This window comes from Rissa tridactyla, chromosome 5 (genome assembly GCF_028500815.1).
Source record: "Rissa tridactyla isolate bRisTri1 chromosome 5, bRisTri1.patW.cur.20221130, whole genome shotgun sequence".
Lineage (NCBI taxonomy): Eukaryota > Metazoa > Chordata > Aves > Charadriiformes > Laridae > Rissa > Rissa tridactyla.
The window spans coordinates 82,434,247-82,576,599 of NC_071470.1; the positions used below are offsets into that span (position 1 = coordinate 82,434,247).

The 142,353-nt window shown below is 48.3% G+C and overlaps 1 protein-coding gene across 1 annotated transcript; it reads left to right on the forward strand.

The window, feature by feature from the left end:
* The first annotated feature begins 6,708 nt into the window (after positions 1-6,708).
* LOC128910089 (A disintegrin and metalloproteinase with thrombospondin motifs 3-like) lies at positions 6,709-115,997 on the forward strand. The gene is made up of 22 exons (XM_054202936.1): positions 6,709-6,889; positions 7,458-7,485; positions 15,102-15,502; positions 40,875-41,031; positions 83,123-83,322; positions 91,898-91,981; positions 92,865-93,021; positions 93,769-93,874; positions 94,774-94,917; positions 95,912-96,044; positions 96,518-96,631; positions 97,587-97,732; positions 98,295-98,470; positions 99,907-100,040; positions 100,556-100,679; positions 103,859-103,939; positions 105,521-105,684; positions 106,294-106,459; positions 107,200-107,332; positions 108,182-108,389; positions 109,006-109,123; positions 113,227-115,997. Exons 1-22 carry the CDS (start codon positions 6,821-6,823, stop codon positions 113,796-113,798), a joined length of 3,615 nt encoding a protein of 1,204 aa, XP_054058911.1. The 5' UTR covers positions 6,709-6,820; the 3' UTR covers positions 113,799-115,997.
* Positions 115,998-142,353: the final 26,356 nt, after the last annotated feature.

Sequence of the window (142,353 nt, forward strand, 5' to 3'; positions counted from 1 at the left end):
GCACGTGGCTACAGAAGTGATACAAGTTTGTGCATAAGTGGTTATTTCAGGAGATTAGCAGTGCTGCAGCATTTGTCGTACTGCTGTTACTCATGCCCTTCGTTGGTTGTGAAGCCCTGGGAGTGAAATGTTACTGAAACACAGTTCCTCGGGCCGGCTTGGCTGCCCTACCAGAACGGTTTACTTGGACAATTCAAAAGAAATTGTCCACAGAAATTCAAACATGCTGTCACGCTTCAGCTTACAATAAATGCTAGGGAAAGAACAGCCACTCTGTGGTTGTAATAGTTACAGCATCTCTCCTGTGGCAGGGGCATTGGAACTAGATGATCTTTAAGGTCCCTTCCAACCCAAACCATTTGCATGACTGGGGGGAGATTTCCATGTCAGAGAGAGTACCGTCCGGTGTTTTCTGCGTTACTGAAGTCCTTGGATTGAGTGCTTCCAAGTGGAGGGCACTGCTCTGCCGCTCCATACAATATAAAGGGGAAACGGCACGTAAAAACATCCATGGCAAATACAATCCTGGTTGAAGATCTCTGAGTGCAGATTCCTAGAACCCAATAATTGCCCTTATCAGTGGAAAAATTATTGTGAGTGTGTGAGCATCCAGCAAGTGTTACCTATAGGTGTATGTCATCTGTCTGCCTATATAGAGAAGGAGGTTGCAGAAGTGTAAACTGGGAATTTCTACAACCGGAAAAACGCTAACAAAAATAAGGGTGGGTGTCACACAACAGTTCCCGTACCTGCTGCGTACAGGTATAGTTTAACTACATCTATCCTTCACGCAGAGACAATTCTCTAGAATTTGAAGGCAGAGCACGTGCATGCCTGGCGCTGGCCGTGCGGGATGAGAAAGGCGTTTTCCAGCTGTGTTTTCTTTGGAAGGTTTAAGGTAAGCACAAGCATTTAAATGGGCCTTGGATGCATAAGGGTCGCTGCCTCAGCGCTTCCAGGAATCTCTTGCAACACAAGAACCGCCAATTTCTCTATCAGTACCACAGGCTGTTAAAAGCTTGGTCTTTCACTGGATCTTATTTTTAGAATGGTTTATGGGTATTTGTTTATTCATTTCTTTTGCGGATTCGAGGTGGTTTTAATTGCATTTTGTTTGGCATGCATCGTTTCAAAATTAACCACCTTAAAATAGGAACAATCTTATGGAATGTGTCTATTATGCGAAATTGTCCCAAGCACTGCCTCTTTCCATTACTTTCTATTTTTCATAACATATTTTACAGCTGTAATTTTCATGTCTCACATTTTTTCTCTCCAGTTTCCTATGTCCCGTGGTTAAATCTTGACCGTAAATCTTACGCCGCTTTGTTAAAAATAATAGGTCTACTATATTTCTTCATTTAACAATCTGCTAGATTAATAGTGTCTTTAAAACAATTAAATACGGTTGTGTGGTTTAATATTCCCAGTTTTAATGCACCAGGAAGGAGAAACTATAGCCGTTTTCATTTATAGAGTGCTGGCATTTCACGTGCCGCCTGGCAATGCTTGTCTGACACCTTGGTACTGAAATCCCTTTCACACGCTGCCGTGGCAAACACGCGAGAAGGGTAATAGCAAAAAAAAAAAAAAAAAAGCTTCTTGCGCAGTTTTGGAAATCGAACGACAGAAGCGGTTGGATGGCAAACAAGGCAAAAAAATTTTAAATGTGGAATCTCAGCAAAAAAGGCTTTGGAGTGCGTGGACAGAGTTGCCATATGGTGGGGCTGGAGAGGAGGCAGCTGTTGGGATTGTAAGGGCGATATTGGCTCGCCTGGGTGATGGTGGGACAGAGTCTGGAGCCCCTGTGGTACTGTCCTTACCCGCTGTGGTGACAAATTGCCTGGAGAGGAGAAGGGACGCTGCAGCCGAGGACAGCTGTACAACTTAATGCCGCAAGCATGCAGCAAGGGATGGGGTGCTGTTTAAGAGCATAAAATTTGGTTCTTGCGTATCCAGGCTGTTGGGGTTGGATATGTTTTTTTGCAGTAGTGTGACTCCAGCCCTTACGGAAAGGTCTTTGTGTGCGGCCCCTGTATTGTGTGCGCTCACAATGCCTGCCACAATGGGGCTCCAGGCCATGAATGGGACCTCAGCCGCTGCCGAAATGCAAATAGTCATGAACTTTCAAAACGAGGGGCAGGCATTCTTTTCGGATGTATCCTGTGCGAAGAAACTGGTTCATATTGCCTTAGGTTTAACGATTGCATCGTAGGCCTCCTGCACCTCTAATTACTTGGAAAAAAAGTAAAATATTTCTACTTCTCATTAAGGTTGTCGGGCTGGAACCCTGGCCAGGCGGTGTACACAGGAACTCCGCTGGGTCTCCAGGCTCCTGCCCTCCGCCTGTGTTTAGGTGGAGAAAGGGGAACCTGAGGCCCCATCTATCAGTCGCTCAAGTTGACACCAAAGCCACGTGGACGCAGAGCTGGTATCTGGAAGCAAATAACAAACTGTGGTTTTAATGGTAAAGATTAAAAGAGAAAAATAAAAAGAAAAAAAAAAAGAAAAAATTAAAAACAGAAGAAGAAAAGGGAAAAAAAAAAACCCCAACCAACCAAGCATTGTATAAGGGATGTTCTTCAGTTTGTGGAGGTGTCAAAGACAGTAAATCAGTCTGTAACTACCTCATCTGGAGCGTCTTGTACGTTTTTTGAACCAGCCCGCATTGTGTTTTCTTAATGAAAGATGTCCCCCATGGCCCGCTGCTACTGCGGTTTCTAAGAAAATCGGCAACCATCTGCACGACGCTTGCAAAGGATTTTTGATTTTCTAAAATAGGTGTTCATGGTGGATATCTCTGCCAGCTTAAATACTGGCTTGTTTTACCCCTGGCTAATTTTGAGCTCTATGTCCGTTTTGGAAAGAACAGGAATTAGTGCTTTCCAAACTGGCCACTGTTAAGAAAGGTCATCAAATGCGGGCTGGCGAAGAACAGAGTAGATCAGAAACTCAGTAAATCGTAATGGTTCCTAAATAGCAGGAAATGTCACTGCAAAACTGAATATTAATTGGGTGTGCAGACACGATCACTGAAGACTGTGATTTATCTGGACTATGGACATGCAATTCCTAGATGTTATAGTTAAGTTTACTAGGGGCGTGCCTCAAAAAAAGGTTAACATTTGAAAGCTTGTATTAAGTAGCATTGCAAAAACTCCCGTTCAGTTAATTTCTCTTGGTTCCACAGAGGGACTGTTCTTCTTTGAAGTTTCTCCGTTTGAATTCTTGTTCCAGTTACAACTTCACTTTGAAATGGTTTTGCGTTGCAGGCACTTCTGCTGTGAGGGAAGCGAGATTTCACAGAGATGGCGTTCCAGAGCCTTTATCATCAGGTTAAAAACTTAAACCATTGAGTTTTCACTCCCGTAAGAATGATTCTTGCCATGCAAATCCTGCCGCAGTCTTCGCACTCCAGAATCTGGCCCCGTGCAGAACCTTTTAGACTTGAGTGCCTCTTGGCTTTGGGGCCAAACCTCAGGTTCATGAAGTACTTGTAGCTGTCAGTCTGGTGCATCGACAGAACCTGCAGAAAGCCCGGCTGATGTAGCGTTAGCAAGGATACTTTTAGAATCGCAAATACTTAGTAGATTTTTAATGGCTATGTATATGTGTACATGCATATGTAAATACATATATACGTGTGTATATATATCAGAATTGAAACACACACATGAAAATCTATGATTTTTTTGATAATAGTATGTCCAAACTTGGCTGTTAGGCATGAGAAATGTCTTTAATTGAACTTTTGTATGCTGCCTCGATTTACCTTTGTTACAGATATGGTACTTGGTCTTGTTTCTTGTTAGAAATAGCTGACGAGGCATCTAATTTCATCACTTTCTTTTTGCTCTTTTACAATTCTGTCAAACTTTGGTTCTTTGCTCTTGACAAAACAGAGTATCTGCCCTGGCCTCCAGCTCTGTCTTTGTTGTATCTCTGTTTCTTTGACTTTTAGAAACTTTTTTAGCCAATTTGGAAAAGTTCCACAACCTGGATACAACACTCAACTTTATTGAGAGAATGTTTTTAAGATCACAGCAACAGCATTACAAAAAGCCAGAGGCTGGGTTCCCTGCGCCCGTGGTGTGATGGCTTTCTGCACTTAGAGATCCCTTCCGAGTCCTCTTCCGCATCGCCTGGGCGATGGGGAGTCCTCGGAACTGCCTTTTCCGCAGCGTTCCTGTGGGATGCGGAGGGGATTGCTGGAACCAGCTCCTCCTCTGTATTCCCCCTTGCGGGGAGCCTGAGCGTGTGAAATTGTGGAGTGCAATCAAAAAGAGCCTGGCTTGCAACTTAGCTAGACAAAATGGAAGAAAATGCGATCAAGTAATGAATTACACCTAGAATTAACCTGCGTGAAGCACCGGAGATGGTGCCGGTCCATCATTTCACTGCAGAAAACGGATGGTTTGCAAAGCACTCGGGTATGTTGTGTTACGGGAAAACCCACAAGGAAATCAATGTCGTTGTTTTCAGGGTTTGAATAACGAGCAGTAGATAAGGTCTGAGGTCAGATAATGAGCATCCGTGAGGGAAATAAAACGTGGAGCAGCTGTACATTAAGTGAACGGTACACGTTTGTGCACTTTACGAGGGAAAATTCGCCCATGAGAAGTGGTGTATCCTAATGCTTAGGCTGGCATCCCGGTTTGGCACCCCGGAATTGACAGCTCTGACCCTGGGGCTTTGCAAACTTACTGTCCTTAACTTACCTTTTAACGTATGGTGATGTAGCTGGCAATTTACAGCCCCTCAGCCTTCCGGATTCCAGTCTCTTTAAACAGCATCTCTCGTGCAGCGTGCAGCTGCCGCAGTCACAGCGCACGGGGTGTGACGGGCTGCCTCCGGTATTTTATGGACAGAAATGATCTTACCCTTGCAATAACAGACGTGTATCCAGGCATTCCCGCTTCTGCAGAAAAATTCCTTTTATTTTTTTGCTTTGTGAGAGAACTTAACGCAGTTTGGGACCCGCGTTCCCTGAAACAGCAGAGGCTGGTGGGGTTTAAATATTCAAGATATCTCCCAAAAATCAAGGCTGGAGGTGTCTTCCTCCTCTTAAATGTTGCAATGGGGCAACTCGGGTTTAGTAGAACCAGTATTTTGGTTTTCGTGCAGATGTGATGGTTTCTGGCAGGCAGTTGAGCTTAAAAGTTTGTTATAGCGAGGCTTTCACACGTTTATTCTGAAAAACTTTGAGTAGCAACGAGCCACTTGTTTGTGGTAGATGGAGGCCGAGAGAAACGTGTTTTGGTTGGTTGTGACATAACAGAACAGTGTGATTTTAAATTGGGATCCAGATGTTCCCCGTAGTAATGGTCTCTCGTGACACTGGGGAATCCTGGCCCTGACCAAATTCACCCCTCTCTCTGAACACAGCTGAGGAGCGAGGATGTAGGAGTGCTTTATCTCTGCCTCCTAAAAAGTATTTGTAAAGCGTTTTGTTTACCCCTCGGGGATACCCCGGTGGTGTCTGTTACCAACTTTATATTGCGCGGCCTCAACTCAGTAAACGTCTCTGGGCAAAGAGAAGGGACCCAGAACATACAGAGTGTGGTTTTTAAGATTTTTGTCTGCAGAAGGCCCTATTTGAGGGGGTTTTGGTTCCTGTCCAGGCCAGGTGACACTGCCTGTTGTGAGCGGAGATTTGGGTGTGTGCTGGGGGGAAGAGCAGTCACTTTGTAACGGGCTCTGGTCCAGTTGGGTCTCGGTAGCTTTTGCTGCGCTGCCTGGGGATGATAAGGAACTTTGGAAATACGGAAACTTTGGGATGGTGTCGCAGGCTGGGGGGCTCTTCTCGGAGTCACCGGCATGGTGTGAAGCTGGTGTCCCTGCCACAGCAGGGTGAGGGGGGGGATCCTGCCCCTCTGCTCTGCTCGGGGGAGACCCCCCCACAGTGCTGCCTCCAGCTCTGGAGTCCCCAACATCATAAGGACACGGAGCTGTTGGAGCGGGGCCGGAGGAGGCCCTGGAGGTGCTGGGAGGGCTGCAGCCCCTCTCCTATGGGGACAGGCTGAGAGTTGGGGGAGTTCAGCCTGGAGAAGAAAAGGCTCCTGGGAGACCTTCCAGCCCCTTCCAGTCCCTAAAGGAGCTCCAGGAAAGCTGGGGAGGGACTCTGGAGCAGGGAGGGGAGCCATGGGACGAGGGGGAATGGCTTTAAACTGAAAGAGGGGAGATTGAGATGAGATCTCAGGAAGAAATTTTTCACTCTGAGTGTGGTGAGCCCCTGGCCCAGGTTGCCCAGAGAAGCTGTGGCTGCCCCATCCCTGGAGGGGTTCAAGGCCAGGCTGGATGGGGCTTGGAGCAACCTGGGCTGGTGGGAGGTGCAGGGGGCGGCACTGGGTGGGCTTTAAGGCCCCTTCCCACCCAAACCATCCTCTTGACGAGCCGGGGCGCCCACATTACGTGTCGATGGCCCCGTTGCACGACCCCCCCGCGTGTCCCTGAGGGGGTGCCGGTGCCCGTGTGCCCCCCAGACACGCCGGCGGCGGCCCGGCCCGTCCCTGACGTGGCCGTGCCGGGCCGTGCTGAGGGCGGGGCGGTGGCCGCCCCCGGGGCGCCTTTATCAGCGGCGCAGGTGGCGCTGCGCGGGGCGGGCAGCGCGCGGGCAGGGCGCAGGCAGCGCGCGGGCAGCAGCAGGAGGCGGCGCGGTGAGCGGCCGCCGCCCAGCCCCGCCCGCCCGGGGCGCCAGCGGGGAACGGCCCCGGGGGGAGCCGCCGCCGCCGCTCCGCCGCCGCAGGAGGAGGAGGAGGCAGGCGGGAGGAGCGGGGCCGCGGCTGGCAGCGTGCGGTGTGGCTGGGCGGCGGTCCCCGTGATGGTGCTCCTGCCCCTCTGGGTAGTGGCAGCCGCGCTCCTGGGGGTCCGTGCTGCGGCCGGCCGGCAGGTGAGTGGCGGCGGGACCCCCCCCCCCCCGCCCCGCGTCCCCTCCCGCCGCTCCTGTTCCGGGGAGCGCTCCCGGCCGCCCGCTTCTTCTCCCGAACGCGTTTCCCTCCCCCCCACCGCGGTGCGGCCAGCACCGGCCTCCCGGCAGCGGAGCCGCGGCATCCCCGCCCCCGGGCGCCATGGCCCCGGCCGGTCCGGTGCCGCTGCCCCCCGGGAGCGGCGGGCGGCCCTCGGCGCAGGGGGGGGGCGGGGAGCTGTCACCGCGCTCCTCCTCACCGCCCCGGGGGCGCCAGGGCCTGCCTTCGGGCGCCGAACTAACTTTTTGGCTCCGTGTCGCGATATATGGAACGGGTCATTCAGAATCCGCGTTTCTTAGCGGCTCTATTTACGTTAAACTTACTGCGGACTCTGCGTATTCAGTTCAGGAAAAAATGCCATCCCTGGAAACCAAAAGCGGAGATGTAAAAGACGGTGTGGTACCGACCGAGTAATTTTTCAGCTCTGCTGTCACATATCGCATAGTAATGATACTAACAACTTTGTGCTTGTGTTTCTTTTCTGTTCTGCAGGCTGGTAAAGAACAACGCGTCCAGATAGGTAAGTCTCTTTAACTGTTATTGCTGCTGTCGAAACAGAAATAAAAGAAATACGCTTAACAAAATAGTTTATTTTCTGTAAAGATGATCAGCATGCAGGCAAGCGTTCCCTTGTGTTGCCCCCACCCGGCTACCACCCAGCAGCGATTGTGGTTTGAGTGATGTGGCATGACTTGAATTCACATGCCCTCTCATTATGTGCTTTTGTGTCCTGACACCTCTGTGCTTCCCTCTTTAAATATAAAACAACAAAAAGTTAAAAACTGCAGCATGCTTAAAGTAACTCTCCCGATGTCCTAGCAAACCGGCTCCAGGTCAGATGCTTTGTCTTCATTTCTGAACCAAGGAGGAAATGCCTCCCCCACTTGGCCAGGGCGTTCGCGTCTTCATGCCATTTTCCTTCTGTATTGGAAGTGTTCAACCTTTTAGCTGGAAAAAATTTGTCTAATGCCGAGGCGTCTTCATATTCTGCCAATGGCACAGCGTGCTTGCTGCATGCCTAACGGCGGTTGCTCACTTTGAGTTATAAACCGATATTTTTAGGTAATGAACTGCTTGTCTGCTTGGTGTCTGGGAGGAATGAGGGCACCGCAGCGCAAGGTGCTTGGTCCTGCCCAGGGGTGTTTCATATTGAGTCAGGATCTCTGACTCTTTTCAAGGATGGGAAGCTTCATATAATTAGGGCGTTGGTGAGAGGGACAGGCTCCTTGGCTTTCTGAGGTGGAAGACGAGCCTTTTAACAGTTTGCTGTTGGGCACAAGTGTATGCACACGAGCATGCTCTGGGGCTTTGCTGTGAGAGGAGCGATAGCGCTGGGAATGGACCCCACGCCCTTCTGTTCCCAGTTGCCGTTAGACCTCCAGTTCTGAGGGTTTTTGGTTCAGGTTTTGAGCTGAAGGTTTTGTTCAGAAAAGAATTTCAAGTACTTCTCTAAATTCTGGAGGTCTTGTCTCAATTTCAGTTCTGGCGCTGCGTTCTTCTGGGCTTAGGTCGATTTCCACTGCGATCAGTGAATAATGGCAATGGAGACCGTTAGGTACATTGAAACCTAACTGGCAAACAGACTTTTTTTCCAGTGGTATGCTGAGCCTGTGTTTTATTTCTAGTCGTTTCCATGAGAAATGGATCGTATTTGAATTTCAGAAACCATAAGCTATATAGGAACGCGTCTTTTAAATTATACAGTACATCAGACAAAATTCCTTATTCTGGAAAATAACTTTTTTTTTTCCCCTTTCACTTTTTCCTTTCTTTCACGGCCCCAGCAGTGCTGTAGTCAGGAACGTTTGAGGAACCGCAGGAGAGGGGTGATACTGAGGGTGAATCCCACATGCCAGGTGGGTGTGGGACAGGCTCTGCCGGGCCCTGGTGGCACCAGGGGAGCTGTTGGGTCTGACGTGGTGTCACCCTCCTCTCCCTGGGCAGGGACAGATGAAGAGGACATCAGCTGGTGGGTCTTGCAGATCCACGCGTCCGTGGTCCCACGTGTCCCGTTGCGCCACTGTATTTTCAAAGCACAGATACCTCATTAACGCTTACGATCATTGGGATTTGTCCTACGCTTGATTTTTTTTTTAAGGTAATATTTGATCCTGTAAATTCCGATTCCAAAAGCATGGCTTACTCAGTTTAGAGTTTCAGTGATGACAGTAAAACCTGCGTTGGGATTGCCTCCAAATGGGCTGTCCTACTTTTTAAGTCCCTATGAAGTGTCACTGTGCATCGGTGTTGTGTGTTTTGATTTGGCCCAGGGCTGACTGCTGTCAGCAGCTACTCTTTTCTCATAGCCTGTAAAGTCACTTAGGACAAACGAAAGCATATAGGATTTTATTTTTTTTTAATATCAGTATTTTTTTTAGCGTCGGTATCTTTTAATATAGAGATAGGGAGTTACTCAAGCTTAATTAACAGTACTAATGCATAATGTACTGTAAATGCCTGGGAGCTGTCAGGAGGAAATTGTGTTTTCACTCGTGAAATAGTAAGGCTTAAGGTGCTGGGGGTGGTGCTGCATCTTACCGTCTCCTGCCCCCGCCTCCCCCATGGCAGAGCTGCATCACTGCTCAGTGCTCCTTCGGGAAGAGGACTCGGATGCCCGACCTGTGGAACGGCAGTGCCAGGCTGCCCGCAGCATCAGATACCATCACCCAGGTGGAAATACCACGAGGAACTCCTGGAGCTACCTGTATCCCTGGGACAAGTCGGCGGTGAAGTGGAGAGATGAGGACACTAGAGAAGGCTACCATGGGAGCCTCTCTGCTTGCCTTTAGCCATCCAGCGTCCAGCACTGGAGCGTATGGCATGGCCTCGTCCCTCTGCAGGTGCCAGCTGCTGGGGGAATTCCCAAGAAATGGACCCCCCTTTTCTGTCTTGTCTTTCTCTCTGGGTATTTCTGCCACCGAAAGGCAGCCAAATACAGAGTGAACCTTAGTTCTGGAGGGAGTCAGGTGGTGCGAAGAGAGGGGCCAAAAACTGCTTCTTCCTTTCTGGAAGCCACCAGCCAACGATGAAGGCAGAAAAGAGTGGGGATGGAAGACCTGCTGGGGTCCTCTTGTCACCGCACCACCTTTTCTTGTCATTAAGCAACACTTTGCTAAGTGACCGGAGCAGCTCTGCGCTCATCCCATTAGGGTTATCTGTGGGATGGAAGGGTAATCTCTCACAACGTGGGAACCCGTGACAGTCTTTTTATTGAAATGCTGCCCTCTTAATTCCTGCAGCAGCAGGTAATGATTTTTTTTTCCCCCCAGTATTTCTGCTGGGAAGCTGGACGTCTGCCATCCAGCAGCACATTCCCCGCAGAAGGTGCGGGCACAGCGATGCTCCGGAGGTGGAACAACAGGTCCAGCCCTTCTGCCGAGGTGGCTGAGCTTCCTGACCCGGCAAGCCATGATCAGATCTGCCTTCCGGGAGAGGTGAGGGAGCTCCAGAAGGTGACAGTCACCCTCCGGTCATCACACTGTGTCACTTGGGACAGTCTGGGACTCGCTGTACAGCCTGGTGGTGGGACAACGTGGACAGGGTCGTGTCAGCAGTTCCCACAGATTTGTTCCCTTGCACAGCATCATCTCTGCCAAAACAGTTGTGCTTTTGGTAGAATTTTAGTAGGTTTCGACCTTGCTATTCCTAATTGAAGCATTCGCTAGCAATACAGAGAGGCAGGTGGGGCTGCTGCATGTAGTCATTAATCTAGATCTCATTGCCACGGCTTGTAAAACGTTTGGGAAAAAATGATGCTGGCAGCGCTTTCCTTCGGTGGAGGTAATTTCACAGGTCGCGGTGATAGGTGAAGGAGCTCCTGGCGTCAGAAAATTAATTTGTTCACAGAAGTTGGTCCTATGGCTGCAACGCAGAGGGCTGGAAAAAGGAGAGTCCCATTATCAAACCGTATTTACATGCAGTGTGAGAAAAAACCCAGTCGGAGTCACAAACGCTAGATAAGGCTTAAATGCTTATTGAAAGAAGAAAAAAAAGTAATGTCTTCAAGCTTGGGTAACTTGGTTTAGATGTAGAAATATTTTCTCTGAACTTTCAGAAATTCCTGCCTTTCCACTGATTGCACTGATTTCAATTTAGACTTTTGAAATCTTTCTTAAGTGGGTGTGGTTTTTTTATGCATTTGGAATTCTGCTGCGGGCAACCACATGAGCAATTTCTGATTAGCGTATTTCACAAAATCTTATATCTAAAAAATAATACTTTTCCAAATGCAGATTATTTTTTTAAAAAAAAAAGAAAAGTTTAGGGCTTTTGAACCTCCATTGTCAACGGCTGTTTTACAGCGCAAGGACAACTAGAGTGAGCCAGTGGTGTTAATTCTTGGGTTTCATGTGTCTTTGAGGGAAAAAAAAGTAGGGACGGGCTTCTTCAGAGGCATTCTCTAGCTAATTATGTTTTGGCACACAATGAAAGAATGTGATGTTCTTTCTTAAGTGCTTCCTTTCAACCTAAACATTGTGCAACTGGAGCGGCGGTTTAAGGCCAGATGAAAAAACGAAGCCGATTTGAAGCTGAGTGCTTTTTCTGTTGCTCTGTGCCTCTTCTCCGCTCCTTACTGCAAGCTTTGAATTAGCAGAACAGAGCCGCTCTGAAACTTTACCCTCGGAAAGGGAACACCTACAGCTGGAATTGCATTTCGTCAGACGGTGCCGTCTATGGAAAAAGGGTAACACAAGTCAGTGGAGGAGTTTAGATGTCTTCAGTATTCAGTCATGTCACATTTAATTTTAATTGCCTTTGAACAAAAGGCATTTCCTCTTCTAGCTCAGCATTTGGAGACTCTGGAAAAGGCTTTTGCTGACTCAAAAACTTGACAGTTCTTATTTTCCACCCTTTGTTCCTACCTTCTTGTGGCTAGCTGGCTGCTCTTGTTATTAGCAAAAATAACTTTTTCTTTTTTTTTTTTTTTTTTGCCCCCGCAAGTAGCGGTCTGGGAATACGGCTGCAAGATGTGCAAAGCGATTTTTCAGTCGTGCGGCGAACACAGAATTCGATCACCAGACTGTGGTCTCTGGCATTGAACATCCAGCTTTTTTTTTTTTTTATTATTATTTAAAAAAAAAAGAAAAAGCCACGAAGAGTCTTGGCGCGGTAAAAAGAGGAATGTCAGGCTGGGAATGAGATCTCAGCGCAGGGAGCGTGAGCATCTCGGCTTTTACTGTGACCCAGTTGGGGCGTACAACCCAGCAGCTCTGGCTCCTGTTCGCGTGGTGTCTAATTAATAAAAAAAATGAGTTGAGAGTTTGAATTTGGTCTCTTCTCTAAGGAGAGACATTAGCAATTCTGACTCGGTATTCCCAGGGTTTTAGATGGGAATTATCCTAAGGATAATGTCCTAATTAGGGTACCAGTGTTACAACCTGGTCTGGTAGGTGTATGGCGAAAGGGCTTGTTGTCCGCCACTGAAAACCCGCTGGGACTGCTGGCTTTGGCTGAAAACAGGGGGTTTTCAGAACAACGGACTTGAAAATTATAGCGAACTTTTGGCTTGCCCAGGATAAAGTATTTGTGTATTATTTAAAGATATTTATAGTGCGAGAATTTAAACATCCACGTACGGCCTACTAGTACCATACCTTTTTTTTCTGTCAAATCCCTCAGTCACTCGCATAAAAGAAAACTGGAGGAAAAAATAGTTGTATGAAGCCATTAGGAGCATTTTCATACTAAAGTTATTTGAAGAATACGTGAGTCTCTTAAAATAAGCAGATGGCTCCGAGGGACAAGCTACTGAGCTTTTTCTCTATTAATTCTCAGTTCAAGCATGATTCACGCTGGGAGTAGGTAAAATTTAGCTCATTTAATTAAATATATTTATTTGAGGAATTCTCAGCTGTAGCATCTGAGCTACCCAATCCTGCAACTTTTTAAAATGAAAATTATCAGTAATATCACTCTCATATTGCTTTAGCCAGTTCTCTGAGGAAGAGAAGAGCAAGGGAATAATTATTTCTGTGCTAAGTGTCTTTTTAATTGTCATGGAGTTTGACACACAGGTAATAAGACTTTGGTCCAGTCCTTAGTAGCAGTTTGGCCCCGGAATATCTCTCCTCCGTCCTTTACAGGATGAAAATTGGACCCCGAGTATCCTGATTACCACCAGATTGCAGAGGTCTGTCAGAAAAGATAAACTCATTTGATGGGCTCGTTTTACACTGGTGTGAAATTACTTCAATGGGAAACGTGTGTGTGTGTCCTGGTGCAGGGCTGCGAGCGTGATAAGTGGTAACGGGAGATGTTTTTCTGAGCAAAAGAGTAGGTTCTCTTCCTTTTCTCATCAATGCCTAAGAGTGGCAGAGAGCGGAGAGGGAAATGATGGTTCTCTTAAGATAATAATGCTATTTTCAGGATATAGGTAAGGGACTACACAGAAGGAGGCTTTTTTGGGGGTGCGGGGGTATCGTGTTCACTTAGGCAAATTCAGAACCCAATTGGGAGGTTGCCAGTCAGGGAACAGTGCTGCTAATGAGACAGGAATCCTGCGCTGACGTGGTGGTAACCACCAAAAATGATAGGAAATGGGGCTTTCATTCCTGTTACCTTTTTTCTGCTGTGGCTTTGCCTCTGCTACCATTTGTCCAATGCCTCTGCCAAAGCAGGGAAGCCTTCAGAGAACTTCTGGGTCGCTCACAGCCCTGTCTGGTCACAGGGCCCGGGTACCCGGGATGCCCCATCCCTGGAGGGGTTCAAGGCCAGGTTGGGCAGGGCTCGGAGCGACCTGGTCTGGTGGGAGGTGTCCCTGCCCAGGGCAGGGGGTGGCACTGAGTGGGCTTTAAGGTCCCTTCCCACCCAAACCAGTCTGTGATGAGAGGTCTCATGGCAGTGACTGCTCCGGGGAAGTTCTCCTGGTCTTCAGGGCTCCTTGCCGTTGAGTGCCAGTGAGCATCACCTGAGGGTGTCTTTAGTGCTGTCAACAGAGTGCGGTTTGGCTAGTTTTAGAGCTTTGATGTATTGCAGTGAAGTGCAGGATTTTGGTACGAATTTGTTAAGTTCTTTGTTGTTTTTTTTTTTTTTAATAATTAGCTTCTCTGTTGCTTTTGAACTCCATTACTCAAGTTAGGCAAAGACGAAGGGCAACAGAAGGGTGCTGGGTAAGGGTGTTTCTTAGAGGAGACCTGGAGAGGCAAAAGTTACTGCTTATACCGCTGCTGACATGGATTCATCAGCAGTGATACCTATGGGATTCTTCTCCCTACTGCGGTTTTCAAAGGCTGCAGAAATACCTATGCAAATTGCAGCTATAACCAAGCCTGGCGCTTCATTTTCTAACTCTTAATGGAGGTCTTGTCACAGGAGCAAGCAGTTCTCTTTAAGGTGCGTGGAGGAGTTGCATGGTGTTTCAGACCAGGGTTTTCAGGAGAATTCAGAAGGCTTGCTGCCTCTTCTGTGGCTGCTAAGCAAACCCACACCCCGAGAAACTCCCAAGCGAAATGTAAATGAGTATTTCAGGGGTTTCTCTGTAAGTTCTATGAAAATAGAGTCGTGAAAGACCTGCTTCTTGAAAATTTTGGCATGTGGAGGGTGTTTTGCACGCACTTAATGTGTATCCAGGCATCTGTGGTGTGTGTTTATTTGGGGAGCGTAACTGGGTAGAGCTCCTGGTGCTCGACCACCATGGCTTTCCCTGAAGGTGACATGTCCTTCCCCCCGCATTGTCCCTGGTTTGTCATAGCTTGCTCAACGTGGCGATGTGTCAGACGCTTTTCTTCTTTCTTACGTGTCCTCTCATGCTCTGGGTAAGAGTTGTACAAAGCATTTTATGATAATTTATAGTATTAAGAGTGTTTGAGACCTTGCTGTAGGGTACCCAAATGAAGATGCTGGAGAGCACAGTGACACGTACCTCCCATGTGCCTACACTGCATTGCTGTGCTCATACCCAGACTAGCTAAGGAGCAGATAATTTAATGCCCATTGGTGTGTTAAGTGGCACCGTCCCCTGTCCTTTTCAAAACTACACAGGTTTTTATCATTCTTCATCAGAACTTGTCAGTGGAGTGATTCAGAGTAGCTCTAACCGGCATCCTAAACTGGCCGTATTGGAAGGGGAGATGTCTTCAGGCTCATTCCATGCTCTTGTTCTAACTTCAGTTTGGTTTTGGGTTTTTCTCTTATCAGAATTACGAAAGAGCAGACCGAGACCGTACGGGTTAGTGATTCCAATTAGTACCAATGCAGATGGAAGCTACGTCTCCAATATCCTCTCTGCAAGTCACCAAAGAAGATCAGCGCGGGAGGTGTCCCAGAGCCCCAAACAGCTGTATTTTAACGTCACTGCCTTTGGAAGGGAATTCCATCTCCGGCTGAAACCCAACACACGTCTGGTGGCTCCCGAGGCCGTAGTGGAGTGGTACGAAGACTCTGTGGAAACAGGAAAGGATGCCGGTAACACCAGTCAGACTGGAACTGCTGCCCAGAGGTTATGGAAAAGAGAGCCGCTGTGGACCAACTGCGCCTATGTGGGGGACATAACTGACATCCCTGGAGCTTCTGTGGCCATCAGCAATTGTGATGGTCTGGTAAGGCTTCTTTCATGGCATTAACATCTCGTACTTTACCACTTTATACATGTTTTTGTTGGTTTTAACTACACATTTCTTAATAATATCATTTAACGAACTTCGTTTCTTAAATCCTGTAGTAAATGCCTCAGTACGTATTGATGTCTATGCTCCTGCTGCTTTATTCTGGGATAATTTCTCCAAGTTTGAGCAAAGTCCTTAGCATCACTGGCGTGAGAGAAAGAAATCAAACCTGCGTTTTGTTGGCTTTCCTTTTTACTTTCATGAGGTGTTACAAATGGCAAGATTAAAAACAAAGTCGGTTTAAGTCACTTAAAAGACAACCTTTGGGTGAGTGAATGTAGAATTTGGCGTCCAAACCGTCACTGTGTACTTCTCAGGTAGCAAAATCGCGGGCTGCCCTGTAGTCCAAGAATAGCAACAGATTTAAGTTTTAAAGGGTTTATTTGTAAAATAAGCCTGGTTTTTGCTTTCTTACATGCTGCTTTGTTTCATCAGAAGGTATCATATGAGAAGTGAGTGGTTCCCATCTATAAACGGTTGGTTCTCAGGTCCTGATGCTGTGTTGGTTGAGAACACGTGCTATTTCATTGTGGCTTCAGCAGATGCAGCTGCTGGCTTGGTACACAAATCCCATATTGAAAGGCTGGGCATATATCGAGTCCACATACCATTCGTTAATTCAATCATGCGGTCAAGAAAGCTAACAATACTCACCTTGTGCTCTGTAAGTAGCAGGAGCAGTGGTGGAACATGACTGCAGCATCCGGGAAGATTAATGTGGTGGTTACTCCACCGCTATTCAGGAGAGGAATCATATGAACGAGTCTGCAACAAGTATCCCTTTTTGGAAATAGGTTTCCCTCTTCCTGTCACATGCCCCACGTTAACGATTTGATTGCATTTTGCGATAAGTACTGGCGAGCAAACCTCCCTGCCTCCACCACCGCATGAGAAAGTGCCTGAATGTCCCAAACTCCTGATTCCGAGCTTAGGGCTGCGTGCAACCAAACTCCTCGACTTTTCTTACCTAAAGAAAGGAAATACGGGTGGCATTTACACCCGAGGTTATCAGCTGCAGTCAGTTTGGTGTGTTTTCTTTGGTTTGGGGTTTTTTTCAGGAGAATCTGTTGGCCGTGTGCTGTGTTTACATCTGCCTGGATGGATACAGCTTCAGAAGTGGTTCTTGCAGTGAATGACGCCCTGGGGTTGAGAGCTGTGTTGTAGCAGTAATCCTGAACGAAGTTCTTGTGTTAAGTGAGACAGCACTTTAAGACAATCGATGGGATTAAATGGAATGAGATTAAGGAGTACAGCAGCTTTGGCGGGGATTGCCATGTGGCTGACAAGCTGCTCATGTTGTGTTTGCAGTTAACTGAAGAAGTAGTTGCTGTCTACACAAACCTCCACATTAAGAAGACAGTAGATACCAAGGGGGTCCTAGGTAAAGAGCTGGAGGTTTCCCAGTTGTGTGGGAAACTCTTCCCATACCATCCTGGAGAAGCCCTTCATGTGCTTCCCGTGGTTTTAGGGCCTGGACTAGGAGAACACATGCTTTTTGTTTGAGAAGGAGTGTGGGTAGATGCTCCTGAGTCATCATGGTCTTGGTTCATCTCAACCCAAGCTGTCTCCTGCAGTCTTTGAGGGGCCTCTTCAAGTCCTTGAGCCACCCACCATGTGGCCAGGTTGGAAACCAGCGTCGGGGCCAGGTGTGGTGTGAAGCCGTCATGACTCCGGTCCTTGCCTGGCCCGACCTCAGCTGCCACCCGAGCTGCAGGTGCCCAGCTGCCTGGGGACACCCTGGCAGAGCAGCTGGTGGCTGTGCTGCTCCCTCTCCGTCACAACAGCTCTCCTGTCAAAAACCATCTTTTTGAGCACTTCAGCTTGCTTACTTCAGCTAGCTGATGCAACAGTCTTTTGGAGCTCTAAGCGAGTGTGAAATAAATAAATAATCCTGAAGATTGATGGGATTTCAGATTTATTTCTTTTTTCCTCCCGCCAGCGCCAAGGTTAGCAGAAGCGAGTAGAAGTTAGCATTTCTGGCTTCTCTCTTGCTGTACTATGCATCTCTCAACCAAGCTAGAATATTTGATCCCCAGCGTATCCTAAAGATGTGAAGAGTGAGATAATACAGCTTAACAGAAACTGGAACAACGGTGAGAAATTCTAGGGCCGTGTGTCTACTGGGAAGATTTATTTTTGGCTTCAAAGGAATTCAGGCGCCCTCCGGTGTAGCTAGCTAGGCTCTTAGCTTTTGGGAGAAAGTAAAGGACGTCACTCTGGTAGCAGTTCACTCACTGTAGAGCTTACAAAGGAAGTTTGATATCAGAAGTAACAGAAAAAGAACACTTGGCTTGCCACAAGTTAGCAGAAGACCTCCCAAATTTCATTTTGTGCATAAAGAGATTTTTAATCACAACTCATGAGACACCTGCTGATAGTGGGGCAAAACTGAGTATTGTGCTAACGTGTGCTAACTTCACAGATACTGATGAATTTCGTATCGTTTGGTGTCTGCTCTCAGCACTAGATGTATGGTTATGAGGGACATAAGGGTGCTAAAATTCGATTGCCTGATTGTAAATATATGGACTAATTGGTATTTGCACTAGTAAAGCAAGATTTTTGCCCCCAGTCTCTTCCTGAATCTAAACTTACATTTAAAACCCAAAATATTTGTACACTTTTGTTTTGAAATAGTTTACATTTCTACTTTTGCAGTAAAAGTCGTCTGCATGCCATCAGTTTTGCAAATTCCTATCTTCGCATCTGCTTAATATCCCTTGAAAATAACCCCGGTTATTTAAAAAATCGCATGCATGTGCATGCAGTTGTCATAGCAAGAGGATGCTTAATTTGTCATGTAGAAACTGCCCGTTGTTTTTGTTAGCGGTGTTTCAGAAAGCTGGTGCTTCCTCTGGTATCTGTTGTGTATTTCTGCTGTTGTTTGGGTGAAAGTAGCAATATTTATCATCGCAATATTTATACAGTTTATCAAATATTTGCCAGAGTTGCAGCAAAACTTGTAACTGAGTTAGAGTCATGAAGCAAAAGCATCCTTGGGGAGCTCGGGTGGCTCTGGGAGGGATGTGTGGTTTGTAGCACCTGGTGGAACTGGACCTTCTGATGGTTGACCACTGGTACCCCCTATAGTTACGGCTGCTTTTCTCTGCCTGTAAGGTCCTGGTACTAAAGCCTGCCCTGCAGCGGCGATCTTTAGACGTTCAGATGGTGCTGTTGTAACGCCGAAACGTTGATCGGGTGTTGGGAAGGGAAGGAAGAGTGCTGATGAAAAACCTGATGCTTGTTGTAGCAGTTAATGCTGGTCTCAGGTGGCCATTCCTCAGCTGACAGTAACAGCATCCCTGGGCTCTGCGGGCATCGGAAATGGAAGCCCAGAGAAGGGTAAAAGGAGAAAAGCACTTAAGAACTTTGATCTTACCCAGACAGCGCTTGTGGGGCACATGTGCTCCGCTCATATATTTGCAGTCCATAAATTCTTGCGTTCCTACATCTCTTTCTGCCTACTTCCTGCTTTCCCTTCCTTTTAGTGCCCGCACGGTAACATCTCACCTCGGTGCTCTTCTGCTCTCCATCTCGTTAGACTCAGACTTCAACAGACTTCAACTCATCAGACTCAGGGGAGTAAGTATTATTAAAGGTTATGGAAGCCTTCCTGCATGAGTTGCCAAGCCCCTTCCCTATTTACATCTTTTGTCCTCCCTTTTGTCCTCCGTAGAAAGATCATATCATTCAAGAACTTCATTTAATGTATCTGATTTAGCATGTTAGATTGTGTTAATGGTGCTTTCTCTCCTGGATAACGGTGGGGGACACGTTTTGTGTGTCTGCACTAAATGAAATGTTTAATCTAACATAGATTCCTAAGCAGGGTGGTTAATCTACTCCCAGGTTGAGCATCTACTGGACAGTATTTGTGCCTGACCCGTGTGGTCCCAAGGTGCTACAGGAGGTTTAATGGCTTAACTGCTCAAAAGTTCCTGAAGTTTGCCTGACCTTGTCATTTGTAGCTAAGAAGGCATTGGTATGCATCTAGAGGAGCACATGGTTTAGGAAAGTGGGAAGATAAGTGCAAGATGTTCTAGGAGGTGGAATTGAGCTGTAAGCAGATTTGGCAGGTGGCAGTTCCACGGGTGTCTTGTGCCTGGTCCAATGCTGCAGAGAATGACCCGCCTCAAAAAAACATCACAAATGTTTCAGATTGTAAATAAACAGAACACAGGAAACATAGCCTGTAGAAATAACAAAGTGAAAGCTTTACATCAGTCTCTACCTCTTGTTGTAGAGAAAATGTCTTCAGTTTCTCAATTAGCTTTCTTCCTTTTGTAACAAAAGCCAAAGGGTTGTTGGTATGCAATGCCTTTAGGTTGCGCTTACGCTTTGAACTGTGTTTTTTAGACCCATGCTTCCTTGCTTGAGTTGGGATCTGTTTTATATTCGCATATACGCAATGCCAAGTGTGAACGTTGTCTTCCATTTCCTATAGAGCATTGACCTCACTTGTTTGAAATGAAAGGGCCAGACCCCGTCACTTGTTTTGTTAATTGGAGAACCACGTCCTTCCAAGTCCAGGGCTCACAGACTCATTTGAAAGTACAACTGTTTGCGAATGACCGATCTTCATTAGCCTACCTGCCTTCAGCTGTCGAGCCGGGGAGATCCTCGGAGACAGACCAACTGTCAAGAATAAAAAAACCCCAGACCTGCTCAGATCTGTTGTTTGCGATGGGTTATTCCTCACTGGCTTATTGTCATCCCTTTTTTCTGAGGGTACCAAGACTTGAAGAAACTCGTGTGCGTCTTTACGGTCAGTGCTTTCACACAAGTTAATGTGCAAGTGTGGGTATTTGGGGATTTTTTTACCAGAGTTTGGTTTTGATTATCTGCCATGACAATCCCCCAGCACAGATGAAAAAGCAGGGGCTTCTTAAACGTTAACCTTTGACTTTGTGTCTTCATTTCACCCTGTGTGAAAGGGAGCAGGCGGGAGTTTCCTACCCTCGGTGGTTTTGGCACTCCTTTCATTAATGATTATAGAGTTATTTGAAGTGTCTGAATGAAGGATGTAGAGGTGTGCACAGTTACTTTCCTTGGGCAAATATGGTTGAAATACAGGCTGGAGTAATCTCAGACTAGAGATGCTTGCACAAAGACCAAAGCCTTGGTTTAGGAAAAGCCTTAAAAATATGTTTAAGTTCAGGCATGTGGTTAAGTGCATAGCAGGATCTAAGGAGATTCAGGGTGTTTTGATTTGTTTCAAATGCTTTTTTTCCATCAAGACTGAAGGATTAAGGCTTATTTCTTGTTCCTGTGTTTGTACTAATGCGTTGTTTCAACATGTTTTCCCCCGAGCTGGCCAGACGACGTTAGTAAATGGAGAACCAGCTTTCTAGGAGCTGGTGGCATGCTCCATGCGGGTGGCAGCAGTGTCTCGGCCTGGTGGAACGTTCTTGTGTTCATCCTACCCTGCCCTTTTCCGTTCTTCCCACAGTAATTACATCCCTCCAGTGAACTCCCTTAACCTGCCCTGCCTCTTCTTACCGCCTGCCTTTTGCTGTTCTTGGCAGCCCCAAGGACTTATTAACTGGGCTTGATAGATTGCAGCTGCCTCTTTGGACAGACGGAGTCCATCTGGTGACCTCAGCCCGTCCTCCCCGTTGGACCGAGCAGCCCTTGGTCACCATCAGGCTGGGCTTGGACTTCATCCCGGTCACCTCTCCAGAACGTAGCACTTCCTGGAGGCTCCTACAGGCTTTTCGGACGTAGTACATCCATAGGAAAGAGGATTTCTCAAAGTTCATGAGCTCCAGAAACTTGGAAAAAATGCTGTGCTATCGTGTCACTTATACAGGACTTCAGGCTTCTTGCATAAAACACTGAGGAAAGGAGTATTGAGAAGGGAGGTGGTGGGGATTGAAGTAAAATGTCAATATAATGTAAAATAATATAACATGGAAGTACTTTTATATGTCTAGTTTGCTTCTCCTTGAGGTCATCACTCAAAACAAGTGGGTACTTCATCTTTACTTTGTGTAGTGTAGTAAAAGTTTATGCAGACGGTTGCTCAAGCTCCATTTATTTCTTCTTGTTTGTTTTTTTAAGTTTTTCTAATGGGGACAGATCTGGGCCAATGCTTGATTTGCCTCGCTTCTTACCCCTTGCATCTCCTTCTCTCCTCTAGCCTTGCATTTATCCCATTCTTGCTTAGAGCAAATTGCCCTTTCCCACGTAAAGCCTCCCTTTTTCTTCCAAAGCTCTCATCGAAATGCATTTTTGTGAAGTAGGAAGTAGTAAAAAGGGTTATGCTCAGAGTTTCCACTGGGTTGTACGCGTTACGTTGTCAAGGCTGATTGAACAGCTAAGTCCTCCTCTGAAATGATAATTTTCCTATGGGCTCCAGCTCCCTCTCCCTTTGTTCCAAGGATTGTGTGGTCATAGGAAAAACTGAATAGATATACAGTAGTACTGCTATGGACTTAATGTAGACCGAATTGGGCCAAAATATAAGGAGCTGTGCAAATATCTTTCCTAGGAAATATGCGATCGGTTTGGGTAATCGCTTTTCCAAATGGAAAAAGATGTCATGTCTTTTTAAAATGGAGCAGAAAAGCACAAGGCCTGGCGGTCCGGGTGACCTGAAGAAATCCCTCCTGCGCGGAGAGGGACCTGTCCGCCCCTGGCGCCCTCCACAAACGGTGACGAGGACAATGCCAGGTAAGGAAAAACTGGGAGCGTGCCCTGATCTGGATAAATAAATAAAATGGATGAAGCACGTTGCGCATCCCCACACCGTGGTCCTTCTCTGTATGGTGATAGAGCGAGGAGCCCAGCTCCTGGGCTCTGCTGGTGAGCATCAGCAGCAGGTTCCAGACCTCTTGGGCCAAGAAAATCCCTTCTGAGAAAAAGCATCATGGACAAATTTGAGAAATTTCTTTTCTCCTCTTCTCCTGTAGCCTTCTCCAACGTGACTTCCCAGGGGGACAAGGAAAGAGCAAGGACTGGGACTGTAAGCAGACTTCCGCGAGGTATTCAAAGGCAGTTTTCCCCTCTCATTGTCTTGATTACAATTAATTCCCTGCTTTAAAGCAGGGCTTGTGATTCCTGATGAGACCCTGGGCTGCTGGAGCCGCCGTGGTTCCTGCAGGGCCCAGCTGGGGTCTGTCAGTGCTGCCCTCGTATGGACATCGGGACTAGTCGGGGTGTCTCTGCACAACGCTGCAGAAGTTTTTCAAGTTTTTTTTGGTTTTGAAGGTGCTTGACAGTCTCCTATGCAAGCCATCCAAAGATTAAAGGCTTTAAGTTCCTTTTTTATCTGTGCTGTGGTACAAGTGATGCTTGATCAGAAAAAAAGAGGGGGGGAAACCCCCCTTTTCTGCTTCCTTAATAACAGCCAGCTTAAAAAACTATGTCCATTTTAATAGCATTTGTAGTGATTTTTGATTGAGAAGTGAGGTTTTTCTTTCTTAACAGCACATCGATTCAATGATTAATGTATTTATGAACTTTTCCATGCTATTAGCCAGGTAGAATAGGTCTGAACGCATCCCTTAATGCTCTGTGCATTTGGGTTCGGAGTAGTCCACTGGGCAGCACAAACTCAAGATAAGGCAGATTCAAATTGCTTGTAAACCTACAAGGTAATAGTTATGTATGTATCTGAAATCTAGGGTCTGTCCCAGCCTGAGTTTATTAAGATCACTGGATCTGTTGTGAAGATCCTGGGATTAATTACATTTTGTATGTTTTAAGATAGGCATTACATCGCCATAAATGCGTTTCCTGGACCTCTGTCGCAGGAGAGAACATCACATCCCTTGCTTTATCAGAAAAGAAAGGAGTTAAAGCACAATCCTACTGAGTAATTGTTTTCTGGTGCTTTAATTGCCCTCGGATCCCTTCCTCACCCAGTCCTCCCACCCTGTTCCAGTAAAGCCCTGGTGCCTGCTGGCTTCCAGGTCCCCACGCAGGTGTTGGAGGCTGGCTGTGGGCAAATGCCTGTATGTGTATATGTGCATTTATGAATATTCCTTATAGAGAAAAACAGTGCAGCAGTTAAACTTGAAAATAGCATTTATTAGTTTTTCAGTTTATTTTCAAATATTTTCCATGTGGCATACTTGAAGGCAAAGGAAGTCTGTGTAAAGCAGTATATTTTAAGTCCTCACGTCTCCGTCTGGAGGTGTTGTGTCTTAAAAAGTGGAATGACTGTGTTCTTATCATCATCTTGCTTTGCTTACTCTGCATTTCGCTGATGGAGGAGCTTACCGAGGCGAGAAGGTGGTGAAGCTGTGAAAGGGATGCTTGTTTATAGCTATGAATATGGGAAAATAAACATCTCTCGTGCGCCGATTTGGACAGGTCTGAGTTTATATTCCAGCAGCGTGTCCCTGCTGAACAGTTGTGGTTTTACAGCCCTTCTTGAGCTAATCTTAACGGAAAATAAATTTTGCTAAGCTGCTCCCTTTGCCCTTGTGTGTAGAGTACGTCCATACTAGCGTTTCTGTGCTACGGGTGCTCTGCAGAGGGGGGAAAATTAAAAGTAAGTTGCCCTATTTCTGTATAATCCAACAAAAACATTGTCCCTTCATTTCCCCCTCAGAATACCACTCAGTTTGCTCTTGAGTCCAGATTTTTCCAGACTGGTCAGAGCCTGGGAGGAACAGGAGCAGGTCCTGGCTGCTTCACAGTCCCCATCAAGGCAGCAGTGGGTGTGATGGAGTTGGCATCACGAGGGCTGGCTTCGGTGTCACAGCAGCATCCGATTCAAAAACTCCCCAATTTTGAGTGTCCTCAGCCCGGCACTCACTTTTCTTAAATAACCCGTCCCACAAATAATACCACAGTGCAATTCAGTACTCGTTTCATCAATGTTTATTCCGTAAGTGTTGCAGTAAATAAATTGTGCTGGCATTTGTGATGAGGTAGTGTGTGGCTGGCAAGTGAGGTTGGTCTGAGACTTGAGCCGCTTCCACTTGGTGGAAGGAGTTCTGTTCAGCTCCTAGGGTTTAGCATCCCAGACAGACTTTCAGTAATTTGCAGTCAAAAGCAGCAATGAAGGGTGTTGCAGGATGCATCCTTGGATAGTCTTCCCTTGCTGGCGACATACCACCTTCTTCCTTTCCAAGATGGAGAGCGGGACTTCCAGGGACACGTGCCCCCTGGGGAAGCGGCAGGCAAATGACCCATCTGCAGCAGGAGGTTTGGGCTGCTGCCATCTCGATGACAGCTGAATCCTCCAGGTTTTAGCTCTTTAGTGGATCAGAAGCAAGTCAGAGCGTGACTTGACTTTCACCTCTTTTGCTGCTTTTTTTAACGTGGTTTTTCTTGGCTCTCTTCAGCTTAGTGTCTCAGAGCAGGCATTTCAGACCGGCAGAGGGGCTCATCCGTTCCTGTTAATGAGAAGTGTTTTGATGAGGCCCCAGATGAAGGTCCTTCAGGCTTCCAGAGGGAAGAAACGCTCTGCTGGAGCAGAAGGAGCCTTGCTAGCCTGACTTGGGTCCTGCTGCACTCCCCTTGAAGTTGTTGTCACAGCACGTGGTTGTGGAAACCTCAGGAGACCGGACTCCGCGCTGACATTGTCCCTCAGAAGGTTCCTTTCCATCACCTGCCCTGCAGTACCTTCTGCAAATCGTCCTGTGTCACAAATGCCTCTCAGTCAGTCCCCCTGCACGGGGAGGTTATACCATCTCCTGGCAGCCTTGTTTTGGGAATCGCTTCCCTGTCTGTGGCATTTTCATTCCACAGTAGCGAATTAATTCCTTGCCACAACAGCCTACTTCTGAGCAGTCATTCTCAAATGGCAGAAATGATGGCAAGGCACTTTTTTAGGCAGTTTTGATGATGAAGTCTAATAGATATCTATTAGATATCTAAAATACCATTTTGACCTCAGAGTTTCATCTCACTTTGTAATTCTGGTCCCTTGGAGCAGCTGGCCTCTGAATTATTTTCCCTGACCCAGAGCTTCATTCGGAGACTTGAAAGGCAAGGTTGTCCCAACTTTGTCCTGTTCTGATGGTATTGGACTGAAGAAATGAGCTCCTGGAGTAAAATAGCCTTCGCAATATCCTATGTTGTCAGCATGCTGCCTCCAAACTGCTGTTTCTCTTCCCGTTCTGGAGCTTATTTCTTCAGTCCAGACAAAACTCAGAACATAGATGGGCGGAAACTGTGCAGATTTCTCATGGGAAGTATACAGAAATGACGTACATAGTCAGCCTGTTGCTTTCCTTCATCCCTCTGAAAGATCACCTGGATGGAGGGACGTTGTAGAAGGTGCTGGCATCCCTGCCCTTTTTTTCTTGGCAGGTTCAAAGGATATTTCCCTCTTGGGAAGGGATGGATCCTTGCAGAATGAAATCAGGTTAGAATGAATAAGGGAATAGTTTCCAGCAGGCTGCTCTTAAAGTTACCAATGCTGTCAGGTTTTGAGGTGTCATTGGCCTTCAGCCCAGTTGAACTGTCCATCCTGCATCTGTCATCATAAAACAAGGATGTCTTGTTTTATGAGCACCTGTGTCAAATACAACTTTTTCTGGGAAAGGACCTCATTATTTGAATACCTCCCCGACGCGGTACTGAAGGATTGTGTGTCAGGCAGGATTATTTCCATCCTTGTGCTGCACAAGGAGTGGGGTGGTACACCAGCAGTGCTGTAGAGGGACAGGAGCAGTAAGAAGATGGGAGCAGAGACTACGACTGCTTGTGAAACTGCTGTTGGGGCTGGGGAAAAAAATAAGGGGAACGCACAGGAAAAAAATGGTGAATACATAAGGCTTCCTTTATCGCACTAAATCGGTTCTCTTGATTTACAGCTGTGCTTACACTCTTTCCGTTTATCTTGTAAGATTTTTTTTTTTTTAAATCCACATAAACTGTAATAAACGTCTGTTAAAATGTTTTGAGCGAATTGCTGAGCCCTTGCTCTGCCATGGGCTGATCGTAATAAGAACTGAAACCCCCAGCACCTGCTGGCGCCTGAGAGGGGACAACCTTATTTCCTTAAGCATTGCTGTATTTAGCAAATGCCAAGAGCCTTGGAGAGCATGCGCCTTTCTTCCATCTTGGAGGGTCACCCGGTCCCAACTGTCAGGAAGGTTTTGGGACCAGCAATCCCTTTAGAGGTGGAGACGGAAAGGAGATTTTCTCGGTTGGTAGTAGAGAGCCCATCTTGCGGGAAAAGGGCCCCCTTCGGTGTTTCTGTAAGTTTTGGAGGAAGTAATTTTCCAGACATCTTTTGTGGTCTTTTCCCTTGAACTATATCCGTTGGAAAAAGGTGGAGGTGGTTTAGCTTTTTTCAGAATGGGCTCATAGGAAGCGTTTGTAGACACCTTTGGGTAGCTGAAAGTGAGGCATTGGCATTTGTCTTAAAAGAAAGTCTCTATTCTCTGTTCCGGAGAGGGTGGCAGCAGGTTACTCAGTAGTTGAAAGCAAGGATGGGAGTAGAATCAATCCCATCTGCTTGACAGTCCTGCAGAATTCCTTATCCTTCAGTTAAGGAGAGGGATGATGACTGGCTTCAACTAAGGAGGGGGATGATGACTGGCACCAAAACCATTTATTGCTGTGTCTTCTAGGCAGCACTTCACCAGGATGGATTTTTTCCTGGGCTTTTCTGCATGTCTTTTGCTGTAGCAGCAGCTCTGAACATGATGTCCCGCCTGAAAGCGCGGGTTTAAAGAAGGTGACCATAACACTGTTCTGTGCTATGAAAGAAAAAAGCAAGCAGGTTGGAAACTAGAAAAATGGCCTTAACTGGAATTCACAGAAAGGCGTAATTGTTTAGCTGCCTCTGAATAATATTGTATCTGATGGTAGACAGCTGAAATTCCAGAGCGACCATCGGCATAATGAACCAGCCAACCTTTTTGGCTGAAGAAAGAGTCCCTCGGAAGGATGAGCTGTTGCTGGACCAGGTGATGCAGCTCCTGCATCGAGGACTGGGTTTTCAGAAGCATTAACACCAAAGGGATGGGTGCTGTGAAGTCTCACTAACACCATTGATAGTCTCTTTTTTTTTCTGACTTTCTACATCGGAGAGAACTTTTGAAGGTGAATTATGAGACTTCACAGTGCACTGTGAGTCACGCAGAGGTGAGAAGAACAGAAGTTTGAATTTTAAGCTGCAGTGGTGATGCTAATGCTGAACATGGAGGCGTTCAATTGGGTCATCTTCTCTAGAACAGGGATGTAGGAACGGGCATCTGTACAAAGTCTGCATGGAAAAGCTCCGTCTCTTCATAGGACTAAAAGATCTCAGCTTGGATGGTTTTCATTTGTCGTTTATTTCTGATTTTGAAAAATTATTCTTTACGACAGAGTGTGGGTTTATGTGTAATTTGTACCTTTTAAGCAATGTATTTAGGGCCTTGAAGGGCTGTTTCCAGGCCAGTGGAGCAGACGATGCAGAGGGCTGGTGTCAGGGTGCCGTGCGGGGTGTCTGCTTTGTAGCTGTTATTGAATCGCACCTTTGAGCCTTGGCTATGCGTTTTCACAAAACAGTGCTTTTAAGGCAGTTTGACAAATAATTTCCTTTCTGGATTTTTGCTTTTTGTTACCCAAGTAGCATACGCTTCTTAAATTTTTTCATTCCTGGAGGCTCACAGCTAGCAGTTTATAAAATAGCCCAAGCTTATTAAAATTACTAAGTACAACCCTTTTTTTTTTTTTTTTTTTTTAATACAGTTTGAGTAATAAAAACCAGATTGTGTAACTTCTGTGGACCCTTGATAACACACGTAGCGCACATGAATCGGGCTCTCATTCACCTTCTGCCTTCACATATCACATGTGGTAAAGCGTGTGTCTCGGTAAAAGAAAGTAAATAGATACTGAAATAGTCAATGTTCTCAAAACTTAATCCTTGTAACCTCTCTCAAAGTTCTCATTGACTGGAGAGTTTATGCTGAATTTGAGACTGCGCTTTGTGTAGGGTAGAGCTACAGAAGCCATATTCAGTAACGCCTTTTTTGATGTCCCCTGTTCATTCAGCGCTGTACTTGCTTCTATCTGGGATTCGACCTCGGAGCCGCCTGGGCTGAAGTTTGCCAAGGGGGCAAGAAACAACCAGAAAATACCGCTCGGAGTTGGTGAGAAAATAGGGAAAAGCGAAAGGGGGACAAGATAGGTCTGTCCGTTGTAGGAACTCATCGCCTGTCTACCCCTTCTTACCTCTTTGGGAGAGTCACGCTGCAAATCCCGGCGTTGCTGGCTGATGGGAATAAGAGTGACCCAGTTCCACCTCCCGACCTCCCATTTCATCGAGAGTTTCTTGAAATGATGGGTAAAGCCGCAGCACTATTGTTCCTGTTAATGGGGCGAAATATTTGCTCTCCCTTCAATTTTAAACTGAAACTTATTTTTCACAGACTCCTGCTGCAACTTGGCTGATAACTTTGATAAATTGCGTTGACTTCCTTTTTCACAAGCAGTGGCCATGCAACAGTAAATTAACTTTCTAACCTCATAGAAATCACGCTGTCATTTGGCTTTCTGGTTTTACAACTGGCTGAATCGCTAATCTGTAAAACTCCTTTGCCTTTAAGAGGTTTTACCACTGTTTTTTTTTTTTTTTTTGCACAAAGATGTAGAACCAGTATAAAATAATGAGTTTGATGTAAATATTACTGACTTCGGCATTTCCCTGCTTGGACGTGGCGCTTCCTAGATTTTGATCAACAGGGTATTTCCATTCTGAGTAAGAGACATCCGTTTTCTTTTTCTTCTCTAACTTGTGTCTGAGATGACAACTGTTTTTCACCCTTAGGTTGGACTGAATTTTCTCTTCTCTCGGAAGGTCTTTTGTGTAGGGACATCTTTGCTCTCTACATCGAGGGCTTGCCCATGGCGTTAGGTCCTGTGCGGCGAAGGGCTGGTGAGCGCTCCGCAAAGTTGATTTACCTGCTCTTTCCAACACGAATTAGTGAACCCGGTAAGTTGATATTAGTGAAAATGGACTTTATTAAGGTTGAGCCAAGCTGTCCGGTGTCTTATTGTTTCTCAGGAGCCCTGCGAATTATCACACTTGATAGCCTAGAGCTGTATAATTAGTCGGCTTGACAGTTTGTGAAATGACCTCGGGTGTCACCTTTTCCATCCTCTTGATCGTGAGGTGTTCATATTTTGGGATTCTTTTTATTTGCTTTGTAGCTTTGGAGTATTCCGCACTTGATTTGAAGATCTTATTTTTCTTTCTTTGAAGGCTATGGAATGTCCTTGCTTTTTGGTTTCCTTCCCATTTCTTAGAGGAAGCCATGACTCTCGTGCAAGCCCGTGACTCCGGGAGTTGGGAAAACACCAGGTTTACTGCAAGAACTGCCAACCCTGTGGATATAAAACTTAACCCGTGGCAAAATGCCAGCGTGCCCCTTATCGTGCCCCCAGTTCATGCTCTTTTCACAGAAGTGGGTTTCGCTGTTGCCCGTACCCCTTCACCATAAACAGTTACCCACTGAGCTTCGGTCATTGCCACAACGGCAAAACTTGTGCTGGGTGAATATTTCTACAGAGCTCTGCTGGGCTCGGGGAGATCCTGGACCACGCTGAGCATGTTCCATGCATACTTTTCAGTTTTTAATAACTGATATTTTAAAACCACAATTCCTGCTTTAAGGACAAAGCCTTTTGCATGCCAGCTTTGCGCCGTTAAAATGAATGTGTGTAGGTTTTCCAAGAACAAAAAATAGAGACACATTTTTCCACATAAAATCAAGGTTTGTTTTTTCTTTTCGCTTTCATATAACTCTTAAGGGGTTCCATTGATTTTTCTTAGACTTTCTGAAAAGGGAAAAAAGAAACCCAACCTTTGGATTAAAACTAAGCATGAGAAATTTCAGCATAAAGGAATTTTCTTATGTATGTTTATAGAGAAGGGAGGCTAAAAAGCTTAATTTCAGTCCTGCACAACGACCCGGTAGTATTTTGCCATTTTCTTTTCTTCTGTGCAAGTTCAACAGAATATTGGTTGGTTTGGGGGCTTTTCCGAACGTCTTTTGCTCCTTAAAGGGGTGCACCATTTACTATATATTGAGAGGGCGTCGAGTGCTTGGGGGAGCAAGCAGAAATCACGCAAAGGAGTAGTTTTAATCTGAAGTCCTGTAGATTTTAAATGGGGGTTGGTTGCGTGTGGCTTTTGACTAGATGACCTTCAAAGCACAGTGTCGAATTCAATTAGTAATCTCATGTTTTTATCATTTGGATTACAGTGAGTGTGCTAGGCGTGTTTAAAATGAAGAACATGTTCGGTTTTAAAATGAATTTATTAGCCCCAGGAAGAAGTCTGCTTAGTTAAGGAAACGAGCGTATTGTTTCTGGTCAGCTTGACATTCTGTATTTTAGTATGAATGTATCTCAGTTTCTTATTGCTAAATTGCGTCCATAGTTTGGAAGAGGATATTAAACATTCCTATGTTTTCATCCTGTTTCTGAATCTTCATCCTGGGATTCACTTGAACAAATATCATTTTCCTTTGTTGCTGCAGAAGATTTTTTTGTTTGTTTTAAAAATTTGGTGTTAGATCGTTAGTGACAAACTTCTGCTGTGTGGATAATTCAGCTGGTGGTGAAACCAGAGCATCATGTACTGTTTGAATGTTTCATTTGATTCAAAATGGGTTTTAATGTTTTTAAAAAAATGCTATCTCACTCCTAGCACTTACTTAATAAGAAAAACCTTAAAGTGCTCTTCGCCGTTTGTGTTTAATCGCCTTCAAGAATGGAGATTAAAATGGTTCAGGAGCTCTTGCTGTAGTTCTGAAATGTATTGCCAGGGTTCTGCAGCAGATAAAACATGGTAGAACACGGGTTTTTATATCACATCCATCTTCCAAAGAGGAAAAACGAGCTGTTGGATTCCTGCTTGCTGCACTAGAAACAGCTCGTGGGGTGCCGGGGTGCTTTGCCCCCAAGCCACGACCCCCCGCGTGTCCCTGGAGCTGGAGACCCATCCCCGGGGAGAAGGTCCTTCGTCTGCAAGCCCCACTCTGCTTTGCAGGCGCCCACCAGCCCTAGCCTCAACATCTGTTTCTCAAGATGTGCGGAGCGCTGCCGTATTACTTTTTTTTCCAGCATTCTTCTAACGTGTAGTATTTTTTTGTATGCCAAGTATGTCGAGGCCATAAATACTTTAACATGCAGAAGATGTGCAGCAGGAGAAGTATGTCCTTTTGGCCAGCTCTTCCCCTTCCCTGCCAGCCCTGTAAGACAGACATGGGTCCCCTTCCTCGACGGGGCTCAGCCAGCCTCCCAGGGACGTGCAGCCCGCCCTGGGGACAGCCCTGCCACCGCAGGGGCTGGCAGCCCTCCTTGCGTCCTCCTGGATCCACAGATTCCTTCTGAGGTGGCTTTAAGGGTGTTCCGTGGTCTGCTCGTAGCTTCAGGTGGTGGCAATGTGTTTAGATGGATGTTGGCAACATCTGGGTACGTGGTTTTTCCAGCTGGAGGAGCAAAGGCAGGAGGGACGGGGAGCATCCACACACCATCCGTGGTGTCTCACACACACACAACCACACACAACACACACCATCCGTGGTGTCACACACACACACAACCACACACCATCCGTGGTGTCACACACACACTCTCTCTCTCTCACACAAACACACACACACACACACTTACTCCCCAGAGTTTAACAGGAAGGCCCAGCAGCGAGGGCAGCCCAGGCTGAGGCCTCCCAAGGCAGGGACCCCCAGCAAAGGAGCCCCCGGGCAGCGGGTCCCCTATGCCCCATGCACCCCAGGCGCCATCCCATGGACGGGGAAGTTTGTTCTCTGGTTGGTTTAGCCGTAGCTCCAACAGCAGCTGCAGCGACACGCGATGGCCTGTGCCCTTCTCTGGGGGTGGAATCCTCTCTGTGTGTTTCTAGTGAGCTGAAGGGAGAAATTGTCATTTTGCGTAATTGCTTGGAATTTGGAATGAATGCTGTTTATGGTCACTTTGGTCAGCTTTCTATATTGATATTAAATCTCCGTACTTTACGTGAATGATCTGTAGTCACTTTTATCAGATCGGTACTGTGTGTTCTACACAACCTTTAAATACAGATTTAATGAGTCTGAACTACTTGGAAGTGTCATATAAGGAGAAGAAAATGTGTGATACTTTACTTTGATTAATCGTTATATACATTGACCTATGCAAGTTAGGCAAGCGATAACTGCAGAAGGTAGAATCAATGGAAAAAGAGAAAAAAGTAGGTGAGTGTTACAGGTTATCTCAGTAGCATTATGAGCAAAGGGAACTCTTCCCAGCTGTTTGATACACAAGTAATGGGACTTGTCTGTATGTATGAAATTCCTTGACTCCATCTACCTACAGAAGTCTCGCTGAATCGAGAATTTTGAGGGCATTACGTGGACGGCTGAGCTAATCATTCTTGTTCGGTACCCGGCACTAAGACTGTGGATATTGACCCCAAAGCGATGCTTTGGGAAGCTAGAGAAGGAGACTCTTTGTCTGCCACATCTTTTATCTGGCAGGAAAATCTATCTGTGCTGTCAGAAAGGTATCGATAGGCATTCTGTCACAGATTTTAACCCTGGCAGGTGATGGACGTGCTTTAGTACGAGAGCAGTACAGGTGTGCTAGCTTAATAAATGAAGCTATAGGACTATGCAGACGTGCTTCTGTTTGCAAGTTCTGTTTAGTAGTAGACTCTGATGTTCCTTCTTTATTACTGTTCTTGTTTTGTTCGTATGATGTATTCTTGGCTAAAGCTTGACGCCTGTTTCCTGTGGGCATCAGGAGTTGGCTGCGTAGGTCAGCGATATGCACCTATTCCTGCAAGGTGATGGCTTGTCCCGCTGCATTTGTTTAGCAGATGTGATACTTGATGTTCCAGCTTCACACAGCACATGTCACCGCATGGTCAGGGTTGGAGGGGACCTTTGGAGACCATCTCGTCCAACCCTCTACTGAAGCAGGGTCACCCAGAGCATGTTGAACAGGAACGTGTCCAGGTGGGTTTGGAATATCTCCAGAGAAGGAGACTCCACAACTCTCTGGGCAGCCTCTTCCAGGGCTCCAAGGCGTTTCGTTGTCATGCGCCATCACTTGGCGCATGAAGGAATTATGGAGAACCACACTCCGGGTGATCATCAGGAACTGAAGAGGGGCTGGATGGGGCTTGGGGCAACCTGGTCTGGTAGGAAGTGTCCCTGTCCCCCACAGGGGGGTGGGACGAGATGATCCTTTAGGTCCCTTCCACCCTAAACCATTCTGTGATGATTCTATGATTGCGGGGCAAACTCCGCAACTTCAGAAGTTTCTAGAATGTTTTTGGAGGACAGACGTGGAGAATCAACTGATTCTTGACAAAATATGGATGCCATGCGGCATGAAAAATAACATCCGCCCAATGAATTGAAGCTGTAGCCCTGGAGCTACACATCTAGGAAACTTAGAATCGAGTTCCACCCGCCGTAGCTCTGTTTTGGTGGAGGCAGGCAAAGGGAAATGTGCTGCAGGCAAAGCATCCTTCTTTGCTTATATTTTTCTTCCCATAAATCAACCAGTGTTTGGTGCCACTCCAGAAAGTTTTGGCCTTGGGATTAAAAAAGTGAGCAGCAGGTAGCTGTGACGCAGGTTTTGCACAGTCATTGAACTGAACACACCTTAAACTAACAGAGACGGTGAAAGGTAGCAGTGTTCTTGCGCTGAATCTGTGTTTTTAGACGAGGCAGCACCTTTTTTTTTTTTTTTTTTTTTTTTTTTTTTTCATAAAAGCATGTTTATATCGCCTCCTTAAGAAGTTTAGAATCGAGGGCTGTCTCCAGAAACTGCCCCCCTCCCATTTTGCCAGGCCCCATGTGTTTGTCTTGGCAGGATGCGGCGTCTGCTTGGCCGGGGCTGGGATATTAAATTGAGGGAACACAGAGCTCTTGATGCTTTTCAATGGGGCTTCTATGGAGTTAGCGGCAGGATAGAGCTGTCAGCCACCTGCGATTGTCCAACAGGGAAAAAGGGAGAAGGAAAGAGAGGGGTGGGGGGAGAGCCCTGGCAACGTTTTCCAATTTCATTGATAGAATAGTCAAAAGTAGGCGTTTTTTGGGGAGTCAGCAGCTTTGTGTTGGTTTGACTGTGGCGTCCTTCTGCTGCGGTTTTGGCTCGGTCAGCATCGGTGGTAGGTGAAATAAATGCTGATGCTCGCTGAAACTACTGTGGGCGCAAGGACCTTTCTCATTTCAACTTAACACGTGTGGAGAACATGTTAAGAGATTTTGTTGTGAGCTGAACAAGCGGTTTCTGGCCCAAAGTGAGAATAGATTGAGATACCCCCACCCTGAGGCTTAGGGACGCTGTACGTACCTGTGCATTTCATTTTGAAGGTGTGTGTGGTGATCAATTCGTTAAGTTACTGTGTAGGAAACCAGGGAGTTGGGAGTCCGTCTTGGGTGCTCTTAGGAAACCCTGGTGGAAGGTGAAACTGGACTTGGGATGCGCAGGGTCCGTCTTTGGTGTATAGCTCCTCTGTTGGCTTTCATGGCAGAGAAGGAGCCTTGGCTTCTCGCAGTCAGATAAAGCCCTCTTCTGCCCCCACCATGTGCTTTGAAGAATGGAAGGGGAAAAACAACCAAAATGTGGAGAAATCTCCAGGACAAGGGGAGTAATTCCTTTCATTTTTGCAAGCTTGGCCAACATGTCGCTCTTGGTCCTGGTTCTTTCTCTGACTTGCTGCTGCCGGTGTCCTCCTCCTCTTCTGCCTTTCCTTCAGAAGGCACGTGTCTGAGGTCTCAGTTGCCTCCACTGTTCCACTGGGAGAAATGCCTTGGGTTTGGAGCAGATGGCAGTGCACCGGGTGAGGCAGGAGGGCTGGTACACCTTTTGTCAGGTGGAAGAAGAGCTTCCTTCACTGTTGGGAAGGACAGACGTCAGGACAGTGGTGGAACCAGAGTCGCGGGCTCTGTAAGTCCTGCTGCACATCTTGTCACCGCTTGGCCATGTTGGTTGCAGTCACTGGATTTAGGTCTTATTCTTCTAAGCAGGCAGATTCATTCTCCTGAACATCGTCTGTCCCCTAAAACAGGGGTGGTTGTCTTGTGCGGGCACTTTTCCCGTTTCCCACTCAATTCTTAGCTGTCTGGGGACAGGAAAGCGGCTGCCAGGCTCTTTCCTATGTGCCTATTTCCACATGGGCTCTGCCGGGGAGCTGTTACCACATTCTCATTTCTGCTCCCCTCCCAAGTAGAGTCCAGCTACACAGCCCGATTTTATGGCTTGTATTTGCCCCGGTGTGCTGCTGAAGGGCCCCAAGTTGGTACTTTGTTCTAGAGGGAAGGGGATTTTGGCATCCTGGCATCCCTGTGCTTATTACTGATTTTTTTTCTTTATCTAGCTTGCTCATTTCTTACCAAGGCCTATTGCTGCAGCCCAACTTGGTACAGCCAGCCTCCCGCTGCTGAGCAAACTCCAGCCTGCTTACTGATCTGCTGCTTATGTTATCAACAACCTCCCGCACTTCGAGATGAACGTAGAGCCTTGAACATGATGTTAAATTTCAGTTTTTTTAAGCTTTTAATCTCCCGTTTCAAATCTTCACGGTCAAGTCCCAGTACATGGTATTTCCGAATTACTGTCTGCATGCAGAAGTGCAGATAAAAGGTGCCTGTAATACAAATGAAGATGCTCGTGGAGGGGGATGCGGTGAAGCTCTATGGATCTCGTATCCCTCGCGGCGCAATAGCCAATTATAGGTTGGATGATTGACTTTTTTAAATGGTCAAGTTTAGTGCCTTGGGTACAGATAAAGCAGATCTGTCGTCTGTTCATCCGGAGCAGTTGCCATTTTGCTAAGAGCCTACACAATGCTTAGTTGCAAGAAAGCTCATCAAATAGGTGAACATTTCTCTTTGGGACGCTGTGAAGGACTTGAACTCCGTGTATTCAGCGCCACGCAGAGGCTCTGCGTCTTCACGGCTCCAACCTCCCGCGCCGGGCGTATCTCATGCAGTGTTTTAAAAACTTATTTCTTCATAGTACAAGGGCACTAAGGACAGTTTAAAAACATAATTTATATTATTACCTTCTCTGCGGTAGATTCATTACATCTTACAAAAATGCAGGGTTTTCAAAATACAGATACCAGCTGAAATGTAATATTGTGAAGATAAGTGCCTACATAGATTAAAATAATAGCAAAGCCACAGAAACATTGGGATAAAATTGTTTTTCACTGAAGATAATTATTATATTGTGCACTCACTCATTGCCTGTCAGTCAGCAGAGAATAGTTGGACCTGTTAGTATTTCGCTATAATTCAGTGGCATTCTACTTAAATGCATGCATTTTTAGTGACATGAAAACGGACAGCACAGGAACCCTTCTGGGTTCACCATCTTCTCTTGGTAATTATTACACTGGTGTTTTCTGATGAAGTTGTGGATAAAGGGCACCGGTTTCGATTGGTAATTATTATACCCGTGTTTTCTGGTGAAGTTGTGGATAAGGGGGCATTATTTCAGTCCCGTAAGTGCTGGTGGATGAGGGTTGCTAGGTGCTGTGGAGACGTGGGCCATGAGGACGCCTTCTGCTGCCAAGAGCTGGTGGAGTTCCATGAGAATCAGGACAGGAGATGAGTAGGACATGACTGATGACTGCAGTAGATAGAGGTCTCAGCACTTTAGAAACCCAACTTTCGGCAAGCTTTTTTCATGGGCAGTTAGGCAAATGAGTGTTTTGTGGAGGGAGCTGCGTGAGAAAAAGCAGCTTTTACGTCTTCGGGGCACCACAGCCAGTCCATCAGAAGACAGTAAGAAGGAAAAAGCCCCAGAACTTGGGGTACAGGTGGGCAGTGGAGTCTGGGGTCAAAAAATGAGAGCATTTACTGACCCTCTTGAGATGACAGGTAGGATGGGGATATTCTGTCGTAGGATTATTTTGTCAAATAAGCGTGCTGTAGACTAACAGCCCAAAGTGTTTCCTACTCTCCAGTAATGCCCGGTGGCAAGTGTTGGTGGCACTTGGCTTGGTGACGGCCGGCAGTGTGGTTAAACAAACCCCTTCACTCTCTCACCTTCAAGGGTGGGCTTCTCAAAACACACCTGAGAATTAAATGCCTTGCCCTTATTGCAAACCACTAGAAATGGGGCATTTAACTTCCTAAAATACTTCTGAAAATCCCACCCATGATGTTTACTCTAATGCTGCAGTTAAATGTAGCCCTTCTTAATGGCCACTCCACAGTTCGCTGTTGTGTGGGCTGAATGAAGGCTTCTTTCCTCTCTTGCAGCTCACACCCCACGCGTATTTATACGGAATCATGTTCCCCCTTAAATGCTGTTGGTTTTGGCTCAGAAAGCAATTCCTTAGTGTTAACCTGCCCTTGTTGGTTGTTTTCTCAAGGCTTTGCGTCCTTTGTAATTCCCTGGTTATTGTCTGCGTCTCTTTTTGCATTTGGGAATAAAAAATAATGCATTTTTCTAGGTTTTTCTTTAGCAATGGATGGTCCGGTAGAGAATGCATTGCTCGGTGTCCTCTGGCAAGCCCCCCGAGGTGCGCTGCCTGTGCTGGACCAGGTCTGGCCTTGCTCCCAGTTACCTTTTATTGGGAACTGGGGCAGGACTTGGGTTTAATTAAAAGGTCTTTCCCTCAGTTTGCCCACTGCTGGATCGAGGAAGACAAAAAGAGCTGGAAGGATAAAATGGGTTGGCGGTGGCGAGTCATTTAAAGATGGTGACAGATGTTGGGCAACCAGATGGGTGCAAACAAGGTGCCCAACATCCCAACAGAGTGTTCCCCCTGCCATGACAGCCCTCAAAAACGGGAGAAATGAGTCTGTAGGAAAGCTGAGAAGGGAATCCATGTCCCCCAGCCTCAGCCAGGGTTGAAATGGGGCCAAGAACAGGTTTTGTTTCCAGCCACGCTGACACAAAGGCTGCTTTTTGGGTTTTGCTAGTTTTTGTTGCGTTCCCATTTTCACATTCAAAGAACAATGCGGACAGTTCTAGATAAACTTCACAGAAGCGCAGATCTCAACCCGCGTCCTGCAGTTGATGGAGATTTTGAGCGTCGTTAATTTAGAAGAAAAAGTAGTAAAATTAATAGCATTCCAAGATTTCAGACTCGGCTTTCCTGTATTGCTCCATAAATGTGCTTTTGTGGGGGAAAAAAAAAAAAAAAATTTCCACTACATACTTCTTTCTTGAAAATCCACCGCAGTCTTTTCTCCAAGTCAGCCTTTAAAAATATGCGCTGGAGACACCTGCTTGCTTCTCTCTGCGGCTGGTGGGGAAGAAAATGCTGCATTGACAGCAGAGTTTACAGTGGAGATTCACTTGAAGATGTGGTACCTGCTTCTGCCCCTCTTTCTCCATTCATTTGGAAAATTTCATGCTCTTTTTATTGATGAAATTTTTTTTGGGGGGGGAAGTCTGAATGGAAGGCAAGCTGGATTCTGTATTCATGCTTGCCTGTGGGCTGTGAAAACGGATCAAGACTGTCCCTCTTGATTCTATATCTCACTTTCCAAAAATAGGAAAAAAATCTTCAATATGTGTAAAAATATCTGCTGGCATTTACAGCATGCTTTGTAAGATAACCCCACTATAGTAATTTTAGCTCTTATGTATTAAGTTTTGGACAGAGCATGTTAACAGTTGCGCTGTGTAGTGGTGAAGCAAAGCAAGGGTGAGTATCTCGAAAGTGTGGGCAAATTAATTACTCGAAAGCACATGAAACGTACTCAACTTCCACGTGCTCGCGCTGGATCTGCGGGAGGTGTTTGTTGCTTTCTGGAAATACCCTGTTGGTGAGGACGCAGTTGGAAATCCAGCCCTTGAGCATCATTTGTAAACTTTGTGGAGAAGTTGTGTCAGGTTTGTTCATGGGCGCGAATCCCTTCCAAATCCTCCGAAATCGGGGGAGTTAGCCATGACCATGAAGGTAAACAAAAGGTAGAGAGGTGTACTGTTCCTCCTAATGAGTAATTAGACTTTAAAAATAGGTCTGTGCCTCATATTAATAGGGCCGGGCTATCAGCCTTGGTGAAGTGAGGAGGCTTTTGAGGAGCCATCAATGAATTGTGGGTTAAGGGGGTGAAATGCGTTAGGTCTGACACAGTCTTTTATGGAGAGTTGTGAAAATGGAAACTGTGCGGGGTGCTTGCAGATCATTCTTATATTCCTTTTACAGCAGGGCACAGCCCTTCTCAAAAATATAATTGTGGCTCTTTCTTCATAGGTTTAGCGCAGACACGCACGGTGAAGCTGGGAAGTGAAGCCAAGCTTCATTTTTGCCCTGACCGACTTTCAACAGCTTCACAGAAAAAGGGTTATTTACAAAGAAAGGCTTACGCCAGGACAAATTCTACACCAATAACATAGCAACTGTAGGGACGAAACTCAGTTTTGCTCAGAAAAATGGCAAGCAAGCCAGCCATTAACACGCGGAGGGGACTTGTTAATTCCCGGTCTAATTATGCATACTGTCCACATGAAATACCAACTAGTGATGCTAACCTGAGTTATTCCGACCAAAAATCTCACTAAGTGCTGCTGCTCGCGTAATGAAAACAAAGGAAGAATGTAGGGTTTAGATTTATGCAGTTTAGCCAATATTTGAAGAAATTCAGTAACTTCAAATTTGAGCATAGATGTAAGAAAACACACAGAGCATGGGAGGCTTGTGGGGAAGCACTGTTTATGACATTTTGAATATTTTGATTAAAATATTATTTTTTTTGTTGTGTACCTTCACAATTGTGTCTCCTTGTATTTGGCAAATTATCTAAACTTGGACTATGATAATCTCCATTCGCTGAAAAAAATATATAATTAAAAAATAGATCAGTGTACCGTTGCCATGAATAAGTGTGATGGCATTCAAAGCTGGAGCAGGGCTGGGGAGGCCCTGGAGAAGTTTGCAGAACTGTCAGGTTCGTCTCCTTTGGGGTTTGGTTTGGGGTATTTTTTTGTGGTTCATACTTTGTGCGTGCCTATGGTGGCAGCCAAAGCCAGAACTGTAATTCCTGCCTTATGTGTAGTGAGATCTTCAGTTTGGCCGTCATTGACTGTGGTTTGTATTTGAGTGCCAGCGCAGAAATTTTTCCTCCTTAGTGTGAGCCTCTGTTCTCTTAAACTGGACTTGGGCAGGTGTGATTTACTCCAGCGAGCTTAATTGCGGTAACAGCTAGGATAAACGCGCCTTGCCTGCAAACCTGTCCCGCGGCTTTCACAGGAGGAAGAGGTAAAGAGAAAGGGTTTTGAAGAATTGTTGATACCTACATAGTTATGGGATGGACCAGAACGTGTTCATTTAAGTAGGAAACAGGCTTCTGCTGATTTTAATGAAGTAAAATGAAGGGCCTGAGCCCTTCAAGTAACATATCGGCATGCTTTCTCTCTTCCTCACCAGGCCGGAATGATAAGAACCGATAAGGATGAGTACTTCATTGAGCCTTTGGAAAGAGGGAAGCAAATGGAAGAGGAAAAGGGACGGATCCACATGGTGTATCGGCGCTCGGCTGTGGCGCAGCATCCCACCGATGTGTTCCCCGATGTCCACAGAGAAGGTACGGTACCCCTCTGTTGAGCGTTTGCAAATCTCTTCCAGGTAACTCCAGCCTACGGCAGCTTTTGAAAGAGACAGTTTTGGCTGAGCTGTTTGAAAAGAAAGTGTTTAAATGTTTATTGCCACCAGTCATAAACTCAGTTTCTCCACGAAGAGCAGCGCACATGTGCCTTCATCTAGGAGACCAGAGCTTGGCCACAAAGTGTTCCCATCAAGAGATGTTACAAAATACTTGTTTTTTCCTTCCTTAAACCAAGGGCAAAGTTTGTACTGATTTAAGTGGAAACAAGCCTGAGCTCCACATAAGTTGGTAAGATATCGTGGGACGTATTAGTGGAAATACTCATAAGACTTTAATGTTCTGAGTTGTTATTGAGGCTCACCTGTCCATACAACTTCTGTTTGGGTCCTGTTTCTGTCTGTGCAATAACTAAATTGTGCCAATGGCTGATGCTGTTTTCCTCCGTCTACCGGTTGCAACTAATGCAGTTTGAAGGCAGTTGTCTTGATGGGGTATATTTTGACTTATCCAAGGATTCACGGAATCATGGAATCTTCAGAGTTGGAAGGGACCTCTAGAGATCATCTAGTCCAACTCCCCTGCTAGAGCAGGGTTGCCTAAAGCACATCCCTCAGGGCTGCATCCAGGCGGGTCTTGAAAATCTCCAGAGAAGGGGACTCCACAACCTCCCTGGGCAGCCTGTTCCAGTGCTCTGTCACCCTCACTGTAAAGAAGTTTTTCCATGTATTTGAACGGAACTTCCTATGTTCTAGCTTGTGCCCATTGCCCCTTGTCCTGTCGCTGGGAACCATTGAAAAGAGCCTGGCTCCGTCCTCCTTAAACCCACCCTTTAGGTACTTGTAAACATTAATCAGGTCCCCCCTCCACCTTCTCTTCTCCAGGCTAAAGAGTCCCAGCTCTTTCAGCCTTTCCTCATAAGGGAGGTGCTCCAGTCCCATAATCATCTTGGTTGCCCTTCGCTGGACTCGCTCCAGTAGTTCCCTGTCCCTCTTGAACTGGGGAGCCCAGAACTGGACACAGTACTCCAGTTGTGGCCTCACCAGTGCAGAGTAGAGGGGAAGAATGACCTCCCTCGACCTACTGGCCACAGTCTTCCCTATGCAGCCCAGGATGCCATTGGCCTTCTTGGCGACAAGGGCACACTGCTGGCTCATGGATAATTTGCTGTCTACCAGGACCCCCAGGTCCTTCTCCTCAGAGCTGCTTCCCAGCATGTCCGCCCCTAACCTATACTGGTGCTTGGCATTCTTCCTTCCCAGGTGCAGGACCCTACACTTGCTTTTGTTGAACCTCATTAGGTTCTTCTCTGCCCAGCTCTCCAGCCTGTCCAGGTCACGCTGGATGGCAGCACGGCCCTCTGGAGTGTCGGCCACCCCTCCCAGCTTGGTATCATCAGCAAACTTGCTGAGGATACACTCTGTCCCCTCATCTAGGTCATTAATGAATATATTGAACAAAATTGGTCCAAGTATTGACCCCTGAGGGACACCACTCGTTACAGGCCTCCAACTGGACTCTGTGCCGCTGATCACAACCCTCTGGGTTCTGTCACTCAGCCAGCTCTCGATCCACCTCACTGTCACCTCATCTAGCCCATACTTCCTCAGCTTCCTAATGAGGATGTTATGGGAGACAGTGTCAAAAGCCTTGCTAAGGTCAAGGTAGATGACATCTACGGCTCTCCCCTCATCCAGCCAACCTGTTATAACATCATAGAAAGCTATCAGATTGGTCAGGCATGATTTGCCCTTGGTAAATCCATGCTGACCACTTCCAATAACTTCCTGTTCCTCTACGTGTTTGGAGACGACATCCAGAATGAGTCGCTCCATTACCTTCCCAGGGACAGAGGTGAGACTAACCGGTCTGTAGTTCCCTGGGTCCTCCTTCTTGCCTTTTTTGAAGATTGGAGTGACGTTAGCCTTCCTCCAGTCCTCAGGCACCTCTCCTGTTCCCCACGACCTTGCAAAGACAATGGAGAGTGGTCTAGCGATAACATCTGCCAGCTCTCTCAGCGCTCGCGGGTGCATCCCGTCAGGGCCCATGGATTTATGAATGTCCAGCTTGGCCAAGTGGTCTCTGACCCGGTCCTCCTCAACTAAGGGAAAGTCTTCCTCTCTCCCGACCTTCCCCCTTGCCTCCAGGGTACGGGATGTGTGAGGGATGGCTTTATCAGTGAAGACCGAAGAAAAGAAGGCATTCAGTAACTCTGCCTTCTCTGTGTCTTCCACCACTAGGGCACCCGTCTCATTCGTCAGGGGACCTATATTTTCCCTAGTTTTCCTTTTTCTGATGATATTCTGGAAAAATCTCTTCTCCTCCATCTTGAAGATAATGTGGTTGGTCTGTCTGAGAATAATTATTGTGTAGTTTAATCCATTTGCTCGTACGTTTTTTCACCCATTTAATATTATACAAATCCTTGCAAGCCAACGCATTGCGTAGTGAACGCTGAGGGTTTTGACACCATGGGCTGAGGATGAAAGAGCAGCTCCGTTCCCTTTCCGCACTCCGCCTTCTTTTCAGCATCTCTCAGCTTCTCAAATTGCTGTTTGTACTTTGGGTTCACATGTTCTTGGAAAATAAAAGGGTTTGAGAAGAACAAGAACAACCACATACAATGCACCAAACTAGGATTAGATGCAAATATTAAGCAGAGAGGAATCAAGCAGTCCCTTATTGCCAGTCCCCGTGGACTTAAATAATTTGGTGTGTGTAACTTGGCGATGGACCTTCTGGGTCTACTTGAGCAGATTCAGTGTCTCTGTCCTCTGCAATCTACAAACGTGCTCACGGGCTTTATTTGTACGTGTTCTGGATCCGTGGAAGCCTTGGCAAACATCACGTAGCTACGACGTGGGGAAGGTAAGCGGGAGTATGCAGTAGCTGAGGCGAATTATTCAGGAATTTATAAATCTCAGTTCATAATACATGAAGATTGGTGAGACAATAGACGTCTAAATGAGGAGTCCTACCTCAGAATCTTTGAATGTTCTTTGGGATTTGGTCAGTCCTTTGAGGGTCTTAACATCTTCAGCTTCTTCCCATCTTCTTTTCTTTGGTCGGAGGGAGCACTTAAGAGCAGCAGCCCCTTTTTGTAACTTCCAGCCATCTTTTTAGTTTGTGTCAAAGCCAGGTGTCTGTACCTGATTCCTTGTTTATCAAGAAGTTGACACCAAAAAGGCTTGTTTCTTGTAGATCGCTTTATTTCATCCTTTGGCAGAGGGGGTCTGTTTCTGTGATGCTGTGCATTGTTATTTTAGCATTTGTCTGGAAAAGGTCTATGGAGTATATCATACAGGTCATCTGGGAAGCAGACCCGAGAAGCAGAAAGGTGGGTATGGATACGGATACCTTGAGGGCTTTCAGCGAGAAAGGAGCATCATGAAAGGAAGCAGAACTTCATCAAACATAGACAGACTGAGGGAACTTGCTGCATCCCATATAGCTCTGAGAAAGGTACAGCTTTTGATTTTAAATGGAAGCGGAGGGCACGCGAGAAGAGAGGTGCTTGTGTCTGCCACTTGATTGCAGGGCTTGCCATCTTGTCCTGAAACACCTGAACGCAGTGAGACGTTCCTGGGAGCGCTCTGAAGCCCGGCTGGTGCTCTGGGAAGCTGGACTCTGCGGGTCCTGGGTCACCAACCTGTTCTGCCCCTGGCAAAAATTAACAATTCTTTGGCTGCAGTACAGTCCAGCAGTCCCTCTTCATGGTTTGCACTGGGACATGTTTCATTGGTGTGTCACACACATATTTGTATGAAACATCTCTGTATTTCAACTTGCGTGATGCAGAATCTGCCGATTATTTAGAAGACACGTGGGCATGGTGCTGAGGGACACGGCTTAGTGGTGGCTTTGGCAGCGTTAGGTTGATGGTTGGACTCGATCTTAAAGGTCCCTTCCAACCTAGGCAATTCTGTGATTCTTAAAGGTCCCTTCCAACCTTTGATTCTGTGATTAGGGAGCTCAACCCCAGGCTCTGTCGCTTTATTGTGCTTTCTGTGACTAGTATTTTAGCGTTTATTTTCTGTCATCTGCAAGGTAGTTCTCTTCCATCCCCTTTGCTTCGTAACTTGAAGTGTACATTCAAGGAAAACTGCTCACCCACTTCTGTCCCACTGTGCTTACAGCTGACTTGTTGATATGTTTTCGGTTTAAAGTTCCTAGAGGAATAGCCACAGATCCGTGGATAATTCACGTGCTAACCATAGCTAGCTGAAGGTGCCCGGTGATGCTAAGGTATGGTCCAGCCCTGTAGAACGTGCACCTTGTCATGGTAGGGAAAGGGCGATGTTTTATATTTCCTAGTTTGCCACTGTATTTTAACCGAGCTCTGTTCCTGTAAGACACCCAGACCTTTCTCTCCCAAAAGTTTATATTCTTGGGTAAAACCTTACCTAACGTGAAAGAGTTGCTGCTACAAAATAGAAAATGTCGTATGGGGCTTTTGGCTTCCAAATTTATGTATTCTGGCACTGTCTTGGTTTTGCTAATCATTTAGGTCATTTGCTAATCTGTAAGGTCGTTGACGACACAACGCGAGTGGTGCTCGCATGTTCCTGTCTGTGCCTGTTGAGCTGAAGCAAACGTGCAAGTCTTACTAAAATTTGTCTTTGCAGAAGATTTTTAAGCTCCTTTTTAATGGATGTTATACACAGAAAAATCCCTCTTAATTATTGCCTTGCCAAACAGTTCCATGTACTAGACAAGCCGGGTTTTTTTGTACAGCTCATTTTCAGTTTAGAAGTGGCCGGAGCACCTCTCAGCAGCCCACATACGAGGACATGGGCTGATCCTGGCACAGGTATCGTGCGCCTGCGCTTTTGTCAGAATGCTCTGGAGGTTGCATCTGCTGTTGGTATCTTGAACATTCTCCTAAGAGGGTTTCTTAAAATGCCTTCAATGAGTTCTCTTCCAGAGGTGAGCTTCTAGAGGGGAGGTCTGTAATTTTCAGATGTGTCTAAAAGTCTCCGCTTGCCCGTGCGTTGTGAAAACTGGAGGTCTTTCCCATCTTTCATGGTTTTCAAAGAAAAAAGTTAGATGGAGGCTGGCTAATTTTCCCGCCTCGTTACTTTTCAGCTGGAGTGATTTCTTTGCTTTGAGCCACCTTTCATTACCATTGACTAAGCCCAGTTACTGACTACTCCCAGTTGGGTAAAGCCTGATCTTTACCATACTACTATCCTTATTATATCAAGTAGACAGTAGTTCCATCTGCAGTGTTGTTTGGTAGTTCCACCTTGGCTCAGATCAGGCACAACAAAGGAGTAAGTTCTACTGCTGTTATCCTTATGCCTTCAAGATGCTTTTTAAGATCCAAGCATGACCAAGACTAAATCCCATGGAGCCAGAGGAAATGTTTGACCCACGTGATGGGTTAACATCGCAGCTCTTGTAACTAAATAAATGGTAAGCGTTACTCGTGTTCACAGGAAATCTCTCTTACTTGCTTGTGACAGTTTAAAGCTTTTATACACATTTGAGTTCAGGAAACAGATCTGGCTATTATGCTGCTGTGAAAGAGTTGGCAGCAGTTGAGTATTCTGCTACATACAGACGCGGGAAAATCTTTCATCATCTTCTCTGCGCCCCGCGAGCAGTGCCCAGGCTGGAGGCAGAAATGTAGAGTGCTGTCTGCTGCTGCTTTACAAGTTCAGCCACATATTTAGCCAACACAGACAAGAATCCAGGGTTTCAGTAACAGATGAGAGATGACTCAACAAACTAGACATTAAGATTAAAAAGTACTTAAAATTGTTGTTGTCAGTGAAGTCGTTCTAAAAACTGGGAAGCGTTGGGTAAAAGCCTTTCTCCGCAGTGAAACAGGACGTACTGCCTTGTGTTCTCTCTGTAAGAAGTTGTTTGATAAGATGCTATTGCTGTGAAAGCATCCGACTAGATACGGAAGAAGCTTTCCGTCTGACAGGACATCTGGTATTCCTGTGGGATTTTAGAACATTTGGGAATTTACTGGACATTTTTCAAATGATGGGACAGAATGAGCGTAGGAGTTCTAAGTAAAAAAAAAAAAAAGCCCCAAGTTTTTAGCAACGATGTAGTGGAGCACTTGGAGGTTTGTGTAGTGTGTCTCATGGGATTAAGCACACACATACACAATGATGATTGGACTAGATGATCTGGAAGGTCCCTTCCAACCTCGGCGATTCTGTGATTCTACGTGCCGTTCCTATTGATGGTCCCCGTGGCTGTCCACGGCCTCTCCAGGGAATGGTGTTCTCACCGTTGGCCTTGTGTAGAGATTGGGTTCCTCATCAGCGCCTTGCACGAAAGACTCAAGAAGTCAGATAGGAAATCCCACCTCATTCATTTGAGGAATGCCGTGGGATCACAAACCTCTAAACATTATGGGCAGGCCTTGGTTTACCTTCCCTCTGCACGTCTGTGCTGTGGAGCTTCTGCTTCTACACACACTGAAACACTTACAGAGTCTTTTTTTTTTTTAGGTATTTCTTTGTTTACCTCTTTGATTAAGCATAGGGAAAGCATTTTTGCTTTCATTAGCAGAAGACGGGAAGAAAAGTGAAGTGCTAAGATAGCACATGCTCTTTTTTCCCCCTTCTTCTTTAATTTCTTTTTTAATGTCTTAAATTTCATCTCTCAAGTTAAGGAGCTTGGAAAATATACCAGGGGCTGAGCCTTTAAAGAGATGGTACAGTTATCCTTTGAGCTGATGGGCGTCTGTTCTTTGTGCGTGTTCGCACCCAATTTAGACTCCTTGAAGGAATACTTGATTAATTATTGCCTTTTGATACCTCACTCTTTTCCGTCATTCTGGTGTGAATATGATCTCTTGCATAGAAATGGCCCTGAATATTTGGTGGTTGTTTTATGCATGTGAAATGCCTATGCTCTCACTCTGTGATACCGGGGAAATGTGGATAATTTTCCATATTTTGACAGACGGGTGGCAGGAGTGGTTATTTGTGTTGGGTTAGTTCTCCTGGACAGAGGAAGCTCTTCCTCTTCTGCAGGACTGGAGCCAAAGCCTCCCCTGGGAAGTCCCAGCTATTGAAAACCACTTAAACATAGTCGGATGTGACACGTCAAGTGGATTCTCCCCCGGGAACAGCAAAGACTTGATTATTCTTCCTTGCGAAGAACTGGGTCAGACAGGAGTCATGCAGAAAACCATGTGAAAACCGGTCAGCTCGTAACGTTTAATGCAGTCGTGACCTGGAACAAGAATGCTCTTACCACATTTTCAAAACACGTGTGCTGTCCTAATTTTTTTAGGACACATTGAGAAAATGATTGAGAATTTGTATCTGTGCTTAGAAGCGAGGGGGAATCAACCATCGTGAACCTGGTGGGGAATATGAATGAAGAGGTATGCGCTTACAGGAAGCGACAGTGAGTTGGGACAGGCTGCTCAGATACAGACGATCTTCTCACTAGGCTGGGTAGAAATATAGAGAAGCAGGTGGTTTTCAGAATTTCATCAAAATTCCCAGGTAGTGCAGCATGCTTTCATTTTACTTGTGCTGGAGGAGAAACGCAACCCAGAAATAGGTTTATTGGCAGTAGGGACGTAGCAGCCCAGCAAACCTAATGAACGTTTCCAGCTTTAGAAGAGGTGATGGATGCACAAGAGTGAGGAGGAGGTCTTATTTCCACAGCCAACAGCCTCGGACCGTCCATGAAAAGGGGGGAACTCCTCGCGTGAGCTGTGATGGGTTGCCACATTTAACCTGACAAATGGTTATTGTTAGTCTGAAATGAGTGAGCTGCTTAGAGAATAACCCTGTTCTGAAGCGTTCCGGCTTTAGCATGCTCTCTGTCTGGTACTGTACCACGAAGGCAACTCATGCAAGGCTCTACACTGTTTCTGAAAACATTTTGAAGAGTTGCTATACTGTAGAAGGCATATGAAAAGCTGTGTGACTTGGCGTCCCTCGCTAATGGGGACATACCCTGTGGGACAGCGGCTTGCGGGATGCCACCCGGCATGAGCTCTGCTATAGCATTTGGTGCTCCGTGGGGTCCCTCCTCTGGGATTGGAGGATGCTCTGCCTGCGGTGGGGGTGCAGGTGCTCAGGGAGAAGAGTACAGCTTCTGAGGGTTTGTTTTAACGACACTGGACGTTTGTTATTAAACATCTGGGATGAGCGTCCAGTGTAGGTATGGTCTGGGGATCCTGCCGTAGAGCAGGAGGATCTCTAGAGTTCTTCGCGGGTGTGAACACGCCCGATGGTCTCCTGAGGGCTTTTCCATCTCGGATTGCCCTGGGATGACATTCTGTAAGCTTGACCTCCCCAGTCACTTAAGTCTTGATCCTAAAGACACCGAACATCTGTGCTTCTCATTTTAGCTGAGTGCTACAGGTATGCGCGATCAGTGTCCACATCACGAGTGTTATTCCATTATTCCCAAATAACGTCTGTTAAAGAAGAAATACTTACTCTTAAGGGCAAAAAGAAACAAAGATCAAAATACTCCATATTGGGGGTGAAGGGTCTGGGGGACAGAGAGCAAACGAGCTATGCATACAAAGCTGAAAAATCTAGAAGAACGTATGAGGCTGTCATGTTAAAACATCATTTAAATAAATCTCCCAGATTTTATCACTAAAATAGCTTTTCACTTAGGAACGGAAAGAAATGCTATCCGGACAAGCCTGAGTTGGAGGGGTTTGAAAGTACAATGATGATACCATTCTGTCTGGACAGGACGAAAAGAATCTGTTCTCCTTTGTTAATAAGCTGACAAACATCCCGGAGATGTGCGATCATTAACCTTATTCCTTGAGAGCATTCAAGAAACAACAGAAACAGGCCAAGAACTGTAGAGTTTAGAATCAGATTTGCACCCAGGAGGCCGCCTTTGCAGGTTTTGCTGAGTTAGCCTCGGGAGTATGGTAAAATAAAATCCAAATTGTATTTCTCAGAAACGTAAAAGCCTGATCCAAGTCCACAGGAGTTGGTGAGAAGACGCAGATTTACGTCAGTGGGCTGATGAGGCAGGTTTTGGATTGGATTCTGCTTGAGCTGATCACAAAGGGTTTGATTTATCTTTCCTCCTGTTCACTTATTTATTATTTTTTTCCATGAGCACTTTTTTCTCCTATAGAATTGACAATCAACATTAAGCTTGAAGATTACACAGCATGCTAATGTACTCCCAAGTTTTCCTATTTTATCTTCCTCTTCACATCATAGTTGTTTTTGCTTTTTAAAATGACAACCTATTCACCCAGAGAGCACTTGAGATTAAAGTATTTTTGTAATTACTTCCTAACAGTGGGAAACAAGGAATAGGAGCCTTTATCTCCCAGTTTCCTTTCAGAATGTTCATTTTCCCTAAAGAACCAGAGTGCTTGTGTGGCTGATGGGGTTGCCATGGCACTGGGTTCCAGTGTCTTTGTCCCAGGTGGGAACCATGTAGGAGGAAGAAATTATTTGGGAATTGCTCCTGGTTGCCTGGGAATGGAAGCCGGGAATAGAAGGTAGAAGAATGGGAAGACTATTGCCGGCTTCAGAGACCTCCCTCGGCACTTCCCCAGGCACATCAGTGTTTCTTAGGGACGACATTGTGCCAGAAGGTGTCTGAGCTCTTTCTCAGCGGAATTTCTCATGACCCGCGTTCTGATGGAGGATGTTTTAGATACCACAGAGCACAACACACAAGTCTGTGCGTCAGGAATAACGGGAAGGAACTGATTTCTGTGGAGACGTAGTGCAGAACGGTTTGTAAAATGCTCTGTTACAATACAGGCATTCTTGTCTAAGTTGTCTTGGTGGCGATAACCTGTGTATGTACTTGTCTAAAGACTCGTTATCCAGAACTGCTAGAGCTTTTGCTTTTAAATCAGCCTTCTTCTGTAAAATTGAAACGTACTAGGATTCATTGAAGTTCTTGATTGAAGTTTGCTTTGTGGTGTTAGGTTTTTTTTCTTTTTTTCTGAGTAACAGTTTGCTTAATCCAAGGAAAGGCAATCAACAAAGAACTATTCAAACAGGAACAGCGTGTCATGGTACGAAGGAAAATGAGGATTGGTGATGGATGTATTTACAGTACATGGGGAAAAAAGAGAAGGGATCTGAGGAGAAGGAGAAGTGGGAGAAAACTGATGAGAAAACCATCAAGCGCTTGTGGAAATGGAAGTAGATGAGTAATCTTTGAGTGCAGCGGAATCACAGCCCTCTCCAAGGGTTTGCGTGAGTGTTTGCACCGCAGATGGAAGTGTGCCCTCGGACGGGTTAGGCGTAACCTGAGCTGGATTTAACCTCCCCTGCTGGGATATCGGTATCAGTCGGTACAGCTATGGAATCAGCTCGTTACCGCAAAATATAACCAAGAAGCTGTGTGTGGTTTTGGGTTCTACAGAGCTACTTATTGCTTTGGTCTCAACCCAGAATGCCCCTGGTGAACACGGCCCGGGATGCATCTCCTCCGCATGCTTTTGTACTGAGGGCCAGCCCATGGTTAGGACTTGGATCTCCCTTATTGGCCCTCAAAGGTCACAGTTGAGCTTGGCCCACGTGTCCTCAGGTGAAGTTTGGGATTCATCTCGTTGGAAATTGTCTTTGATAGAGTATTTCCTGTCTCTCCTCTCTTTTTTAGTGGTATCCATCACCAGAGACATACAGAGGGATGGGACGGTTGGGTATGGAGTTGGCTTAGTGGGGTGTTTTTCCTCCCAGTTCAAGTCAACTCAATGTCGTGTATTTCCAGTAATGTGCTGGGCAGTGCAATTAGCAATTAGTTCCCAGAGCTCAGTGATGAATGCTAGTGTCTTCCTGTGTGCAATTATGTCTGTAGGCTGGGAATTAGATACTGTCTTCTGGGGCATCTCTGGGTTCCCTTTGTGCACCTTTTTGTGTGCCCTCTACAGCTCGACATTTCGTAGAACCAAACACGGTAACTTGGCAGTTGTGATTTTGATGTTTCCAAGGATGGAGATCCCACAGGTTTTCTGGGCCTCTGTTCCAGTGTTTGATTACCCTCGTTATGATATTTTCTATCTAATTGGAATCTCCCTTGTTCCAACTAACATCCATTACCTCTCATCCAGGAAAAAACTTTTTGACCATTAATGATCACTGTGTCCAGAAATTCAGTAGGCAGTGAGGCAGCTGTGTGAACCTGGCAGGTTCACTATCCAGCCTTCAGTTCTCATAATTGATTTAATGATGGCTCTATATTAAAAGGTTGAGGTAGCACACAAAAAGCATTTGCATGAATCGTAACTGGGCATGTTGGACAACAGGGCTGAAAGGTGTGGGTGGCCAACAAGAGGAGAACGTCATCTGTGATCAGACAGATCTGTGGCAAAGCTGGGAATAGAAACATGTTTGCTGCAAATACTCGTCCCTCATTTTAAAATAAGAGTGGTAAGAGTTAGTAAGATGTATTGAAATTATATTCGAGGTACATCCAAGAAATTACATTCATCAATTGCGCTGCTCATCAGTGATAACGAAGCCGAGGCTCAGAGCGATGCAGCGCTTGGGGAAGAACCCCTTCATGGTAGCCAGGTAATTATAAAATTAAGCATAAATATAAGACCCATAGTCTCTGCTGTCTAGGCTTTATCCTGTTGGCTCTGAAATGTGTATGAGTAAAAGAAAACCCGGACTTCATAGCTGAGAAAAAGCTTGTAAATTTTTTTTTTTTCAAGACAGACAGAAACTTGAGCAGGAATGGATCAAAAAGTGCTAGAAAGTGCCTTACGGTCTCTGTCTGTGTCGGGGAGGTTGCGCTTACCTCTCGACGATGGGAGCAGGGACATCCATCTGGTTAAGTCGTCTTCAGTTCTTGGCAATAACAAAGGAAAATTATTCTTAAATAAAACCCAAGGATAAAGGCTTGGTTCCAACCGCAGGCACCCAAAGCCAGAGTAGTAAAACACATGGAAATCTGTATGAAGGGAAAATTGAAAAAATGGAGAAAGATCAGTACATGCAACTTGCAGCCATTCCAAGGGTTAGACTGTTTTCCGATAAAAACTCCTTATGCCCTGAAATGACATAGGAAGAAGGGAAGGATAATGTTAATATAGGTAAACAATGACTGTGAAAAGTGCTGGGCAGCATTGTAGAGCTGGGGTCCCTACAAGAGATGAGAAGTAGCTCATTTCTGCTACTGGGTTTGATAAGAAAAATGCCTGAGAGATGGTTAAAAGTGCCTTGAAGTTGGCCGGGTGGGCAGCAGTGAGAGCAGAGGGAGCGGGGTGGTGAGACCCCACGATGATAGACCTTTCCAGTGCTCGAAGGGGGTCTACAAGAAAGCTGGAGAGGGACTTTTCACAAGGGCATGTAGTGATAGGACGAGGGGTAATGGCTTCAGAGTGGAAGAGGGAGATTGAGATGAGATATGAGGAAGAAATTTTTCACTCTGAGGGTGGTGAGCCCCTGGCCCAGGTTGCCCAGAGAAGCTGTGGCTGCCCCATCCCTGGAGGTGTGCAAGGCCAGGTTTGATGGGGCTTGGAGCAGCCTGGTCTGGTGGGAGGTGTCCCTGCCCAGGGCAGGGGGGTTGGAAGTGGATGATCTTTAAGGTCCCTTCCCACCCAAACCATCCTATGATGCTTTCTGCAAGCTCCGGCCAGCCTCTGCCCTTCTCCTGTCCCCACGGAGGACCTGCCAGGACAGCCCCTCCTGGAGAAAAAACGCTAATTGGAAGCAGAAGAGCTGCCTTATCAAGATGAATTGATGTGAACTAGAGGTCAGGAACACGAGGAAATTAATCCTCCCACAGCTTGCGGGGGCTGTTGCTTGTTTGTGTGTTTTACATTCACATCATACAAATTCACTGACATGTCCTGCTATGAAAGCACCGAGAGACTCTTTCACCCAAAGAAAAGATCCTTTTTTAATCAGTCTACGTTCTACAGTTGACTTTTTTTAACCTATGTCTTTGATGGGAAAATGCATTAAAATGTAGCCATTTGTATCATAATACGAAATGGTAATTTTCATACCATATGACTGTGGCTGGATCTTCTTCCCCTGAATTTTATGCAGGTTTGGCGGTTGTCCCCACTGTGAGACACCTGGGTTTAATGAGTTTGTTGCTCAGTATATTTTGAGAAAGATTTTAGAAATGCAGAAATAGGTAAGAATCCAAACTGAGGAGGGATGAGGCAACTTAATTCAGTTTATATCTTTGAAAATTTCTGGGTACAGTGTAGGCAGCCCTGGTTTATGGTAGAGAAGGAGGAAAAGTTGCCTTGGCTGTCCTACGTGGGACGACAGGGTATTAGGCAACTGAACCTGATAGGAACGTGGACAGAAATGACGAATGTGAGAACATCATCCTCGCAGTCAGTTTTGCTCCCAATGGACCGAGCTTCTTGAGATCCGTTTCTGGGTTACAGGAGTGCGTAAATCTTTCCAAAATGCAGTAGTAAAACACCACAGAGTAACAGCATGACCCAGCTGTTGTTTGCTATGAAAACAGCGGGGTTTTTTTGCCAGAATGCCTTGCCTAATAATTCTTTCGAGTATTCTAATAACACAAGATGGTCAAGATAGTTAGGATTCTGGAGGTTATTACAAGACACGCAAGCCTGAGTCTGCAGTTTGAGTTGGAAAAGTGCACATCGCTATCTAAGGGCAGCTGGCTCCTGTGGTGGTGACGGGAGAGGCCGACCTGCGGGAAATCTGGGTTAGGCTCCATCAAATACCCTCTGGTTTGGGAAGAAAACCCTGGGACCAATGAAGAGCTTTGCTGGCTTGTACCTTCAGCAGGAGCCAAGGAAAGCTTTTCGTTTGTGTGTCTTCCCTTGCAGTGTGACTAGCAGGGCCTTCTTTGTAGGCATTCCCTGGAAAAGTGTGAGGACGTGTCTGGAGGACACGGGGAACGGCTTGGGTACCTCTGGTGTCTCCTTTGGAGTCTTAACACTCCATCCAGATAACAAGAAGTTATTGTGTGGCATGAGCGCCAGAGAGCCGGTATGTCCTAGACCAGGATGGAGTAGCTAAGTGACTCGGAAGACTAATGAAGGTAGAGTTGAGGCGCAGTTTTATGTCCTTGCGTTTCCTTAAGTCAGGGAAACATGACTGTATGGGACTCAGCTGGCCTTTCTCATACTCAAATAATTGCTTATGCTGGGCTCACGGCTTACATCTGTAGGTAAAAGCTCTCCTTTCTTTTGTTAATGGCACGGGATTCTGTGCATCAGGTGGCAAGAAATGGTAAGATTTTCCTCCTCCTCCCCTATTTCTGCATGGGCTACCTAACGGTGGAGCCGGGCACCTGGAGAAAGTTGGATTCCTGCGCTCGCATGCTCCGTGGAGGACAGGGAGTAAATATGGAGTGGACTCGGGGACGGACCGAGGGACGGATGATGTCCTGCTGGTCCAGCTCAGTGTCAGCCCTCATCTGAGAGCAGCAGGAGGTGTAATGATTGGGATGTGCTTCTCTGACGCTCCATTGTCTCAGGGCTATGCTGGGACAGACACATTGCCAAAAAGATCTTAAAAATGTCTTGATCTAAATCAGACCTTTTATATATCTTTACATTGCTCTTCCCAACCCCCTTTCTTGTAGAAGAACCTTTACAGAAAGCATGCTGCATGGTAAAGCCGGGTTGCCTGATGGAGGGGTGATGCTCAGGTTTCTGAATCAGGTCTGTGCACCCCTTGGTCCTACCGTTCCTCACGGCGATGGGCAGCGATGCTCTGCTCCCACTGTGTCACTTAGGAACTGGACGGCTATTGTAAACATGGATGGGCTCTCACCCTTTAAATAACCTGTTATTTGCTGCAGGAGCAGAGTGGAATCGGAGTTTTTTCCCGAATAAACCCTTTGGGGTTGTTTCCTGCTTTTGTGCTAACAGACAGCAGGGAGATGTTCTGCACCTGGCTGGTAGACTGGGAATCGTGGAACGGCTCAGCTAAAAAGGGCTACAGCTTGCCCCAGTCCCGTGCTAATGAAACTGTCTTACCGAGTTAAATGCAGTGGTCCGAATTAGTGTCACCCGTATATTGAAAAGTGTGTTCAGGAAAAATGGGAAGCTCATCAGGAAAAAGGCAAGGAGCCGTCCCAGAGAAGCTGCTTTACAGAAGTAGCGTGAATAAATGACATAGTCGCAACTGTATTTAAATGTGTTTGAAATGTAAGTTGTTAAGAAGTGGTTTTGTCCAATAGGGAGAGATTTTTGGATTGTTGAAAAAAATTGTAAAGGTAACAATTTCATTTTAGTGGGAAGGTATGATTTTCACAACAGGTGGAAACACAACGTAAATACCTCTTTCAGATCACGTCTGCGTTACCTTTCTCATAAGAGAATGCGTTTGGTCGTTTTGTCTTCTTTGATTTCTTTTTCACTTAGGTCTTGGACTCCCCAATTGCGTCCAGCTAGAAATGAGTGTCTCTTGCTTTCTGGAGTCAAATGTCACTCCCTTGATTTTCTCCAGATTGTAAAAAAGTCTCCGTTGCTCAATTTACACACGTGACCCCTTTCACGTGGAAGCGGTGTCGTTCCTCGGCCGCTCCAAATCCCAGCTGTCAGATAGGGTTGGCTTGTCCATTTTCCTAACACTGTTTCATTCTCGCGTCTGGTTTTCTTTCTATAGTTTACCCGGTTTAGGCTTCCTTTATCATTCACCAAAGCTCAGTTTGCCATATTGCTGGAAAATTCAGCCGGTACTTCTAAAATAAGAGCAATTTGAAGTATGTCTGTCGCTTCAATTCAATCTGTGGCAAAAGCTGTTTCGTAAATCCCTGAAAAATCTCTTACAACGCAAGGGTTACTCATTATGCTCCGTGGCTTATGAATAAAATATAATTAGTATCATCGCAGATTATGTAACTAATAGCATCATCCGTTTTGTTGATTTTCAGCGAAGGCCCTGGATTTCTTTTTCAGATCTGCGATAGCGACAGAAATCCAGTTCACAGAATAATTTTTTACCTTTTGTTTTTCAAATGCTCGTTTTGAACCAACACTGATTGAGCGTCCAGGAGCCGCATAATCCCTTCTGATCACTCTTGTAAATAGTTTGTCCCTTGCAGTCCCTGAAACTGCGCTGCCACACGGCTGGGTTCTGCTCGGGTTCTTCCCCAGCCAACTGAGCGGGGTTTTTATCGCTGATCGCAAGTGAATTTGCAAACAGAGGCATTTGAGTCTGCGCTTTGGTATTTTCGTGGTATTTCTCAGTTTGCTTTCACAGGGTTGATTGTTGATTTATTTCGAGTCCTTTTTCTTAATCAGTTTGCAGAGTTTTCCCTGCCAAGAATAAGTAACACAATATTTTCATTACTTCCAGCGCTTCAAAGGTTCCAAGTTCCTGATGCCCAGAACATTTACTACTGGAAGAAAAAAGAACTCTTCCTTTAGTTAACGGCTGCTCTTTAATAGGGAACATGAGGCGAGATAAATCAATTAAAAGAATCTGGTCTCTGAGTGACCAGCAGTTCGGTTCACGTAATGCCATGCGACGTTTTGGTGGCCAATTATACCCTAACTTAATTGGACAAAGGCTGACAAAGTTCTGACCTCTGCGGATCTGCTTCGTTTGCTTTTTTTTGTCAAACATGCTTTTTATTTTTGCTGGCGAGACAGGCTCATCACTCTTATTTATTTTTTTACATCTGAAGTTTGTCAGGCCGCTTGGAAAAAAATATGACAATGAAAGACATCTGGGCATCCCATCCACTAGCGATTTGGAACCATCTGCATCGTTACTAGGAACTTCTTCCTAGTGCTGCAATGGGCAGATGCGTTCTCTTTCTGTCTCTGGAATAATGTACAATTGCTGGTAGTGAAAGAAATTCATCTTATAGGCACTAAAACCCAAATACTTGGGTTTTGACCGGCCTTTTTAATACCGCATGTTTAGGGTGCCTTAGTGTTTGTTCCTGTGTAAGGAATAAACTTGTGGCGTTTGTGGGGGGAAGTGATGGAGAAAAGCCAGCAGTGTCTCCTTCGGGTTATTGGTTGTCCGTATCTCTAGGATTTAAAAACCTAAGCCCTTGTATTCTTGAACCTTTGCCGCACAGGTTGATTCCCAGCTGTTCATCGGATGTCAGGCTCCTGGTAAACCGGGAGTCCTCTGTCTCAAGCTGCCCTTTCTCTGTTTTTAAAGCCTAAAGAAATCTGCATTAATACAAAATGCTCAATTGTGTTGGCTACAGGTAGAAGAGGTTGGTTGATGAAGCTTGGCTTTAGCTGTGGTAAGGCCGTAAGCACCGAACCACCCAGTTCCAGGGACACAAAATGGTCCGTACGAAGCTGTTTGGTTCCGTTGGCCGTCTCAGGCACTGTCTGGGAGCTGACACGAGGAAGGTGGACAGGAAGGGTGCTCCGACACAGCCCTCCTGCCTCCAGCACAGCCTCCAGCGGTGCTCGGCTTTGCTTTGTTCGGTCCACCCGATCTCCCATCTTAGGAGAATGTTCTTCAGCTTTTCTTTGGTTTTTCGGGCTTTATATCAATCTTGCTTATCCCTCCTCGTTGTCTCTTTGCCAGTCCAGAGAGAAATACTCCATCCACCGCTCACGGTCTGTAAGCAGATCCTTGTTTGTGGCCATCGCTGACCCCTTCTGCATGGCCCCCATCCCTGTCCTGGTGCATGCAGTGCCCAGGGGGGCAGACGTGCTGGGGGTTTATGTGGTGGCATTCGTTAAATTGGTGCCTTTTTGGCTTCCCAGTTGAACACAGTTGTTTTTAGACAACTCTCTGCATGGAGTGTAGTATCCCTTTTCGGAGTGACCATTGTCAGTGACGCTGCGTATGTCTGCGTTTTGCTGTGCTTTCTCCCGTATATGAGTTTTCAGCTGCCAGTATCTCTCATAACTCAGGATTTCGCAGTACGTGTACAAGCGGGTGTCACTGCCTTAATAATCATTACCTTTTCCAATATCTCGAGCAGCACAGCTTCCAGTGTAGGTTCCTGTGGCTCTTTAGAAGAGTGGCTGTCACACACCACCTGGCTCACATTTTGTAGTACCTTGGGAAGAAAAAGCATGATTCTTCTCACCTGGAAGGACAACCAAACCATTACTGCCTCTGGGGTGAGCAGAGCTGAGTTCAGAGAGGGTATTTCTTCCCGAGACTCCCTGGTGGAAGGCAGACCTCCAGCAGGCAAATGGAAACCCGTGCCTTTCGATGGGGCTGCCCTTAGAAGCCAAGGGAGGTGACCATTTCAGGTTACGTATTAAAAGATACTTATATTGTGGTAAAGTCTTCCTTTGAATCATTATGACTGAACTCAAATTCGGAAGCGAGTAACGTGGTTCGTCTGTGAGCGCTTAGCACTCAGCATGTTTTCATTCAGAATCCCCAGACCTCTGAGGCGTTGTTCAGCATGTTTTAAAATAGACTCATTCTTCTCACTGAGGAGCAGGATCCACGCTGGATGTGTTTTAATGACAGGAGTGGTGCTTTCAAACTTGCTCCTTCGTTAGGGAATTCCTTCGTTAACAGGTAGTTGGCCTGGATGTGGGAAGCCCGGCAGCCCACCGAGCGCAATGGCCTCCACGGCCGTGTTGGGCATCTGAAGAGCAGGCCCACCATGGGGACGGCGACCAGCTTTGTCCCTTTCATATCAACATGTGAACAGTTTTATTAAAACTAGGGAAAGAAAGATTGGGTTTAAAAGTACCAACTCATTAATTTGCTTTAAAACATGAAAAGCTTTGATAGAGAATGTAGGTAGTAGCTGTGTAGCATCAAGAGAGTAGAGTCCCTCAAGTCAATTATGGGCTTAAGTATAGCACAAGTGGTGAGCTATTAAATGGGACAATTAGCTGCTTTGGAGATAAAATGGTTGTAAAAGAAAGTTTATTGGTAGGTTTTTTTCCCAAGCAGCTGCTCGTCTTGTTTCAGCTGTGCCAAAAAAAAGACCGTTTATTTCCATTTCATTCGGTATTTGCTCAATGCATGGCACAATAAGCTTGATGTCACTGGCTGGAGGAACAAATGAACGATATGCTGGAGCGTATTGCCCTGATGAGTGCTGTACTGGGCAATGTGCTGTACCAACCAGTAAAAACCATTCTTCCAGACTGGGACACTGTGTTCTCACCGTGAGTGTGTACAAAGTCCTGTTGCCAGTGGCATTCCTTAGAGGACAGAGCTGTGTTCAGCACCATTTAACGCACTCACGTACTGCCTTCTCCTTCGTTCTTTAAAGTTCTTTTTATGTTACGGTCATGGAGAAATGAAGGTGTCCCAAGGCTGAAGATGGACTCCTGTGGAGAAGGCTCACCCAGGTGTTCCTTGCTCTTTGGATGAAGTTTCCAAATCTCTGCTGCTTTATGCTAGCTTTTGCCTCATTTTAATACTGCTTCCTTCCTTTATTAACCGTGCGAAGAGAAACGACCTATTGATCTGTAGAATTAGTTCGTTGCTTGAAGGTTAATCCTGAATTTGTTGGCTGTAGTGACAACGTTTGGGTTGGGATTTTCCCTGAAGAGGGAAGATCAATAAGCAATTACGTTCAAAATTAAGTTTGTTCTGGTCATAGGTGAGAATTCTCTGCTCATAGGTGAGAATTTCAAAACGGAAATGTGTTTCCATTTGACCATAGAGTGCTTCGACTTAACCCTGTGTTTACTGTGGTGTCATACCCCACCTTTGGTGCCAGCAGTGTTGTCAGCAAATCTTTATTCACCGGGATCCTGCCGCATGGTCCAAGTTCAGTCTCAAAAACACTCACTGGGTCTGCCTTTAACTTCAAACAAGTAATATTGAAAATGAAGCAGAGCAAGACCATGATGTTTATGTCATGTTTACAAAACCATGGTGTTTAAATTCTTGTGGGTTATTTTGTTTCTTGTTCTGATGCTCTGTCAGGTAGCACGCAATTATGTTTTTCCCATTTTACCCACTTTTAACTGTTTCTCCCATATCACAATCTGAACAGGCTGTGCTCTGACTTTAGAAACAGCATGGAATGACTTGAAAAGCACATTTATGTGGCACGGAAATAAAATTTTTCTAGCTATTTAAACACAAGCATTTCAAATTACTTGGTAGACTGTAAGAAATACTAAAAGCTATTAGTATTACTGGCTGGCAAACATCATCAGTAGAGCTTTTCTAACCCCCTGCGTTCATCCCACACCTTGTGGGTGCCATGGGTTTCTGTGGTTGGTGTCACGTCCCAGAGGTTGCTCCTCTCGTGCTTTACTGGCCTCAAGCCCTGAAGGTCCCTTGATGCACAGGCACAGAGTGGCTCGTAGAGAAGTGCTTGTCCCCAGGCACGCAGGTGTCCATCAGCACAATCACACTGTTGGGCGGAAGAGTATGAGATTTTACTCATTTGGCATAATAACAGGGACCTTTGGAACCTCCCGTTTCTTGTGTTGGCATTTAACAAATGTGCCGTAGCATCCCACCCTGGTCACCGCTGATGGTGTTGGCTTAGCAGCAGGGGATCAGCAGTAAGAACGGAGAGGCCGGTATGTTTGTGTGTCTGGTACTTGCTTGTGTCCAGGTGAAACGAGAGAGAGCAGGAGGAGTGAGATTTTGCTGAGTGACTTTTACAGAGGAAAACGTGAAAACCGCCTTCCAGCTCTGGCCTTTTGGCACATCATCCTTGAGCCAAAAGGGTTTGCCTCTTCCGCGGGAGGTGGGCATGTGCCTTCCTCGCCTTTTTCTACAGAAGGTAAGTGAACAGTTTCTGACCTGTTTAGAACTGCCGCGAAGGTAAAAGACAGGGTTCTGGCTCTAATGCCAGGGAAACTGAGGCAGCGGCTGCCTTTCCAAAGCAGGGAAGGCTGGTTCCTGGACGGAAAGCCAGCTGCTTTGCTGGGCAGGGACTTCCTCAGGAAGTCAAAGACTCTGGTCATTTTCCTCATGGTAAGTCTTCCGTGCTCTGTATTCGGTCTCTCCTTTCTTAATGAGAGGAAACTCTGTTTTCCGTTTGTCCTTGGAAGAGTAGAGTTGGACAACAAGAGCCTCCATGAAACCTCGTACTTGCTGGGGTTGTAGTTGCTTGGGACGTAATAAGCTGTGCTCAGCGCCTTCTGTGAAGGTTTATTTGAGATGATTACAGTATTTATAGCTTGAGTGGGATTTTTCAAAGACACTGCAAACAATTACCCCAGCTAGAAGTGGGTAAGCCGATACCCAAGGTTAGGAAGAGACTCCTCCAAAGTCAATGGCAGAGCTTAAACCCAACTCTAAACTCCCCAAGTCCCAAAAAGATCCTCTGACTACGTTGAATTTCATCTGGCATAACTGAGAGCTGACTTGGCCATTTCTTGTTTTTCAACTCAGAAATAGAATGAATGATCTTTTTGCCCTCGTTGTTTTATTGAAGCTTTTTGTTGTCTTACCTGTTTAACCCAAGACTTCGTTTGCGTAGATCAGCGTGTTTTGTTGGTGCCCCCCCCCACCCCTTCTTTTTGTGTGGTGTTAGAGGAGAAACGGCTTCGTGCATATTTTTGCTGTTATCTTGGACGCTATCGCAGTACATGTACTGTTTGGAAATAGCTTGGGTTTGGAGATGTTTGTTGGTCTTGGAATGCTGACTTGCAGTGCATTCATGGAAAAAAAGCAGGAACCCGAGTTCAGCAGCTTTCAGGGATAGTTTATAGTTGGAGCTTTTCCTTTATATTGATGCCAGTGGAATTTTGAAAAATGTCTGAAATTCCGTGTGGCAAGAGAGAGAGGCTTATTATTGGGGACTAACACTTTGGTGCGTTTTTTTAAAATGGGTATTATTTGCTGTCGTGCCACTTCTACGCTTCTGCTGTATTGGTCGCTTCTTGTGCCTCATCATGTTAAAGAGCTTTTCTCCTGCCTTTGGGTGTTACTCTGGCATTATTCACGCGGCTGTCCTCCTTTGGGGATCCAGCTAGTGCCACCACACTGTCAGATTTGACCGCAGAGCAGGGATAAGCTTAGCCTTTGTCTTCGTTAGTGATTGAATCCAAGCTCAAGTCTGCATTTTTGGATGACAGTACTGAAATTCTACTAAGTCTTTGAAAAACAAAGAGCAGAAATACTGTATGGGCCTCTTCAGTTCATTGCCTGCCTTACTCATTCGAGGTAGGTATTTTTCAAGCTCAAGTACTCCCACTTTTTAAAGTAAATTTTAAGTCAGAAAAGAAAAATTGCCTTCCTGTAACTTAGAATCTCAGTTCATGTCTAGATCGCGCAGTACTCCTCTTTCCAAATACCACCTGCCTTTATTTTGCGTGGTTTGGAGGTCTGTTGCTTGTCTCTATATTGACATGCACCAGTCTGGAAATACAAAAATTTTGCCATTCGTCAGTAGTATTTAGAAGGTAATTGAGGATCAAAATTGGGTTAACCTTCTCAGAAAATTTCCCAGAGGATGATATACCTCTGCTCAAATTAAAAGGCTTTTCTTCCTTGTTTCATGAGATGGAGTTGACTCTGGGTTGAGTTACCCCCGAGGACTGGCAGGCACCGGCAGCTCTGTCGCATGAACTGCCAAGATACGTGGCTGTGCAAAAGGAAATTACCCCCTACACGCCTTGTGGTTTCTTCTAATACCTGCTCCAGCTTTCTACAAACCATACTCTTCATTTCTTTGGGTGCTTTGGACTCTCCTTCTCGACGTTCGTATGGTATTGCTATGCCCCTGCAACACAAGTAATATTTAACTAAGCATTATTTCTTTGTAATTGTGTTCAAAAGTCATTGAGTTTACTGGTTAACATTAGCTTAAGAGGTTCATTTGTGTGTCTAAAACTGTGAAAGGGCAGACCAAAATCTCAGCAGCAAATTTGAGCAGAAAATGCTAATCTGAACCTTTGGTTTTTCAACGTCTGAGAAAATCCTCAGGAGTTTGAACTTGGTATTACTTGTACATCGCAACCATCCTCATTCCATATGGGGCTGTTACCAGCCTGGCTGAGAAAATGAAACCTCGGCTCCAGAGGTCACTTATGTACACTTTAAAACACTTCTTGTCGTATTCTGGCCACCTTTCTCCCCCTTCCTCAGTGCCCCAGATTTAAGCGCTACCCTCTAGCATTTAAACCTGCCTTTGGAGGAGGACTGCCTCTTTCTGTCATATTTGTAGTTACACCCATTGGATATTCCGCGGAAAAATCTTCCTAAATCTTCTCCCATCTCAGGTTATTCTTTTTTTTCTTTTAATTATTATTAGTAGTATTATTATTTCGCCATCTCTGCTAGCGTTCCCCCAGACTGGAGGGCTCATTAGAGCATCCTGTGCAGGAAACAGGGAGAGGCGCAAGAATTGGGACCGTGCTCGCCAAATGGGGAAAATTGGCAGCTCTCCCCGACTGGGAAATTCCTTGGCTTCCAGGAGCAGCTTCGTAGAGGGAGTTTGCTATTGAAGAGGCATAGGTGCCACAAAATGCTGCTTGAAATGCCGTTCCACCAATAAATGGCCTTTTGGATATTCACACGTGGTGATGAGGTTCTATCGATGGTGGTCAAATGTTGTATTGAGGTTAATTTAATTATAAGAGTTGGAGATTTGCAGTTGTGTCGGAGTGGTCCTTGAGATCAAACCAGGAGTGTGAGGAGGGAGAAAGAAGGTCGGGTTTGGGGATAAATGAGGGAATGTGTGCATTCATCTCCTGCAGAAGGTGTCTCCAGCAGACTTCACCCCCGAGGGCAGAGAGCGCAGACGGAGCAGAAACGAACCTCCCGGAAAAAAAACCTCTTCTCTCCTTAGTTACCACTTTTTCAAGCAAACGTAAATGGCACCGTCTTCCAGGCCAGAAAGAGACGGAGGTCGGAGTGGGAGAATTTATGACTCTCTATTTGGACAGGATTGGGGATGGGGGAAAGGAGAAAATATCCTGTGTGGAAACACTGTGAGTTATATTCATAACACGTCTGCGCGAGGTGCAGGCAAGGTTGGCTCTCTAATAGGAATTTGGTGAGCTGTAAAGGAAAAAAAAAAAAAAGTGCTTCTTTGTATAAAAGTCTATATGAAAAAAAGAAAGCGTCAAAGGGCAATGGATCCGTAATGAAATAACTTCTGTTGCAATTACGGAGGGCACGGTGTTTGAGGCCGTGCAGAAGATTTTTCCCCCCCTTCCCTGAAAGGAACCAGGAAAACTAATGTGGGATTCTCGCCTGTTTGTGCACTGGTTCTGTGGTATGACAGGCAAAATTAAGACTCTCAAGCTGCATATTTGCTGGGCTTTTTTCACTGAAAATACTGTGATGTCAGTATGTGTGTAATGTCAAACTGTACGGCTTCTGTATCACACTTGGGTCATATCCTCTGTCATTATAGGCAGAGCTGTGGGGAGGAGGGCTCTGCTTTGTAAGGGAATTGTGAGATTTGGAAGTGCCTTTCAATTCAGGACTGCTCCCTCCCACTTTTAGCCCTTCCGCTTTTAAAATGCTCTCTTACAGAAAACACATGGCTGGGAGACAGGGGAGGCTTTGACTGACGTGCTGTGATTTCACAGAATCTACAGTGGTGTGCACGTGTGCCGTTGAATATTATTTTAGAATGAAGAATCAGAATTTGTCAACCCAGAACTGCCATCTGGAATGTGTTTATAATCCGCCACTTCAAGTATTTTTTTCCAATAAAATTATCCCATCTTCATTATTCCAGCCAGTTCTTGTGTATAAGTTAGTTAAGAAATGAAGTATTTCAGCTTGAGATAGGGTTGATGGCCAAATGAAAGAGTCCTCAAAACTTCAGTTTTATACACCATAATACCTAAACATTATAATCTATATCTATCTAAACATGGTGTGTATGTGTGTGTGTACCTTACATCAGCTGGTGCTCTTTAGGAAGGATAACTTTGGGTATGTCTAGTTTCCTTCTTCCAGTGGGGTAACGAAGTGCCGTGTTTACTGGAGGATGGGATGTTGATGGTTTGGATGTTGCAGCGCATCGCTCGGTATCGTAGGTAATCCCTGCACGCTGCCTTGACCCAAACACAGCAAGAGTCTCCGTTGAAGTAGCAAAGATGACACCCACAACTGCACATGTTTGCCCAGGTCAGAGTTTGCTGGGGAATTTTAAAAAGAACTTGCCACACTTCAGACTAACGATCCGGGGAACCATTTTTCAGCTGCTGGTAGAACTTTGCCCAGCTCGTCCTGGGTTGCCATCGGTTGGGGTACAGGCACAGGACTAACGGCTCTGCGTCCTTCAACAGCCGCCATCCATGCGTGTTGGACTGTCCTGCATAATTCCTCACCCTGCAGTTGAGGAGAGAGAAGATGACTGGCACCCTCGGACCTGGATCGGTGTCGCTGCAGGTGCACGGGCTCATCCAGAAACCAGCTGTTGGGCTTTGTAATGTCAGAAGGTTAGAATCCACTTAGTGACAACCGAGCAATTAAGGACAATTACGCTTTCAGCTACATTAAGGAGTAACTGGGTAGTAAGACATTGGAAGGAAGTGAGCCATTGTCGAACACCCGCGTAATTTGTGACTCATGGCATCATTGGAAGGGCGATTGAAGTTCTCTTTGTTTTGGTAATACGGACCACATAAGTATCTTCCCACATTTTTTTCCAGTTTTACACACTTAGTTATTCCTTTTATGTGACTGAGTACTGTGAATTCCATTCTTCTGTCTCCTTTAAATGTTTATCTCTGCATAAGCCATCTAGCAGCTGAGTCTGCCCGTTGTGTTCAACGTCTTGGCTTTGGCCTGCGCTGGTGGCCGTGTGAGGAAAACGCACTCGGAGGCATGAAACAAGTGCCGTGTCCTGAAACCTCCTCTGGAAAAACACTCTCTGGGCTGGGGTGGCGATGGGTAGAGCGGTGGCGGCACCTCAGTTGAGATTCAGGAGGAGAAGTTCACTCCCCAGGCTGGAAGAGCTCAGTGGTGGCCTGCAGTTCCCCAGCAAAGTCCACACCAAACGCGGTCTCAAAATTATTTATAGAATTAATGGAAAAGCACGGGAGAAGTGACAACGATGGGACAAGACTGATGTTTAATGAAACCCTTTAATGCACTTTCCATGTCATCATTTTGTAGCTTCTACCAAGTGGATGTTACTTCCTTCTCTTGTCTTTTTAATGAATTAATGATTTAGTAAAATTAGCTGTTTTTATCTATAGCCGTAATGCCCCAATACTTTAACTTTGTCAGAGAGAAGAGCTCCCCAGTCGAGCGCTTTGCTGTATATTGCTCTTAAAATGACTGTTTCTGATCGGCGATGACTTGAGCGAAGCACTTGAAGACACGCTTTGAAATGTCTGCCTGTGTCCACTACGGTAACGCCGCTTGGGGGTCAAGTTCCATTTTAAATGTGAACTCAAAAAGGCATTAGTCAAGCTTTGGGGCTTGCTCATGCTGCTTTTGCCCCATTAGCATACTTTAGGAGAACATCTTTTTCAGTGAGCTCAGCTGAATGGTTTTCTCTTTCTTGTTTTCCATAAAATAGTAAACATTTTGAAGAGGTGTTTCCCTTAGAAATGAAGCCCAATCATTTTCATTAAATTCACTGACACAAAAAATAAGTCCTAAATCTCAAGCGTGGTAAAAGTGACAAATGACTGGTCAAACACGGTACTATTCCGGATCTGAACTGGGGTATGATGGCTCCTGCAGCTGCTGGCTGGCTGTTGTAGGCTGTCCTTACGGGTATCACATAATTTACCTCATTCTTAGTGTGATATTCACTTCTCTAAGTACTGTTTTGTTAAAACGCCAACATTAAATATCTCCTTTGAAACAAAATCTGGTGTTTAATAATACGCAGAGATGCTCATTTCTTGTGGCCAACACCTTACGTCCATGACCTCATCTATCAAAGCTGTTCCTCTGCAGACCCATGGGCATTCATGGACGGAAGAGGACAAGTGTCGTGTCTGTGCAGCCAGGTCAGTGCCAGCTGAGACCTGGACACAGTGAAAACCCAACAAACCCACCCTGCATCTGCTGTAACCATGTGGGAAGAGAGTCTGAAGGTGTTGGAGAATAATTTGGCCTTTTATTCCTGTAAAGAGGTTCATTAGAAGGGAAACAGGCCCAGCTATTCCTGCTGTTACACCTCTGCTGTGGACAGAGGTGAACATATGAGAGCTAGAAAGACATTATTTCAGTTCTGATAAATTCAGAAATCTTTGATTTCTTTATGTGCAAAGCTTCTAGCTTTGGCATTTTGACAGAGCTTCACCTCTTCCCCCCACATCTCATTTTCCTCTCGGACTGCAGCGGTTTCATTGCATCAGGCCAGGTGTCCTCCAGCCGCACCATCCAGGTTTCAGAGCTCCATCTCTACGCTCAGACGCACATCAGAGGAAGGCTGCAAAGGCGATGGAGAGTCCCGAAATCCCGGCATTCACTGGTCATTAACGTCAGTGTGGGGTGTCAGTGTCTGCTCGGGCTCTCGGAGGTTCGCAAGAACTCAGTGCAAGTCAGGGAGAAGTGTGTTTGTGTCTCTTTGCTTTTACAGAAAAAATTTAAACTACCTTTTTGGGTTTTCCAGTGTGCTGCCATCAAAATGTTCTCGTTCTTTAGCATTTTGAAGTAGCAGGTTACCGTGCCCCACCTTTTCACAACTAAGGTTTTTTCCTTGGGTTTTTACGATGTGTTTTCACTGTGGGTAATTACATTAATGGAAAAGCTTAGCTGCATCAGCTTTGGCGTTTCACAGCTCTCCTCTCCAGCTGGACAGCAGGTTTTGGCTAGGACTGCGTCAGCAACGCGCAGCCCTTCAGCTTGAAGCTTTGTGTGGGGGATCCATCCCTCCTGCTCCTCCGGGGCCCAAGGGGTACGAAAGCCAGAGACGTCTCCTGAGCTGATGCGAGCAATTTCCCCACGCCTGGGTCAGACCCACAGGGATTCCATGGCATTTGTGGAGCCAGTCCACAGCACCAATTTTAAGCTACTTGTTTTTAAGTGAACTATGAAACCGGGTGTCGGTGGCGTAAAGAAATCACAGCATGGTGGGGGTTGGAAGGGACCTCTGGAGATCATCTCATCCAACCCCCCTGCCAAAGCAGGGTTGCCCAGAGCAGGTTGGACAGGAACACGTCCAGGTGGGTCTTGAATATCTCGAGAGGAGACTCCACAACCTCTCTGGGCAACCTCATCCACTGCTCTGGCACCCTCCCATCCTTCCTCAATAGCCACCAGACCCCACACCTTTCATCAGCCCGAGCTGGGGCCAGGCCTTGGGGTATTTATGGCTCTGCTTTCGGCCCGGCACGCCTCCGTGCTCCAAATAATCCCCTCTCAAATGGAGCTGTGGCCTGCCTTGATGTCTTGCTGCTCTGTCTGGATGGGGTCGTAGGCTTTGCAGCCTTTGAGAGGCTTAAGGCAGATAAAGCGATGGTTAAAGTGTAATTGTTGTTGACAGTAGATGGGGAGCTGCTCAGCCAAGATAACGGTGGTGGCTGGGGCTGCAGAGGAGCACGGCCGTGCCATGCTCCTGCTACGCCTCTGCCGGGGCAGCCACAGGATCCACGTGTCCAGAAACCAATTCCTGTCACAGCATCTACAACAGAGCAACTCTATATGCACACATCTCTCCCTTTGTACAAGTGAAATGAGCAACCAGGGTAGCAGTTAGGTGTCCAACAGAAGAAGACGGAAAAATGGTGAGGAAGGTCTATTCCAAGAAGAATTTTGTTAAGGTTTTATGATTAAGAAACCAACTGTTCTTTTGCTGATTTTTGCTTTTCCTCTTTCTCATGCCACCTGAAGTTTCTCTGCTGATAAATACAGTTTCCCAGTTTTATTACCCGGTGGGAAATGGTTCTCTGGGGCTTGAGAGCTTCCATCGCCAATATCTGCTTCGAGGGCCCTGGTGGTCAGTCCTGACACGGCCACCTCTGGTCTTTCCATGCGTGTTGTGTTCTCCAATTAGCTTAGAAAGCTAACAAGGATGTTCAACGTTTCAGAGTCGAAGTAAAACTGAATAAATGTCATTTTGACTAACGCAGGTAGCATCAATGTGTAGACAGCTGCCACTGCTTCAAGGAGGTTGTGGTCCACCCAGAAAGGTCTCTCGTGTCCCCTGATCTGTCAGATGGTGGAGGGAAATTGTAAGCTGCCTTTCTGGACAGTAACTGTAAATCCTCGACAATAGCATTCCTTACAAATCCTTACAAAACTAACAAAGCGAAATGCTGAAATACTCATTTGAATGGATCTGAGGAACACTTTTCCTCCCTGGAGGAGATGGTAGCTAAAAACCTGGATGCAACGGTGTCTATAAAAAAGGATGGCCAGCAAGGAAGATATTAGCTAATTGCTGATGGTGTTGAGTATCTTAGAAACTAATGTACCTTTTCCGTTATAGAAGAATGGCGGTTGGTGAATGGAGGTTAGCAGAACCCTTCTCCTGTAATGAGAAACGTATTTTAAGAGTGCCATTTGTCACACGCTTCTGTCGGAGAATGGGAAAGCAGATGATGTGGTCAATTTTAAATGTTAAATTATCCTAGGGATATTTATGGAGGTAGAAAATGCAAGCTTTTGATATAAGTTCTTTGGTATTAAATGTGTTTATATGTGCAGGGACTTGTAAAGTGTGACTGGATTTCTCGTTCTTTGAGCTATGTTTTTTGCTGCAGTTATTCCTGGTTTTACCAATAGTTTGTGGGGACTGTTCCTCTACTACCCACCTCCCCCAGCCTCCTGCTTTGACATTGGAGTGATTTATGTTTTTTTTACCCTTCCTTTAAAGCTTAGCGGTGGCCAGAAGCCAGCTGGGTGGGGGTGTGCTGCTGCTTCTAGTGACATGGGAGCTTGTGGGCTGGCTTCTGGATGTGTCCTGTCAACATAGCTGGTGTCGAGTTGTGGGGCACATGATGATTCTGATTCCTGGTCCTGTCTAAAGCTCTCTGGGAAGAGCTCTTGCTCCCTGGTGCCCACTGGTGCCTACACATGATGTTTTCCAGGATGGTTCTGGATCTGGTGTCCCATCTCGTGGTCACCTGAGCTGCAGAGACCTGCCCGTGGTGATCCTGCCTGTCCCCTCCAGCCCCTGTCTCCCAGATGGGACCCTGCCTGTCCCCTCCAGCCCCCGTCTCCCAGATGGGACCCTGCCTGTCCCCTCTGGCTCTCCTCTCCCAGATGGGACCCTGCCTGTCCTCTCCTCTCCCAGATGGGACCCTTCACTCCTCCTGTCCCGGCAAACATCTGGCAGAAGCCGGCTCAGATGCCAGGGATCCAAACCAGGACTGAAATAATTTTGAGACCTTATTATAACAACTTAGTTAACGAGCACCAGGGGGGCTACATCTCCATTAAAGCACCTTTCTCAAGCATTGAAAAGTCGTATTAGTGGTCTGCTACTGAAAATGCCCGTTTAAAAAGTTTAGGCCCAGGAACTCTTCTGCAGCCTTTAGGGATCTCGGGGAAGCTGCCCAAAAATGCAGATGACTCAAGCCATCCAGCATTTCTTCTTCCAACAAGTTCTAATTTAGCAAATAAACCATGAATGCAACCTACGTTTTCAAAAGGTGATGGACTTTACAGGTACCCCCCTTTCTGAAATGCCCTGTCCTTGTATAATGCATTATTCAAATTACAAATCCAAGGGCTCTTTACAGGTGCTCCTTTGTGAAATAAAAATGATTTTCAGATTGATTTAATGATACCTGAAGGCACGAGTACTTCTAGGGTTGTTAATGCAGAGCTCTTTGGTGTTCCTGGGAGAGTGTCTGACTTTGAAGGTCGTGCGTTCTTGCTGGCTGGAAGCTTTGGAAGTGAAGGGCTGGCCACGCGGAGCTGTAAGAAGCCCTCACGTGCCCAAACAGACGTTTGGTTCCAGCAGACCAGGTATCCAGGTGTGCATCTCTGCAGTGGACCGCTCTGGGAACTGTCACCAGCTGACTCTCTCTCACCTGCAAACTGAATACCAGAGCCTCAAAAGATGCTTTTTCCGTACTTTTAGACACTGATCCCTCTGATGATTTTGCAAAATGAGACCTTTTTCCTTCTTGTTTTTTTCATATTTATTACAGTTGTGCTTGAAGGGCTCACTTCATGACTGATTTTAGCGTTATGTAAAAATGCACGGTTCTGGTCTTGGACTTGTTTGGACTGTACGGGTAGCACACGAAGCTGTGTTGTTTGTCTGCAGTTGTGACGTGAGCTGTCACGCTAATCCACTGATGTTTAATTGAAGAACTTAGCGTTGCTTGAAGTAAAAAAGGAATGGGTAAAAAAAGGTGAGGTTCTGTGCCTGGCTGGGAGATATTCCTTGTTGGCCTTGTATCTGCTGGGTGCTGTTGATACAGGCCCTCAAGCGGTCTGTGTCTAATTCTTTTTTTCCCACAGGTCATGTTATACCATGATCCTTTAGTTTTGTTAGCTTTTTTTCTATGTATAACATAATTCCTTACAATAATCCTGCAGAAAGGGAAGCTGCAGCTGAAACAGGGTGCGCATTAATCATCAGGATGTTGGCTTACTGGGCTGGTAGGGCTGGACAAGCCAGGCAGAAGTCACCTGGCCATGGGCAATGCCTCATTACAGCTAAAACCAAGCTAAAAATAAGGACAAGAGCAGATGAGCCAGGGCAGAGCCGGACAAGTCCTGAGGCCCGCGTTAAGCTAATGCAGAGCTGTGATCTGGTATTAGTGGTGGCAAGGCGAGGTGCTCCTGTGCTCCTCGGGCCATGGGGCTGGACGGGAAGGAACGCTGGCAGTTGTTCTCTGTTTTTTCAGGGAGTGTAGTGACAGGACAAGGGGGAACAGTTTTAAACTGGAAGAGGGGAGATTTAGACGAGATCTCAGGAAGAAATTCTTAGCTGTGAGGGCGGTGAGCCCCTGGCCCAGGTTGCCCAGAGAAGCTGTGGCTGCCCCATCCCTGGAGGTGTTCAAGGCCAGGTTGGATGGGGCTTGGAGCAACCTGGTCTGGTGGGAGGTGTCTCTGCCCAGGGCAGGGGGTGGCACTGGGTGGTCTCTAAGGTCCCTTCCAGCTCTAACCATTCTATGATGATTCTATAATGATTCTATGATGATTCTATTACTCCTCCTCTTTGCTACAGTAGTGGGTGTGGAGAGCGTCCCTTCCTCTGCTCTTAAGCTTCTGATCGTCAAAGTAGAAGCCAGCTGTCCCTGAGCAAAGAGTTGGCAGCACGTTCAAAACAACCTCAGTTGGATGCTGAGACTTACGCATCATCCGCTGAACCTGAGGTATCTGAGATGCCTTGTGTTTTAAATCTCACCGCACCTGTGGCACATTCCCTGAGTCCCTCTGAGCACCCACCAAGCGCCTTGGGTGAGTCTTTGAGTCCTGTTCCTTACAGCAGAGCCATGACAGCTGGTTTTACTTAAAGCTATAAAACGTATGGAAGGAGTTACCAGCACGCATAAATACCCAACCCGTTTATATCACATCAGGACTATGAAAGGAAGGTCTTTGGAGAAATGATCTCACAGGCGTTCGTTGGTGTAGATCTGGCACGTGCCGTGGGCTTCATTCTTTTCTTAAAACAACTCCTGTCTTTTGAAGTTGGCATGCCTCAGATGCGTGCCTCCCACTCACTTTACTTTAACCAGGCTCGCTCTGGAAGTTGAAGGCTATAGAGTTAGTCCGTAACTTTGATATCCAGTTATTTCTGATAACTGGATATTGGAAATAGCATCTCTCGCTCAAGTATGTTTTCTAGCTGCTTCTTGCCTTTGTGTGATTGTACGTGTTAGAACCTCACGGCACTATTTGTACATCCAGCAACATCTCTTGCTTTCTTCTAAGAGCTGGGCAAATCTAAAAGTGCTTTCACCGTGAATCGTCTGGGTGCAGAACTCTGGCAATGGGAATTAGCTGTCCTGTGTGTCGAGTCCCGTGTGTCAGCTGGAGCAGTGAGAACGCGGGAACTGGCTGGAGTTCCTCTTGCTTTTTGTATGACTGGTTTCTGCTCATGGGGTGGAAAAAGAGCAGTTAATAGTTGGCCCAAATTCAGCCATATTTAATTATAGCTTCCTTAATCGTGTTTAAGTCTTGGCTGTGTTTAGTGTGTGTTTGCTGCCAGGTAAAGATAACCTACCATCCTAGGAACCCCTCCTGCCAGGTAGGGAAGCGGCGACAAGAAAATGATGGGTAAAATTCTAGCTGTTTCCATTGGAAAAGTTTATCCTGAGTTGGCTCTAAACATACTCAAATATATACAGAATTAGCTTTTTCGTGGTTCTACGTGGCTTCCTAAGTGTGCTGCTGGCGTGGATCCGTCGCGTAAGTGAGCGAGTGCCGAGGACTGTCTTGGCTGATGGTGCATCAGAGGGAAGAGCCCTTCCCGTTGTGTCGGAGCAAAGCGGGCTCTGCAGAGCCAACGAGGACCATAGTACAGGAAATCTGCTGTCCTTCCCAAAAACACTCTGCCGCTGGAATTGCCAGGGTACCAGAGAAGCAAAGCAGTCAGTCAGCACTTCAAAATATTTTCTTTTCTAAGTCTAGCAACAAAGTAAGATAATGTTTGTGTTTGTGGCCTGTTGAGTTCATGCATTTAATGAATAATCCTGCGACCCAGGGATTCAGACCTTCCTTTAATCCCCGTTTGTTTGTAATCCTACCAGTCACTGTCACTCAGCGGGTCCCACTGGGGAGAATATAGACAGAGCTAATGCTCTGAACTGTAATTGGCTTCATCATCTCGGGAGGGTGAAAGATATCCAGACCACGTATGACATCTCAAGAATTTCTTGCTCTCTCTTTTCTTAATTCCTCTGTGCATTGAAGCTACTGTGAAAGCCTGAACCTCGTTGCTACTGGTTTTATTGCAGAGAATATTTTGTGGGAGCAGAGTCAGCGTTGCCTTGCAGATGCAGGCGGTCCAGCCGTAGGCTGGGAGGTCCTTCTTCTATTTTGGTGGCCATCGCACCCAGGTCGTCTTGTGCCAGCTTGGGTTTCTGCTATGCCTTTCGGTCTTGTGCCAACAAATTTGTGGTAGTTCTTCAGAGAAGAGGAGCAATGACTGGTGGTTTGTTCTGGGGGTTTTTTTGGTGCGGTTTAATGTTAGTGCTCAAGTGACTGCACTGTCTCTCTTGAGGGAAATGGTGAATCTAATTCTTTTCTCTGTGTAATGTTTCTGCAGAAGAACTGGCTGGCTTTGCGTTATCAAAATTTCATAGATAATATTTATTTACTGTGAAATATCCCAGAGAGACACCCTGTAGGGTGCCTGCTGGCTTCTGAAAGCACTTAACAGATTGAGCCCTTAACGTATGGTGAAACCGCATATTTTTATGGCTGACTGTTTTAGTCAGGGTTGTTTCAGAGACAAACTCTTCCTTTCGCTCAGCCCCAAAAAAAACAAACAAGCAGAAGTTTTGGCAACAGTCAAGCAAAGAGTCCCAGCAAATTGCCATACGCATTCCATCGAAGACAATAACAATGTTCAGGAACCGAAGCTCGGAGTCGAGATGGTCCTAGGGTGGGTGTTCCGTGTGGGCAGGGGGGATGCGGGGCAGCGACACTTCAGTAAAGGATGGATTCTTCTCAAGCCACAAAGACTTGTGGTACTGTTAGAAAGTTCTTCTGATGCTCCTGGAGTAAAAGACAATTTCACGTAATTCTTCAAGAAAAGATAAGGGAGAATGCTTAACTTCATCGGCGCTTTCTTTTTCTTTTTTTTTCTTGAAGGACCTAATAAATCAGCGCGCACAAGTTTCAGCACATCCCAGAACCTAATGAGAACATCCTGTCATAACATTTTCCACTCGACGACCTGGGTGGTTTCTTTTGCAAGCACTGATCCCTCATAATTAGCCAGTGACAGCAGTGCCACAAAAAATTTTACATATAGACAGTTCCTGGGGAAATAAGTTAGAAGTCGGTTGGAACTGTTTGGAATCAACGTTTGACCTACATGATTCTTCTTTTCTTCCTGGGGATACCCTCCTGGTACCTTCTTGTTCCAGATCTTTAGAGGGCATCAACATCTTAAATTGTTCTTTAAAGGTAGTTAGTAAGGAACAAAAGAAGCAGTCAGGAAAGCGCGTTGTGGAACTGTTACAAATCCGCTGTAATACTTGAAATTCTTCAAAATCTGAGTTCCCTGGGTGCATTGAAATCGTCAGTGAGCTTTTGTATGAAGCAGGTTGCTGAGGGCCTTTGTCGATCTGATCTGCGTTGAGCATAGATAAAATCTGGATAAAATCTCAGTCTTTGGCTTTAATAGGCTTAACGCCACAGAATAACTTTTCCGTGACCGCTTTTTTTATGTCTTAAGGCCAGTCATGTTTACGAGTGCTAGACGCGTTTTGTCCAGGCATTTCTCTTGTCGCTGTCCTGGATGCAGATGCACAGGAGTTCAACAAAATAAAATAAATAGACTAAGCTCTGCAGCAGCCTGAAATATCTGAGCATTGAAACTCAGGGGAAAAAGGGCAGAGCAAAACTTGGTGGGAACGTCTCCACCCTGGTAACTGGGGTTTTGGGAGCTGAGGAAAACACAGAGCTTCACAAAACTATAACTAGGAGAGAAAGCAATCATGGAAAGTCGTATTCATCCAGTGGTTAACAAGTAGAAAAATGTGCCACAGCTTCTTAGTGCAACTTCAGAAGTGACATGATGAGTTGGCCTAGTTTCCTTTCTTTGGAAATAGCACAATGGAATTTTTTAGTTGCTACAGAGTACAGCTGTCCTGGGGGACGTTTTACACATTAGCACACTTGTTAAGAGGGGATATGCATTGATCTCCATTTGTTCTGAACTGATTTTTCGTTAGTTTCATTTTGAATTGGTGAAGTTGTGGGGCCTCCCTAGACGCTGCTGCCAGCTGTATTTTCAGGAAAAAGGCTCAATTAGGCAATTGAATGCTCGCTTCTCACAAATTTGTCAGTTGGGTCATCATCTCTTGCCAAAAAGAAGCTGGGGCAGAGCCGGTCGGTGCCGGGCAGGGCCGGAGCAATCCCAGGTGATGCTCAGCTCCTGCATCCAGCCTCATGGGCAGTGTCACCTGCGTCCCGACACACACTGTCCTTCTCTAGCATCACTGCCGGGTCCCTGCTGGGCCTAGAGCCACCGCATGGGTACGCTTGCCACCCCCGAGCCTGTCTTCACTCATGCTCCCTTTCTCTCCACAGGTCTCGTCTCTGTTGATCAACATTTATGCTTTAATGAGGATCCTTCCTGAAATACAATTCCTCCTCCCTCGGTTCTTTTTCTCAGGAGCCAGTAAAAGCCAATTCCTATTAAGAGCATTGCTATTATTTTAATATATATATATATATATATATATATAAAAAGTGTGTGTGTATATATATATAATTAAGAATATTGGTGTTATTAGTCCTGCGAGGAGCAGGGAGTTGGACTTGACGATCCTGGCAATCTCAGTGCCCAGGAAAGAGGTGGAATCACCATCACTGGAGGTATTTAAAAGACGGGCAGACGTGGTGCTGAGGGACATGGTTTAGTGATGGTGTTTGTCAGGGTTAGGTTGATGGTTGGGCACGATGATCTGAAAGGTCGCTTCCAACCCAGGTGATTCTGTGATTCTATTGATGGCGTTACTCCTTCATTCTACCCTTATGGGTCCCTTCCAGCTTGAGATATTCTATGATTCTGTGATTCTAATACAGAACCCCTGCCCAAACGCCATGGGTCACCCTAAGCCAAGACATCCCTGCCCACTGAGTCGGCATCTGGAGGAGCCAGGTGAGCCAGGCTTCTCTCCGGAGGGCCACCAGCCTTCAGGAGCTGGGCACGAGCCACCGCCTGCTCCTCCAGACACGTCCCTTTTTGTGCACCGGTGGGCTCGAACCGCTCGGCTGTGTGTCGCGCTCAGCTCAGTTATAACGAGCAAAATGCTCAAAAAAAAGGGCACAACATCCAGATACACCCTGTGACTCCTTAAGCAAGTGAATACGTATGAGGAGCATATACATAGATGTATATATTGATAGATAGATATAGATACAAGGAATGGTGCCAATATCAATGGCATTGTATCACGAAATTCAGCCCGCGTATTTTACAATATAAAATGAGATTGTAAGAATCTTCCACGTGAGAAATGCTGAAGATTCTCTTTAGGTAGAGGCTTGACTGATGCCAGCGTTCATGACATTAGACTTGGGCAAATGAGAGCATTATTTAACAGCAGGGGAAGAACCGTAATTCTTCTGAACTACTTCTTCTTTCATTCTTTTAAAGGTTCACTCTAGGAAAGATACATGCGGTAACCCAGAATATCTTTTCTTTTTAAATACAGGAGAGCATTTAGGAGGGGTACAGTTATGCCCAATTCTTGACGTAGGCGTTTATGTTAAAAGTTCAGCATTTCTGAAAAAGGCTTTAGGGGGGAGGCTGGCTGTATTGGTCTGCAGAGGAGTTATGGCTTTGAGAACAGGCACGTCTGGGTTCATGGAGAGGCTCCGTCCATATATTTGTGCTTGACAGAAAGCTGCCGTCCGGTTCCAGCGGCGCGGTTCCAAGTCTCCAGAAGTGGCACAAGGCGAGGTTAGCCGCCGTGGGTTTTCAACAAAACACGATGAGGGGGCGTGTGGGGGAGAGTTCCTCCTCGCACATCTCTGTTTTCCCTTTCCACTACTTCATTTTCTGCAGGCCCAAAACTCCTCCCGCCTTTCCTTGGCAGAGGAGCCCCAGCCGCGCCGGAGGAGGATGTCAGTCTTTGCTCTCCTCCGTTTTGGTGGGTGATGCGGGGCAGACGGGCTCTGATGCGCACCCTGAAAAAATTCAAAATAAAAACTACACCCCTGCCCGCGATGCTGTGTGCTTTGTTTTCCTCCCCAGATGTTTGCATAACCATTTCGCTTGGTGAAAGCGCCCGGGCTAATCTTTTTGTCGCAGGTAAGATCATGATGTAAAAGATGCAGGTGACCAGCGAAATGAAAAAAAACAAGGAAGAGATAACGAACCAGCTAATTCCAGAATGAGATTAGGAAGGATTAGTCTGTCTCGCACAAATCCACGAACAAACAGGCTTGTTTCCTGGGTGCGTCACAGGGAATATCGCCGTGCGGCGGCAGACGTTCCTCTTCCCCTGCTAGACAGTGCTCTCATAGCTGCCGCGTAGGCTTTGTAAGATTAACTTGCAAAGAACCTTTGTCTTCAAATGGTTAATTTAAACAATTCAGTTTGGTAAGCGTTGCTGTGATCTCTTAAGAAGGGGGTCATTTCTCCAACTTCTGCTCGTGTCTGAATTACTTGCTCTGTGCCCTAGAGAAGAGTTTGGTAAGGAAAGATGGATTTCTGCGTTCCCTGGTGACAGCAGCTCCAACGTGCGGGTACGGGGGTGTCCAGAGGCACGGCTGTGGCGTTCGGCTCGCAAATCTGCAGGACTGCCTACCCGCAAGCTGTTCATCTCAATGCTGAACCCCCCCCGCGTGTAAGTATTTGCAGGTGATGTGCTCCCTGCAGTGCTGATGCTCAGTAGAGTTACACCAGCCTCAATGCTCCAGGTTTTCCTAAGCACCCGCAAGGGCACATTTTTCTTTAAATGCCAATTTTTCTTATAGTCTGTTCCATGCAAAGCCTGTGATTGTACGCAGGGGAAGTTGCAGCACGTGTGTTTCTTAACTGTTGACTAATGACCTCTCGAGGCTTAGCTGTGTTTTGTGTGTCCTGAAGTTCCGACGGTGCACGGCATGACCACTCCATGGTGCTGCTCCATCTGTCTGTCCCTGGAAGTCGTCTTGAAGGTGCAAAGATGTATAAGCGCACAGTTTGGGCCAAAGAAAACAATTTACCTGTCTTTTGGGTTTGGCGAGAGGGAGGATGGAATGGAAAAGGACGGGGGCGTTTGTTATTTATTGCAATACAGAAAGTCTGTGGAAGCCTTGCCGGGCGCAGCCAACAGTCTTCACTTCTGCGTGAACACAGATTTTGTGTGTGAAGTGTTCAGACGGAACTCTGCCCTTCTCTCATGGGTACCTCTTAAGTCCCTACTGAGTGCATCAGATGAAGAATGCAGATGTCTTCACTGATTGTGGCACTCATACTGCAGTAAATACCTCTCCTTTTAGATTTTTTTTTTCTGTAATATCTTCTCCTGCTGCGGCATCTATAAATTTTTGAAAGAACTTGCAATTGTAGGTGTTGCGGCATTCTGAAAAGCTCACCTTCCGAAGCCGGGAAGCTCTGGGCATGGAAAGGAGATAGAAGATGGTTTTCACTGCAGCTTGGCGGTAAACGTAGGGGTTGGCTTTGTAATTAGTCTCATTTGGAGCAACGTGATGCCTAGAGCAGATGCAAACTTGGACAGTCTTCTGCAGAGCGGATTAGATAAAATATCTAATGTTTTTGTCTTTGCGTCTGCTTGCCTGGAGGGGTTCTGAATTACATGCATGTATTTTGTATTTATAAGAATAATAATTGCATCTCCTGAACAGAACACATCTGAGGAGGCTTTCTGTGCTGCTCAGAAGGGATCCCTGCTCATCCCTGTTCCCTATGCCTCCGCTGAAGCCAGCAAGCACCCAACAAACTTCTTAGAACCAGCCGAGATTAATGGTCATCAATTACGGTAAATACCTTCAGGCTGATTGAGGCATTTGGGACAGACTTTAATGCTGAGAAAAGGTTCATTGACTTGGTGAGCTCTTCTGAACTTTCCACTAGCGCCCGAGTACTCGGCTGAATCACAAAAAACAGTGTGAAGAAAGAGGTTTAATGACTCGTTTGTAGGAACGTGGGCATCTTCCCACCTTGGCCGGCTGCTCCCACGTGTCGCAGCATCATCCCTTTGCCCCTATGTCCTATTAAGTGGTTGGCAATGGGTGCAGATTGCAGCATTCGCAACCAGAGCTATCGTTAGTGCACGTAACCTGGGTCTGATTCTGGTTGTTTGACTCTGAAGTTGCTGGATTATGGAAAACAGACAAACAAGCAATAATCCATGGGTACTTTTTGAACAGGGCATAGCGATTTACAGTGGGTGCGATTAGGGAGAGGACCCACAGCTTCACTTACCAGCAAGGTATGGGCAAAGGCCGCACACAGTGAGGCTTGATAAGTAATTACTAGCTGATAAGTGGCTCCAATCAGCCTTAAAGTCAGAAGTTTTCTGATGTTAGTGTTTCTGTTAAGGAGTAATGTGCTTACGCAGTGCCAAGAACAGCAGGCGAAAAAAATTAAAAAATAGTAGCAGGAAAAGCGTAGCTTGTAGGATCTGCGGAAATCCTGGTGCGTTTCATGGAATACACTGCACGCCGAGTGAAATGGTTGCGTTTTTCCCACTTGAGCCCAGTCCAGGGAGGTTTGGGGTTTCTGCAGAGAAAAGTGGGCAAGTTGCATCTCAGGAGGTGGGAGGCTCAACGCTTGAAAATGTTTCCAGTACTACTACTTCTGTTTTAGTTGTTTTCTTTTCTTTAAAATCTTGGCCAAAAATGGTCTTCCTAGAGTGAGGTTATTTTTTCTTGCTTTGTTGGGATTGCACACTTGAAAAACATTCTGTGGGTGCCCGCATGGAAAATACTGGCGTATTGAGAATAGCCTCTGTGTGCAGAAAGCGGCTACGTATTCGAGAGGGGTGGAAAAGTAAAAGGAATCCTTTCTGACCCGCGCTGCTGCTGCCAGGCACACAAAAAGAGATTCTCCTCTTCGCTCGAACCGCAAAACCACCTTTTTAGGAAAGGAAGTGACGGCCCAAGCGGAGGTGCCATGCAGCGTGGGTGGTGGGTTCTCCGAAGGCATCTCGCGCTGTCCTGTCGGTGCTGCGGTATGGGGATGTTACGGGTATATTTCCGTTGGACGCTGCGCCAGCTGCAGCAATTTTTAGAACTGGAGCTTGTCTATGAATTTCCCACTTGTGTGCCATCACAGGGTTGGCATTCTTGAGCGCAAGAGGGCTTGCGGTGGAATAGGAAAGCTGTTTGCAGAGCTGGTCTCTCCCCCTAATGGTGGCGGGGCTAAGCTTCTCAAAACACCTGGGGCCAGCCTTGCCATTTGATGTGGGGTTTGTGGAAAGTTATTTACGTGTTACCACTGTGACACTTAGGAGGGAGAGGCTTCCCGGCTAGTTCTGCCAGGAGCTGAATCTGCTCATGATGGATTACGGCGTGATCCAGCACATTTTGCATCCTTGGCCCTGGTCCTGCTGTTCTTCCGCGAGCAAAACTGACATCCAGGTTACTGGGAATCTCGCCTGAAAACGTGTGAAGGGGACAGTTTGTGTCCTTGCCACCTTGGCTTTCATCAGCTCCCGTGTGGAGATAAGGGGCTTGAGAGCTGTGCCGTCCTTTGGGGACGTGCCCCGGTGCAATACAAGTCAACGCGAGAGCAAGGCAGGACCATCCTGCCCATTGGACGCTGGTTGCTCTTGCTGGCTTCACGGACCAGGAGGATCCCTGTGCGTTTAAGGGTGGTGTCATCTCGTCCTTCTCAAGGGAAGAGCGGGGCAATGGGGATGCTCCAAGCTGGAGCCTCGGGAAGAGCCCAGTTCCCAGTGAGGACTGCAGTTCACACCTACTGGTTTGCGCTGTAGGGTGTTGCAAACTGGCCCCTTCACTGCTTTTATTGCTTAGAGCCTGTTGGTGTGCTGGCTTAGATTTAGGAAGAGCTAAGTAGCCTACAGGTGGGACTTTCTTCCTGTCAAAAATCGATGGTGATGTTTTGCTTTACTGTCTAAAGTGGAAGAAGTAGCTTTGGAGTCATTGCAGATACATGAATGCATCCCCTGAGAAGCCCATGGAGAATGGTCCATCTGAACTCGACCCCTGGACCCATGTCTTCAAGGGACCCTCCTGGTATTCTGTGATATTTGCGGGAGAGGATATTCCAACACCTACTTTTTAAACAAAGACAAAAGCCAATCACTCAGAAACTCTATCTGAGCTGTCCCAGCGGTGGAGTATGAGGGGAAAACACAAGACACTGCTATCTGAGATCTTTTCCGCGTGAGTTGGGGCTGCCCATGTTGCTGCTGAGCGCTGAAGTTGGGCGTCATGCAGCATCCCCGGGGAATGCTGAGGCATCCCGTGTCTGTGGCACTCTGTAACGCATGCCTGAAAAACAGGAGGGGGAAATTCTGGGTTAGGAAGCGACGCACTGGGCCTAAATCTCCTTAGGGATGAGTTTTATGCTTGAAATAAGAACCGTGTGATAAATTATAGAACCATATGGTTGAATGAATTTTTTCCTTGGGTGATTTCCCCTGTCCCTACGCCACTAGAATAATCCCTTCAGAGTTCCCTGTTTATTTTATCCAAAGAAGCAGTGACTCTACAGTCAAGGATGTTGTTGCGGGAAGGTGTTTCTGAGACAGAACTGGAAGCAGACGTTCGTGCCTTGCTATTTCTTGTAGGGTCTCTTCTGGGCGGCCCTGGAAAGCTGAGTTCACTGTACGGCAGTGCGGAGCAGCAGCTGAACGAAACCCTGCGGCGACGCCGGCACGCTGGGGACGACGACTACAACATCGAGGTGCTGCTGGGTGTGGATGACTCCGTCGTCCGGTTCCATGGCAAAGAACATGTGCAAAACTACCTCCTCACCCTCATGAACATCGTGAGTAGCTTCGTGGGGCGGCACTGCTCGTCCTGGGGCATGAAAGGCTTCTGTAATCCCTCACAGGAGCATCTAGGAGACCCCGCTTGACACAAATACGATCATTTTGTCTGCTGGTGGATATGGGTCTCTCTTTTCAAGATGTTCCTTTAATTCATCTTATTCGCAGTAGTTTTCTAGGGCACATTCTAGGGTAAATCCAAAAATTTGGAAATGGTTCATAAACAGCAGGGAGAAATTGCAAACTTGATACATTTGTAATAATTCCTAACTTCTGCCGCTGCACAGTTCTGAAGGAGACCTGGTTAAAGAATAAACATGCAGGGTGAAGAAGCGTTCTAAACACCTAACAGCCCCTTGAAAGAAAGCAAACCTTCTAGTAGCGTCTGTTCCTTGACTCGTGTGGCAATATCCATCTTTGTGTAGAAACTGCGAAGGAACAGAACCTCATAGAACCGCTTTATCATGGTGTGCCTTATGGGGTTAGCAAGTATTTTTTGGTCTACGTCTGCATTTCTAACTATAAAATCAATGGCAAGGTGCTATGCTTAAAGGTACAGCCTAGAGCTACACTGTCAGGTTCTATGGAAATGCACATTATGGAAGAGCACGGTTCGCACCATGCATTAAAAATCATGTACTATACCAGCACTGAATGCTAGAATTGCTCAAGCCTAAATGTTTTCTGTTTTTTCTCATGAAAAAATACATGAGAGCAATGTGAAGGAGATATATAATCCCTTGCAACGTGTGGCTTTTTCTTAGTGCGTATAATTGTCAGACCCGTATGGATACATCTTAGAAGCTGTGGGGATCATAAGGTTTTCCAGGAGAGAAGAACCAGTATCCTAAGGACAGACTACAAGAGAATAGGCTTACAATTAATAATGACTTTGATGAACATACAAATGATTCTTGTATTTTTTACACTCACCTTTTTATTCCTGGAATAATTTAAAAATGATTCCTTGGGCTTACCAATCATCTCTGTAACATTTCTTTATTGTGTATCACATCAGCCATCATTCCTGACTGAGAGAATTTGGTCCTTTCGCTATTGCAAAGCATCAGAACCACCTTCTCCCCCCCATCCCCCAAACCCCGTTTCAGCTCCCCGTGGTACACAGCATTCTGCTTGAGGAGGGACAGCCCATCCCAATCACACATACGGTGAATTTGGCCTTCAGTCCTTGTTTTATGGTTAGTTAGTGCGCTTGTGCTGATAATTGGGGACGAACGCTCGCTGGGGTGACAGGAGCAACCCCCTTGCTTCTGATGAGGCTGGTGGAACATCTCCCAGGGGGTGAGTGGAAGAGGTTGAGACCAGTGATTCCGTCAAGGGTGGGAAAGGAGGTGTCAGGGCTCAGTGTCATGTACAAGACCTCTCAAAAGAGTGCCTCAGCAGCTAAATAATCTACTCCTTCCTAAGGAGCTGTGCTGCCAACAACACACCTGTCCACGCGTGAGAGGCTGTACTGCTTAGGTACAGAGGAGCCCCCTCAAACATTGAGGGGGAAGCACAGGGCCGAAGCGTACCCACAGGTATGGGCTCATTGTCATAAGAGCCCATTTACCTTTGAGATGTTTAAAGCCTGGTCCATTCTTTAAAAAAAAACCAAACCCACCCCTCAGCATCACACAGCTTTTGCCTGTCACAATCCCACCTCAGTTTTCCAAGCGCACAAACATGATGAGGGTCTTTGAAAATCTGCCCCACCTATTCTGCCTCCCAGAATGAGGACCAGCAGTTTAAAACTGTAATCCCTAGAATTGGAGTGGAAAAAAATAAAAAAGTCTCTAAATGAATTTAAAGCAACTGATACCTTTTCCAGCATAACTCTGTGTAGAATTATACTGTGCTATAAATCTAGAGTAAGAAACTCCAGACGTGCACGCACGTTGTAACTGAAACACGGCGTTTAGTCTGCTAGGTTTACAACCTGAAGCTTTGTTCAGTCTTACGCCTTTCCTACTGTTTCTGTAATTGTGAGTTGGTACGTTTTAGGTCCCCGCGGTGTTTCAGCATGCTGGGGAAGTTGTTCTCCTACCTGTTGCTCTCCTATCTGTCAACGGATGCTGTAGAACCTTGCTTTGAGGAAAAGGGGCTTTAAGGGGCTTTAAGTTGAGTAATGTCTGTGTTTGGTTTTGGAGCCCAAGGCATTCAGTCCTCCCTTTGGCTGTGGTGTGTTGGAAAGCTGTCTGTGAAGTTCTTTGAGGAGAAACAAGCCAGTGAATGCCTGTGGCTGGTCCGTGATCACCTCTGAGACGCAAGCGAGTTGACAGCAGAGCTCGCGTGGCCGTCAATGTACATTCCGTAGCTGCTTATCTTTGTTAGGAGGAGCTGGTTTTTTAGTCTTGAGGGAATCAGAAAGCGCATGAGCAAGTCTTTGCTTCTTCCTAGAAGATGACCAGGCCCTGGGACCGCCGTCGGTCACACAGCTGACCTTGCCCACAGACATCGCCCTGTCTTTTGGCGCAGGTTTAGGTTTGGATCTAGTGGCGTGAAGGTCCAAGAGATGAACCTTGCACGTCTAAACTTGTATCTTCTGCTGAAAACGCGAGGCTGGAGATGGGAGGAAATTTGTGGTGGATGTCAGGGGCATTCGTGGGGGTTTTTTGCAAGGTTGACGGTGTCTCGCTGAGACTGTCCTTCCCCAGCAGGGAAGTTAAGGGCAGTTCTGCCACATGTGATGCAGCAAACGCAAGAGAAGCTTCAAAAGAACAAATATAAGCAGGTATCGTAAGCAATGCTGTTTTGCTCAAGTGCAAAAAAGCAGTATTAAGTCACATTCATTCAACCCTGTGCCAAGCCTGGTTGTCCTGGGCAACGTGCCACGCTGGCACAACCGTACGGCTCTTGGTGCCAGGCCTGGCTCGCCAGGAACCACGCACTTGGCCTTGCCGTGCCAGAGGGAGCTCCAGGTTATGTTTCAGCTAAAGAAATGCCTGATGTGTTTCATCTGTATGTACCCTTGGCTTAAGAAACAGGCTGGAAGACCCAGCATCAGCGATGCATCAAAAACGGCTGTGAAGGGTCAGTGCTGGCAGCCAGAAGCCCAAATGGGCTCATGTACTCCAAAGCCATGCAGTCCAGTGTGGTCCCTAGCTTCTAGGTGAAGCTTTACCGTTATCTCCCAGCATGAATGGCCAAAGTCACTGGCAGCCTGCCTTCCAGAAGGGCCGAGGACTAAAATCACCCTCTGGAGATAAGAGAATGTCATTCCCCTGGAGTTGTTTTGGGTAGCTTGGTGGCCTCTCGACTACTGGGCAGCTTCATCTGAGTTCTTTGAGATGACCGAATCGATATTTTCCTGATCTTACCTTTACCAGGAGCACATAAGGAGTTGTACCCTCCATCTCCCCAACCCTGCCATGATGTCAGCACAGTTCCTCAGGCCCGGTGGAGCATCCCTGGGAGATCCACCAGTCCAGCAGGAAAACAGGCAGAGTGAAAACTGGCAGAGGAGTGGGAAACGGGGTGCCAGCAGTGCTGAGAAAGCCTGACGCACTTCCTCTCCCCTCTCTGTTCATTCCCCCACCCTGGTTATGCCCAGTGACTCTATGGGTCCCATCTCTTGTTGTGTGGAGGTGTGCCATGCTGGTGCGGCGGTCACTCCTCACAAGAGGAGAATGGGTTTTCACCACTTTGTGTGATGTTTGCTGGGAACGTGGCACTGTCGGTGTATGGGGTGCTTTGCAGCTAGCTCTTCTTTTGTGCTGTGTTGTCCCTCATAACACGCTTTCCTCTCCTCCGCGCTGCCTCAGGGAAACCTCGAATGAAAAGAGAGGACCTTGAAGGCACTGCCTTTAGTTTAAAGGAATTTGGGTTTTCAGCGAACAAAATACAGAACAGTGTATATAAATACAGCATTCAAAATACAGCATTCATCACGATTGCTTTCAGCAAGAGGTAGCTAGTACACCTATTTAAGTGGATACTTAGAAAATCCTTGGTGTTTTCAGCCCTGTGGTGTGCGTTGTGAAACTAAAGGTCTCCTGCACTAGGCCACTGACATTTGTTTCTCCCGTGGTGGTTGCTTAAGACAAAGCTTCCCTGGATTAAAGTGACTGAGATCAGAAAGACACGCACAGGGGCAGCAGGTTATACTGAGGGATCCTAAGCAGGTTTGGATTTGGCAGTATATATATCATTTTTTTTTCTTAAGAATAAACCAAAATTAGGCAGCAGCAGCAGCACGGTACTTCCATGCATCCTTCCTTCCGGATTGCAAGGTGCTTTTGACAGAATTCCTCTTTCGGTGATCCCTGACCACTCAGCATTGCAGTTTTGTGGGTATTGCCTTCTTTCTCAATAACTATTTTAGTTCGTTTCCACACGTCAGTGAGAGCTTTATGGTCAGCATCAGCAGGAACAGACACTGCCAGATACGTCTGGAGGTTCTGTCACAGGACTCTCAAGTTTTTATTTGTGTGAATAACTAGATATTCTCTATCTCGTGCTAGCAGGGAATCATCTTCTTTTTACCACATACCTGATGAAACATCAACAGTCAGTCTTTGTTAAAGATGATTGCAGAATATTGTCTTTTTAGGTTTAAAAACATATAACTTGGTAAACAGGGGGGCTGATACACTCTCCCCAAACACTTCCATCTTCTCTTATCCATCTGTGGCTCCATCTGCTGTGAGTAACTGTCGATGCAGAGCCTGTGCAAGCCCGAGTCGACTACAGTAGAGAAGTTGACCTCTTCTAGAAGGAATGCTTTTGTAACAAATCAGTCGTTCCTATCAAGATTTTAACAACGGTAGTCTTTTTTATATGGCTTTCTAAAGAAGATGCAGGTGAAACAGCAGATGAGAAGAAAACGTGATGCAAAATAAATGCAGGGAGAAGTGACAGACATAGAAGAGCATCGAGCTTTTAAAAATTCTCTTAATAAAAAGGTTGCCAGAAAAGCCCAAGTTTCAGCACGGTTCTGCCAGTTCTTTTGCCTCTGCTCAGTCACTTCTCCCAGGTATCGGTTTATGCCAATTTTAATCTAATCTTGCCCTCAGGCTGTGGTAAAGACTAATGGCATGTGAAGGTGTCACCAAAAGAGCCCGACTCACTCCTGGCCATCTAATCTAGTGATTTATACCCGTGGTCGGTCGCTAGACCAGTAGTTGGTTATTCTTTTCAAAGCTGTTTCATTTCCAGTGATGTGAACAGTAGAGCAGCCGATGGCATTAATCATGAAATTCGGAATTACTCAACGTTCCTTCCCTGTAGAATACTAATGAAGAAACCGCTTTCCCCGTGCAAGTCAGACACAGAAATGTCAGTAGTTTGATCCAGGCGGGAACAGAAGGTTGTTGAGGCTGGATGGTCCCCAAAAACCAAGGAGAGGCAAGTGAAGCATTTGCCCGGGTTCCCGTGTTTCGTGGTCCTCCCTCCTGGTCCTCCTCCAGCCGAAAGCCGTAAGGGACCACTTACAGTGGCAGATCTGGGAGCTGGTCTGGAGGGACTCTGAGGATGGGTGAGGCTTTGCTGGGCAACTGGTCTACCCCCTGCCAAGTCCTTTGGGACCTCAGCCCTTGGATTGTCCTGCAGCCCCTACCTGGGCACCACGGAGGTAGGGTCGGTGGGCGCTGGTGGGCAGCCCTGACAGGGAATTGCGCGGTGCCTGTGCCAGCCCAGCCATGCTTCTGCAGCTTGCTGTCTGTCCCGAATTTGAAAGGCCAGCTACCAAGAGCTCATACTGCAGGAGGTGCTCAGAGGAACCATCCAACATACAGCCACAACATGGAGTTGTAAGGTTGACTGTGGGTCAAGAGGCCGCCATTGCTGTGGCAAGTGAGAATCCAGCCACTGCTCCTTCAGGGAGGAGGACTGGTTAAAGAGGGCCTTCGCTTTCACCGTTGTTGTCTTATCCATCCATCCTTTGGGAATGTGGGTTCCAGCTTTGCCTGCAGACTCTCCCAGTTGTCACCACTGTCCCAGTGAGAGCAGCGGTTTTTTCAGATTTATGTCTTTTATGGCACGGTTTCCAGAATTTCCCATGTTTCGGTCACAAGAGTATACACAAACTTGCTCCTTGTGGGATTCCTGTAGTGGAGCCCTCCAAAGCAACCCCCAGGTTGGGGGTAAAACGGGGTAAAAACGGTGTTGTGGAGAAACCTTGAAGACGACTTGAATCTTTAGGTCAGTTCCAGGATCCTTTTTGTCTCTAGGAAAGGCACTCCTGGGAAGCTGCTTGTTTCTTGGCAGAAGGGAAATTGTGAACGTTTTTTTCTGACACTAACCTTTGTGGCGGCAACGTTACTGCGTTAACGGGGAGAAAATATGAGATGGATAATTGAACTCTGGAATAATTGCTTCACAAGACAGGCAGTCGGAGTTACATGCTCGTGCCTTGTAAAACTGTCCCGCTGACAGTCAGTTCTCAGCTGGTCCTAAAAGGGATTGCGTTTTTACAAACTGTGGGCTAAAATCATTGTGCCAGGTCCCACAGTCTGGACAGCTCGGAATGACCTTTTTCCTGAGGGGAAAGGGAAAGTTCTGTTTAGCCTGACTTAAAAAAAAAACAAACAACCAAAACCTGTAAACACTGCTCAAGTACACCAGCCTCTGAACAGCGGTGTTTATTTTTCACCAGTTACCCATAATAAAATATTTATTTTGTTTTCAGGGGGATGAGTAACTTCACTGATGATCTGCAGATGTTTTAGCCCCCTCGTTTGTACTCTGGTGGCAGGACATTTCTCACCTTCCCAAACACAAGGATGGTCCTCAAGAAGAGCAATTTTTGACCCAACTGCCTAATTTGGGTTTTTTTAACTTCACTTCCACAAATGCTCTTTTCAGTACAAAAGTGACCACATAATTCTTAATTCATCTGTAAAAAGTGGGGCAGCAGTATTAGTTGCTTCTAAAAAAAATAAATTCTTCCAAACAAAAACCACCATGAAATATTTCAGTTGGTGAGTGCAACTGCAGAGTTGCCTCTGGATTCCTGTCTTGTGGCTGAGACATCAGTGGGACATCAGCTTCCCTTGTGCTGGGAATGTTCTCCGAGCTCCGGTAGGTGTGTGGGAGAAAGGATGTGCAGTCTTTCCTTCCTTGGGAGCAGTAATAAAACAGTCATTTCTAATCACCTGCTTATTTTCACAAAACTTCTGGATACTTAATTTCTTTGAGGCCCTTATTGTTTTGTAAGCGTCGCTGGAAAGCGGCCAACGGGGCCAAAATTTATTGGGGCATTAGAAGTAACAGAGGGAGTGACTATCTAATATTTATTTCCTTTGGAAATGGGGCTAAAAATGCTTGAGTCAAAATCCTGCCTTTAAATGGTGTGTAGAGATCTCGTCGGAGACCTTTGCAGACCTCATTTGGTGCAAAGCCGTGGACCGGTTTATGAGGACTCCGGCGGGCTTTGAAGTTTGCTCTTCCCTGTATGTTTTCTGCAGTCCTTGGGGACTAGAGTTGTGAGGTCTCATGAGGCTGTCATACGGATGGGTGTTTTCTCAGGCCGGCAGTTGTTTTTAGTGCTGTAAGTCTTTCCAGATCATGTAAACCTTCCATGCTTTCATGCAGCTGGTGAATTCTTTGAACAGAATGCGTTGACTTGCAGAAATCAAGTATATTTGGGGATACCATTACCCTGTAAGGTATACTATACAGCGTTAATGTCTCTGGCAATGCCATTGACTTTAAAACTTTCAGACGAAAATTTGCAAAGCGTTTCTGGGATTTGGAAACGCTTCGCCCATTAATTTTATGATCAGTTTAGAATCAAGAGCACTCTTCACGTCTTTAAAGCTAAACAGGTGCCTACGTGTGCGCGGAAATGGAGCCTTGTCGTTCGTGTCAGTGTGTAAATATTTTGCCTTCCCAACCTAGAGCTTCGGAATGCAAAAATGGCTTTAAGTCAAATCCTCAAGTGTTTTCCGAGGACAGACCTGTGCTGAAGTTGACGGCACGTTTCCTTGAGTGAGAGCTGCTGGCAGCAGAATCTTCTACAAAATGAACAAAAATATGCTCGTTTGCTCCCCCCGCTAAAACAGTCATCCCGAGTGTTCAGACTGGTTGAAGCGAGACAAATGGTTGATGAAACAAATGGGAACAGGATCTGGAATTGATCCACAGTTGGAGAGGCCAGATGGCATAGCAGAGGTGGCCACATGGGATGGATGGTGACGGGTTTATCTGTTGTTAAAGCAAACTCTGTCTGCTTTTAAATCCCTCCGTGCACTTGAACACACTGCTGTAACCTTGCTTTCAGGAGTAGCCTCGTTTCCCCCATTGTGTTTATGGAATGGGTGAAATGAAGCGTTCAGATAAGTGTTTCCAGGGTTTGAACTTGAAGAATTTTTTTTCCCTGATCACCTTTTCTACTGGCCATGATCCAAGGGCTGTTAAACTCAAGAGGAGTCTTGACATGTGCGTGAGGAGGTTCTGTGGGAGGGGAACGCGATGATGATGCTATGAAGTCTAGGTCTCTCACTGCATGGAAATGCTTTGAGACTTGAATCCGCTTCTGGGAAGACTGTAGTGGTATAAACACTTGAAATAACATATACGTGGCCTCGGAAGTCCCCGTTTTAATTTTTCCTGTGTCTTTGGGTTTTTTCTCAGGTGAATGAAATTTACCACGATGAATCCCTGGGTGTTCACATAAATGTTGTGCTGGTCCGAATGATCATGTTGGGGTATGCGAAGGTAAGCCAGGCTCCCAGCCACTTCTCTGCCTTCATCTTCTTTGTAATTATAGTCCTTGTGAATCACAGGAAGGGCTGTGGAAGCAAAAGTCTACTGAACAGTTCCAGAGAACAGTTCCAGTACGTTGATTTTGCTGGTAAAACACACTCGGAGACTTTTGGAACAAATGCTTGTTAAATTGTTCTGGATGAGAGGACAGCAGTAATGCTGTTTAGGGTTTGATAAAGATCATAATTGTTCCACTTATCTCAGACATTGAATTTGGCCAACTCCAAAGACCAGTTTGGTGTTGGCCTTGTAATTAAATTTACTGAGCTTGTAGGCACACACTGTAGCAAAATTCGCGCAGCACGTGGTTTAATCTGTGTTTCTCAGTACACGTTCACTGTCACTACAGTGTTTTGCACCAGTTGAGGCTTTGTCCTGTGTGTTTGTATTATTCGCCAACTCCACACGGGCTGTGTGTGTCGTTACGTGCTCATCATCTCACCCAAGTCAGGCTGTCGTCCGGCAGTCCAGAACGTAAGCGAGCACCAACAGAAGAAATAAAAATGTCCTTACTCGGTCCTAGCACCAGGTTATGTGTTCCTCCTGCACGTTATGGGCTATACACAGAAAGGCAGCTATTTTCATAGATGAATGATGATAGATGACACAAACGCTCATTAAACTGCCTTCAAAAAAAACCCAAAAGATGTAACGCCCTTGGTCACTGTTAACATACACATTTTGATTGCCCATAGGAAAGACGGCTGTCATGACATAGAGTGGTAGGGTATTAGGAGGAGAGAAATGGGGACCTGGTTGGTGCTCTGAGAAAATCCAAAGTCATCTGAATTTCCTACCTTTAGGAGCTCCTGGGTCTAACGTGTTCCTCTTTCAGTCCATTAGCTTGATTGAAAGGGGGAATCCCTCAAGAAGCCTGGAGAACGTTTGCCGCTGGGCATATCAGCAGCAGAAGTCGGACCCCAACCACTCCGAGCACCACGATCATGCCATCTTCTTAACCAGGCAAGATTTTGGGCCTGCTGGTATGCAAGGTAATGCAGCTGACCTGGGGCACAACTCTCTGGCCTTGGTGTTTCTCGGCTAGCATCTGCCAGAAAAGAGGAAAATTTGGAAATTGCATTGTTACGTGATACTGAGACAATAAGCAACCTAGGCCGCCATTCAGCAAATACTTAAGGAAGCGTTCGATTTTATAGATGTTCTGAAACCTGGTCCTGTTGGGGAAAGCACGGACACCCATCATGACCTTCAGTTCCCTGTTCGGGGTTAGAAAGGGCCAACTTTGCATGTATTTTATTGAATCTCTCACTGTAGGTTTCTTTTCATAGACAGCTTACCAGCCGCTTTGATACCCGCATTAATCTTGATGACTCAAGGAACTAATGCTAACGGGAATTAAATACACCAAGTGTGATGTATGTCAGAGTTAAATTAAGAGTCTGGGTGCGACCGTGCTTTGTCTGTCCAGCTGGAGACGTCTTAGAGATTTGTGTTCAGTACCTCCACGCTACCTTCTCCTTCCAGGGGGCAGATAAGGGTCTGAGTTCTCCTTAGGTCTGGGCTGGCATCCCTGGAGTGAAACTGCTGAGGTTGAGATGTTCGGCAGACTTCCCTGTCACCAGAAAGATGTTAGCTTTTACCGAGGAAAAGACTGAGAAAAAAATGACAATCAGAAAATAATAATCCTTGGTTCTTCTCAGGTAGTAAGTTTATTGGGGGAGGTCTCGTTTGAAATAAATGTAATGGGTGAAAGAATCAGCCATGGTTTCTCTCAACAGGATATGCTCCTGTTACCGGCATGTGTCACCCGGTCCGAAGCTGTACGCTCAACCACGAGGATGGGTTTTCATCGGCTTTTGTCGTTGCTCATGAAACTGGGCACGTGTAAGTCTGACCTTTACAATTGGATTACCAACAAAATACGGTGCTGCATCTCCTCCTTGCTTCAAGCGGTTTAATTTTAGTGGCTGTGTCCATTTTGTTTCCATCCCCTTGGAATGCATCAGTGGTTTACGCAATGAAGAGATAACTGGGAGAAGAAAAGAGGGGGAAGAGAAAGGGGGAAGGTGTTTGAAGAGGTCAGTAAAACCTGGAAGGCTCAGGCAGTGCAGACAGTAGTTTGTCGAGCATCTGTAACTCCTTTCTTCTCCTTGACTCAAAGTGCCGATGTGTGAGATTTGGCACCTCTTCAGGAATGATAAAATGGGAGTAACTGGTTAAGCAAGGATCTCTGTTAGCTCCCCGGATGAATTAATGTCAGCGCTGAGGATCTGATTTTTGTCTTCCTGAAGTAGTGCAGCTCACTGGGAGGAATCGAGCCCAGCTGGAGATGACCGGGTCACTTCATGTTAAGCTGTGCTAGGTGCACACTTGGAGACGTAGCCTGCTAACCACGTTAGCTCTTTGGAGGTGCAACACAATAACTGTGTTAGCTCTGTGTTTAAATGAGTGCTTTTCTAAATGAGCGTACAGCCATGAACAATTCAATGTCTGAATGAGCAGGATTGTTGTTTTCCTTTATCCGAAGCATAAGACGTCATCATCATCTAGTTAGTTCATTCCTGGTGTTAATAAATACAACAAAGTATAAGTGAAAGAGTATTCAGAGTCCTTACGTTCTGGCATCAAAGATCAGTTTGAAGTGCAGGTGGTACCTGCAGAATGCAAAGGACAGTTTCATTTTGCGTGATTACATGTGGATGGGAAACTGTTTTCTTTACAGTTGTTTGACCGGTTGAAGAGCGGAATCTGCCTGGGCTCTGATGCCAGGTTCTTTGTTGCAGGCTGGGCATGGAACACGACGGGCAAGGGAACCGCTGCGGGGACGAGACAGCGATGGGCAGTGTTATGGCTCCCTTGGTGCAGGCTGCCTTCCATCGGTACCACTGGTCCAGGTGCAGCGGCCAAGAGCTCAAAAGATACATACAGTAAGGACCGGTCAGCACTCAGCGGTAGTCATTTTACTACAGGAAACAGAATTCTTTGCGGTTCCTGCTCTGTGCTTTGGGGCACCAGTTAGACACTGCTATCTCCACCTCTGGCCTCCACCGTGCTCTTTTTTTTCCCCTTCAAATCTGTATTAGAAAAGCTGTAAACCAAGAGTGATGCTTCCTCACTGAGGGGTGCCCCCAAAACATCCTCTGGGGAGCACGGCAGGAGTCCCTCTGGCAGACTCTGTGTCATGTAGCTGGTGTTTTCCCAAGGTTTGTCATTCCTCTAGGAGCTAGGCTGCGAAACTGGCAGGATGAAGCCCTAAACTCAGAAAAGGAACTAGCGGAAGTTGTGGAAGAGAGAAGGCGGCATGTGTGCGTGTGTCTGAATTAGGGGGAAAAGTCTCTAGTCTCCTTCCATGTGTGTTCCTCTTCACGCAATGCTTACTCAGGCTTCTTTGCGATAGGACAAGGGGTAGCGGTTTTAAACTAAAAGAGGGAAGATTTAGACTAGATATAGGAAAGAAACACTTTCCAGGGAGGGCGGTGAGGTTGCCCAGAGAAGCTGTGGCTGCCCCATCCCTGGAGGTGTTCGAGGCCAGGTTGGACGGGGCTTGGAGCAACCTGGTCTGGTGGGAGGTGTCCCTGCCCAGGGCAGGGGGTTGGACTCGATGGCCTTTAAAGGTCCCTTCCAGCCCAGACCATTCTATGATTCCGTAATTCTGTGATTCCTTCTCCATTGCAAATAGCTGGTTTTGCCAGTCAAAACTGAGTGAAAAATTCATGTGTTGACCCACATCTCCTACAGAAGAAACACTATTTGTAACATAAAGCATCAATTAGTAATTGACTGAGACCTTAGAGCTTGAACTGTTGGAGAAAAGGAGTATTGCCTTACTAAGAATAGGTACTATGATCATGTTGATCCAAAAAAAAATACAAATTACTACATCTTCTCATGATTATTTTTTTTCTGTGTATCTTTCTGCAGCTCTTACGACTGTCTTCTTGACGACCCTTTCGAACATGATTGGCCCAAGCTTCCCGAGCTGCCAGGCATCAATTACTCCATGGACGAACAGTGCCGCTTTGATTTTGGCGTTGGCTATAAAATGTGCACAGCGGTATGTCCAAGGCGGGCATTGCAAAGACAAATGGTCGTTCAGCTGGTGTCTGGCCTTATTTATGAGCTGCAATACATGCATTTTCTCATAGTTGAAGAGCAGTTAATAGTTTAAACAGATGTATAAAAAGGGAGAGAGGTATTTATGGGTGAAACACAGTCATCTGCGTCATTTGGTGTAACAGTCAGGTGGATGGCAGCACAGTCCACATGACACAGGCTGGTGGTAGTGATCCCAAGGGAAAAGGGAAAAAAACCTCTTCATTTTCCTCCCACTTGTGGGTGTCTTCTCCTTTCCTCTTCTCACCAGCTGGGGGATGCAGGGAAAAAGCACTGCCCTTGTCTTGCTGAAGATGCTGTAGTTACTGGTAACCGCGTGTGTGAGATGAATTGACTGGGTGGGTTAAATCCTTATCTGAAAGGTATGCGTAATCTAACGTTGAGTTTCATCTCGTAAATGGTTCTCCATCTCAGTTCCGAACCTTTGACCCGTGCAAGCAGTTGTGGTGCAGCCATCCAGATAACCCCTATTTCTGTAAGACTAAGAAAGGACCTCCGCTCGACGGGACAGAGTGTGCCCCTGGAAAAGTGAGTATTGTGGGTTTCTGCTATGTTTGTGTTGAAAAAACAACCCAGCAGTTGCATTCATTTGGGTTGAAGGGCACAGAGCAAAACAGGGAATTGCCCGGCGTCCCCTGGGTGGAGCCAGAGGAAGGGAAAAGAGGGAGCCGTGCTTTCCCACTGCGATATTCTGTCACCTGTACAAGCAAATTTTGACATGGAAAACCCCTGTTGAAGTGTAACCCATTCTCAGCCTCTTCTGTGGCCTTTTTGTTACTTTTTTTTTGGGTTCTTGTCTCATCTGCAGCGTGTCTTTAGGAATCCACGGTAGCAGATAATGCCCTTACTGTAGGACCACTTCTTAGTGCTTGTGGTCCAGACGTCCTGTGGCTAAATGTTTGCCTAGGTGTAGGATTAGCTCTTCAGTTTTCCCTTTTAATATCCCTGTTAGTGGGTGTCTTGCTGCTAATTCATTTTTAATTATAAAATTATACTCAAATAGATGTTTGTTTGGCAAATTCCGTGTATTTTGAGATACAGGAGAGCCACTTGTACCATCTGAGTATGCCCCAGCCAGCGGCAAAACACCACCCTGCCCAGTGACTAGCCATCTGTTCCAGCCTATTTACAGAAGTGTGATATTTGGCGAGTATAAAAAAAAAAGAAAAAAAAATAACCCTCAGGAAAACCTTTATCCTGCTAATATTCGGAATGTTAAAATTCCTTCAAAAAGGTGGTGGCGACTAAGGCTCAATTGAAACAAAAACTCATTTAAATTAAGAGGAGGGTGGAAGGTGTTGAGCTTCATGCATCTGCCCACGGAAGGGTTGAGGAGGAGGACACTCCTTCAGGGAGGGAATTGGGTCCTCCTGGGCCCCGAGCACACGGACCCTCGCCCGCTTTGTCCCCAGGTGCTATGATGGGACCTTCGGTGTGGTTTTGTGTCTGTTCTCATCTGTTTTCCCTGCCCTGTTTCCCTCAGTGGTGCTATAAAGGTCACTGCATGTGGAAGAACGCTAACCAGCTGAAGCAGGATGGCAACTGGGGACCCTGGACAAAATTTGGCTCCTGCTCCCGAACCTGCGGAACTGGAGTTCGCTTTCGAACACGCCAGTGCAACAATCCAATGTAGGTCTTCTGGCTCTAGGGGGTGGTTCCAGTCAACTGGGAGGCCTTACAGGTGTCACTTTAAATGGCATGTACGTTTTGTATGGAGTCTGCCAAAATTCCCGTTCTGTTCCAGCCCCTTGAAACGCGGCTTTTTGCAGGGGGCCAGGATCGGTTTTGGGGAATCCGGGGATTCCCAGAGGAAAGCCTGTGGAAAACCATCCCAAGGATTTAGCGGATGTGTAAGAGAGTGAAGAGTATGTGGTGTGTGAGCTCAGCAAGCTGCAGGATGACCTTAGATAATCTCGAATTGTAAATCCACGGCTGGCAGCCTATACGTGCACGGGTATTAATTCTGCATTTCAGCGTTTGCCTTGGGGACGGATGGGCAAGCGTGGAGGTTATTGCACAAGTGCGTATTTGTGGTGGGTGACTGCTCTGTGTCCGTTTCTGTCACTTCACGCGCCTTTTTTGCAGAATTGCCTCTTAAAATAGAATGTGAGATTTCACCTAAGACAGGAGTCCCCAGACCTAACGCCCAGAGGGTTTTAGAACCTCTTGAATGTTCTTCTTCTCTTCGCAGGCCCATTAATGGAGGCGAAGATTGTGCTGGGGTCAATTTTGAGTTTCAGCTTTGCAATATGGAGGAGTGTCCCAAGCACTTTGAGGACTTCAGAGCGCAGCAGTGTCAGCAGCGCAACTCCCACTTTGAGTATCAGAACAGCAAGCACCACTGGCTGCCCTACGAGCACCCTGACTGTAAGTCCTCTTGCTTGCCGTTATTACAACTCAATCCTGGAATCTCCCAGAGCTTGCGGGGGTGTTATGGTTTGAGAAAACCCATAACAATTTGTTGTCATTCAGACAATTAGTCTGTCACCCAAGGACCCCTCCCCACCCGGCAAGGGGAATCGGGGAAAGCAAGGAAACACCAGGGTTGAAATATGAATAGATTTAATAGGGTAAAACTAAATAAGTAACGGTAATACTAAAGAACCAGTATTAATCCCGATGCTAATATAAGATATACAAGGATTATACTCAGCCCATTCCATCAGCAGAAGCTGTGCACTCCCAGCAGGGGACAGTAAATGTGGGACACTGCCAGTGCTGCGACTTCGGGAGGAAGGGAAGGGCTCAGGGCTCCGGCACCAGGGCAAGGAGTTTCTCTGGACCACCGCCATCAAGGGAGAGAGACACTACACAGCAAACTTTCTAATTTATATCGAATGTGACATTCATGGTATGAAATAACCCTGTTGGCCAGCCTGGGTCAAGTGCCTGGGTCTTGCTCCTCCTCATCCCTGCACCTGGCGAGGCTCGAAAACACCGGGACCTTGAATCCCACATAGCCTAGCTAGCTCTAAAGTAAATATTTTCACAAATTCAGACACTAGTGTCTTCCAAAAGTGGCATTTTCCCCAGCATTGGAAGATAAATTAGTCCTGCGTCGCTCAACCCAGGACACTGGTGTCTTGTTCATCAGCCACGCAGAGATCAGAAATAATGGGGGTGTGAGCACGTGTGGGTGAGACTCAAAAGCAGGAAAAAAGGATGGTCCCAGAAGGAAAGAACGGGTGCCACGTGAGACAGTTGTCGTTTCCCCAACCCTAGGCTCCCCTTGACTTTCCTCCTCCTCTCAGTGAGCACATGCTGGAGCGAGAGGCTCACGGCTCCTGCTGGAATGGCCGGTGGGTGCTCATAGGGTTTGATGTGCTGAGGAGTTAGATGCAGACATTAGCCAGGAAATAAGTGTTCAGCTGGTATTTTCAAAACAGGGTAAAGAAAGAGATCCAAATCCTCTGTGCTTTTCCCCGGGCTTTAGCACCACCTTCTCACGGACTCATTTTTCTGGTGTCGTTGTTCTGCATCCTTGTGGTTTTGTAAACTCAGCCCTGTTCCCAACAGCATCGGAGTGAAAGCTGCTTCCAGGATAGTCAGGAACCCAGTCCAAGGATAGTCGGGAACCCAGTCCGAGGAGCCTCTTTAGAAGGGAACTGATTTCTGCAGGAATATCTCAAAGCGATAGGCCCGTAATCCACAGAAAAGCAAGCTAGTTACCTTCTTTCCCCCCATAGCTGTCTGTAAAAGGTCCTTTCTATCTCTGCCGTATTCTCTTCACTCTTTTAGTGGGATATTTTCCTGAAGCGCATCTGGATTGCTGTTAATTTATGCAATTAATTCTCTTCCCTCAGCTAACAAGCGCTGCCACCTGTACTGCCAGTCCAAGGAAACCGGAGATGTTGCGTACATGAAGCAGCTGGCACATGATGGGACTCGCTGCTCCTATAAAGATCCCTACAGCATCTGTGTCCGCGGAGAATGTGTGGTGAGTGTCACCTGCCCAAGGTCATGGTTGAGGTTTTGAGCTGTGCCAAGTCACGGAACGGCTCTGGTCAGCATCACCCACAACAGCTCCGTCAACAGGCCAGAGGTAGACTTGGCAGATGTTTCCAAATTAGATATTTGCAGCATCGTATTTCTCATGATTCCTTGAGATTTAAATGAACCTGTTCCATGGAAACACTCCCCTTCAACTGATGGTTTCGTTTGCCTTTTTTGTACTTGGTTTCGTGTCTCAGAAGAATTGTGTCTATTTTTCTGTCTTTCCCATCTTAGTCTTGAAGGTCAGTGACCATCAAGCAAGAATCACTCCCTATTTTTCACGTGAAAACCACTATCCAGCACCAGATTTGCAAGTAATTTGTGTTTCAACAAAACAGATGAGTGTTGGGCGGTGGTTTCCTCTGCGCGCTGATTTTGTGATGGCTTTCCACTGTAACTAAAACAACAACCGATGACAAAGCCTTCTCTTATTTCTTTTTTTTGCTCTTCTTCCTGCAGAAAGTGGGTTGTGACAAGGAGATCGGCTCCAACAAGGTGGAAGATAAGTGTGGCGTCTGCGGCGGGGATAACTCTCATTGCCGAACGGTGAAGGGAACCTTCACCCGCACTCCCAAAAAGCTTGGTAGGAGTAGCATTTTCCCACAGCTTGCTATAATTTCTGTCCTTCTCCGCTCTTCCTGTCAGGCTTTTTTGCAGAAATAAGACCTACTTTCGGGTAGCGAAACACAATTTGTCAGCTCATGTGCAAAACCAATTTAGTCGCTGATAAGGAAATGCCATTTTTAAGACAGCGTACTATTTCTGTCCTTTGAAGGAGCTGTTAGATGAGGGCTTGCTCAGTCAAGCGTACCGAGAAATACCATGCAGGGCGTGTTGAATTCTCCGTTGGACGTGCTGAAGCCCGGCCAGATGGTGTTTGTGATAACCTGGGGATACACTGAGCTGGGCTAAACAAAACCCAACTTTTCTCGTAGGGAAATGCAGAAGAAATGGAGGTGCTTCCCTGGCGCTAAGGGTAGCGTGCCTCTTGCTGTAGGAGGCCTAAAGGAAACATTTTTTTCTCCCGTTAAAGATGAAGCTTTTCCTCTCAAACCTAAACTCAAAGAGTTTTAAATGGAAATCTGCATTTCTGTGCCTAGGAAATGAGCACGTGGATCCTCGTGTCCACGTGGGTTTCTATTACGCTTTCTCACAAATCACAGCCCTTTAGTCAAATAAACACATCAAAAATATATTCAGCTGAATTCTGAACCAAATATGAAACCATTTTGGCAGGACTCCTCATTTCTTGTACCCTTTAAGGTGTGTGACTGAGGTGCAGTGAAACACCTGATGGTGTTTTGCTCGCTCAGAACTAAGAGTCACCTGCTTCAAATCTTCAGACTGTGCTCTGGGGCGTTTTGCAACATGTTTCCTATCAATAATAATTCAGGATCTCCTTGGACTTCTTCTGAAATTTCTATTTTGTCAGTTATTCGTTAAGCCAGGGCAGTATGATCTTGTACATTTTGCTGTGCTTTTTGTACTTTTAAGGCTTTCCCATATTGCTTTTTCTTTCTCCAGCCTGGGGAAGCTACTCAGGGAAGCGTATCTCCGGTTATTTCAGGAATATCTGTCTGATAGGACTAAGTGTTTTAAGACAGAGCGGAGGAAGGCTAAGGCACAGATAATGTGAATATCTGCATTTAAAGTTGAGAGGCTGGTAATTGCTGCCGTGAAATGAGCTTTACTGCAGCATTAATTATTACGGTTGGGCAGTGAGCAGACAAACTAAACTTGGACAAAGATAAGCTAAAGTGCGACTGGAAATAAAATACATCAAATACTCTGCTGAAAATGCTTATTAATTATTACAAACCAAGTGGAAAAGTTTGCTGATTGTAATTATCGAATTAGAGTAGAGCACCTTTCCGAAAGGGATGGTTCCCCGGAGGCTGATGGATCGGACAGGGAATAATGCAGGAATCAGTGCTAGGAGACAGAGCAAGGACTACTGCTGCTCATCGGCCACTTAGTTGCAAAAGGTTATGGACATGCTAGAAGTGGTTATGGAATGTTTATTGTTGCTGCCGTAACTTTGGCAATCCAGTCATTAAAAAGACTAATTGACCTCTTCCAACAGGAAAACATGTAAGCAAGAGGTGCCAAAAAGAATTCAAGTTTCTGGAAAATGAAATCTGCAAGTATCCAACTTAAACTCACCTACCCGAATTTTCGCTGGTCTGACTTTCATTGACTATGAACATTTGCTAGATGTGTCTAATTCTGCTTTAAATGCTTTTGAACACATGACATAATTTATACATCACACTTGTAAAGACCATCTGGCTGACAAACACAGTCAATGAAATAACAGGACTTGGCTCCCGTAGCACTAATTACAGGTGTTCTATTTAAGGGAAGACAAGAGGAGCATTTACATTGCCCAAAGGAGCTCGCAATATTTCCCTTTCTGAAACCAAGGAGTCTAAAAATATGCTGGGTAAGTGTGAAGTGCTTGCAGAGAGAGGGGCATCCACGGCGGCTGGAGGGCTCTTGCTGCGGTTCTCATCTCCATTCAGACACCCGTCGTTAACCCCCAATCAGGCAAAAGCCTTATGCTTCCTATGCTCAAAAGGTGATCAATAAAAAGATCGGCAAATGCAGTTCGCACCTCAGCCAAGTCGGTGATTTTACGTATTCCTGGCTCTTTTCTTCACATAGATTTTTCAAGGAGCTGTAGCATGTCAGGGGCACGGCAAACCGCCGAGGCGTTCCTTAGTGCCAGGGTGAAACAGAATCACTTGACCGCTACGTCTTCTGTTCGCACAAATAATAAAACTCTTGGGAAAAACCATCTCCACTGCTTCTATAGCTGGGCTGGATAGCTCGGGAAAACTGCATAGCAGAGTACAGAACAGAGAGAAACGTACTCGGCTCTTAAAAAAGGCATCTACGGGGATTTATCGTAATGAAATCTGCAGTTGTTAAAGAGAAAATAATAGAATCCTGAAAATACCTTGCATTCATAGTGCTTGTGATGCTCTTGATTAAAACTTGATATGGAAGTACCTGTTGACAGGTCCCCAGGAGGGATTTTAGTCTTCCTAAAGGCAATACTGACTTAATGTTACACTAATTACCCGTGGTTTGGACTGATAAATAATTGGAATTTAAAAGAAGAATCATTTTCTTTGGGAACAGCTTTTTACTTTGAGCTGTGGAGAGTCGAATTCAGCCCTGTCGCTTCAGCAGCAGCAATTTAATTGATGATTTTCCATCCACAGTCGTAAGTAGTGTGGGTGAACTCCCGTAGAGATGGACGTGTAGCGACAAAATGCTCCGCACTACAGACACCTTGCTCCAGGCTTTGGTGTCTGGGAGGTAAGCTGACACACTTCAGAGGCTAACGTCTAACCTGACAGTAAGTAAACTCCAATCTACCAGCCTGGCTGATGAGTGATTTCGAAAAAATAATCACGAAAACTCGTGTTTTCTCCGCCTCATTTGCTGAAGAACATAGGAAACGTATTTTTGCCTGAATTGTTAACAGATATGGCCTACAGCAGTGCAGCTAGGCAAGTGACAAATAGATTTGTAACTGGGTTCTCTTCTCTCCCCGAAAAGAGGAAAAACGCAAGGAGGGCCCGTCAAATACGTTACAAACTATTTGCTCCGTTTTCTTTCTGCCCCGGCTTCTCGGTTGGTGACGGATGCGCTCCTCTGCAAGCGGAAGCTGGATCATGTGGTGCGCTCCTAACCATGGCTATTACTTTTTCTTTCCATCTCTGCTTTCTCCATTGACTGCCACACATGCCAAAGGGTACCTTAAGATGTTTGACATCCCTCCTGGTGCTCGACATGTGTTTATCCAAGAAGACGAGGCTTCTCCTCACTTTCTTGGTAAGTGTTTCTCTCCTCAGGTTTGGCTTTGAGGCATAGTGAGAAGCACGGGGCAGTCGTGCAGAAGAACCTGAGAAAGGAGATACCCAAATTCAAGTGTTCAGGGTAAAGATGGGCATTCAAAAATGGCATGTTCGGGCCCGAGTCCTACAGCATAAGCTCAGCGAACAAGTATTTACTTCTTGTTTGGGTTCTTCAAAATATTAAACTGATCCTAATTTGCATGTTTACTAACAAAATACCATCATCACTCACATTTAAATGGGTAAAAACTATGTATTCTATTACGTGAATCAAATTCTGTGTCTTTAGTTATTTGCTGCAGATGGTAAGCAATAGCTTTTTTAACGAAAGCAGATGGGGGAACTTGTGATATGTTTGCAGTCCATTTCATTTCAGATGTTTCCCACATAGGACAGGTCATAGTGTCATCAACGAGTTTGTATCTTACTGCTTACCGTTTTCTAACGCTCAAGGGATTTTTAGCTCACAGGAGAGGGGTGAGATCTTCCATGGATTTTATTGTCCTTTTAATCAGCTCCTCGTGCCCTAGGGCAGTGTCTGAGTTGTAAACCCTTCAGGCAGAGTTGGATTAGTTATGAAAAAGAAGTAGGAATAGGAAAGGAAAAAAAAAAAGCTGAATTTGCTTCAACTGTGATGATGTCAAAGGGGGAAACTCGGCTTTTGAGGTCCAAGAGCTTCATTTTGGACCAAGCGTAGCCTTTGAGACAAGCAAAGCTTTGCTTTGGCAGCAAGTGGCTTCATGGAGCTACTCACTAGGTACCGCAGAGCTCCTGTGCTTGGATTGCTGTAATCACAGGAACTTGTAAGGTTTCTGCGTAGTTGTTTTTCATCGTGTTGTATGGTGCATTGGAAAAAATTGGACAAAAGAAGAAATGAGAGTCCATCTTCCAGATTTTTAATGTATTGGCTTCTAATTGGACCATCATCATAATAATAATAATAATGATCCTGAGAGTGTGTGATGTTCAAGGTGTGGTGCAGGAACCCGAACCCAAGTAGTTTCCTGGGGTTTCAAATGCCTCAGCTCTTTGCTTACCAATTTTAGCAGCTGGTACATACATACATACTTAAAAGAAACTAAAATGTGATGCAAAAGTTGTCATTTTTATAATCTGAGGAAAATAAGAAGTGCAGCTGAAGTCTGCTGAGGAGCCTGTTATACTAAGAGGCATTCCCAGTAATAATGATGTTGGTCTTATGCAAATAAGGAAGATGGGTGTGAAGATTTGACCTGAATTCTTACCCGTGCTTCTTGGGAACTAAGCTAGTGTGGGGAATGGGGACATTGCATAGGAAGAGGAGCTTCAGCCTATCTCTAGCTGTGTTTCTATGTTTAATTCACGTGGATAAGGAGGCTCAAAATTGAATACGTCCGTCATCAAACTGGAATTTGGCGGGTGCATGAGGTGGGCTTGGAGGGCCTTTCTCTGCGGCGACGCATCTACAGCCCTTGCTGCTGCGCTGGGGCTCTCGGCAAAAGGTCACCTATGATATCCCCACTGTGATGGCCGATGATGTGATGGGAGGTGCGACTGCCGCTGTTTTCAATCCTTTCAGCAATTAAGAACCAGGCTACAGGACACTATATTCTGAACGGGAAAGGGGAGGAGGCCAGATCCCGATCTTTCATCGACCTGGGCGTGGAGTGGGAGTACAACATAGAAGACGACATCGAAACCCTCCACACGGACGGGCCCTTGCACGACGCAGTGGTTGTGCTGGTAGGTTACGTGTCAAGCAGTGGGGATGTGATGGGTTTGTCTTTCATAAAACGTCTAAGGCCAGCGTGGAGCTTGTGCTGAGATGAAACACCACTGTGTGATGCCTCTCCCAAAGACACGTGCGGTGGGGCGGCTGGTCACCTGAAGCCCTTTTCTCACTAGCTGTCACCCTCTCTTGGAAATGGCTACCTGCTCATGTCATGAGTCCGTCAGAAGCCCTGTATTGCATTGTCAGACATCAGTGGGACACTTCCAGCAGCCAAAAAAAGCACGTTGCATGTCAAACTATGTCTGAGAGCAGACTCTTCAGCCAAGTAAACGATGTGGCCACGCCATCCTTTCATCCCCAGTGATGGTGTCCTGCTTGGCCAGCTTAGAATGCTGGCCTAGAAATGCATCTCATTTGAAGTGAGATATTTGCAGTCCATTTCATGTTTATCTTACTGTGTTAGTTCTAACTGTGAAGACAAAACACAATCTTTTTTCCCCAGTGAGTTAACTAGCAGCTTCCACGTTTCCCCTAAGAGACAGGCCTTGGTTTCTTTACTTTGCAAAGGAATAAATAATAGCTCTGGTTTTGTACCACTGTTTACGTTTGATTATTAATAGATCATTCCTCGGGAGAATGACACAAGATCCAGCCTGACCTACAAATACATCATTCACGAGGATTCGGTACCAACTATCAACAGCAACAATGTCCTGCAGGAAGAAATAGACACTTTTGAGTGGGCGTTAAAGAGTTGGTCGCAGTGCTCCAAACCCTGCGGTGGAGGTAAACCGATGATGTAGCACCTTCTCATAACGAATGACAAATGACCCAAAGTGGAAAAGTAAAAGGTGGGGGGAGTGAATGCTTTAGAAATGTTGGCTTTCCTTTTTTTAAAAGCAGCTTGTTATTTTGGGTGCCCAAGCTTATAAATATCTGAAGTGCCTGATTGTTCAGAAGTGTCACACTCCCAGCCTAGAAAGAAGTCGTCCTTTTTAGGTGTTTAAATTCAGTGCTCAAAGTCGCTTTGGAAATGCGGACTCAAACGTTCACGCTATTGAGCGTTCGCTTTACTTGCGGTATGTACATTGCTCTTAAGCAAAGAACGGGGAACACAAATGTCAAAATAACTTTCTTACATACAACAGTCAACAGGTGATGCGTTTTGTGGCAAAAACACTAAAATGGGACTTGGGTTGATGCCCGGGTTAGCCGGTGACCTGCTGCTGGGTGTTGAGGAGGTGATTTCTCCCCTCTCTGTGCCACGATTTGGGTGGGATGCAGAGGTTAGACTGAGGGGTCATGACCATCCCTTCTGGCCTTTACCACACTGTCATGTTATAAACAGCATCCGCAGGGCACCGGGCAGCAATCTTGTGCCTCACAACTGAACAAATTGTCAGCATGTTTAAATATTTCGTAAATATCTGTCATGTAAACCCATTTAATAGGCCATAAAGCTTACATTTAAACCAAAAATCCTAGCAAGGACCGGTTGTTCCTAATTTTTCTGAACTGTTTTCCAGGGTTCCAGTACACCAAGTACGGGTGCCGCAGGAAAAGTGACAACAAAATGGTTCATCGCAGCTTCTGTGAAGCCAGCAAAAAGCCAAAGCCCATTCGTAGAATGTGCAACCTGCAGGAATGCACGCAGCCTCTGTAAGTATGTCCCGCAAAGGGGGGGACGATTGCTCGGCGTGGCAGGTGTGGGAGTTACCCCAGGCCAAAGGGGGCTGGGTGCCGACAGCTTTCTAGGTGGGAGTTCCTGTGTTAGGGATGGGGTTTGCTACCCACCTGAGAATGGTCACTGATCTTATGGAGTGGCTTCACCAGAAAAACATTGTATACTACACAGAAATATTGTATACTGCATGGGAATATTGTATACTATGCAAAAATATTGCGTACTACACAAGAATGGTGTATACTACACAAAAATATTACATACTACATGAGAATATTGCATGATACGCAAAAATATTGCATACTACACGAGAATATTGTATACTACATGAAAATATTGCATACTGCATGAGAATATTGAATACTATGCGACAATATTGCATACTACACGAGAATGTTGCATACTATGCGAAAATATTATATAGTACATGAGAATATCGAATACTGTGTGAAAATATTATATACTACATGAAAATATTGTATACTACATGAGAATATTGCATACTACGCAAAAATATTGCATACGACGTGAAAATATTGCATACGACATGAAAATATTGCATGCTATGCAAAAATATTGCATACTACACGATAACATTGTATACTATGCAAAAATATTACATACTACACGAGAATATTGTGTACTACAGTAAAATAGTGCATACTGCATGAGAATATTGCATACTAACACGAAAATATTGTATCCTACCCAAAAATACTGCGTCCTACAGGGAAATATTGCATACGAAGGGCTGCCTGGCCCGGCAGCAGTACGGATAACAGGTAAAAGTTGTGACGGCATCTTCTTCTTTTTTCCCTCCCCAGCTGGGCGGCAGACGAGTGGGAGCACTGCACAAAAACCTGTGGGAACTCGGGCTACCAGCTGCGCACCGTGCGTTGCCTTCAGCCCCTTCCCGATGGGGGGAACCGCTCGGTCCATTCCAAGTACTGCGGCGGCCATCGCCCGGAGAGCCGCAGGCCCTGCAACCGAGTGCCCTGCCCGGCCCCGTGGAAACCCGGACCCTGGTCGCAGGTGGGCAAGCAGTGGCCGTGAGCCAGTAGCCCACCTTTGGTAACGTCTCCTGCCTCCCGAGCCCGCTCTGGGCATGGGCTGGACAGACAGACAGGTTTCCAAACCCTGAAAATCAGCAGATAACACCTTCCAGCTTCTCTAGTTCTCCAGACTTCTCCAGAAACCACTTGGAAAACGCAAGATCAGACGCGCAATCCCCCAAAACAAACTGGGATGTTTCGCTTGGGTTTTCTCCCAAGTTTCCAACTTCTCAATTCCCCGCTCCTGAGGAACAGCATGACATTTTTTACCAGCTCGGGCTGTTTTGCAGTGGCAGGGTGTTCTGCAAGTGTTGAATATTGTTAGAAAGCCTTAGGAACAAAGAGCTGAACCCCGCAGCTGACTGGCTGAACACTTGGTTTTCTCTGCCCCATACATTCTCTTGAGGTTAAATTGTCAAGATCAAATACCTGCTACGGGAAGAATAAGTAGGAAAATTCATAATATAATTCATAAGAATAAATTTAACGTTACAGAAAGCAAGGGAAAAGCCAGCCTCGGGCTTCGTTAAACGCATTAATTTGGGGGAGTTGCCATGGGAGCTGAATGTCCTGATCTTCTCGTGTGCGTTCCGCAGTGTTCGGTGACCTGCGGGGAGGGGACGGAGACCCGGCAGATCGCGTGCCGCGCTGGCGACCAGTGCCAGGGAGAAAAGCCGGAATCGGTGAGGGTTTGTAAACTCCCTCCATGCAACGGTAAGAGAAGCTCCGAAAATCCTGGCGGGGGAGGAGGGGGGATGATTCCCGCGTCCGCGCAGCCTGTCCGGATGGCACAGTGCTGCGTGGAGATGTTAGACATAGATTTCATCCACGAGTGAGCGCCAGTGAAAAATAAAAGACGTGTATTTGGGGCTAAAAAGCAGCGAAATTGTGTTGGCGTGTGCAGGTTTCTCGGAGAAGGCAGAGCTTGTGGCCAGCCGGTGTGACAGTGAAAGAACTGGGAGCAGGAAACAATTCTGGGATCAAGGAGGAGTTATAAAGCGGTGTGTCCACCAGGTGGGAGCAAATCACTGGCAGTGACTCTAGAAAACATGGACGAGGCATAAAATCCCCTTTTTTACTGACAGTTTCCAAACCGGAAAGAAATAAGGGCTACATGTGGGCAAAACTGCTCACATAGTTTTGATCTGGTGCTTTAAGCATCACCTTAAAGACTCTGTGGGGGTCAGTGGGGGTTTTCGGCTCCTGGGACAGGCTCCCTGGGACTTCCAACCTCGGCTCTGCTCAGGGCTGGGACGCACACTGAGCAGCCGAGGGCATTATTTCAGACCAAAGGGGCTCTTTTTGGCCACACTTTTCTGATGTGGCTTCTACCATGTTCTACGTTTTGGGGGAATACAGCTAAAATATCCGTAGTATTCTCTCATATTTATGCAGACAAACTTTTTATGTGTGGTGTTCCATCCTTGGCATTCCTTCACTTTTAAATCTGTCTAGCCTGGATGGCTGTTCTGGTTGTCAGGGCTTTAGGCTTAGCGAAACATTAGCCTCTGTCGGGTGGTTCTGACCAATGATTTACTGTCTAAATGCAAGATTAATCTTGGTGGAGTTGAATCTTTATGAAAAAACGTATGTCTGCATATGGGAGAGGAGCCACCAGCTCCTCCGGCATATGCCTCGGTGGAGCTTAGTCCCATCGTGTGGAACAGTGAGGCCACCTCCCGTAAATACTTTATTTAAACTTTATATATCTCTGTGGTTAGGAGGAGACAGGAGGCAGGATTTCATCCTGCAGGTCCGTAGCAATAATCTGAGCAACGGTCACGTTTCTGTGGCTGGGACAGATTATAAAGATGGATTTTCTGGTACTTAGACAAATAGGTGAGCTCCATGTAAGAGCCCGTATAGAACAGACCCCGGGAATGTCTTCATACGAGCTATTGCTGCTTTGCAACATAAGGTAGAAAATGCAGAAGAAAGCACGTGTTGCTTGAAATTTTGGTCCCTAAATACCAACTTTGAGCGAGATTTCTCACCGGGATGCTGCCAGCAGGTGACGTCCTTGGAGTTCCAGGGATGCCTTCTGTAAGAGCTGTGTCAATTCCGAACTCTAACGTGTAAATTAGATTCTAGGAGCTTCGTCTCCTCCAGATGCCCCAGGGAGCCGATGCGCTTTCTTGTGTCTTCTGCTCTCAGCTACCGGCAAGCGAGTGATACATTGTGAGAAGGAGAACTTTTACCATGACCATCAGCGGAAGGATACAAGCGCTCACATACTGACTAGGAAGTGGTTGACTAGGTTGTGCAGAATTAACCTAAAAAATAAAAAGTGGGGATTATGTGAGTATACAGCTCCGAGACTGTCCTTATGGAACCTACCCGAAATAGATCAGTACAAAACCAAATCTCTGCACCATCTCTTGAGTCACAAAAACTAATCCATCACAAATTCACATTAAAAAAAATTAACCATGAGAGAAAAAGACCAAATGAGATGCTTTGTCTCTACGGAAAGGCAAAAATAATTGTTTGGTACTTTTTTTGTTTGTTTGTTTCATCACTTTAGGTGACACTATTTGCTTTGACTTATATGCTGACATAAATCACAGCGTGTTAACAACCTGACTGCCATGATTTTCCAGATCGGGTGCTTTCACTTACACGGAAGGATAAAGATTGTCCTATACATGATGCAGAGATTTGCGTTTCAATATTAGCTTTCCTAGTTTAGATGCATAATAAATACAGCCCTTGAATATCCCATGCTGAATTCCTGCTGAAAATAGTCTTGTAGCGCCTTCACACGGTACGGGGGTTCCCAGGCAAAACTGCAGATTTGATGCTGGATTTGTCCAGAGCCAAAAACCATCTGTCCAAGGACGTGCGTCGGGATTAGGAAGAAGGGAATTTTTTATATGAGGTGCTGCAGACGTATGATTTGCTATTTATAAACAAGGTCCCACAACCCCACTGATGCAGATGCGGGTAATTTTACTGGGTTCAGTGGAATTAAGCTGGTTTTACACTGATGGAGAGGTTGGGCTACAGTGAATAATGTTTTAAAATAGGAAAATGTGGGTGCCTGACACACTGTTGCTGTGCGGTGAGGCAGCATCTGCTCAGGTGAGAAAATAGCACGGTCCAGAAAGCTAATTTAATGTCAGAGCTTAATAAGCGGTGTCACGTGCCCTCTGTTGCTCATTAAGATGTCGACTGCATCATTGGTGACTCTGAGTAGAGGACTAGGCATGGAGCAGATCTTCTTAGTAGCTGGGGTTGACTTTTGGCTTTCCGCGTTACAATTTTGTATTATTTCATTTTAAGTAAAATGCACCAATACTATTTCCAGCCAGCCGGGATATCTGAGGAGAATTCTGCTAATGGAAGCTTTTTGCCGGTCTCTGCCCAAAGTGTTTGAGTAGTTCCTGGGGGCACCGAGCTCCTCCTCTGTCCCCGCTGCCAGCGCAGTGTCCCGTGAGGTGTTGATGTCTGTAGGTCCCTGGTCCGCATGCTCTGCTCTGAGGGTCCCTGGGGATGTCCGTGGGAAGGGAATTGCCCCCCCGGACCGATGGGTTGGCTTTAAAAGAGCAGGACGCTCTTCTGGGTGGTGGTGACCCTGCTCCAGGCTGGAGGAGGTGACTGTCCCAGCTGCCTTCCTGCGTTACTCTGTTGGGTTCATGCCACCACAGCACGTGATATTCCAAACTCCATGGATGAGCAGCAGTACAAAGGAGCAGTAGGATGAGTTAGAGACAGGGGCGAGAATAATAAGGAGGTATTAAACATTGTCATTTCAAAATCTGCAAATTATTTAATAGACTCATAGAATCGCTTTGGTTGGAAGAGACCTTTAAGATTATTGTGTCCAATCACTGCCAGGTCCACCTCTAAACCATGTCCCTCGTGACCACGTCTGCTCGTCTTTTAAATCCCTCCAGGGATGGTGACTCCACCACTACCCTGGGCAGCCTGTTCCCGTGTTACAGACTCCTGGCATTTTTCCGGATCCTGGTAACGGTAGAACTTAGGATTTCACCTTTGAGCTCCTGTGATGGTCTGAAGGAGCCCCAGTACCGATGTGCTCTTAACTCAACATCAAAGCCTTACTTTTGTTCTCACTTCCTCCGCTACCACTTTCCTCTCTACCAGTTTTGTCCAGCGTGACCACTGCATCTCCACTGGTGGAACAAACATCCAGCAAATGCTCAAAGAAACACTGACATCTTGGGGATCTCTAGTAGATCTTTGACCTCTTTCAGCTCTTTTCCCTGCCTGAAAGGAATGTCACACACTTCACTTCAAGGCATCTCATGTCTGTCCTATCTGTTAGAAGCTTTCCATCAGTTCTCCAGTTAGGGTTCGGTCACTGAGACTTCAAACAAAACTTTATCCAACTATAACGTTTTATTTTAAGAAGGGCATCTTTGAGAGATACTGCTTAGGCTTTAATTTCTTGAAGGGAAGACTTCATTGGTTTTAATACTGTTGATAGATAATGATGGGTAATGTCCTCAGGCTGGAAGTGGAGGTGGCTTGTGGTGGGTACGTGGGACCTCTGGTAGGTCAGCACTGGAAATGGATGTCTGTGGCCCTCCGTAAATACAACATGCCTTGCCGCAGCTCTTGGCTTCTGCTGTGCACAGAAGCTGACATTTTCAAAGTGACTGCCCATTTCTTCGGTTCCCAGCGAAGGTTATTTTTTAGGGTTTCTTGGGGGATGAAGCATCTCAGGTTGCCTATTCTGAGTAGCCCATCGTTCATGAAACGCAGGCAGAACTTTCTCAGTGCCCACCTAAATGCTGTTGGGCATCTCGGTGCTCTTCGCTGCGTTTACAATCGACTTTACATTTGTTTTGCAGATGAGCCCTGCATGGGAGACAAATCTATCTTCTGTCAAATGGAAGTGCTTGCCCGTTACTGTTCCATCCCTGGCTACAACAAGCTGTGCTGCGAGTCCTGCAGCAAGCGCAGCAGCACCCTCCCACCCCCCTTCCTCACCCAAGCGGCCCAAACTGCTGAGGACGTCGTGTTTGAGGAGAGCGACCTGCCCAGGGCTTTGGTGATGCCAACGCCTGCAGTGCCCCACTCCGTGCAGTTCCAGCCTGGCAGAAGTTCTCCGGGTGGACTCTCGGAAGAAGACGCTGATATGCACGTCTCCCCGTCCAACACCAAGCCCAAAGGCACTGAATTACCGCAATGGAGAGCTCCACCAGCCAGGAAGACTTCTAGGCTGTTTGCTTGGCTACACCAGTTGCCTTCCAACAGCAGCAGCCTCAGTCCTCATGGTGCCCTGGCCTTGGCAGCAGCTCTTCCTGTGGTGCCAGCTCATAACACCACGGCGGGTGCTCCTTTGCCATCGAGAGCCTCCAGGAAGAGCGAGAAGCACATTGAGAAGAGCTGGCCTTCCAGGTCCTCCGCCGTGGAAAGATGAACACCTCGTGGAGGAGAGTCACGGAAAGAGGCTTTGTTTGGCGCTTTGGGTTTCACGTCCTTCCTTCTGGGCACTCTGGGGCATGCTGCTTTCCACAAGCAGGACGCTGCAGGTCATCGACTCCTTTTCCCTGTAAATAAGACGAATGAGAAGTGCTGGTTCACTTTCTGGTTGCTCCCGTCCTCCTCCCGTACTGCGTTATCTGGCTAGCTTCAGCGCGTGGGAGGCAAGCACCAAAGAATATTCCTGCCCATGAGCAGAAGTCGCCGAGGGCATCGCTCCGGCCCTGACCTCAGCACTCACCTCTTTATTTTTGGGTTTTTAGCATTCACACGTAGAAAACGCCCCACTCCAAGAGGTACCAGACGTTTACACTATACAAAACACTTTTTTTTTTTTTTTTGCAATGGAACAACTGAATCCATAAGACTTGTTTTGCTAACTTATCTATCTAAACGGATATTGTATGAGCGAATTTGCAGCTGTTGTGTAAATACTGTATATTGCGGAAAGTCAGTATATTTTGAAGTGTTGTGCTGTCAGACAACTGTTTACCTGTGTTGTGTTCTGGACACTTGCTGGGTGCCTGCTATCGAGTACTGCCTTATTCACATTCCAAGAGGTGATTTTTAAAGCAGCATTATCATGAAAGGAGGAGTTCTGTTTCCATCTGCTGACACTAGGAAAGGGTTTTTTTTGTCTTGAGTATCAACAACGTGATGCTTTCTTTTGAAATAGGGGGAAAAAAAAAAGTGTAAAGCTAAAGATAGGAGTCTGCGTGGAGCCAGCCACCCGTCCAAAGCAGGTTTAGACACTTTGGTGTCGCCAGAGGTTGGAAAAATGCTGGGGGGTGGCTGTGGAATGAGCCCCGCGCCCCGCAGAGGAGCAGCAGCGCCGTCCCATCCCATCCCTCTCCTCTCGCCCGCCAGCGCAGGAAACCCTGGACATGCCGTCAGCGCTGTCACCTTCACCAGTCACCAACCCGTTCTCTTCTCCAGATGCTCCCTTGGTGATTTCTGAAGCTGAAAAAAGCATCCCAGAGGTAGAACAGGTGCTGACGAGAAATAGCTGTGGCAAGACTTAAAGTAAGAGGATTGATTTTTTTTTTTTTTTTTTTTTTCCCCTACCGGAAGCATTGATGTAAAGGTGAGAGAGATATTTATTTTTTGGTGTGGTTCACCTCAAAATCTCCACCCCCACAAGGCATCTGACTGCAATAAGGGACGAGTCGTTTCTGTCCCTGACCATCTTGTTCACAGCCCGCCCCGTCGCACCCTCTCCTGCGTGTTGCTGTAAAATACTTGTATATAGCATTGAGAAGTAAAGATATTTATTAAAAGTTGATTTCTTGATAGTATTTTATGTACTAAATATTTACACTAGAGGCAGTTGACTCTTCTTTTTGCCAAGATAAAAGAGAGAGATGTAATTAGGTACCTGTACATGCTGTGTTGTACGCATAGAACAGAAATTTAAGCTAACTCAACTACTGTAGAGAAATTGTTGATCTTATTCTTAAAAAAAAAGTCTTCTGACAGGTTCTTTTTTATATTACAGGCATCTTTAATTTCTAAATAGGTTATTAAAGTTTGGCGTGCAATTTTTGCTTCCCCGTAAAAAGTCCTGGCGATCGACTCCTTTAACAGAACAGGAGATACCTACCTCTAAAGTGCTATCAAGCAGATGAGGACCCCGAAAGATTAAATTCTGGAAGCGTTTGTAGGGATTTAGCGGAATCACCAGGAGGAGAGCAGGGTGGGAGTTGCTGTCAGAAGGCGTTCGGAGGGAATGGAGGCGGCGGGTGGGATAACGCCGTGGAGAAAGCGCGGGGCCGCGGGATGGATGCTGTGGGGCCGCGTGTGACCCAACCCCTGGACTGACTCCGCTAATGCATTGCTGCTGCCTTTCTGCCAGGCTTTGGAAGGGCCCAGAAACTCGTGTGTAGACAGTACCGACAATCCCTGAGCCTCAGACAGACAAATGGGGTGTCTTTGTGTCTTTCCCATTCCCCGAAAGTCCAGTTCACTTTTCTCTCTGTCTTTATCTTCTACATATATATATACACACACACACAACATGGGTGTAGATAATCGTTGTACCTTTTGGATTTCTTTTCTACCAAGCTCATTTCTCGTTCTATAAAGTGTACACTACTGATCCTGTTGGTTGTACTGGGGAGCACGGAGCAATAAAATCTTTACCAGAACAAGTCTTTCTCTGCTTTGATTCGCGGGGGCAGGCTCTGTTTTTCGCTTTTTTGAGTGTCGTCCTTTGTGAAGCGAAGGGCTGTTCACATCCCAAGCATGACATTTATTGTCTTGGGGGGAAAAAAAAAGTTCATTTGAATTAACTAACTTGATTTTTAACCACTGAGGTCCTGCTTCTGCCATTGGAGAGGCCGGGATGCAGGGAAACAGGGGGAAAGGAAAGAGTTTCTACCTAGTTTCTACTACATCTCTGCTGAGAGGCCAGATTTCCAAACCGCTGCACTGACAGGAGAAGTTTGTGTCACTCTGGCTTCAGGTCTCAGCTCAACCTCTGTTTTCCCACCTTCTGCCAAGGATTACGGTCTCTGGGTACGTCCTCGACAGTTTTAAGCGGGGCCAGCAAACCTGAAGTGAGTGTCTAGTGGCATTCACGTTGGTGTAGAGAGCGCTAATGCTGACATTTCATCACCAGGAGTCTTAATAAAAATTCTGGGATGCCTTTTTGCCCCACTGGAGGGGGCTTTTTGGCACGGTAATACCTGTGGGGCAGGAATTTTAATGGTAAGCCACAACTTCAACACGTTACCAGGGGAGAGCCGCTGAAAATAGCAATCAAAAAGTTCTGGCAGACCAGCAGGGAGCTTTTCATGTGACAAAATTCAGTTTTTAACTCTTAGAAAGCATTAGGGGTATCTCTCAAGGGACAGTTTGAGCCTGTCAGCATTTGAGTTACCATTAAGGCAGATTCCAGTAGCTCCAACCAGCATCTGAAGGAAGGTGCTGACCAGCTCTATTCCAACTAGAAGTCGTACTTTTCCTTTTCAAGTCCTTAAAATGCACAAAGGAAGTTCAGGTTTAGGCAAATTGACATTCACACAGCACAAAACAGGGCTGGTTTCTTCCAGGGGCTTCACTCTTCCATGTATTATTCACATGGGGGTTTTCCCCTAATTCTCTGGAAGATAACTCGTGCCCAAGGTAAGATCTCGCCTGGCAGGTGCCGCAGGGGCAGGAGCCTCTTGCAGTGAAAGGCGGGGGGGGGGGAAACTCTATTTTAAATTTCACATGGAAATATCTGTGTCTTTGTTGGAAGGATTTAGTTTTAGGACCAGGTGGCTACACAGATGCAGAAGAGAAATCCTCCTCCCCATTGACGGAGCGTGTTCTTTGCTTAGAAGCAGCCGATTTCCAGGCTGCTCCCAGAGAGATTTCTGTCCTTCTAGTTAAAGGAATTTGTCACACTGGATAACTTCTAAAAACAATAAATAAAGGGGGGAATATTTGCATTTTACTTTTTGCCCTGTGTTTTTACCAGCCCCCACAGATGCCCTACATTTCCCTGAGAGCCATATGGGCCAGTTCCTCCCTTTTCTTTTGGGTCCAAAGCCCAATAATTCAACCTATTGCATCTCCCCATGCTCGGTCTTGTAAGTTAGGGTTAGGGGTTACGGTCAGAGTTAGGCTTTAGGGTTAGGGTTTAGGGTTAGGGTTAGTGTTAGGGGTTAGTGGCTAGGGTAAGGGTTAGGGTCCTTAGGGTTACAGTTAGGGTTAGGGGTTTAGGGTTAGGGTTAGGTTTAGGGTTACAGTTAGGGTTTGGATTCGGGATAGGGTTAGGGTTATGGTTAGGGTTTAGGGTTAGGGGTTAGGGTTAGGGTTTTTTTTTAGGGTTAGGGTTAGAACTATGCCTTGTTCTAAAGCTCTTTGGGAACCGCTTGCTTGGCCCCAGAGACCTGGGGGCTGCGGGCTTTGCTGTTGCCTTCAGCCTCGACACCACCCTTTCCCACTTGGCGCTGCGCCAGCTACAAAAATGGCCATACGGCTGGAGATGGGTCGCATGCCAAAAGAGCCAGCAGGGAAAACGATGCCTTGTTCTAAAGCTCTTTGGGAACCGCTTGCGTAGCCCCACACACCTGGGGGCTGCAGGCTTTGCTGCTTCCTTCAGCCTCAAAACCACCCTTTCCCACTTGGCGCCGCGCCAGGCCCAAAAATGGCCATACGGCTGGAGATGGGTCCCCGCCCAAAGAGCCAGCAGGGAAAATTAAGCCTTGTTCTAAAGCTCTTTGGGAACCGCTTGTGTAGCCCCACAGACCTGGGGCCTGCCGGCTTTCCTGCAGCCTTCAGCCTCAAAGCCACCCTTTCCCACTTGGCGCCGCACCAGGCTCAAAAATGGCCATATGGCTGGAGATGGTTCCCCCGCCCAAAGAGCCAGCAGGGAAAACTATGCCTTGTTCTAAAGCTGTTTGGGAACCGCTTGCGTAGCCCCACAGACCTGGGGGCTGCGGGCTTTGCTGTTGCCTTCAGCCTCGACACCACCCTTTCCCACTTGGTGCCGCGCTAGGCACAAAAATGGCCATATGTCTGGAGATTGGTCCCCTGCCCAAAAAGCCAGCAGGGAAAACTATGCCTTGTTCTAAAGCTCTTTGGGAACCGCTTGCATAGCCCCACAGACCTGGGGGCTGTGGGCTTTCCTCCTGCCTTCAGACTCGACACCACCGTTTCCCACTTGGCGCCGCGCCAGACACAAAAATGGCCATACGGCTGGAGATGGGTCCCCCGCCCAAAGAGCCAGCAGGGAAAACTATGCCTTGTTCTAAAGCTGTTTGGGAACCGCTTGCGTAGCCCCACAGACCTGGGGGCTGCAGGCTTTGCTGTTGCCTTCAGCCTCGACACCACCCTTTCCCACTTGGTGCCGCGCTAGGCACAAAAATGGCCATATGTCTGGAGATTGGTCCCCTGCCCAAAAAGCCAGCAGGGAAAACTATGCCTTGTTCTAAAGCTCTTTGGGAACTGCTTGCATAGCCCCACAGACCTGGGGGCTGTGGGCTTTCCTCCTGCCTTCAGACTCGACACCACCGTTTCCCACTTGGCGCCGCGCCAGACACAAAAATGGCCATACGGCTGGAGATGGGTCCCCCGCCCAAAGAGCCAGCAGGGAAAACTATGCCTTGTTCTAAAGCTCTTTGGGAACCGCTTGCGTAGCCCCACAGACCTGGGGTCTGTGGGCTTTCCTGCTGCCTTCAGCCTCGACACCACCCTTTCCCACTTGGCACCGCGCCAGGCACAAAAATGGCCATACGGCTGGAGATGGGTCCCCCGCCCAAAGAGCCAGCAGGGAAAACTATGCCTTGTTCTAAAGCTCTTTGGGAACTGCTTGCGTAGCCGCACAGACCTGGGGGCTGGAGGCTCTCCTGCTGCCTTCAGCCTCGACACCACCCTTTCCCAATTGGCACCGCGCCAGGCACAAAAATGGCCTATGGCTGGAGATGGGTCCCCTGCCCAAAGAGCCAGCAGGAAAACTATGCCTTGTTCTAAAGCTCATTGGGAACCGCTTGCGTAACCCCACAGACCGGGGGCTGCAGCCTTTGCTGCTTCCTTCAGCATCAAAACCACCCTTTCCCACTTGGCGCCGCGCCAGGCACAAAAATGGCCATACGGCTGGAGATGGGTCCCCCGCCCAAAGAGCCAGCAGGGAAAACTATGCCTTGTTCTAAAGCTCTTTGGGAACCGCTTGCGTAGCCCCACAGACCTGGGGGCTGCAGGCTTTCCTGCTGCCTTCAGCCTCGACAGCACCCTTTCCCACTTGGCGCCGCGCCAGGCTCAAAAATGGCCATACGGCTGGAGATGGGTCCCATGCCCAAAGAGCCAGCAGGGAAAACTATGCCTTGTTCTAAAGCTCTTTGGGAACCGCTTGCGTAGCCCCACAGACCTGGGGGCTGCAGGCTTTGCTGCTTCCTTCAGCCTCAAAATCACCCTTTCCCACTTGGCTCCGCGCCAGGCACAAAAATGGCCATATGTCTGGAGATTGGTCCCCTGCCCAAAGAGCCAGCAGGGAAAACTATGCCTTGTTCTAAAGCTCTTTGGGAACCGCTTGCGTAGCCCCACAGACCTGGGGGCTGCGGGCTTTGCTGCTGCCTTCAGCCTCGACACCACCCTTTCGAACTTGGCGCCGCGCTAGGCACAAAAATGGCCTATGGCTGGAGATGGGTCCCATGCCCAAAGAGCCAGCAGGGAAAACTATGCCTTGTTCTAAAGCTCTTTGGGAACCGCTTGCGTAGCCCCACATACCTGGGGGCTGCAGGCTTTGCTGCTGCCTTCAGCCTCAAAGCCACCCTTTCCCACTTGGCGTCGCGCCAGGCACAAAAATGGCCTATGGCTGGAGATGGGTCCCATGCCCAAAGAGCCATCAGGGAAAAGTATGCCTTGTTCTAAAGCTGTTTGGGAACCGCTTGCGTAGCCCCACAGAGCTGGGGGCTGTGGGCTTTCCTGCTGCCTTCAGCCTCAAAACCACCCTTTCCCACTTGGCACTGCGCCAGGCACAAAAATGGCCATATGGCTGGAGATTGGTCCCACGCCCAAAGAGCCAGCAGGGAAAACTATGCCTTGTTCTAAAGCTCTTTGGGAACCGCTTGCGTAGCCCCACAGACCTGGGGGCTGCAGGCTTTCCTGCTGCCTTCAGCCTCACACCACCTTTTCCCACTTGGCGTCGCGCCAGGCTCAAAAATGGCCATACGGCTGGAGATGGGTCCCCCACCCAAAGAGCCAGCAGGGAAAACTATGCCTTGTTCTAAAGCTCTTTGGGAACCGCTTGCGTAGCCCCACAGACCTGGGGGCTGCAGGCTTTCCTGCTGCCTTCAGCCTCGACAGCACCCTTTCCCACTTGGAGCCGCGCCAGGCACAAAAATGGCCATTCGGCTGGAGATGGGTCGCATGCCAAAAGAGCCAGCAGGGAAAACGATGCCTTGTTCTAAAGCTCTTTGGGAACCGCTTGCGTAGGCGCACAGACCTGGGGGCTGCAGACTTTCCTGCTGCCTTCAGCCTCTTCAGCACCCTTTCCCACTTGGCACTGCGCCAGGCACAAAAATGGCCATATGGCTGGAGATGGGTCCCATGTCCAAAGAGCCAGCAGGGAAAACTATGCCTTGTTCTAAAGCTCTTTGGGAACCGCTTGCATAGCCCCACAGACCTGGGGGCTGCGGGCTTTCCTGCTGCCTTCAGCCTCAAAACCACCCTTTCCCACTACGCACCGCGCCAGGCACAAAAATGGCCATACGGCTGGAGATGGGTCCCCCGCCCAAAGAGCCAGCAGGGAAAACTATGCCTTGTTCTAAAGCTCTTTGGGAACCGCTTGCGTAGCCCCACAGACCTGGGGGCTGTGGGCTTTCCTGCTGCCTTCAGCCTCGACACCACCCTTTCCCACTTGGCGCCGCGCCAGGAACAAAAATGGCCATACGACTGGAGATGGGTCCCCCGCCCAAAGAGCCAGCAGGGAAAACTATGCCTTGTTCTAAAGCTCTTTGGGAACCGCTTGCGTAGCCCCACAGACCTGGGGGCTGCAGGCTTTCCTGCTGCCTTCAGCCTCTTCAGCACCCTTTCCCACTTGGCACTGCGCCAGGCACAAAAATGGCCATACGGCTGGAGATGGGTCCCCCGCCCAAAGAGCCATCAGGGAAAACTATGCCTTGTTCTAAAGCTCTTTGGGAACCGCTTGCGTAGCCCCACAGACCTGGGGGCGGCAGGCTTTCCTGCTGCCTTCAGCCTCGACACCACCCTTTCCCACTTGGCGCCGCGCCAGGCACAAAAATGGCCATACGGCTGGAGATGGGTCCCCCGCCCAAAGAGCCAGCAGGGAAAACTATGCCTTGTTCTAAAGCTCTTTGGGAACCGCTTGCGTAGCCCCACACACCTGGGGGCTGCAGGCTTTCCTGCTGCCTTCAGCCTCAAAGCCACCCTTTCCCACTTGGCGCCGCGCCAGGCTCAAAAATGGCCATACGGCTGGAGATGTGTCCCCCGCCCAAAGAGCCAGCAGGGAAAACTATGCCTTGTTCTAAAGCTCTTTGGGAACCGCTTGCGTAGCCCCACAGACCTGGGGGCTGCGGGCTTTGCTACTGCCTTCAGCCTCGACACCACCCTTTCCCACTTGGCGCCGCGCCAGGTACAAAAATGGCCTATGGCTGGAGATGGGTCCCATGCCCTAAGAGACAGCTGGGAAAACTATGCCTTGTTCTAAAGCTGTTTGGGAACCGCTTGCATAGCCCCACAGACCTGGGGGCTGCAGGCTTTGCTGCTGCCTTCAGACTCGACACCACCCTTTCCCACTTGGCGCCGCGCCGGGCCCAAAAATGGCCATACGGCTGGAGATGGGTCCCCCGCCCAAAGAGCCAGCAGGGAAAACTATGCCTTGTTCTAAAGCTCTTTGGGAACCGCTTGCGTAGCCCCACAGACCTGGGGGCTGCGGGCTTTCCTGCTGCCTTCAGCCTCGACAGCACCCTTTCCCACTTGGCACCGCGCCAGGCACAAAAATGGCCTATGGCTGGAGATGGGTCCCCTGCCCAAAGAGCCAGCAGGGAAAACTATGCCTTGTTCTAAAGGTCTTTGGGAACCCCTTGCGTAACCCCACAGACCTGGGGGCTGCAGCCTTTGCAGCTTCCTTCAGCCTCAAAACCACCCTTTCCCACTTGGCGCCGCGCCAGGCACAAAAATGACCATCTGTCTGGGGATTGGTCCCCTGCCCAAAGAGGCAGCAGGGAAAACTATGCCTTGTTCTAAAGCTCTTTGGGAACCGCTTGCGTAGCCCCACAGACCTGGGGGCTGCAGGCTTTCCTGCTGCCTTCAGCCTCGACAGCACCCTTTCCCACTTGGCGCCGCGCCAGGCTCAAAAATGGCCATACGGCTGGAGATGGGTCCCCCACCCAAAGAGCCAGCAGGGAAAACTATGCCTTGTTCGAAAGCTCTTTGGGAACCGCTTGCGTAGCCCCACAGACCTGGGGGCTGCGGGCTTTGCTGCTGCCTTCAGCCTCGACACGACCCTTTCGAACTTGGCGCCGCGCTAGGCACAAAAATGGCCTATGGCTGGAGATGGGTCCCATGCCCAAAGAGCCATCAGGGAAAAGTATGCCTTGTTCTAAAGCTGTTTGGGAACCGCTTGTGTAGCCCCACAGACCTTGGGGCTGTGGGCTTTCCTGCTGCCTTCAGCCTCAAAACCACCCTTTCCCACTACGCACCGCGCCAGGCACAAAAATGGCCATACGGCTGGAGATGGGTCCCCCGCCCAAAGAGCCAGCAGGGAAAACTATGCCTTGTTCTAAAGCTCTTTGGGAACCCCTTGCGTAACCCCACAGACCTGGGGGCTGCAGCCTTTTCTGCTTCCTTCAGCCTCAAAACCACCCTTTCCCACTTGGCGCCGCGCCAGGCACAAAAATGGCCATACGGCTGGAGATGGGTCCCCCGCCCAAAGAGCCAGCAGGGAAAACTATGCCTTGTTCTAAAGCTGTTTGGGAACCGCTTGCGTAGGCGCACAGACCTGGGGGCTGCAGACTTTCCTGCTGCCTTCAGCCTCTTCAGCACCCTTTCCCACTTGGCACTGCGCCAGGCACAAAAATGGCCATATGGCTGGAGATGGGTCCCATGCCCAAAGAGCCAGCAGGGAAAACTATGCCTTGTTCTAAAGCTCCTTGGGAACCGCTTGCGTAGCCCCACAGACCTGGGGGCTGCAGGCTTTCCTGCTGCCTTCAGCATCAAAACCACCCTTTCCCACTTGGCGCCGCACGAGGCACAAAAATGGCAATACGGCTGGAGTTGGGTCCCACGCCCAAAGAGCCAGCAGGGAAAACTATGCCTTGTTCTAAAGCTCTTAGGGAACCGCTTGCGTAGCCCCACAGACCTGGGGGCTGCAGGCTTTCCTGCTGCCTTCAGCCTCAAAGCCACCCTTTCCCACTTGGCGCCGCGCCAGGCCCAAAAATGGCCATACGGCTGGAGATGGGTCCCCCACCCAAAGAGCCATCAGGGAAAACTATGCCTTGTTCTAAAGCTCTTTGGGAACCGCTTGCGTAGCCCCACAGACCTGGGGGCTGCGGGCTTTCCTGCTGCCTTAAGCCTCAAAACCACCCTTTCCCACTTGGCGCCGCGCAAGGCCCAAAAATGGCCATTCGGCTGGAGATGGGACCCCCGCCCAAAGAGCCAGCAGGGAAAACTATGCCTTGTTCTAAAGCTCTTTGGGAACCGATTGCGTAGCCCCACAGACCTGGGGGCTGCAGGCTTTCCTGCTGCCTTCAGCCTCTTCAGCACCCTTTCCCACTACGCACTGCGCCAGGCACAAAAATGGCCATATGGCTGGAGATGGGTCCCATGCCCAAAGAGCCAGCAGGGAAAACTATGCCTTGTTCTAAAGCTCTTTGGGAACCGCTTGCGTAGCCCCACAGACCTGGGGGCTGCAGCCTTTGCTGCTTCCTTCAGCATGAAAACCACCCTTTCCCACTTGGAGCCGCGCCAGGCACAAAAATGGCCATATGTCTGGAGATTGGTCCCCTGCCCAAAGAGCCAGCAGGGAAAACTATGCCTTGTTCTAAAGCTCTTTGGGAACCGCTTGCGTAGCCCCACAGACCTGGGGGCTGCAGGCTTTCCTGCTGCCTTCAGCCTCAAAACCACCCTTTCCCACTACGCACCGCGCCAGGCACAAAAATGGCCATACTACTGGAGATGGGTCCCCCGCCCAAAGAGCCAGCAGGGAAAACTATGCCTTGTTCTAAAGCTCTTTGGGAACCGCTTGCATAGCCCCACAGACCTGGGGGCTGCGGGCTTTCCTGGTGCGTTCAGCCTCAAAACCACCCTTTCCCACTACGCACCGCGCCAGGCTCAAAAATGGCCATACGGCTGGAGATGGGTCCCCCGCCCAAAGAGCCAGCAGCGAAAACTATGCCTTGTTCTAAAGCTCTTTGGGAACCGCTTGCGTAGCCCCACAGACCTGGGGGCTGCAGGCTTTCCTGCTGCCTTCAGACTCGACACCACCCTTTCCCACTTGGCGCCGCGCCAGGAACAAAAATGGCCATACGGCTGGAGATGGGTCCCCCGCCCAAAGAGCCAGCAGCGAAAACTATGCCTTGTTCTAAAGCTCTTTGGGAACCGCTTGCATAGCCCCACAGACCTGGGGGCTGCGGGCTTTGCTGCTGCCTTCAGCCTCGACACCACCCTTTCCCACTTGGCGCCGCGCTAGGCACAAAAATGGCCATTCGGCTGGAGATGGGACCCCCGCCCAAAGAGCCAGCAGGGAAAACTATGCCTTGTTCTAAAGCTCTTTGGGAACCGATTGCGTAGCCCCACAGACCTGGGGGCTGCAGGCTTTCCTGCTGCCTTCAGCCTCTTCAGCACCCTTTCCCACTACGCACTGCGCCAGGCACAAAAATGGCCATATGGCTGGAGATGGGTCCCATGCCCAAAGAGCCAGCAGGGAAAACTATGCCTTGTTCTAAAGCTCTTTGGGAACCGCTTGCGTAGCCCCACAGACCTGGGGGCTGCAGCCTTTGCTGCTTCCTTCAGCATGAAAACCACCCTTTCCCACTTGGAGCCGCGCCAGGCACAAAAATGGCCATATGTCTGGAGATTGGTCCCCTGCCCAAAGAGCCAGCAGGGAAAACTATGCCTTGTTCTAAAGCTCTTTGGGAACCGCTTGCGTAGCCCCACAGACCTGGGGGCTGCAGGCTTTCCTGCTGCCTTCAGCCTCAAAACCACCCTTTCCCACTACGCACCGCGCCAGGCACAAAAATGGCCATACTACTGGAGATGGGTCCCCCGCCCAAAGAGCCAGCAGGGAAAACTATGCCTTGTTCTAAAGCTCTTTGGGAACCGCTTGCGTAGCCCCACAGACCTGGGGGCTGCGGGCTTTCCTGGTGCGTTCAGCCTCAAAACCACCCTTTCCCACTACGCACCGCGCCAGGCTCAAAAATGGCCATACGGCTGGAGATGGGTCCCCCGCCCAAAGAGCCAGCAGCGAAAACTATGCCTTGTTCTAAAGCTCTTTGGGAACCGCTTGCGTAGCCCCACAGACCTGGGGGCTGCAGGCTTTCCTGCTGCCTTCAGACTCGACACCACCCTTTCCCACTTGGCGCCGCGCCAGGAACAAAAATGGCCATACGGCTGGAGATGGGTCCCCCGCCCAAAGATCCAGCAGGGAAAACTATGCCTTGTTCTAAAGCTCTTTGGGAACCGCTTGCGTAGCCCCACAGACCTGGGGGCTGCGGGCTTTGCTGCTGCCTTCAGCCTCGACACCACCCTTTCCCACTTGGCGCCGCGCTAGGCACAAAAATGGCCTATGGCTGGAGATGGGTCCCATGCCCACAGAGACAGCAAGGAAAACTATGTCTTGTTCTAAAGCTCTTTGGGAACCGCTTGCGTATCCCCACAGACCTGGGGGCTGCAGGCTTTGCTGCTGCCTTCAGCCTCAAAGCCACCCTTTCCCACTTGGCGTCGCGCCAGGCACAAAAATGGCCTATGGCTGGAGATGGGTCCCATGCCCAAAGAGCCAGCAGGGAAAACTATGCCTTGTTCTAAAGCTGTTTGGGAACCGCTTGCGTAGCCCCACAGACCTGGGGGCTGCAGGCTTTCCTGCTGCCTTCAGCCTCAAAACCACCCTTTCCCACTACGCACCGCGCCAGGCACAAAAATGGCCATACTACTGGAGATGGGTCCCCCGCCCAAAGAGCCAGCAGGGAAAACTATGCCTTGTTCTAAAGCTCTTTGGGAACCGCTTGCATAGCCCCACAGACCTGGGGGCTGCGGGCTTTCCTGGTGCGTTCAGCCTCAAAACCACCCTTTCCCACTACGCACCGCGCCAGGCTCAAAAATGGCCATACGGCTGGAGATGGGTCCCCCGCCCAAAGAGCCAGCAGCGAAAACTATGCCTTGTTCTAAAGCTCTTTGGGAACCGCTTGCGTAGCCCCACAGACCTGGGGGCTGCAGGCTTTCCTGCTGCCTTCAGACTCGACACCACCCTTTCCCACTTGGCGCCGCGCCAGGAACAAAAATGGCCATACGGCTGGAGATGGGTCCCCCGCCCAAAGAGCCAGCAGCGAAAACTATGCCTTGTTCTAAAGCTCTTTGGGAACCGCTTGCATAGCCCCACAGACCTGGGGGCTGCGGGCTTTGCTGCTGCCTTCAGCCTCGACACCACCCTTTCCCACTTGGCGCCGCGCTAGGCACAAAAATGGCCTATGGCTGGAGATGGGTCCCATGCCCACAGAGACAGCAAGGAAAACTATGTCTTGTTCTAAAGCTCTTTGGGAACCGCTTGCGTATCCCCACAGACCTGGGGGCTGCAGGCTTTGCTGCTGCCTTCAGCCTCAAAGCCACCCTTTCCCACTTGGCGTCGCGCCAGGCACAAAAATGGCCTATGGCTGGAGATGGGTCCCATGCCCAAAGAGCCATCAGGGAAAACTATGCCTTGTTCTAAAGCTGTTTGGGAACCGCTTGCGTAGCCCCACAGACCTGGGGGCTGTGGGCTTTCCTGCTGCCTTCAGCCTCGACAGCACCCTTTCCCACTTGGCGCCGCGCCAGGCACAAAAATGGCCATACGGCTGGAGATGGGTCCCCCGCCCAAAGAGCCAGCAGGGAAAACTATGCCTTGTTCTAAAGCTCTTTGGGAACCGCTTGCGTAGCCCCACAGACCTGGGGCCTGCCGGCTTTCCTGCTGCCTTCAGCCTCAAAGCCACCCTTTCCCACTTGGCGCTGCGCCAGGCTCAGAAATGGCCATACGGCTGGAGATGGGTCCCCCGCCCAAAGAGCCAGCAGGGAAAACTATGCCTTGTTCTAAAGCTCTTTGGGAACCGCTTGCGTAGCCCCACAGACCTGGGGGTTGCGGGCTTTCCTGCTGCCTTCAGCCTCAAAACCACCCTTTCCCACTTCGCGCCGCGCTAGGCACAAAAATGGCCTATGGCTGGAGATGGGTCCCATGCCCAAAGAGACAGCAAGGAAAATTATGCCTTGTTCTAAAGCTCTTTGGGAACCGCTTGCGTAGCCCCACATACCTGGGGGCTGCAGGCTTTGCTGCTGCCTTCAGCCTCAAAGCCACCCTTTCCCACTTGGCACCGCGCCAGGCACAAAAATGGCCTATGGCTGGAGATGGGTCCCATGCCCAAAGAGCCATCAGGGAAAACTATGCCTTGTTCTAAAGCTGTTTGGGAACCGCTTGCGTAGCCCCACAGACCTGGGGGCTGTGGGCTTTCCTCCTGCCTTCAGCCTCGACAGCACCCTTTCCCACTTGGCGCCGCGCCAGGCACAAAAATGGCCATACGGCTGGAGATGGGTCCCCCGCCCAAAGAGCCAGCAGCGAAAACTATGCCTTGTTCTAAAGCTCTTTGGGAACCGCTTGCGTAGCCCCACAGACCTGGGGTCTGCGGGCTTTCCTGCTGCCTTCAGCCTCGACACCACCCTTTCCCACTTGGCGCCGCGCCAGGCACAAAAATGGCCATACGGCTGGAGATGGATCGCATGCCCAAAGAGCCAGGAGGGAAAACTATGCCTTGTTCTAAAGCTCTTTGGGAACCGCTTGCTTGGCCCCACAGACCTGGGGGCTGCGGGCTTTGCTGCTTCCTTCAGCCTCAAAATCACCCTTTCCCACTTGGCTCCGCGCCAGGCACAAAAATGGCCATATGTCTGGAGATTGGTCCCCTGCCCAAAGAGCCAGGAGGGAAAACTATGCCTTGTTCTAAAGCTCTTTGGGAACCGCTTGCGTAGCCCCACACACCTGGGGGCTGCAGGCTTTGCTGCTGCCTTCAGCCTCGACACCACCCTTTCGAACTTGGCGCCGCGCCAGGCACAAAAATGGCCTATGGCTGGAGATGGGTCCCATGCCCAAAGAGACAGCAAGGAAAACGATGCCTTGTTCTAAAGCTCTTTGGGAACCGCTTGCGTAGCCCCACAGACCTGGGGGCTGCAGACTTTCCTGCTGCCTTCAGCATCAAAACCACCCTTTCTCACTTGGCGCCGCACGAGGCACAAAATTGGCAATACGGCTGGAGTTGGGTCCCACGCCCAAAGAGCCAGCAGGGAAAACTATGCCTTGTTCTAAAGCTCTTTGGGAACCGCTTGCGTAGCCCCACAGACCTGGGGGTTGCGGGCTTTCCTGCTGCCTTCAGCCTCAAAACCACCCTTTCCCACTTCGCGCCGCGCTAGGCACAAAAATGGCCATACGGCTGGAGATGGGTCCCATGCCCAAAGAGCCATCAGGGAAAACTATGCCTTGTTCTAAAGCTCTTTGGGAACCGCTTGCGTAGCCCCACAGACCTGGGGGCTGCAGGCTTTGCTGCTGCCTTCAGCCTCGACAGCACCCTTTCCCACTTGGCGCCGCGCCAGGCTCAAAAATGGCCATACGGCTGGAGATGGGTCCCCCGCCCAAAGAGCCAGCAGGGAAAACTATGCCTTGTTCTAAAGCTCTTTGGGAACCGCTTGCGTAGCCCCACAGACCTGGGGGCTGCAGACTTTCCTGCTGCCTTCAGCATCAAAACCACCCTTTCTCACTTGGCGCCGCACGAGGCACAAAATTGGCAATACGGCTGGAGTTGGGTCCCACGCCCAAAGAGCCAGCAGGGAAAACTATGCCTTGTTCTAAAGCTCTTTGGGAACCGCTTGCGTAGCCCCACAGACCTGGGGGCTGCGGGCTTTCCTGCTGCCTTCAGCCTCGACAGCACCCTTTCCCACTTGGCGCCGCGCCAGACACAAAAATGGCCATACGGCTGGAGATGGGTCCCATGCCCAAAGAGCCATCAGGGAAAACTATGCCTTGTTCTAAAGCTCTTTGGGAACCGCTTGCGTAGCCCCACAGACCTGGGGGCTGCAGGCTTTCCTGCTGCCTTCAGCCTCAAAGTCACCCTTTCCCACTTGGCGCCGCGCCAGGCTCAAAAATGGCCATACGGCTGGAGATGGGTCCCCCGCCCAAAGAGCCAGCAGGGAAAACTATGCCTTGTTCTAAAGCTCTTTGGGAACCGCTTGCGTAGCCCCACAGACCTGGGGGCTGCGGGCTTTGCTGCTGCCTTCAGCCTCGACACCACCCTTTCCCAATTGGCGTCACGCCAGGCCCAAAAATGGCCATCTGTCTGGAGATGGGTCCCATGCCCAAAGAGACAGCAAGGAAAACGATGCCTTGTTCTAAAGCTCTTTGGGAACCGCTTGCGTAGCCCCACATACCTGGGGGCTGCAGGCTTTCCTGCTGCCTTCAGCCTCAAAACCACCCTTTCCCACTACGCACCGCGCCAGGCACAAAAATGGCCATAGTACTGGAGATGGGTCCCCCGCCCAAAGAGCCAGCAGGGAAAACTATGCCTTGTTCTAAAGCTCTTTGGGAACCGCTTGCGTAGCCCCACAGACCTGGGGGCTGCAGGCTTTGCTGCTGCCTTCAGCCTCAAAGCCACCCTTTCCCACTACGCACCGCGCCAGGCACAAAAATGGCCATACGGCTGGAGATGGGTCCCCCGCCCAAAGAGCCAGCAGGGAAAACTATGCCTTGTTCTAAAGCTGTTTGGGAACCGCTTGCGTAGCCCCACAGACCTGGGGGCTGCAGGCTTTCCTGCTGCCTTCAGCATCAAAACCACCCTTTCCCACTTGGCGCCGCACGAGGCACAAAAATGGCAATACGGCTGGAGTTGGGTCCCACGCCCAAAGAGCCAGCAGGGAAAACTATGCCTTGTTCTAAAGCTCTTTGGGAACCGCTTGCATAGCCCCACAGACCTGGGGGCTGCGGGCTTTCCTGCTGCCTTCAGCCTCGACAGCACCCTTTCCCACTTGGCGCCGTGCCAGGCACAAAAATGGCCATACGGCTGGAGATGGGTCCCCCGCCCAAAGATCCAGTAGGGAAAACTATGCCTTGTTCTAAAGCTCTTTGGGAACCGCTTGCGTAGCCCCACAGACCTGGGGGCTGCAGGCTTTCCTGCTGCCTTCAGCCTCAAAGCCACCCTTTCCCACTTGGCGTCGCGCCAGGCACAAAAATGGCCTATGGCTGGAGTTGGGTCCCCCACCCAAAGAGCCAGCAGGGAAAACTATGCCTTGTTCTAAAGCTCTTTGGGAACCCCTTGCGTAACCCCACAGACCTGGGGGCTGCAGCCTTTGCTGCTTCCTTCAGCATCAAAACCACCCTTTCCCACTTGGCGCCGCGCCAGGCACAAAAATGGCCATACGGCTGGAGATGGGTCCCCCGCCCAAAGAGCCAGCAGGGAAAACTATGCCTTGTTCTAAAGCTCTTTGGGAACCGCTTGCGTAGGCGCACAGACCTGGGGGCTGCAGACTTTCCTGCTGCCTTCAGCATCAAAACCACCCTTTCTCACTTGGCGCCGCACGAGGCACAAAATTGGCAATACGGCTGGAGTTGGGTCCCACGCCCAAAGAGCCAGCAGGGAAAACTATGCCTTGTTCTAAAGCTCTTTGGGAACCGCTTGCGTAGCCCCACAGACCTGGGGGCTGCGGGCTTTCCTGCTGCCTTCAGCCTCGACAGCACCCTTTCCCACTTGGCGCCGCGCCAGACACAAAAATGGCCATACGGCTGGAGATGGGTCCCATGCCCAAAGAGCCATCAGGGAAAACTATGCCTTGTTCTAAAGCTCTTTGGGAACCGCTTGCGTAGCCCCACAGACCTGGGGGCTGCAGGCTTTCCTGCTGCCTTCAGCCTCAAAGTCACCCTTTCCCACTTGGCGCCGCGCCAGGCTCAAAAATGGCCATACGGCTGGAGATGGGTCCCCCGCCCAAAGAGCCAGCAGGGAAAACTATGCCTTGTTCTAAAGCTCTTTGGGAACCGCTTGCGTAGCCCCACAGACCTGGGGGCTGCGGGCTTTGCTGCTGCCTTCAGCCTCGACACCACCCTTTCCCAATTGGCGTCACGCCAGGCCCAAAAATGGCCATCTGTCTGGAGATGGGTCCCATGCCCAAAGAGACAGCAAGGAAAACGATGCCTTGTTCTAAAGCTCTTTGGGAACCGCTTGCGTAGCCCCACATACCTGGGGGCTGCAGGCTTTCCTGCTGCCTTCAGCCTCAAAGCCACCCTTTCCCACTTGGCGTCGCGCCAGGCACAAAAATGGCCTATGGCTGGAGATGGGTCCCATGCCCAAAGAGCCATCAGGGAAAACTATGCCTTGTTCTAAAGCTGTTTGGGAACCGCTTGCGTAGCCCCACAGACCTGGGGGCTGTGGGCTTTCCTGCTGCCTTCAGCCTCGACAGCACCCTTTCCCACTTGGCGCCGCGCCAGGCACAAAAATGGCCATACCGCTGGAGATGGGTCCCCCGCCCAAAGAGCCAGCAGGGAAAACTATGCCTTGTTCGAAAGCTCTTTGGGAACCGCTTGCGTAGCCCCAGAGACCTGGGGGCTGCAGGCTCTCCTGCTGCCTTCAGCCTCGACACCACCCTTTCCCACTTGGTGCCGCGCTAGGTACAAAAATGGCCATATGGATGGAGATGGGTCCCCTACCCAAGGAGCCAGCAGGGAAAACTATGCCTTGTTCTAAAGCTCTTTGGGAACCGCTTGTGTAGCCCCACAGACCTGGTGGATGCGGGCTTTCCTGCTGCCTTCAGCCTCTTCATCACCCTTTCCCACTACGCACTGCGCCAGGCACAAAAATGGCCATATGGCTGGAGATGGGTCCCATGCCCAAAGAGCCAGCAGGGAAAACTATGCCTTGTTCTAAAGCTCTTTGGGAACCGCTTGCGTAGCCCCACAGACCTGGGGGCTGCGGGCTTTCCTGGTGCGTTCAGCCTCAAAGCCACCCTTTCCCACTACGCACCGCGCCAGGCACAAAAATGGCCATACGGCTGGAGATGGGTCCCCCGCCCAAAGAGCCAGCAGGGAAAACTATGCCTTGTTCTAAAGCTGTTTGGGAACCGCTTGCGTAGCCCCACAGACCTGGGGGCTGCAGGCTTTCCTGCTGCCTTCAGCATCAAAACCACCCTTTCCCACTTGGCGCCGCACGAGGCACAAAAATGGCAATACGGCTGGAGTTGGGTCCCACGCCTAAAGAGCCAGCAGGGAAAACTATGCCTTGTTCTAAAGCTCTTTGGGAACCGCTTGCATAGCCCCACAGACCTGGGGGCTGCGGGCTTTCCTGCTGCCTTCAGCCTCGACAGCACCCTTTCCCACTTGGCGCCGTGCCAGGCACAAAAATGGCCATACGGCTGGAGATGGGTCCCCCGCCCAAAGATCCAGTAGGGAAAACTATGCCTTGTTCTAAAGCTCTTTGGGAACCGCTTGCGTAGCCCCACAGACCTGGGGGCTGCAGGCTTTCCTGCTGCCTTCAGCCTCAAAGCCACCCTTTCCCACTTGGCGTCGCGCCAGGCACAAAAATGGCCTATGGCTGGAGTTGGGTCCCCCACCCAAAGAGCCAGCAGGGAAAACTATGCCTTGTTCTAAAGCTCTTTGGGAACCCCTTGCGTAACCCCACAGACCTGGGGGCTGCAGCCTTTGCTGCTTCCTTCAGCATCAAAACCACCCTTTCCCACTTGGCGCCGCGCCAGGCACAAAAATGGCCATACGGCTGGAGATGGGTCCCCCGCCCAAAGAGCCAGCAGGGAAAACTATGCCTTGTTCTAAAGCTCTTTGGGAACCGCTTGCGTAGGCGCACAGACATGGGGGCTGCAGACTTTCCTGCTGCCTTCAGCATCAAAACCACCCTTTCTCACTTGGCGCCGCACGAGGCACAAAATTGGCAATACGGCTGGAGTTGGGTCCCACGCCCAAAGAGCCAGCAGGGAAAACTATGCCTTGTTCTAAAGCTCTTTGGGAACCGCTTGCGTAGCCCCACAGACCTGGGGGCTGCAGGCTTTCCTGCTGCCTTCAGCCTCGACAGCACCCTTTCCCACTTGGCGCCGCGCCAGACACAAAAATGGCCATACGGCTGGAGATGGGTCCCATGCCCAAAGAGCCATCAGGGAAAACTATGCCTTGTTCTAAAGCTCTTTGGGAACCGCTTGCGTAGCCCCACAGACCTGGGGGCTGCAGGCTTTCCTGCTGCCTTCAGCCTCAAAGTCACCCTTTCCCACTTGGCGCCGCGCCAGGCTCAAAAATGGCCATACGGCTGGAGATGGGTCCCCCGCCCAAAGAGCCAGCAGGGAAAACTATGCCTTGTTCTAAAGCTCTTTGGGAACCGCTTGCGTAGCCCCACAGACCTGGGGGCTGCGGGCTTTGCTGCTGCCTTCAGCCTCGACACCACCCTTTCCCAATTGGCGTCACGCCAGGCCCAAAAATGGCCATCTGTCTGGAGATGGGTCCCATGCCCAAAGAGACAGCAAGGAAAACGATGCCTTGTTCTAAAGCTCTTTGGGAACCGCTTGCGTAGCCCCACATACCTGGGGGCTGCAGGCTTTCCTGCTGCCTTCAGCCTCAAAGCCACCCTTTCCCACTTGGCGTCGCGCCAGGCACAAAAATGGCCTATGGCTGGAGATGGGTCCCATGCCCAAAGAGCCATCAGGGAAAACTATGCCTTGTTCTAAAGCTGTTTGGGAACCGCTTGCGTAGCCCCACAGACCTGGGGGCTGTGGGCTTTCCTGCTGCCTTCAGCCTCGACAGCACCCTTTCCCACTTGGCGCCGCGCCAGGCACAAAAATGGCCATACCGCTGGAGATGGGTCCCCCGCCCAAAGAGCCAGCAGGGAAAACTATGCCTTGTTCGAAAGCTCTTTGGGAACCGCTTGCGTAGCCCCAGAGACCTGGGGGCTGCAGGCTCTCCTGCTGCCTTCAGCCTCGACACCACCCTTTCCCACTTGGTGCCGCGCTAGGTACAAAAATGGCCATATGGATGGAGATGGGTCCCCTACCCAAGGAGCCAGCAGGGAAAACTATGCCTTGTTCTAAAGCTCTTTGGGAACCGCTTGTGTAGCCCCACAGACCTGGTGGATGCGGGCTTTCCTGCTGCCTTCAGCCTCTTCATCACCCTTTCCCACTACGCACTGCGCCAGGCACAAAAATGGCCATATGGCTGGAGATGGGTCCCATGCCCAAAGAGCCAGCAGGGAAAACTATGCCTTGTTCTAAAGCTCTTTGGGAACCGCTTGCGTAGCCCCACAGACCTGGGGGCTGCGGGCTTTCCTGCTGCCTTCAGCCTCAAAACCACCCTTTCCCACTACGCACCGCGCCAGGCACAAAAATGGCCATACGGCTGGAGATGGGTCCCCCGCCCAAAGAGCCAGCAGGGAAAACTATGCCTTGTTCTAAAGCTCTTTGGGAACCGCTTGTGTAGCCCCACAGACCTGGTGGCTGCGGGCTTTCCTGCTGCCTTCAGACTCGACACCACCCTTTTCCACTTGGCGCCGCGCCAGGAACAAAAATGGCCATACGGCTGGAGATGGGTCCCCCGCCCAAAGAGCCAGCAGGGAAAACTATGCCTTGTTCTAAAGCTCTTTGGGAACCGCTTGCATAGCCCCACAGACCTGGGGGCGGCAGGCTTTCCTGCTGCCTTCAGCCTCGACACCACCCTTTCCCACTTGGCGCCGCGCCAGGCACAAAAATGGCCATACGGCTGGAGATGGGTCCCCCGCCCAAAGAGCCAGCAGGGAAAACTATGCCTTGTTCTAAAGCTCTTTGGGAACCGCTTGCGTAGCCCCACAGACCTGGGGCCTGCCGGCTTTCCTGCTGCCTTCAGCCTCGACACCACCCTTTCCAACTTGGCGCCGCGCTAGGCAAAAAAATGGCCTATGGCTGGAGATGGGTCCCATGCCCTAAGAGCCAGCAGGGAAAACTATGCCTTGTTCTAAAGCTGTTTGGGAACCGCTTGCATAGCCCCACAGACCTGGGGGCTGCAGCCTTTGCTGCTGCCTACAGACTCAACACCACCCTTTCCCACTTGGCGCCGCACCAGGAACAAAAATGGCCATACGGCTGGAGATGGGTCCCCCGCCCAAAGAGCCAGCAGGGAAAACTATGCCTTGTTCTAAAGCTCTTTGGGAACCCCTTGCGTAACCCCACAGACCTGGGGGCTGCAGCCTTTGCTGCTTCCTTCAGCATCAAAACCACCCTTTCCCACTTGGCGCCGCGCCAGGCACAAAAATGGCCATATGGCTGGAGATGGGTCCCCCGCCCAAAGATCCAGCAGGGAAAACTATGCCTTGTTCTAAAGCTCTTTGGGAACCGCTTGCGTAGGCGCACAGACCTGGGGGCTGCAGACTTTCCTGCTGCCTTCAGCCTCAAAGCCACCCTTTCCAACTTGGCACTGCGCCAGGCCCAAAAATGGCCATATGGCTGGAGATGGGTCCCCCGCCCAAAGAGCCAGCAGGGAAAACTATGCCTTGTTCTAAAGCTCTTTGGGAACCGCTTGCGTAGCCCCACAGACCTGGGGGCTGCAGGCTTTCCTGCTGCCTTCAGCATCAAAACCACCCTTTCCCACTTGGCGCCGCACCAGGCACAAAAATGGCAATACGGCTGGAGTTGGGTCCCACGCCCAAAGAGCCAGCAGGGAAAACTATGCCTTGTTCTAAAGCTCTTTGGGAACCGCTTGCGTAGCCCCACACACCTGGGGGCTGCAGGCTTTCCTGCTGCCCTCAGCCTCAAAGCCACCCTTTCCCACTTGGCGCCGCGCCAGGCCCAAAAATGGCCATTCGGCTGGATATGTGACCCCCGCCCAAAGAGCCAGCAGGGAAAACTATGCCTTGTTCTCAAGCTGTTTGGGAACCGCTTGCGTAGCCCCACAGACCTGGGGGCTGTGGGCTTTCCTGCTGCCTTCAGCCTCGACAGCACCCTTTCCCACTTGGCGCCGCGCCAGGCACAAAAATGGCCATACGGCTGGAGATGGGTCCCCCGCCCAAAGAGCCATCAGGGAAAACTATGCCTTGTTCTAAAGCTCTTTGGGAACCGCTTGCATAGCCCCACAGACCTGGGGGCTGCAGGCTTTGCTGCTGCCTTCAGACTCGACACCACCCTTTCCCACTTGGCGCCGCGCCAGGCACAAAAATGGCCATACGGCTGGAGATGGGTCCCCCGCCCAAAGAGCCAGCAGGGAAAACTATGCCTTGTTCTAAAGCTCTTTGGGAACCGCTTGCGTAGCCCCACAGACCTGGGGGCTTCAGGCTTTGCTGCTGCCTTCAGCCTCAAAGCAACCCTTTCCCACTTGGCATCGTGCCAGGCACAAAAATGGCCATATGGCTGGAGATGGGTCCCCTGCCAAAAGAGCCAACAGGGAAAACTATGCCTTGTTCTAAAGCTCTTTGGGAACCGCTTGCATACCTCCACAAACCTGGGGGCTGCGGGCTTTCCTGCTGCCTTCAGCCTCGACACCACCCTTTCCCACTTGGTGCCGCGCCAGGCACAAACATGGCCATATGGCTGGAGATGGGTCCCCCGTCCAAAGATCCAGCAGGGAAAACTATGCCTTGTTCTAAAGCTCTTTGGGAACCGCTTGCGTAGCCCCACAGACCTGGGGGCTGCAGGCTTTCCTGCTGCCTTCAGCCTCGACAGCACTCTTTCCCACTTGGCGCCGCGCTAGGCACAAAAATGGCCTATGGCTGGAGATGGGTCTCCCCCCCAAACAGCCAGCAGGGAAAACTATGCCTTGTTCTAAAACTCTTTGGGAACCGCTTGCGTAGCCCCACAGACCTGGGGGCTGCGGGCTTTCCTGCTGCCTTCAGCCTCGACACCACCCTTTCCCACTTGGCGCCGCGCCAGGCACAAAAATGGCCATACGGCTGGAGATGGGTCCCATGCCCTAAGAGCCAGCAGGGAAAACTATGCCTTGTTCTAAAGCTCTTTGGGAACCACTTGCGTAGCCCCACAGACCTGGGGGCTTCAGGCTTTGCTGCTGCCTTCAGCCTCAAAGCCACCCTTTCCCACTTGGCACCGCGCCAGGCACAAAAATGGCCATACGGCTGGAGATGGGTCCCCCGCCCAAAGAGCCAGCAGGGAAAACTATGCCTTGTTCTAAAGCTCTTAGGGAACCGCTTGCGTAGCCCCACAGACCTGGGGGCTGCAGGCTTTCCTGCTGCCTTCAGCCTCGACAGCACCCTTTCCCACTTCGCACCGCGCCAGGCACAAAAATGGCCTATGGCTGGAGATGGGTCCCCTGCCCTAAGAGCCAGCTGGGAAAACTATGCCTTGTTCTAAAGCTCTTTGGGAACCGTTTGCGTAGCCCCACAGACCTGGGGGCTGCGGGCTTTCCTCCTGCCTTCAGCCTCGACACCACCCTTTCCCACTTGGCGCCGCGCCAGGCACAAAAATGGCCATACGGCTGGAGATGGGTCCCATGCCCAAAGAGCCAGCAGGGAAAACTATGCCTTGTTCTAAAGCTCTTTGGGAACCGCTTGCGTAGCCCCACAGACCTGGGGGCTGCAGGCTTTCCTGCTGCCTTCAGCCTCAAAACCACCCTTTCCCACTTGGCGCCGCGCCAGGCACAAAAATGGCCATACGGCTGGAGATGGGTCCCCCGCCCAAAGAGCCAGCAGGGAAAACTATGCCTTGTTCTAAAGCTCTTTGGGAACCGCTTGCGTAGCCCCACACACCTGGGGGCTGCAGGCTTTCCTGCTGCCTTCAGCCTCAAAACCACCCTTTCCCACTTGGCGCCGCGCCAGGCTCAAAAATGGCCATACGGCTGGAGATGGGTCCCCCGCCCAAAGAGCCAGCAGGGAAAACTATGCCTTGTTCTAAAGCTCTTTGGGAACCGCTTGCGTAGCCCCACAGACCTGGGGGCTTCAGGCTTTGCTGCTGCCTTCAGCCTAAAAGACACCCTTTCCCACTTGGCACCGCGCCAGGCACAAAAATGGCCATACGGCTGGAGATGGGTCCCCTGCCAAAAGAGCCAACAGGGAAAACTATGCCTTGTTCTAAAGCTCTTTGGGAACCGCTTGCATACCTCCACAGACCTGGGGGCTGCGGGCCTTCCTGCTGCCTTCAGCCTCGACACCACCCTTTCCCACTTGGTGCCGCGCCAGGCACAAACATGGTCATATGGCTGGAGATGGGTCCCCCGCCCAAAGATCCAGCAGGGAAAACTATGCCTTGTTCTAAAGCTCTTTGGGAACCGCTTGCGTAGCCCCACAGACCTGGGGGCTGCAGGCTTTCCTGCTGCCTTCAGCCTCGACAGCACCCTTTCCCACTTCGCACCGCGCCAGGCACAAAAATGGCCGATGGCTGGAGATGGGTCCCATGCCCCAAGAGCCAGCAGCGAAAACTATGCCTTGTTCTAAAGCTCTTTGGGAACCGCTTGCGTAGCCGCACAGACCTGGGGGCTGCAGGCTTTCCTGCTGCCTTCAGCCTCAAAGCCACCCTTTCCCACTTGGCGCCGCGCCAGGCTCAAAAATGGCCATACGGCTGGAGAGGGGTCCCCCGCCCAAAGAGCCAGCAGGGAAAACGATGCCTTGTTTTAAAGCTCTTTGGGAACCGCTTGCGTAGCCCCACAGACCTGGGGGCTGCGGGCTCTCCTGCTGCCTTCAGCCTCAAAACCACCCTTTCCCACTACGCAACGCGCCAGGCACAAAAATGGCCATACGGCTGGAGATGGGTCCCCCGCCCAAAGAGCCAGCAGCGAAAACTATGCCTTGTTCTAAAGCTCTTTGGGAACCGCTTGCGTAGCCCCACATACCTGGGGGCTGCGGGCTTTCCTGCTGCCTTCAGCCTCAAAGCCACCCTTTCCCACTTGGCGCCGCGCCAGGCTCAACAATGGCCTATGGCTGGAGATGCGTCTCCCCCCCAAACAGCCAGCAGGGAAAACTATGCCTTGTTCTGAAGCTCTTTGGGAACCACTTGCGTAGCCCCACAGACCTGGGGGCTGCGGGCTTTCCTGCTGCCTTCAGCCTCGACACCACCCTTTCCCACTTGGCGCCGCGCCAGGCACAAAAATGGCCATACGGCTGGAGATGGGTCCCCCACCCAAAGAGCCAGCAGGGAAAACTATGCCTTGTTCTAAAGCTCTTTGGGAACCGCTTGCGTAGCCGCACAGACCTGGGGGATGCAGGCTTTGCTGCTGCCTTCAGCCTCGACACCACCCTTTCCCACTTGGCGCCGCACCAGGCACAAAAATGGCCATACGGCTGGAGATGGGTCCCCCGCCCAAAGAGCCAGCAGGGAAAACTATGCCTTGTTCTAAAGCTCTTTGGGAACCGCTTGCGTAGCCCCACAGACCTGAGGGCTTCAGGCTTTGCTGCTGCCTTCAGCCTCAAGGCACCCTTTCCCACTTGGCGCCGCACCAGGCACAAAAATGGCCATATGTCTGGAGATGGGTCCCCCGCCCAATGAGCCAGCAGGGAAAACTATGCCTTGTTCTAAAGCTCTTTGGGAACCGCTTGCGTAGCCCCAGAGACCTGAGGGCTTCAGGCTTTGCTGCTGCCTTCAGCCTCAAAGCCACCCTTTCCCACTTGGCACCGCGCCAGGCACAAAAATGGCCATACGACTGGAGATGGGTCCCCCGCCCAAAGAGCCAGCAGCGAAAACTATGCCTTGTTCTAAAGCTCTTTGGGAACCGCTTGCGTAGCCGCACAGACCTGGGGGCTGCAGGCTCTCCTGCTGCCTTCAGCCTCGACAGCACCCTTTCCCACTTGGCGCCGCGCCAGGCACAAAAATGGCCTATGGCTGGAGATGGGTCTCCCCCCCAAACAGCCAGCAGGGAAAACTATGCCTTGTTCTAAAACTCTTTGGGAACCGCTTGCGTAGCCCCAAAGACCTGGGGGCTGCGGGCTTTCCTGCTGCCTTCAGCCTCGACACCACCCTTTCCCACTTGGCGCCGCGCCAGGCACAAAAATGGCCATACGGCTGGAGATGGGTCCCCCGCCCAAAGAGCCAGCAGGGAAAACTATGCCTTGTTCTAAAGCTCTTTGGGAACCACTTGCGTAGCCCCACAGACCTGGGGGCTGTGGGCTTTCCTGCTGCCTTCAGCCTCAAAACCACCCTTTCCCACTTGGCGCCGGTCCAGGCACAAAAATGGCCATATGGCTGGAGATGGGTCCCCCGCCCAAAGAGCCAGCAGGGAAAACTATGCCTTGTTCTAAAGCTGTTTGGGAACCGCTTGCGTAGCCCCACAGACCTGGGGGCTGCGGGCTTTCCTGCTGCCTTCAGCCTAGACACCACCCTTTTCCACTTGGCACCGCGCCAGGCACAAAAATGGCCTATGGCTGGAGATGGGTCCCCTGCCCAAAGAGGCAGCAGGGAAAACTATGCCTTGTTCTAAAGCTCTTTGGGAACCGCTTGCGTAGCCCCACAGACCTGGGGGCTGCGGGCTTTCCTGCTGCCTTCAGCCTCGACAGCACCCTTTCCCACTTGGCGCCGCGCCAGGCTCAAAAATGGCCATACGGCTGGAGATGGGTCCCCCAACCAAAGAGCCAGCAGGGAAAACTATGCCTTGATCTAAAGCTCTTTCGGAACCGCTTGCGTAGCCCCACAGACCTGGGGGCTGCAGGCTTTGCTGCTTCCTTCAGCCTCAAAATCACCCTTTCCCACTTGCCGCCGCGCCAGGCACAAAAATGGCCATATGGCTGGAGATGGGTCCCCTACCCAAGGAGCCAGCAGGGAAAACTATGCCTTGTTCTAAAGCTCTTTGGGAACCGCTTGCGTAGCCCCACACACCTGGGGGCTGCGGGCTTTGCTGCTGCCTTCAGACTCGACACCACCCTTTCCCACTTGGCACCGCGCCAGGCACAAAAATGGCCTATGGCTGGAGATGGGTCCCCTGCCCAAAGAGGCAGCAGGGAAAACTATGCCTTGTTCTAAAGCTCTTTGGGAACCGCTTGCGTAGCCCCACAGACCTGGGGGCTGCGGGCTTTCCTGCTGCCTTCAGCCTCGACAGCACCCTTTCCCACTTGGAGCCGTGCCAGGCTCAAAAATGGCCATCTGTCTGGAGATTGGTCCCACGCCCAAAGAGCCAGCAGGGAAAACTATGCCTTGTTCTAAAGCTGTTTGGGAACCGCTTGCGTAGCCCCACAGACCTGGGGGCTGCAGCCTTTGCTGCTGCCTTCAGCCTCAAAATCACCCTTTCCCACTTGGCGCCGCGCCAGGCACAAAAATGGCCATATGGCTGGAGATGGGTCCCCTACCCAAGGAGCCAGCAGGGAAATCTATGCCTTGTTCTAAAGCTCTTTGGGAACCGCTTGCGTAGCCCCACAGACCTGGGGGCTGCGGGCTTTGCTGCTGCCTTCAGCCTTGACACCACCCTTTCCCACTTGGCGCCGCGCCAGGCTCAAAAATGGCCATACGGCTGGAGATGTGTCCCCCGCCCAAAGAGCCAGCAGGGAAAACTATGCCTTGTTCTAAAGCTCTTTGGGAACCCCTTGCGTAACCCGACAGACCTGGGGGCTGCAGGCTTTCCTGCTGCCTTCAGCCTCAAAACCACCCTTTCCCACTTGGCGCCGCGCCAGGAACAAAAATGGCCATCTGTCTGGAGATTGGTCCCCTGCCCAAAGAGCCAGCAGGGAAAACTATGCCTTGTTCTCAAGCTCTTTGGGAACCGCTTGCGTAGCCCCACAGACCTGGGGGCTGCAGGCTTTCCTGCTGCCTTCAGCCTCAAAGCCACCCTTTCCCACTTGGCAGCGCGCCAGGCTTAGAAATGGCCATATCTCAGGAGATTGGTCCCACGCCCAAAGAGCCAGCAGGGAAAACTATGCCTTGTTCTAAAGCTCTTTGGGAACCGCTTGCGT

Excerpts from the sequence above, each read along its gene's own strand:
- LOC128910089 (XM_054202936.1), top strand. The coding sequence starts at position 6,821 with ATGGTGCTCCTGCCCCTCTGGGTAGTGGCAGCCGCGCTCCTGGGGGTC. Across the intron at positions 6,890-7,457 it reads GTGCTGCGGCCGGCCGGCAG|GCTGGTAAAGAACAACGCGT; the intron begins GTGAGTGGCGGC and ends TCTGTTCTGCAG. Across the intron at positions 91,982-92,864 it reads TCATGTTGGGGTATGCGAAG|TCCATTAGCTTGATTGAAAG; the intron begins GTAAGCCAGGCT and ends TTCCTCTTTCAG.